This window comes from Sphaeramia orbicularis, chromosome 20, assembly GCF_902148855.1.
Source record: "Sphaeramia orbicularis chromosome 20, fSphaOr1.1, whole genome shotgun sequence".
In the NCBI taxonomy this organism is placed as follows: Eukaryota; Metazoa; Chordata; class Actinopteri; order Kurtiformes; family Apogonidae; genus Sphaeramia; species Sphaeramia orbicularis.
In genome coordinates, this window is record NC_043976.1 from 39,288,804 (window position 1) to 39,432,982 (window position 144,179).

Here is a 144,179-nt window from a genome sequence, read left to right on the forward strand (position 1 = left end):
GACGTATTCTGCTACATCTGCGGTGAATACACCATTGTACCTAACAGGAATCAAGTGATCAAATGATTTTTTTTTCTCTTAAAACCTATTTTGGGTGAGAACTATATAAAAAATCAACTGATAAAGTCACAAAAATGTAATCAATTTTGTGAGAAAATCACATTTTTCAAAATCAAATTAGCAAAAAAACCTGACCTGATTGAGAAAAACAGATGTTATTTTTAAATTTAGTGGTGCAAAATGGTCCTAATTCAGTTGAAAAAACCTAGACAACTTGCAAAAAACATTTTTTTGTAACCCAATGTTATTATACCAAAAAACAGAGAAAACTGAAGAAGAATGACTTTTCACTCAAATATAACTTCACTACAGTGGACAGCTATTTTACAGCTGTTCTATTCATGGATTTTGTTATTTTAGTTCCATATCTGCCAACACAATGGACGCTCATGCATCATCCCATACATTATAGTTCATATAATTACTGTGACTTTGCTCTTCTTCATAAACTTCATCTGCACTTATATGTTTGAGTGTAAATCAGTTGCTTGTTGTTATTATTAGACTGTAATTAACAGGGTTTTTTTTTAAATGAAATGATGACAAAAGTAGCACTGGGTTTTTATGGGTTAAACAAAAAAGCTTTCTTTTTTTGCATATTATCTCCATGGAGTGAGTAATGACCAGTATTAGGGTGTGTTAAAATGTGAGAAAACATCAGATTAGCTGTATTAAAAATGTTTTTATGTCATAGTTTTCACACAGTCTGTCAGTAAAGACGTTTCTTCGCTTCAAAAATTAAATGCATGGTGTCCAGCTGAATGGACGTTTTTGCATCTCCATGAAAAACAGGTTAAAAAAAAAAGTCAATCGCATTGTTATTTTAATGCCTAGAGGAACAGAAACAGTCACGAAAAAAAGATCTTTATTAAGGCTATCATAATTCATGCATGAAAGGGTTAACTGAACATAAAACTAGTGTCTGTAATGGCTGTCATTGATCCAACTCCATGGGTTTTACTGGTGAATCAGTGTTGTAGAAGGTGACGGTGTTTCCACGGTAACTACGGAGCCTCTGAACGTCCAAATGGGTCACATCTGATGACTATGAAAAGATGACAAACTGTATTTTACACCAATTATTTACATGTATTGATAGGATTAATGGATCAACAGGTATTAAACAGTTTAGTTCAGTAGATGGTTTTGGTCGATGGTGGATGTTTAGGTCTTTACGGGTTAAGGCGGAATTAAAACAAGTTGTAGAAATCCACTTGATTTTCACTGGAATGAATATAAAGATAGTTTTGCAACACCTGGAGGGTTCAAATTCAAACTGTATGAACTATTAGGGTCCAAATACACAAATAAATGAAGCAAAGGCTAATAAAAGTGGGTTTAGAGAAATATGAGCCCTTTAATTACTGCAAACTTTCTGTCTTAAATCATTGTCTATATATATATATATACATATATATATATATATATATATATATATATATATATATATATATGCAGGTATGCTAAGTTCTCTTTATTGTTAAAACCATGCATATTAACCTTATGTGTTTTGTATGTTATTTGTTTCATATAAATGTTTTTCTTCTTCTTTTCTTGAGGTGGAAGCATCAGATAAACCTTTTGAACTTCCTGTACCATGTTGGTTTTCTTTTATCTTTCTTTTTTCTTTTATCAGTGCAAACTAAACTAAACTAAACTTGAATCTTAGTGCGTATACAGGGTGGGGAAGCAAAATTTACAATATTTTGAGGCAGGGATTGAAAGACAGTGTATGACCGATTAGTTTATTGAAAGTCATTAGAATTTATTTGCCACAAGAAAATGTACATAATAGAAAATGTTTTTATTCTATGTGTCCTCCTTCTTTCTCAATAACTGCCTTCACACGCTTCCTGAAACTTGCACAAGTGTTCCTCAAATATTGGGGTGACAACTTCTCCCATTCTTCTTTAATAGTATCTTCCAGACTTTCTCGTAATAGTTTTGCTCATAGTCATTCTCTTCTTTCCATTATAAACAGTCTTTATGGACACTCCAGCCATTTTTGAAATCTCCTTTGGTGTGACGAGTGCATTCAGCAAATCACACACTCTTTGACGTTTGCTTTCCTGATTACTCATATGGGCAAAAGTTTCTGAAAAGGTATGGATAATAGTGTTAGGTATGATTATGACATCAATATATGTTTGGTTTCAAAACAACTGACGTAGTGCCTGCTGAGAAAAAACAACTAAATGTTCATTGTAAATTTTGCTTCCCCACCCTGTATAGTTTGTGCTCATTAGAATGATAATAAACCAATAACAACAAACAATAATTTGACCAAATGTAATATAAGTCAACATAAAAATAGTGTCTTCCACGCTTCATCTTACAGCCAGTTTCTTGTGTTTTTACAGAACAGAACATTTACATGTAGTAGAATATGTCCGTCTTGCTCTTAATACTGTTAATTTCTAAGATCTGCACAGTTTTATTGTATTTCAGCATTAGTTTTGTTCCTGTTTTGCATTAAGAACACTTTGTTACTATATTAATACAAGGCAAAATACAGCAATTAATAGTATTTTTTGCTGAATTTACATATATTTACATACAGTATATTGATTCCTATTCTTCATTCATGTAAAATTTCGATCCACCACTGATGTATAAAGATGAAAAATAAACAGTTAGAGAAGCAGGACACATCTACAGACCAGCAGATGAACTTAGAAATGAACAATATTTTACACTTTTCTTAATTTATCAATGAGCATGAAGGAGAATAATGTTCATTTAATAATAATAAAAAAAAATTAATTAAACTGTAAATATTGTTCACTACATATAAATCTTGTCATTTATAACATGGAAGTCTGAAAAATTTCCGCAAATAAACACCGAACAGTAAAAAAAACATGGAAAAGTAAATATTATTGACATTCTTAAAACATTTCTTAAACTTATGCATTTATCCAATATAATCCACTTAGTACATAACTCTGCTTTTCTTTTATTTATTATATTTATTCTTCTTTTGTTTTATTAATGTATCATCTTGTATATTATGTGCATATTATTGATGTTGTTGAATTATTTTATTAATGATCGAATTCTGTGACCGTGCCTTAGCATAAAATGTATTATTATTGTTATTGTTGTTATTGTTGTTATTGATTGATTGATTGATTGACTGATTGATTATCTAATTCTGTTATGGTGCCTTAGCATAAAATGTCTTTTTATTGTTATTATTATTAGTAGTAGTAGTAGAAATAATAGTAATAGTAGTAGTATTATGGATAAATTTATCCTTTACATGAGAAAACATGAATTTTCCTTAAGATCTACTCTTTCAAAAAGTGATATATATATATATGTATATATATATATATATATATATATATATATATATATATATATATATAAAATTAACTCCAAGCACTTGTATATTATTAATACATACATTTTATATACTTATTACATATACAGTAAATACATGTAGGTGCAGTTTTCCTTATTTTTTATTCTTATTTAACCACTTACCTGGTTTAGACGTACTGTGGATATATTTATAAACATAATTTACATTTTATACAGATGTGTGTTTTACTGCAGAAGAAGAGTTTATACATGGAGTTCATCTTTTATACGAACTAAGGAGTGACCTGTAAATACAGGGGTTGGACAAAATAATGGAAACACCTTCTATGATGCCACAATGTTAGGTGTTTCCATTATTTTGTCCAACCCCTGTATATCTGTCGACTGTAATCGTGTTAAAGCAGTTCAGTGATTCTAAATGTATGGTTTGTGAGTTTTCTTAGTGTTTCTCACCATCTGACACGGGCTGAGGTGTGGATGACAGGAGGCCGGCGTCAGGATTCTCCACATGGATAAGAGGCAGAGGAAGATGGGAGTGAAGGCGTGGATGGGCATCTTAACATCCTCACTGTTGGAAATGAAGGCAGACACGGTTCAGGACCAGGGTCAGGATCAGGACCAGGACCAGGATCAAAGCAGAAGGTCAGATTTAACTCACTACCACAGGGGTGTCAAACACGTGGCCCGAGGACCAAAACCAACCCGACAAAGCGTCTAATCTGGTCCATGGGAGGAGTATGGGAAATGAAACGATGACACTGAAGATACAGTTTTAACGAACAGTGATGGAGAAGGTGTTTGAGTTCAGGGGCCACATTTATTTATTTATTTGTTTGTTTGTTTGTTTGTGTGTGTGTGTGTGTGTGTGTGTGTGTGTGTGTGTGTGTGTGTGTGTGTGTGTGTGTGTGTGTGTGTGTGTGTGTGTGTGTGTGTGTGTGTATGTATGTATGTATGTATGTATGTGTGTATGTATGTATGTATGTATTTATGTATTTATTTGCTTTTTTGTTTGTTTATGTATATGTTTGTTTGTCTATGTGTGTATTTATTTGGCTTTTTACTTCTTTTTAGTTTGTTTATATATGTGTGTGTGTTTTTGTTTGTGTATGTATGTGTGTGTTTATTTATCTGTGTATGTATATGTGTAGTTATTTGTTTGCATTTGTTTGCTTATGTATGTATGTGTTTGTTTATTTGTGTATGTGTGCATTTATTTATTCATTTGCTTTTTGTTTGTTTGTTTATGTATGTGCTTGTTTGTTTGTCTATGTGTGTATTTATTTGGCTTTTTGTTTCTTTTTAGTTTGTTTATATATGTGTGTGTGTTTTTATTTGTTTATGTATGTATGTATGTGTGTGTTTATTTATCTTTGTATGTATATGTGTAGTTATTTGTTTGCATTTGTTTGCTTATGTATGTATGTGTTTGTTTATTTGTGTATGTGTGCATTTATTTATTCATTTGCTTTTTGTTTGTTTGTTTATGTATGTGTTTGTTTGTGTATGTGTGTACTTATTTGGTTATTTATTTGCTTTTAGTTTGTTTGTGTGTTTATTTGTGTATGTATGTATGTATGTATGTATGTATGTATGTATGTATGTATGTATGTATGTATGTTTATTTGTTTGTTTATTTGTGTATGTATATGTGTAGTTATTTGTTTATGTATGTATGTGTTTGTTTATGTGTGTGTTAATTTGTTTATTTATTGGTTTGTTTGTTTGTTTGTTTGTTTGTTTGTTTATGTGTGTGTGTGTATATGTATGTATGTATGTATGTATGTATTTATTTATTTTTGTTTGTTTGTTTCTTTCTTTCTTTCTTTAACATTTATTCAACCAGGTAGGTCAGTTGATAACCAGTTCTCATTTCCAATGACGACAGCAAAAACAGGCAGAAAACAAACAAAACAAAACAAGTTATGAGTTACAGTCACATAAAAAGCCATAACCAGTAAAACCAGTACATTAATAACATAATAATCTATAGATATTATTTATAGATTATTGTGTTATTATGTTATTTATTAAATAATGTCAACTCCAAACTTTTCTATGTTTTAGAGTAAAAACAGTTAAATTACATTATGAAAATATTTGCATCTACAAACTATCCTTCAAAAAATGTGAATAACATGAACAAATATGAACAACTTGAAATGTCTTAAGAAAAATAAGTGTAATTTCAACAATATTCTGCCTCAGTTTATCATTTACACATGTGCATTACATGTTACAGATCACGGTGGATCTATGAACACATAAAATATTGAATAACAGACGGAATATTGATAAAATTGCACTTATTTTTCTTTAGACATTTCAAGTTGTTCATATTTGTTCAGGTTATTCACATTTTTTTCAAAGGATAGTTTGTAAATGTCAAGATTTGCATAATTTAATGGGGTTTTTTGCAGTAAAATAAGGAGAGAAAACGTTGGAGCTGTCACTATTTATAGTTTATTATGTTATTATTTTACTGGTCTGGCCTATTTGAGATCAAACTGGGCTGAATGTGGAACCTGGAAGAAACTGAGACAGCCGTTCTAAAGGCGTCGTTATTAGAACCCGCATGGTCTCATAAGAAATAAATGGAAACGTAAGAACTAAACATGATAAGTCAGCTTTATTTACAGCTTAACCTTTTACATATAAGTCTCATTTCACTTTTTTTCTCGAATACGTGCAAAATTATATCTGAAACTAAAGACTAAATCTGACAAATGTTATAGATTGTGCTTCGGATCCTCTTTCAGTCTGTATGAGTAAACATCCTCTCTGGGTCGTATCTAACGCTGAGAGCAGCACATGGACATTTTGGTGAAATTTCCCTGATTTCACTTCAAACCACTGACTAATTCATAGCTCGGTGCGTATGTGTTTGTTCTCAGTTTGTGCATGTGAATCATATACTTGACCAGATCAGATAAAACCCTCTGTTGTTTGTTGTTGTGTTGTTTTTAATGTTTTGAACCTTTAAAGACCTAATGTTTATTAACTTCTGATCCATTAATCCTATCAATCCATGTAAATAATTGGTGTAAAATACAGTTCTTCATCTTTTCATGGTCATCAGATATGACCCATTTGGACTTTCAGAGGCTCCGTAGTTACCGTGGAAACACCGTCATCTTCTACAACGTTGATTCACCAGTGAAACCCATGGAGTTGGATCAATGACAGTCAATTAATGATAGATTTTACTGAAAAAGTCACGTTTTATTCAGTTTTTTTAGTTTCTCATATAATAACCCTCAACTTTAATCTAAGCTTTTAGGAACATCTACGTGATCAATGAATTAAATATAGGAAAACAGCTGATTTTCACTGAAAACCAGGTCATTAAACTCTTAAATTCATAGTCTGTACTAATATTATTGCACAACTGGCACTTTTAATCTGCATTTTTTTATTACATTTTGCACTGTTTTTTTACCTTTTGCATGACCTTTATTCCACTGTATACATATTTTACATTTTTACTGTCCATATTCTATATTTTTAGTCCGTTATATTTACACTGTAGCGAGTAAATGCATAAAGCAATAAAGTAATGCAATAAAGTTTGTCAAAGTCTAAGAAAAGAATGCAAAATACAAAGGATAATATTATAGTAAATGGTGATAAATCACTTAAAAAAGTTAAATAGAAAGAGGAATTCACACAAAAGTAGCACTGGGTCTTTATGGATTAAAAAAAGTCAACTTTCTCCAATTTTCTACCATTTTTCCAGGTTAAGTATTTGCTTTAACTTATCGTTAGCCACGTAGCGTAATTGCCTAAGTCATATTTTTGGCCAAATTGTGAAATCTGTAGCAGTGTTAGGAGACTGAAGTTACACAAATATCATTATTTGGCCAAAATTTGCATTTAAATGACTAAATTTAGAGGAAAAAAACATATGAGAACTGACATAAAAGTAGCACTGGGTCTTTATGGGTTAATATTAGTCTGTCTAATGCAACATCTGGGTGGTTTTAGAGCTGAAGTTGTGTGTTTCAGCGTCCTGTTGTGCTAAAATGTGAGAAAATGCTCTGCAGAAACATTGCGATAATGTTATTAATGCAAACATGAAGTGGGACTTAATGTGAATATTTGTAATGCGACATCTCGGGTGGTTTTCGAGCTGAAGTTGTGTTTTTCAGCGTCATGTTGTGTTAACATGTGAGATAATGCTCCGCAGAAACAAATTCTAATAATGTTATTTTATGCAAACACAAAGTCAATCTTTTTAATGCAATATCTCAGATGGTTTTAGAGCTGAAATTGTGTGTTTCAGCGTCATGTTGTGTTAAGATACGAAATGATGCTGTGCAGAAACGTTGCAGTAGAGTTAATTTATGAAAACACAAGTGGGATTTAAAGTTAGTATTTCTAATGTGTGTTTCAGCATCATGTTGTGTTAACATGTGAGATGACACTGCAGAAACATAGAAACATACTCTAATAATGTTAATTTATACAAACACAAAGTGGGATTTGAAGTCACTCTTTTTAATGCACCCTCTCAGGTGGTTTTTGAGCTAAAGTTGTGTGTTTCAGCATCATGTTGTGTTAAAATGTAAGATAATGGTCTGCAGAAACCTACTCTAACAACGTTAATTTATGCAAACACAGAAGTTAGTCTTTTTAATGCAACATCTGGGTGGTTTTTGAGCTGAAATTGTGTGTTTCAGCGTCCTGTTGTGCTAAAATGTGAGAAAATGCTCTGCAGAAACATTGCGATAATGTTATTAATGCAAACATGAAGTGGGACTTAATGTGAATATTTGTAATGCGACATCTCGGGTGGTTTTCGAGCTGAAGTTGTGTTTTTCAGCGTCATGTTGTGTTAACATGTGAGATAATGCTCTGCAGAAACAAATTCTAATAATGTTATTTTATGCAAACACAAAGTCAGTCTTTTTAATGCAATATGTTGGATGGTTTTAGAGCTGAAATTGTGTGTTTCAGCGCCATGTTGTGTTAAGATGCGAAATAAAGCTGTGCGGAAACATTGCAGTAGAGTTAGTTTATAAAAATACAAGTGGGATTTAAAGTTAGTATTTCTAATGTGTGTTTCAGCATCATGTTGTGTTAACATGTGATATAACGCTCTGCAGAAACATAGAAACATACTCTAATAATGTTAATTTATACAAACACAAAGTGGGATTTGAAGTCACTCTTTTTAATGCACCCTCTCAGGTGGTTTTTGAGCTAAAGTTGTGTGTTTCAGCATCATGTTGTGTTAAAATGTAGGATAACGCTCCACAGAAACATACTCTAATAATGTTAATTTATGCAAACACACAGTGGGATTTAAAGTTAGTCTTTCTAATGCAACATCTGGGTGATTTTTGAGCTAAAGTTGTGTGTTTCAGCGTCATGTTGTGTTAAAATGTAAGATAATGGTCTGCAGAAACATACTCTAACAACGTTAATTTATGCAAACACAGAAGTTAGTCTTTTTAATGCAACATCTGGGTGGTTTTTGAGCTGAAATTGTGTGTTTCAGCGTCATGTTGTGTTAACATGTGAGATAACACTCCGCAGAAACATCCTCTAATAGTGTTAATTTATGCAAACACAAAAGTTAGTCTTTCTAATGCACCCTCTCAGGTGGTTTTCGAGCTGAAGTTGTGTTTCTCAGCATCATCTCACATTGACATACGAGAAAATGCCCTACAGAAACACATTACAATAATGTTAATTTATGTGATCACAAAGTAGGATTTAAAGTTAGTCTTTCTAATGCAACTTCTTAGGTGGTTTTTGAGCTGAAGCTGTGTGTTTCAGCGTCTTGTTGTGTTAAAATGTGAGATGATGTCCTGCAGAAATATTGTGATAATGTTAATTTGTGCAAACACAAAAGTTAGTCTTTTTAATGCAACATCTGGGTGGTTTTTGAGCTGAAGCTGTGTGTTTCAGCATCATCTCGAATTAACATATGAGAAAATGCCCTACAGAAACATATTACAATAATATTAATTTCTGCGATCACAAAGTAAGATTTAAAGTTAGTCTTTCTAATGCAACATCTGGGTGGTTTTAGAGCTGAAGTTGTTGTGTTTCAGTGTCATGTTGTGTTAAAATGCAAGATAATGGTCTGCAGAAACATACTCTAATAATGTTAATTTATGCGAACACAAAAGTTAGTCTTTCTAATGCAACTTCTCAGGTGGTTTTGGAGCTGAAGTTGTGTGTTTCAGTGTCATGTTGTGTTAAAATGTGAGATAATGTCCTGCAGAAACATTGTGATAATGTTAATTTATGCAAACACAAAAGTTAGTCTTTTTAATGCAACATCTGGGTGGTTTTTGAGCTGAAGCTGTGTGTTTCAGCATCATCTCGCATTAACATACGAGAAAATGCCCTACAGAAACAAATTACAATAATGTTAATTTATGCGATCACAAAGTAGGATTTAAAGTTACTGTTTCTAATGCAACATCTGGGTGGTTTTAGAGCTGAAGTTGTGTGTTTCAGCGTCATGTTGTGTTAAAATGTGAGATAATGTCCTGCAGAAACATTGCGATAATGTTAATTTATGCAAAGACAAAATGGTATTTAAAGTTAGTCTTTGTAATGCACAATCTCAGGTGGTTTTGGAGCTGAAGTTGTGTGTTTCAGCGTCATGTTGCAGGGCTGCCTCACAGCTAGGTGCACGTACTTACTCTGGTGGTTAGGTGTGGATTTCCCAAGCCACTGACGGTTGATCCCCTGACCATATCGCTGGTTGCCTCTCAGTTGCAGAGCGCCTTCTCATGTGTGTGCGTTCGCTTTATTGGCCTCCCTCGCTCTGACTGAACAGATGCCTCTCTTTACTATTCACGGAAGCAGGCAACCAACGGAAACCGAGTCACATGGACGGGCTGCAATCAGAAAGAGGTTCTCAAGCTCAGGGCCACAGGAAGGAGAGAGCAGCTCTGAGCCAACACAGCACAAGCTTGTTTCATTTATTTATTTTTTTTTCTCTCGTCTCTTCTCTTCTTTCTTTTGACGGTGCAGTTGCTTTGACACGTACGATTGGTAGCTTCGACTGTCACCACAAAAACCTAACGAGAACACACCCTTCACACCCTCGCCCCGTTCTGATCAGCCGACCTAGGAGAGAGGAAACCGCTCAGCACACACACCCTTCCTGCCTCAGCGTTCGGCCTCTTGCACCACATACGTAGCCTATATAATCACTTTTAGAATTAACTCAGGTATCGCGGAGGTTTAAGGAGGTCATGGATGAACAGTAGACGCTCCAGAAGAAACAGCGTTGACTCCAACTTCGGCTTTATTCGGTTAAACTTTAATGAACTCACATCTTCGTCTTAATAACAACGGGCACAAAAATAGGGAATTAGGAATCAGGAAGTGATGGCGTCGTCCTTGGAGAGTTGATTGGTTTGTGATTCCTTCCTCTTTTTGCAAAGGACGTCTCAAGCTCTCACTTCTGACTTGAATGTAAAGCTGAAGCATCTGCGAACATTTGTGTAGAGACGCGATTGAAGAACCGATCACTGCGAGCTTAGACTAATGGAAAAGTTGAAACTGTGGCTTCAAAGTGTGATCGTTTTGTCATTTTCGGCTGCTCGAAGGAAATAAAATCCATTTTCTGAAGCTGTGCTGTCAGATTTAAAGAGTCGCATATCGTTAGCCTCATATCAAGTCATATTTTTGGCCAAATTGTGATACCTGTGTAACTTTAGTCTGTTAACACTGCTGCAGATTTCACAATTTGACCAAAATTTGACTTAGGCAATTATTCTACAAGGCTAACGATATGCTAAAGCTAGGGCTGTCAAAATTAACACATTAATGCAGATTAATCCATCATCATTGATACATCTGATTAATAATTTTAATCGTTTGACAGTGCTAGTATAGACGCTATTGAAGAACTGATCACTGCGAGCTTAGACTAATGGAAAAGTTGAAATTGTTGCTTCAAAGTGGGATTGTTTTGTCGTTTATGGCCGCTTGAAGGAAATAAAATTTGTTTTCTGAAGCTGTACCGTCAGATTTAAAGCGTCGCATATCGTTAGCCTCGTAGCAAAAATGCAAAAAAGTCAAAAAGCAGAGCATTTTCTCACATGTTAACACAACATGACACTTAGACTAATGGAAAAGTTGAAATTATTGCTTCAAAGTGGGATCGTTTTGTCGTTTTTGCCCACTTGAAGGAAATAAAATCAGTTTTTTCCAGCTATATTGTCAGATTTAAAGTGGCGCGTATCATTAGCCTCATAGCAAAAATGCAAAAAAAGTCACATTTTTGGTCAAATTGTGATTCCTGTGTAAGTTTAGTCTCCAAACACTGCTGCAGATTTCACAATTTGGCCAAAAATATGACGAGGGCAATTATGCTACAAGGCTAACGATATGTTAAAGCTAGGGCTGTCAAAATTAAGGCATTAACGCAGATTAATCCATCGTCATTGATTAATCTGATTACCTCCGCCAAGGAGGTTATGTTTTTGCCAGGGTTTGTTTGTTTGTTTGTCTGTCCGTTAGTGTGCAACATAACTCAAAAAGTTATGGACAGATTTGGGTGAAATTTTCAGGGTTTGTTGGAAATGGGATAAGGAAGAAATTATTAAATTTTGGTGGTGATCGGGGGTGGGGGGGCCCACGGGGGGGGGCCACTGATCAGCCTTGGCGGAGGTCTGCGCTCTCCGAGTGCTTCTAGTTAATAATTTTAATCGTTTGACAGCACTAGTATAGATGCTATTGAAGAACCGATCACTGCGAGCTTAGACTAATGGAAAAGTTGAAATTATTGCTTCAAAGTGGGATCGTTTAGTCGTTTTTGCCCACTTGAAGGAAATAAAATCCATTTTCTGAAGTTATACTGTCAGATTCAAAGTGTCGCATATCGTTAGCCTCATATCAAGTCATATTTTTGGTCAAATTGTGATACCTGCGTAACTTTAGTCTCCAAACACTGATGCTTCATTTTATGCAGATTTCACAGTTTGACCAAAAATATGACTTAGGCAATTATGCTACGAGGCTAACGATATGTTAAAGCTAGGGCTGTCAAAATTAACGTAGTAACACAGATTAATCCATCGTCATGATTAATCTGATTAGAAATTTTAAGTCCATTAACCCATCTGCAGCACAGAATGACTCTGAACGTCTCTGCCAACGCATTTGGGTCAGCTTGTCCAAGTAGAGTTAGCATTGCACATGATCAAATGGTCAGTTGATCCAGTCGTGACAGGCAGCAGAACCAACCAATAAAGATGGAAGACACTAAACAGCACGTTGGTCCTCTGGATGGAAATATGAGGACAAAAAAAACCAAGACGGAACAGTTGTTTACAGTTGATTTGTTGAAAGTAGTTGTTTTTCCATTGGACATCTGCGCAAAACTTTACCAATATTTGCTAAATATCGAAAAACTAGAAGTGCATAATGTCAGTGTTTCCATTAAATCACAAATGCGATGATTTGTTTATTATCACAAGATGACACGAGAAGTCATTCCTTAAACATGGCGACAAATGTAAATATGGTGTTGATTTACAGATATATTCATTATTTTTATTATATATTACCCCTCTATCTCGTACTAAATTAAAAAATGGCCACTTGAAGGAAATAAAATCCATTTTCTGAAGTTACACTGTCAGATTCGAAGTGTCGCATATCGTTAGCCTCATAGCAAAAATGCCAAAAAGTCACATTTTTGTGTAAAATAATCAACAAAATGAGAAAATATTTACAAAATAATTAGTAAAATGAATGAAATATTCAACATAAATGAACAAAAATGAACAAGCTAATCACAAAATGTATAAGATAATCAACAAAATGAGTATAAGTAACCAAAATAATCAATAAAAAAAATCAACATAATGAACAAAAATGAACAAATTAATCATAAAATGTTTAAAATAATCAACAAAATCAGCAAAAGTGAACAAAATAATCAATAAAATGAACAAAATAAACAACATAATAAACAAATTAATCACAAAATGTGTAAAATATTCATCAAAATGAGTAAAAATGAACGAAATAATCAATAAAATAAAAATAATCAACATAATGAACATAAATGAACAAATGAATCACAAAATGATAAAATAATCAACAAATGAGTAAAAATGACTAAAAATAATCAATAAAATGACAAAAATAATCCACATAATGAACAAAAATGAACAAATTAATCACAAAATGTTTGAAATAATCAACAAAATGAGTAAAAATGAACAAAATAATCAATAAAACGCACTAAATAATCAACCTAATGAACAAATGAATCACAAAATGTGTAAAATATTCATCAAAATGAGCAAAAATGAACAAGCTTATCAACATAATGAACAAAAATGGACAACTTAGTCACAAAATATGACTTTTTTTTTAGTTTCTACCTGTTTCAGAGTCCTAAAACTGACCCAGACATTAGCCTTCACATGTTTTAAAATCTGTCAGTGATGTGGTCTGTGGTTGGACATTTATAAATCTTTCTTTTTGTGTATTTTTTATTTTAGGAAGCAGTGTTTGAGTGTCGTTGCAGACTGGAAGAAGGCGTGAACCTGCGACGCCGTGTAAACGTACATAAATGTGGCTTCACTCAGTTATTCTATTGTGTTTCAGGACTCAACGCAGAAGGTGAGATGTGAAATTTGCATTCCATTTCTGAGCGGTTTAGTGATGTGGCAGCAAAATTTCATATGCGGGGGCGGTTGTGGTAAGAAATTACTATTAAGAAGTCGAATACTGAGCTTTTTATGTCTTTTATAAGATCATTTCTCAGCATATTTTAAGCAATAGAATTCTGCAGGTCCATAAAAAGTAATATATCTGCAAAAAAAAACAATTAAAGACAAAACAGAGCTTGTGTTTTGTTGATATTTCATACACAGGATTTTCAATGGTGGTATTTCTTAATATGCAACAAAGAGTTACTTCCATCTAGTGGACAGTACATGTATTACATGTCATATTCTGTGCAGGAGGGACGGGATTTAAGGACGTTATTTTAGCTTTTTCATACATCTGCACCTGATTTTCTGAATATGTTTATGTTCATTTGTAGTTTGACTTTGTTCCTGTAAAACTGCAAGAACAGAAGGTTCCAGAAAATAATAAATATAATATACTAAATAAATACTGTAAAAGATTAACCCTCAGGTGTTGCAATAATTTTATACACTTCGGAGTCAATTGGGGAAAAAATAAATTACTTAATAAAAAAAATAAATAAATAAATATATATATATATATATATATATATATATATTTTTTTTTTTTTTTTTTTTTCTGTATAAATCTGTTAAACAACTTCAGTCCTTCTCAAAACTACCAAAATTTTAATCATTTTAGGTATTTTAACCTTTTAAATGCCTGTTTGATCACTTGAAGCCACTGAAAAATACACAAAAAATTTGTTATTTTCTATATAACAAATGGTTGGTGTCTTTTTGTTTAGTTGAATGTGTTTCATTAACTTTAGTATTGATTGAAACCATCAAATATTGATTAATTATCAGGATTTTAACTCTTTAAGTGCCAGTTTAATTACATGACACTAATAAGTTTTAGGGAAAAATACACTAAAAATGTGTTGTTTTCCAAATAATAAATGTTTGGTATCTGCGATGTTTGGTGTTGTTTTTTAATCAGTGTTGGACATGTCACAGATTATCCATAATATTGACTTTGGTGCAGTATTGGTTTCTGTGTAACATCAGATTTAACATTTACTACCCTCTTTATTCATTCAGGACAGAAATGTCCAAATTTTGCTGATAAATAAATAAATAAATAAATAGTACAAATATAATTCTTATACAGGTCATTTTTGTGTATCTTTTATGATTAAAACATTCTGTATAAATCTGTTAAACAAGTTCAGTCCTTCTCAAAACTACCAAAAATTCAATCATTTTAGGTTTTTTAACCCTTTAAATGCCAGTTTAATTACTTAAAGTCACTGAAAAATACACAAAAAATTAGTTATTTTCTATATTGGAAATGTTTGGGTTCTTTTTTTGTTTTTAGGTAAATATTTTGATCACCTTCAGTCCTGATAAAAACTATCAAATATTGATTAATTATCAGGATTTTAACTCTTTAAATGCCAGTTTAATTACATGATACTAATAAGTTTTAGGGAAAAATACACTAAAAATGTGTTGTTTTCCAAATAATAAATGTTTGGTATCTGGGTTTTTTTTTTTTTTTTTTTTTTTTTCAGTCTTGGGCATGTCAAAGATTATTGAAAATATTGACTTTGGTGCATTATTGGTTTTTGTGTAACATCAGATTTAACATTTACTACCCTCTTCATTCAGTCAGGACAGAAATGTCCAAATTTTGCTAATAAATAAATAAATAAATAAATAAATAGTACAAATATAATACTTATAGAGGTAATTTTTTTATGATTAAACCATTTGGCATAAATCTGTTAAACAAGTTCAGTCCTTCTCAAAACTACCAAAAATTCAATCATTTTAGATATTTCAACCCTTTAAATGCCTGTTTAATTACTTAAAGTCACTGAAAAATACACAAAAAAATGAGTTATTTTCTATATAACAAATGTTTGGTGTCTTTTTTTGTTGTGATTAAATATTTTGATCAAATATCAAATATTGATTACCAGGATTTTAACTCTTTAAATGCCAGTTTAATTACATGATGTTAATAAGTTTTAGGGAAAAATACACAAAAAATGACTTGTTTTCCATAAAACAAATGTTCCTTATCTGGGGTTTTTCTTCTTTTTTTTTCAGTCTTGAATATTTCAAAGATTATCCAAATATTAACTCTGGTGCATTATTAGTTTTCGTGTCACATCAGATTTAATATTTACTACCCTCTTCATTCATTCAGGACAGAAATGTCAATTAGCTGATATAAATATAGTAACAAATAATACACTGATTACATGGAAAATATCTCATTTTTTGTGTATTTTTTCATAATTAAAGCATCAAAAGTCAAAAACACAAGCATCGAACCATCTTTATTGTAATGTGGCAGCGTGTAGACTTTTATTTTCAGGCTTTTAAACCGTACAGTGGACTTAATCCCAAAGATACAACCCAGAAATAAATAGTGTATAGTTTATTTATTATTTATCCATTGGAACTATAATAGCACATTAAAAAGGACACACATGGTACAGGTATAGTTTCCACCACGACTGGATGAAGGTTTAAAAAGGGCTAACGCTGTGGTCCGACTGCCGGTTTTCCATGCACGCTCACATTAATTTGGCATAAAACCAGTACGATCCAGTCCCAGGGTCCAGTTTGACCTGTTAAACCTCACACGACACTTGGTGAAATGACATGGGAAGTGTTTATCACATGACTGGAGCATTTTGGCCTCATTAAAGCAGACGTAAAACCTGTTAGTTTGCAAGAAATGACGGTAAATCCTCGTCTCCAGTAAATAAAAACCAGCAGCTGTCGATAGAAGTGTTTATCGCAATCCCTATTTAGCCGAGTCCGAGTCCGGGTCCGGGTCCGGGTCGAGGCTGTAGTAAAAATACCGACAGTGTTTTCTTGTGCATGTGAATATTCTGCAAAATGTGAACGCTTGGCTTCCAGAACCTTCTAAAACAGAATGGAAAGGGTCAAGTCCGGGTCCTCCGATGGGTTCGGTGGGTGGGTGGGTGGGCCGTGGTGGTCCTAGCCATCCAGAGGTTTTCCCAGGTACACCATGGTGACCTCGGTGTTGCCGTAAACCGCAGACACGGCGGGGAACAGGCAGGCTTTGGGCAGGCCGCGAAACGCCACGCCCAGGAACTCGAAACCCCTCTCGAAGGCCAGCGTCTTGTCGTCCATGTCTAGGATGACTCGTATTCTTTCACCGATCTGCAGATGAAAACAGTTACTATGATTATGGAGAAACGAGGCAGGTTTAGGTGTAAATACAGACCTGATCAAAATCTTAAGACAGTTGAAAAATAGCTAGAATTTACCTTTTGCACATTTGGATCTTAATGCGGTTTTAAGTAGAGCTACAATATACAAAAGCAAGAAGGGGGAGTGAGACAAAAAGCACTTTGAAAAAGTCATTTATTGAAAACAACAAGTAAACTGAAATAGGCTGTTTATCAGCTGATCAAAAGTTTAAGACCGCAGGCTATAAAAGCCAAAATCTGCTCAAAATTCTCATTTTCTGTCGGGCATTCACACGGTCATGCCCTCCTGATGGCTGAAGCTAAGAAGCTTTCTCTTCTTGAACGTGGTCGGATTGTCGAGCTGCATAAGCGAGGCCTCTCGCAGCGTGCCATTGCTGCTGAGGTTGGACGCAGTAAGACAGTCATTCTAAATTTTTGGACAGATCCTGAGCATTATGGAACAAAAAAGTCAAGTGGTAGACCCAAAAAAATTACACCTGCGCTGAGCCAGAGGATCCGACTGACTGTCCGTCAAGACACAGGGCAGTCCTCCACCCAAATGAAGGCCCTTACTGGTGCCGACTGCAGCGCAATAACCATCAGACGGCATCTGCGGGAAAAGGGTTTCAAAAACAAAAAACGAATTCAAAGACCTCGTCTCCTACAACGCCACAAAACTGCCCGTTTAGACTTTGCCAGGGAGCATCAAACATGGGACACTGAAAGGTGGAAAAAAGTTTTATTCTCTGATGAGAAAAAATTGAACCTTGACGGTCCAGATGGCTTCCAACGTTACTGGCATGACAAGGAGATCCCACCTGAGATGTTTTCTACCCGGCACAGTGGAGGGGGGTCCATCATGATCTGAGGTGCTTTTTCATTCAGTGGAACACTGGAGCTTCAGGTGGTGCAGGGTCGTCAAACAGCGGCTGGTTACGTGCAGATGTTGCAGCGGGCATCCCTCATGACTGAGGGCCCTCGTCTGTGTGGTAACAGCTGGGTTTAAAAACAGGACAACTCTGCAGTTCACAATGCTCGCTTGACAAAGGACTTCTTCAGGGAGAATAACATCACTCTTCTGGACCATCCCGCATGTTCCCCTGATTTAAATCCCATAGCGAACATTTGGGGATGGATGGCAAGGGAAGTTTATAAAAATGGCCATCAGTTCCAGACAGTTGATGCCCTTCGTGAAGCCATCTTCACCACTTGGAGCAATGTTCCCACCAGCCTCCTGGAAACACTCGCATCAAGCATGCCCAAACGAATTTTTGAAGTGATTAACAAGAACGGTGGAGCTACTCATTACTGAGTCCTACTGAGAAAATTTTTTGTTCTGGTTTGGAGAGTTTTTTGTAATTTTTTGAGCAATGGTCTTAAACTTTTGATCAGCTGATAAACAGCCTATTTCAGTTTACTTGTTGTTTTCAATAAATGACTTTTTCAAAGTGCTTTTTGTCTCACTCCCCCTTCTTGCTTTTGTATATTGTAGCTCTACTTAAAACCTCATTAAGATCCAAATGTGCAAAAGGTAAATTCTTGCTATTTTTCAACTGGTCTTAAGATTTTGATCAGGTCTGTACAGTCATGTGCAAAAGACAACATTAGGTTTAATATGTGAAATATGAACAGCAGTAAAAATGAAGGTTTCAGGTTAAAACAGCTTCTGTCTATTCTATATCTATATTCTATTATCAACAAAATGAATAAAATGAGTAAAAATGACCAAAATAATCAATAAAATGAACCAAATAATCAACATAATGAAAATCATAATCACAAAATGTATAAAATAATCAATGATATGAGTTAAAATTAACAAAAATAATCAGTAAAATGAACAAAAATTAACAAATGAATCACAAAATATATAAAATAATCAACAAAATGAGTAAATAGCAACAAAATAAATTATTTTGTTAATTTTTATTGATTATTTTAAATAATCAATAAAATGAACAAAATAATCAAGATAATGAAAAAAATGAACAAATTAATCACAAAATGAGTATAAATGAATAAAATAATCAATAAAATGAACAAACTAATCACAAAATGTATAAAACATGATCAACAAAATTTGTAAAAATGACCAAAATAATTTTTAAAATGAACAAAATAATCAACATAATGAACAAAAAGTAACAAAATAATCACAGAATTTATAAAATAATCAACAAAATTTGTAAAACTGAACTAAAAATAGGCAGACGTCCATCCTCCAGGAGTCTGGGTCTGCTCCAGGTTTCTGCTGTTAAAGGGAAGTTTTTCCTTCCACTGTCACCAGTCACAAGTGTTTGCTCCTGGAGGATTCTGTTGGGTTTCTGTAAATTGACTTAGTCTGGTTTTGACCAACTCTATATATAAAATGTCAAGAGATAACTTTTTTTGTGACCTGGCGCTATATAAATAAAATTTGATTGATTGAGTGATTTAATTGGTTTTCCCCTTTAAGTCGCTTTGGAAAAAAGCGTCTGCCAAATGCGTAAACATAAACATAAAATAATCAAAAAAATGAACAAAATAAACATAATGAACAAAAATGAAGAAATAAATCAAAATGTATAAAATCAACAAAATGCGCAAAAATGAACAAAATAATCAATGAAATGAACAAAATAATCAACATAATGAACAAAAATGAACAAATTAATAACAAAATATATAAAATAATCAAGAAAATGAGTAGAAATGACCAAAATAATCAAAAAATGAACAAAATAAACATAATGAACAAAAATGAAGAAATAAATCAAAATGTGTAAAATAATCAACACAATGAACAAAAATGAACAAATAATCTACAAAATGAGTAAAAATGACCAAAATAATCAATGAAATGAACAGAATAATCAACATAATGAACAAAAATGAACCAATGAATCAAAATGTATAAAATAATCAACAAAATGAGTAAAAATGTCCAAAATAATTAATAAAATTAACAAAATAATCAACAATTGGAACTGAAGTGGAGCTTATGTAGAAAACTAATTTTAGTCTTTCGAGAAATAAACTTTTTATTCCTTTTGGGACCTTTTTCCCTCTCCCTCATATATAGAGAGGATCATTTTACCTCCACTATTCTTCAGAATATTAGCGTAAATATTAGAAAACCCGACCCAGTCTTGACTAACAGTGGGAGCGTCATCCGTTACCTGATACTTGGGCGCGTTGTTGCATTGTGGGAAGTTTCCGTTGACCTCCCCGTTGTGGAGCAGGTTGTTGTCCACCAGGTTCCAGCCCCAGCTCTGGTCGTCGCTGCCCAGCAGGGCCACGTAGCCCTGGCACTGCATGGACGCCCGCTTGGTGGCGATGCCGATCACCGCCACCGTGCCCAGAGGCCCCTCCCACCAGATCTCCCAGGCGTGGCGTCCTTCCGAGAAGCCGATCTTGCCCCGCGCTCCGTCCGTGCTCTGGGCGATGGGGTTACGATGCAGGGTGAAGCCGTTCTTCTTCACGTAAACGTTACGAGAACAGTCGTGGGAGCTGAGAGCGTGTTGGAAAGCCTTGAGCTGCAGAGGACAGGAAATGGAATCATGACCCAGGCGTGAAAAGATTCACCCTAAAGGGAAATTACATGTTATTCAGGGTATCTGCAGGATTGATGAAGATGAATTTATGACTTTTGTTGTGTTTGGTCACATTTCAGACCTTACACTCACATTAATAACAGTCCAAAAGGTCTGCATAGTTATTATAAACCAGTATGCATGGAAAATACACAAAAGCATACACTAAAATATACAAAAACTATGCAAAAATATACAATGAAAAACACAACAAATGCACTAAAATATAAAAAACGTTTAGAAAACCCACATAAAAGATGCTAAAATACACTAAAATGTGCTAAAATACACAAATAACACCCTAAAAATGCACAAAAACTATGCAAAAATACACAAAATATACAATGAAAAACACAATAAATGCACTAAAACATAAAAAACGCTTAGAAAACCCAAGTAAAAGATGCTAAAATACACTAAAACGTGCTAAAAATACACAAATAACACCCTAAAAATGCACAAAAACTATGCAAAAATACACAACATATACAATGAAAAACACAACAAATGCACTAAAATATAAAAAACGCTTAGAAAACCAACGTAAAAGATGCTAAAATACACTAAAATGTGCTCAAAATACACAAATAACACCCTAAAAGTGCACAAAAACTATGCAAAAATACACAATATATAATGAAAAACACAACAAATGCACTTAAACATGAAAAATGCTAAGAAAACCCACGTAAAATATACTAAAATACATTAAAATGTGCTAAAATACACAAATAAGACACTAAAATACACAACTCTGCAAAAATACACAAAAAATACAACAACTATGCAAAAATACACTAAATATACAATGAAAGACACAACAAATACACTAGAATATAAAAAATGCTCAGAAAACCCATGTCAAATATGCTAAAATACACTAAAATGTGCTAAAATACACTAAAATACACAAATCACACTCTTAAATAGTAACAAAAAAAAAAAAAAACTATGCTAAAATACACTGAAAAACATAATAAATGCACTAAACTATACAACAAATGCTAAAATCCCATAAAAATATACTGAAATATAATAAAATATGCTAAAAAGAACACAAATAATCCACTAAAATGTTTATGTTTATGTTTACGCATTTGGCAGACGCTTTTTTCCAAAGCGATTTACAGGGGAAAACCAATACACTATAATCCACTAAAACATACATAAAGTATGCAAAAATACACTAAAATATCTTGTTCAGTGTTTACATACTCACATGTTGCTGTTGTGTGACTTTCTGCCTCTCCTTATTGAACCTATTCCTAAATAAAGCACTTTTTTGGGCAAAATATAAAGTAATTGGCTGATAATTTATTCCATACTTCAGCAAATTTAGCCTATATTATCCTGAAACACTGATTTTCGGACATGAATCCTCTTTATTTAACCCTGTAGACAATAATACAGTAGAAACACAGGGATCCACATGGAGGCTGTGACAGTGCTGTGATACTGTAATTAAAGGGTCGTGATTTTAGAACCAAATCTTGCAGTTCTAGTCTGTTCTGATGGTCTGTGCTGAATGAATTTTAAGAATAATCCATATTTAGTGAAATAATCCTGATTTTCACTCATCTTGTTCAGTGTTTACATACTTACATGTTGCTGTTGTGTGACTTTCTGCCACTCCTTATTGAATCTATTCTTAAATAAAGCACTTTTCTGGCTAAAATAAAGACTAATTGACTCTTAATTCAATCCATACTTAAGTCATTTTTTTCTGGATTATCCTGAAACACTGATTTTCAGACATGAATCCACTTTATTTAACCCTGTAGACAATGATACAGTATAAACACAGGGATCTACATGAAGGCTGTGACAATGTTGTGATACTGTAATAATAATTACAACTGTATAATAATTATAACTGTATAATAATAATACAGTAATAATAATAATAATCCCAATTTTAACTCATCTTGTTCAGAGTTTACATACTCACATGTTGCTGTTGTGTGACTTTCTGCCACTCCTTATTGAATCTATTCCTCAATAAAGCACTTTTCTGGCTAACATATAGACTAATTGACTCATAATTCAATCCATACTTAAGTCATTTTAGTCTGAATTATCCTGAAACACCTATTTTTAGACATGAATCCTCTTTATTGAAACCTGTAGACAATAATACAGTATAAACACAGGGATCTACATTGAAGCTGTGACAGTGTTGTGATATTGTGATAATAGTAACAACTGTATAATAATAATAATAATAATAATAATAATAATAATAATAATAATAATAATAATCCATATTTAGTGAAATAATCCTGATTTTAACTCATCTTGTTCAGTGTTTACATACTTACATGTTGCTGTTGTGTGACTTTCTGTCACTCCTTCTTGAATCTATTCCTAAATGAAGCACTTTTTTGACAAAATATAGACTAATTGACTCATAATTCAATCCGCACTTAAGTAATCTTTGTCTGTACTATCCTGAAACACTGATTTTTAGATATGAATCCACTTTATTTGACCCTGTAGACAATAATACAGTATAAACACTGGAATCTACATGGAGGCTGTGACAGTGTTGTGATACTGTAATAATAATTATAACTGTATAATAATAATAATAATAATAATAATAATAATAATAATAATAATAATAACGGTATTATAATAATAATAATAATAATAACAATAATAATAACGGTATAATAATAATAATAATAATTATTATTATTATTATTATTATTATTAATAGTAATAATAATCCTAATTTTCACTCATCTTGTTCAGTGTTTACATACTCACATGCTTCTGCTGTGTGACTTTCTGCCACTCCTTATTGAATCTATTCCAAAATAAAGCACTATTTTGGCTAAATATAGACTAACTGACAGATAATTCAATGCACACTTAAGTAATCTTAGTCTGGATTATCCTGAAACCCCTATTTTTAGACATGAATCCTCTGTATTGAACCCTGTGGACAATAATACAGTATAAACACACACTGTGACAGTGTTGTGATTCCGCAGTGGCCGTGTGTCCCCAGTGGGGGTCTGGGCTCTGGGGGTCTGGGGGTGTCAGCTGGACCTACTTTGCCCCGGTACGTGGGCAGGTTGCAGAGGATGTCGGACCGCAGCGCCTCTTCGCTCAGGGACCGGCCGGACAGGCTGCGCCACACCTCACTGTTCTCATCCGCCAGGATGTTATTCCAGTGCCAACAAACCAGCGAACACCGCATGAGATCCGACAGCTCCAGATAGGAGAAGATGTGCTCCAGGACCCGGGCCGGCAGCCGCCCGGCCACCCCCGCGGTTCCCCCGGCTCCTCCGGCCGCAGAGCCCGCGGAGCTACAACCAGAAGCCGCCGCCGCCGCTGCACCCAGACAGGACGAGGCTCCTCCGCCACCGGCTGCCGCCGACATGATAGGCCCGCAGTCCCCGACGACCCCGGTCCGATGATGATCTGCACCGTAAAGCACACGGAGGACGACTACAAACGGACAGAAGTGGACATTTTAAGGGAAATAAATCACAGATGGACTGAGTTCAACGTCAAACCACAACAGAGTGGACGAAGAGCGGATCAATGGAGGAATGGAAGCGATGCGTCCAGGTCCTGGAAGAGGCACGGCACGGTTCGGCTCGGAATCCAGGAATTACGAAAAATTAAATTATTATAAACTCCGACTCAGATACATTTGAAGAATAGTAACCGACTGCAGAGGTGATAAATCCCACAGAGCAGGGAAAGACCCTGTAGATGTTTAGTATTTGTGTGTCCTTCCAGGACCTGAGAGGAGCCATGACTGATGAACTCAGACCTGTTCTACTGAAGTACAGCACAGGTTACAGGTTTCATGTGCAAAAGGCCTCATTCAGTGGAAAAACAGGACATAACAGAAATAAGATTAACTATTTGACTTTCAATCAGATTCATGGTCGGAAAATATAATGGTAAAATAATGTATATAATAAAACATCTGATTTTTTTTTTTTTAAATAAACTTTATTGAAAGACTATAAAATTACAATCAAACATTACAGGCAACAAGCAATGACAGATGAACTCAGATCTGTTCTACTGTTGCAGAATCAGGACATTTTACACATATTTAATGTTAAAACATTGTAATTCAGTGGCAGAACAGTACATAATACCAGAAATAAGATTCAATATTTGACTTTCAATCAGGGTCGAGGTTGGAAAATATGAGCATTTTGAAATAATATATATAAAAAAAAACACCTGATTTTTTATTTTTTTTTAATAAACTTTATTGAAGGACTATAACATTACAATCAAACATTACAGGCAACAGGCAATGACAGATGAACTCAGATCTGTTCTACTGTTGCAGTATTGGGACATTTTACACATATTTAATGTTAAAACATTGTAATTCAGTAGCAAAAACAGCACAAAAAAGCAGATAATATCAGAAATAAGATGAATGATTTAACTTTAAAATCAGACTCATGGCTGGAAAATATATGACTTTTTTTTTTTTAATAATGTATTATGTATTTATATATATATATATATATATATATATATATATATATATATATATATATATATATATATATATATATTTTTTTTTTTTTTTTAATTTAATAAACTTTATTGAAGGACTACAACATTACAGTCAAACATTACAGGTAACAATGACAGATTTACTCAGGTAATTTCTAGTGTTGCAATATTGGAATATTTTACACCTATTTAATGTTACAATGTTGTAATTCCGTGGCAAAAACAGCACAAAAAGCAAAGAACATCACAAATACGATAACTTATTTGACTTTCATCAGATTCAGGATTGGAAAATATGAGTATCTTTAATGTATAAAATAAAATAACTAATTTATTTCTTAATAAATTTTATTGAAGGACTATGACATTAAACATTACAGGTAACAATGACAGATTAACTCTGATAATTTCTAGTGTTACACTATTGGGACATTTTACATATTTAATGTTAAAACATTGTAATTTAGTGGCAAAAGCAGCAGACAAAAGCAAATAAAATCATGAATAACACAAATTATCTTACTTCCATCAGCTTCATGGTCTGAAAATTTGTGCATTTTCAAATAATGTAATAACTGATTTTGATTACAAGTTTGGTAATCTGTAAATGATAGTTAATAAAGCGAATGAGGTTAATAACTGGCAGTTTACTAGGAAACAGACTGCATAAAATACATTTAATATTTAAAATTAAATGGTGTCAGAGAGGACTACCCTATGTTAATGTCAGCCTTATATATGGTACTGTAATTTTTTTTCAAGGATTTGTGTTTGTGAATGTGAAATTTCCCTAATAAAATAAAAAGACTGATTACAAATGATTCGTTCGTCTGTATGGTCAAAATATGTAATTGTGTTCTTGTCTGTAATTTCAGTGGTTAACTTGGCAGAGACGTAACATGTGATATGGGTCCAAAGGGAAAGAGATTAAGGGCAATAATAAATGAATAAATGTTTGAGTTTTCTTTACAAAATGCACATGGGAAAAATATTTTGCTTGTGTTTAACTTTAACAACTGTGTTGTTAAAACTAACCTTTAACGATTAATTCATTAATAAAGTTATATAAGCTCTGATAGATATTGAGAGGACACTGGTCCAGTCCCTGGGAAAGACGCCTACTTGGTACGATAAGGTCACTGAGCATTTTCTTAATTCTTTTTTTTAATGTAAGCCGACAATGAGCTTCCCCTGTCTCAAAGACGAGCAGCTGCCACTGATATGTATATATATATATATGTATATATATATATATATATATATATATATATATATATATATATATATATATATAAAAGAATATGAAATAAAAATGAATTATTCCTCAAATTTATTGCGCAATCCTTGCATTTTGTGGCTGTCAAATATGTGGAATAAATGGTAGTTTGGTTTATATTTGGGGGAAAAAAACAACACATCTTAAAATGAACTTTACAAAGTTTATGTTAAAAATTCCAATGCATGTGTAACTTTGACAATTAATTTAAAAAATAAACAAGTGTAAGAATGTGAAATAATCAATTCCTACACAAACTTATTACATAATACTTGTTTTGTGACTGGTAAAAATTTGCAATAAAAAATAGTTTGGCTTATGTTTGCAAGTTTTCTAGTGTATAAATGGTATTTAGCTGGTAAAACAAATAAGGGTAATAATAGTCAGTTTCCTAGAAATCCGACTGCATTAAATACACTCAGTTTATAAGATGAAACCGTGTCTAATTAACAGCTGAAATATGAGAGGGAGAAAAGAGTGTCAGAGAGGATTAGCTTATGTTAGCATTAGCATTACATGCTGCTGTACAGCGGCGGACCACGTGACCACTACACGGAAGTGACGCGGGGTGCTCAAAAGAGTTCAGCAAGCATCTGGGAGCAAAACAGCAGCTCGCGGATCTTCACACTGACCAGCAGAGCCAAAGGTAACGGTGTATCGGCCGCTCACATCCGTCAGCAGTTAGTTACCGTCGGGTTTGTAGCTTGTTGCGTTCGCGGTTGCGGTGCTGGGACGGGCACCGCTGGCCGGCTGCCGCCGCTGCCTCCGGGGCTCCGCGGCCTGTTGACAAGCTGTCCCCAACGGGCTGCTGTCCGGGACGGTCCAGCGGCTCAGCGCGGCCGGACAGGTGATCAGCGGGTCGGGTCGAACACCGGGACCCTCCGCACAAACCCCCCCGGAGGCTAACAGCGGCTCCGACGGCTGCTACAACCTGGAAGCTAAGCTAGCTAGTGATAACAAAAAGTCCCGCTACGTTCACCTTCTCCCAGCGCAAACCTTTCAGAAGTGTCTGGCAGAAAGGTTGCCATCTTTATTTTTGCGGTGAACGCATGAAAACAGGTAGACGAGCACATCTGGACAGCAAGGGTAGAATAATAATAAAAATAAAAATAATAACAGTAATAATAATAAGGAAACTGACAATGAACCGCTTTCACTTTTCGCTGTTACGGACCGTTTATTTATTTATTTATTTATTTATTTATTTATTTATTTATTTTTGGTGTAGCGTGAGACAGAAATAAATCTGATAAACTATTAATTAACTAACCAATAAAAAAAATACAGATGTGTCTTTTTTAAACATACAAATTAAACCCTTAGCATCTGTATAAAATGTCTGTTCATTTTGCACTGGTATTTTTTGTAAACTGCAGTGTGTTTTATTTTTAATTTGTCAGTTTTTATAACAGCATGGAGCTTAAATTGTATTTGTTGTCTACTGTTCTTTTATTTTTCCAGTGGTTCGAATGGAGATATTTGGTTATTATTTTCATATCACTTTTATATGAATGAATGTAGGTAAATGATTTGATGCTTTGGGCGACCACTAGATGGCAACACACAGGAGATTCTAATCAAATACCAAAGAAGTGTGAAGCAATTTTCCTTAAGATCAGTGGTTTTTGCTCTTGCTAATGCTATATAATTTTATTTTGCTCGAATTATTGTTATCCCAATGTGAAATTGTGTGGCTTTAGAGTTTACTTGTACTTAAATTGCCAAATGAAACAATTGCAATTTGTTTTTTTGTTTTGTTTTTCTTAGTTTATCTAATTTTACTCCTGAATGTGTTGCTGTTAAACAAATGTTTTATTGTTACATTAGTTTTTAATGTTCATCCTCTAGATTTTTTTAAAGTTCTGTCATGTTTTTACTATAAAGAAGAGTTAAAAAACAACTGTCATTTACATCATTTTCATTTTGTTTCAAAGAACTAAGTTTGCACTCATGCTAATATTTAACCTAATCTTAAATCAAAATACAGTGAATGAAGGAATTATTTAAAACCAATTATTTTGTTCATTCACCTTTTACTCAGGACAAAAAGTCAGCCTCTAGAATCTGTTTTTGTTGCTCTTCATTTCCTTTTTGTGCCGGGAAAGAGAGAAAAAAAAACAAAACATTAATTTTATATATGTATGTATAGATAGATAGATAACTGTTTACAACCATTTGTGACATTATTTTTGTGTATCACCCAGCTCTGCATGTCATAAAAGAAACAAAAAAATCAAGGAAATCCCTGAGGTGTACCTGTCGTATGTTTTTTTTTTTTGTTGTTTTTTTTACCACAGTGTGATTGTAAACCTGTAAGGAATAAAAGCAGAAGAATGTTCTAAAATGTTAACGTGTCATTGCAGCCTCGGTGAGCAGGCGACCACAATGAACCCGGTTTACAGCCCTGCACCAACAGGGGTCCCCTTTACCAACCCTAAAGGTATAAGTTACCCAGGTAAAGCCCCCTTGCCCTCAGCACAGTCATGACGTTTACACGCTGTCTGATGTAAACTGTATGGACAAAAGTATGTGGACATATTTAATTCAGGTGATTCTTTTCTTACAGGGGTCTGGGATACAAAACAATAATGACTAATGACATAATAAAGTTTTATATTGGGATAAATATCATTACATTAGTTAGTTTGGTTTAAATTGTTATCTTTGTTTCCAAAATGCCTCAGAGATGATTTTACTTAATTCCTCTCAACATTCTTTTTTTTTTTAATCCATGACTGGGATTTTAATTGTCCTACGTCTAAATTTCTAAAATATTTTTCCTGCTCTGTCTGTAAATAATTTTCTACCACAACTAACCATCTACTCTCTTCCCATCTTACTTAGAAAGAAAACTATCCCATTAAACTTTAAGGAAGTACTGATTTTAATAAATTATATAGACAAAAATATTGAGATGTATCATGTCTACAGCTGTAAGATGTCCTGTTCATGATGATTTGAGATAAAAACATCAATATTTCCTTAAAGTTTAATGGGAGATTTTTCTTTCTAGGTGAGATGTGAAGAAAGTAGATGGTTGGTTGTGGTAGAAAATTGTTATTTACAGTCAGAGCATGAAAAATATTTTAGAAATTTAGAGGTAGAACATTTAAAATTATAGTCAAGGATTTAAAAAACAAATCAATGCTCAGAGAAGTTAATTAAAAACCATCTCTAGAGCATTTTTGAAGCAAAGATAACAACTTAAACCAAACTAACCAGTGCAATACAACTATATTCTGTCATAAGTCATTATTGTTTTGTATCCCAGACCTCTGTTAGAAAAGAAACACCTGAATTCAACATGTCCACATACTTTTGTCCACATAGTGTATGTGAGTGGTGTTTAAGTGTTTTTTTTTCTTCATTTTGTGCTGTTTGTAGCTGGGTTTCCTGTCGGTTATGCAGCAGCAGCTCCAGCCTACACCCCCAGTGTTTACCCCGGAGCAAACCCACCGTTCCCCAGCGGTAAGAAGGATTTAAGATACTCCATGAAGGTTGTGTTCTTTAATCTGGTCTGATGGGTGTAAACATGATCTGTTGTAACTATAGTTGGAATGTTTTTTATTCAGTCTGTGTTGCATGTTGTGCATTTTTTTTTTAATTTATTGACTATTTTGTCAATTTTATATCATTTTCTTACTCTTTTTGTTCTGTTCATTTTATTGATTATTTTATTCATTTCATGTTAGTTTTCCTGTTTATTTTTTTTATTATGTTCATCCTCTATCAATGTCGTTTTTTCTTCATTTTCTTTTCTTCTTAAATTTTTGTTTATTAACTTGATTATTTTGTTCATTTTCTTTCTTTCTTTATTTATTTTTGTTGAGGTTTTTTTTTGTTCATTTTTTTTCATTTTCCTCATTATTTTGTAAATTTTCATTCATTGTTTTGATTATGTTTTTCATTTTCTGGACTATTTTGTTATATTTTTTTTAATTTTTCTCAATTGTTTATTGATTCTGTTGATTACTTTATTCATTTTTAGTTTATGTTGTGTGCATTTTATTCTATTTTCATTTTATACAGAATTTTTTAAACATTTGTTCATTGTCTTGATATTTTTATTTCTTGTCTGTTTTATCCATTTTTGTTCATTTTTCATTATTATATTGATTTTCTTGATTGTTAGGTTCCTTTTCTTAATTACTTTGTTATTATTTTTGTTCATTTTTTGATTCACTACTGGTGCTGGTCGTCTTCAACCAGGACAGTGGATTAAATTGGAAAATAAACTTTTCAAAGCCAGTTCCATCCACTTTACATGATTGAATGTGCTGTGTTTTACAAAAGTGATGTGTTTACCTCAGACATAGTGAAATGTAGGAAAACGAAACCCACTTTATTCATTCCTTCTTAAACACTGATGTATTTATCCTCCTCCGTCTTCAGGCTACGCTCCAGGTACTCCATTCAAAATGTCCTGTTCTCCAAACACTGGGACGGTGCCTCCATACTCCTCCTCACCAAACCCCTACCAGACAGCTGTGTACCCGGTCAGGAGCACCTACCCCCAACAGAACCCCTATGCACAGGTCAGAACCAGTCTGTCCATACCGGGCCATGGAGTTTAGCACTTCATAAGCTGTGCAACTAGGGGTGGGGTGGGGTGGGGTGGTAGGGGCAGTAGTTATATACGTGGGTGTGTGGTCCACAACTAACACAACTAATGCTGGGGTGAAATGAAAGTGAAACCTAACATGCTTTCAATGTCCGACTCCCGGCTTCTATTCCTCTCTTATACAGTGGATCTTACACGAAATTTTCACAACTTCTAACCTGTATCCACTGGACCCCCTCCACATGAATTTGTCACGTCCACTCCCCCTTTACGGCGCTCCAGTTTGCATTATAAGGTTATTTTGACTGACATCAGTCTGGTCAAAACCGAACCATTTCCAGGCTAGTGATGTGGACCCACGTCTGCTATGAAATCATCCACTGAGACACAGACTCCTGCGTAGTTCCTCCATGTGAGACCATGTTGTGTTTTGGGTGCCACCCAGAGTCTGCTGAGTCACCACAAGACTGAATCCTGCCCACTGATTGGCCTCTGAGGCATGCATTCGGCCAATGAAGACTTTCATGCACTTCTCCTTTACCGTCTATGCACCGTCTGTTTTCTTTTTGAGACAGTATGAATACTCGATTATGTAAAATTGCACATCGTCAAATCAACATTCACCATATTATCGTAGGTGATACATATCGCCCACCTCTATGTGTAACACAAAACTACTACTACTATAAAAACACATACTAAAGGGTCTGATCAAGTGGTAACACATGGGCACATTTGGTGTTCAACAGACTAACTTATATGCGTGTATTATAAATATTTGAGTCGGTATTTATAAGCAGTTTATTAACATTTTGTATAACAAAATTTGGGGATATAAAGTTTGTAGGTAAAAAATGTCAAATTACTGCTTGGTAACACGTGGACTTGAAACGGACATCAATTTTTTAAGCTTTGTGCAAACATTCAAAACATGCTGCTCTCAACAGAAATTGATATCAAGTATGATGAAACCTTTTAGATATTATGTTCAACTATGCTGAAAATAAATTTTGGAGTAAAATATTTAAAAGTCTCTCTTTTATTGACATGAGAATGTGGTAGCATGTGGACAGGTTGCCATAGTAACACGTGGACGACTCTTTACCATCGTATGCATCACCCAAAATGTTGAGTTATTTTGGTTTTGTATTGTTTCAGGCACTAATACCTTCACAACAACAAGGCACTTACTACACACAGCCGCTGTACGCCGCTCCGCCTCATGTTATCCATCACACAACAGTCGTCCAGCCCAATGGGATGCCTGCAGCCATGTATGCCCCGCCCATCCCGCCTGCACGCCCTAATGGTGTTGCCATGGGAATGGTAGCCGGCACTACCATGGCCATGTCCGCAGGTGAGCAGCCGGTTTCCAGTTCATTATGGATTCATTCTATGTTACCATGACGAAAGGACATTTTTTAAAATCAGATTAAGTTTTTTAGAACCCAAAGTTGGTCAATAGGGCAGTATTATTTTTTGTTTGTTTGTTTGTTTGTCTGTTAGCAAGATAACTCTAAAAGTTATGGAAAAATTTTGATGAAATTTTCAGGAAATGCTGATACTGGCATAAAGAGCAAATGATGAAATTTTGGTGGTGATTCGGCGGGGGGGGGGGGGGGGGGGGGGGGGGGGGGGACTGATGTGCCTTGGCGGAGCTCTGCGCTCTCCAAGTGCTTTTCTAGTTTTTGATAATACTTTTTGTTCTACTTTAATTTCTAAATTTTTTTGCAATTATGAAACATAATTTTAGATGTTTATAGCATAATACAATGTGTATGGGTTTTCCTAAGGCCGATGCAGATTTCTTAAAATTTGGTCAGTCGATGGCCAATATCTACGTCCGATTTTTGAAGCCGATATTTAAGGGCGATTTTTTTTTTTTTTTTTTTTTTTTTTTTTTTTTTTTTTCAAAGCACATTGACAGTAAAATACAATTGAAACACTCAGATAATTAAGATTTTTATGCAGCAATATAAATGAAATTATTATTACACGTATTGAACTTCAGGTGCTGCCCACACAGGTGCCCGATCAAATATCTTATAACATTTTTACTACTGATCAAATATCGGCTTTCAAAAAAGAAAAAAAAAAAAGTGGATATTGAAAAAAATCGACACATTGGCCGGCTGATATATCAGTCTACCTCGATATGTATTCCTGTAGATGTGTATTTTACCACAGTGATAAAGTGCTGTGCTGGAAAAATTTGAATACGACCCTTAAAAGTACTTGAAAAAGTGCTTGAGTTTGACCTTGAAAAATGTGTTTGAACCCTGTTTAACTCTGTGAGACTATGCCACGCCCTTCCAGTCTGAAGCAGATCAACAGTTCTCGATGAAAAAGGTCCTCTTTCATGAGGCAGATGCTTCTGGTGAAGAGCGGACTCCAGAAGTTTGAGTGGTTTTATGAGTCAGAGTAGCTCCACATCTGCTCAAATCTCATTTCATTGATCGGACTCGGAGGTTTTTTCTATCTCATGAGTCAATGGCCTCAGGGTTCACTTCCCTTTTCCAGCAGCACTCTCAGTATTTAATGGCTGCGTTCAATAAAGGCATGAAATATTAGACTTGTTTGTGTGCTGTTAGGTTAAGAACAGTGTGTTTGTCTGTACTTGTGACGTAGATGCAGATCAAATCACATTTTATGACTACTCTGTGCTGAAAACCAGGACATTTCAAAGGCTTCACAGACCTTTTCTTGCTCTGCAATGTGTAGATATTAAGCAGATTCATGTCACATATTCAGTCTTACATGGACAAAAGTATGTGGACACGTTGAATTCAGGTGTTTCTTTTTGAACAGGGGTCTGGGATACAAAACGATAATGACAAAAATCCTAGCATAGTTTTATATTGGGATAAATATCATTGCATTGGTTATTTTGGTTTAAATTTTTCATCAAATCTGTCAAACCTCAGTCATATCCTCAGTATCATGAATCTGCAAGTCTTTCTGTGATTACTCACCTGAATCTCTTGCATTACGGTGAACAGTTTCTTCGTGCCATCCACCGTAAACAAACTATGTGTTTACAAACAAGCCGGGAGGTCACTCGGGCATCTTCGAAATTTTGTCGCAACATGCATTGTGGGAAGCAAAGGCTCGCACAGCTGCAGCTGGAACAGACACGATCAGAAACGGCAGGAACTCCCTTCCTTCTGTGCATATTCCTCCAGCAGTTTCCGTGTGTTTGTTTCATCTGTATAATACCATATGGTTGCGTTGCCGCTGTCAGGTGGCTGGGCGAACCTCCGTTTCCCACAATGCACGTCCGAAGATGCCCGAGTGACATCCCAGGTCGGTTTGTAAACACATGGTTTGTTTATGGTGGATGGCACTAAGAAACTGTTCTCTGTAATGCAAGAGATTCAGGTGAGTAATCACAGACAGACTTACAGATTCCTGATACTGAGGATATGACTGAGGTTTGACAGATTTGATGAAAAATTGGTCACGAAAGTCTCCAGCACCTTTTAAATTATCTTTGCTTCTAAAATGCTTCAGAAACATTTTTTTTTTTCTTAATTTTTCTCAACATTGATTTTTTATCTTTGTCCTTGACTATGATTTTAAATGTTCTACCTCTAAAGTTTTATATTTTTCATGCTCTGACTGTAAATAATAATTTTCTACCACATCTAACCATCTACTTTCTTCACATTTCACTAAGGAAGAAAAATCTCCCATTAAACTTAAAGGAAATATTGATGTTTATAAACTATGTGGACAAAAGTATTGGGACACATCATGTCTGCAGCTGTAAGATGTCCTGTTCATGATGATTTGAGATAAAAACATCAATATTATACTATTTACTGTCAGAGCATGAAAAATATTGTCGAAATTTAGAGGTCGCTGGTTTTACTTAATTTTTCTCAACATTGATTTTTTTTTTAAATTTTATCCATGACTATGATTTTAAATGTTCTACCTCTAAATTTCTAAAATATTTTTCATGCTCTGACTGTAAATAATAATATTCTACCACAGCTAACCATCTACTTTCTTTACATTTCACTAAGGAAGAAAAATCGGCCATTAAACTTTAAGGAAATATTGATGTTTTTATCTCAAATCAGTATGAACAGGACATCTTACAGCTGTAGACATGATGTGTTCCATCCATTTTTCCACAAAAAAAATAATCAACAAAATGAATAAATGAATGAATATAAGCAACAAAACAAGTTAAAAAAATTAACAAAATAAGGAATAAAATGGGACAAAAATGCACAAACATAAGCAGCAAAATCAGTGAAAAAGGAATGAAAATGAGATAAAATTAACAAAAACTGACCAAAATGAGCAAGAAAATTAACAAAAAATAAACATAAATAAGTAGCACAATGAACAAAAAAAAATCTAAATGATTTTTTTGTCCCTTTTTGTCTTGTAATATTTCTAATATTTGTACATTTGATGTTGTGCTGGTACTGGAAACAATTTTTTTTTGAGGGTTGTGTCCGAGGGATCAGTAAAGTTGCATCTAATCTAATATAGGTCAACTTTATTTCTATAGCACATTTAAAACAATTCAAAGTGCTGTAGAAATCTGCAGATAAAAATGCAAGATATGCTAAAACTAGTAAAATAAGAATAAACACAAAATATGCTAAAACTGATAAAAACAGATTCACAGTAACAGGATAAATAGCATCGAAAACATCTAATCTAAGAATACTAGTCATAGAAAACATGAAGACATTTTTTACTGTTGCAGGATTTTTACACAAACGGTTATTTTGCACGGTCTTTTTTTTTTTTTTTTTTTTTTTTTTTTTTTAATGATTTAGATTTGTTTCCTTCTTCTTCTCAGGAACATTGTTGACGACTCCCTCACCAGCGCCCGTCGCCCCTCACCCGGTCACCATGCCAACATATCGGCCCCCCAGGGACACCCAGCTACAGCTACGTGCCCCCCCAGTGGTGAACACCAGGCTGGTGAGTGTGGATTTGTGTTTTCAGTTTGTCCGTGTGTGAGTGTAATCTGCAGCAGGTTTATCGTCCTGTCAGATTTACCAAAAAAACTGAAATACATTTGAAACGATAGAGTGGAGGTTTGAGTATGTCTACAAGAACAGTTTTAGTTGATTATTTTGTTCATTTTTACCTCCACCAGGAGGTATTGTGATCGCTTTGCTTTGTGTGTTTGTGTGCGTGCTTGTTTGTTTGTTTGTTTGTTTGTTAGCAGGATAACTCAAAAAGTTATGGATGGATTTTCATGAAATTTTCATGAAATGTTGATATTGGCACAAGGAGGAAATGATGAAATTTTGGTGGTGATCGGGGGGGACAGATCTATCTTGGCAGAGGTCTGCACTCTCAGAGTGCTTTTCTTGATATTAATTTTGGTCATTTTATTAATTTTGATTAATTTTGTTTATTTTGTTCATTTTTATTCATTTTGTTAATTATTTTGTTCATTTTGTTGATTATTTTGTTCATTATATTCATTTTGTTTATTTTGTTCATTTTTATTCATTTTGATCATTTTGTTCATTTTCGTTCATTTTATTTATTTGTTCATTTGTATTCCTTTTGTTAATTATTTTGTTCATTTTGTTCACTATTTTGTTCATTTTATTCATTTTTGTTGATTCTTTTGTTTATTTTATTCATTTGTGATTGGTATTCATTTCATTAATTTTGTTGATTATTTTGTTCATTTTGTTGATTCTTTTGTTCATTTTTAGTCATTTTGTTGATTCTTTTGTTCATTTTGTTGATTCTTTTGTTCATTTTTAGTCATTTACTTAATATTTTGTTCATTTTGTTGAATATTTTGTTCATTTTTATTCATTTTGTTGATTCTTTCGTTTATTTCATTCATTTTGTTGATTTTTATTCATTTCCATTCATTTTGTTGATTATTTTGTTCATTTGCGATCAATTTGTTGTTTAGTTTGTTTTTAGGTTGTTTTGTTCATTTCACTGAACTTTTTCTGTTTGTTTTTGCTTCGTGACGACGCTCTTATTAAATGTTTTCAATATTTTTTTACTGCTATAAGACATCAGAAAAATGCCTTGCCGTAAACCTCGTATTGTCTGAACAAATCTACACCGCTCTAACCATGCCATTTTCGTTGTCGTTGCTGTTTGTTTGTTATTTGTTGTGCGTGTGCAGGTGAGCGGACGGCAGATATGCATTGACGCTCCACTCCAGTGTTTGTTCGCTGTGGGTGGGAGGACCTGCCCCGCCGGCGTCTGCGACCAGTACTCTTCTTCCAACATAATGTGAATCTTTAACCCAACAACATCGACCGAGGCCCACGTCAACCACGGAGAGAGAGGAGGGGGATTGGGGGATGGGGGGGGGGGGTGAAGAATTGGCCCCACCTACGCCCCCCTAGTTAATGGAATAAGGCTGCATTCCACGCCGCCGCTGCTGCATAACCCACGTCGAACAGCAAAGCCTCCATGCAGACTTTTATTTCACGGACACTCACGCAGGTTTATTTTCCAGCTTCGACTCTTTAAAGTGGTGAAAAAGGGGAGTGTTTTTTTTTTTCGTTCCTGTTCTTTCGTTTCGGGGGTACATATGACGTTGAATGCATGTGTATATACAGTATATAGATATATGAAGTAACGCTAGCTCAATCTACCTGCTGTGACAGATGCAAAGTCAACAAAAGGCACACATCCAAAGGAACTAAAACATAGTAATAATAATAATCTGCAACGCTGACTTCACCAGTGACCATGTCTTAAATGTGAAAGAAATAACAGAAACGTGCTCATGCAAAAACATACGAACCTGCGCCCGCCAGCGCAGAACAAACGGTATTTTCACTGCTTGTATTTTAGGAAGTGACGCTAGGTTTTTATTATTTCTCTCAGTGATGCAGTGTATGCATTTTGTTCATATCATTTTTGTATTTTAGGGAGAAAAAAAAAACACACATGGGATTTGTGGGGAGTTTTTGCCTCTGACTGACGGCCATTCCATCACTTTAACTTTCACTTTGGTTGGTTTTTTATCAGCTTCTCCAATCCTCCTTCTTCCCTTTCTTCTTTTCTCCTCCTTCTTCCTCTCTTGTCTCCTCTTCCTCTCTCCTCCTCTTCTCTTTCCTATCGTCTCCACTCTTCCTCTTTTTCCTCTTCCTCCTCCTCCTCCTCCTCCTCCTCCCTCCTCATCTTCTCCACTCCCTCTTTTTCTCCTCCCTTCTCCTTCTTCTCTTTCTTCCTCTTTTTGTCCTTTCTTCTCCTCTTCCTCTTTTCTCCTCCCCTTTCTTTTCCTTCTCTTTCTTCCTCTTTTCCTCTTCCTCTTCTTCATCTTCTCTCTCTTCTTCTCCTCCCCTTGTCCTCCTCTTCTCCTCCTTCTCTTTCTTCTTCCCCCCTCCTCTTCTTCTCCTCCTCTCTTCTCCTTTTCCTCCTCCTCCTCCTCTTCTCCTCTTTTTCTTCTTCTCCTCTCCTCTTCTTCTCTTCTTTCTTCTTCTCCTCCTCTTTCTTCTTCTCCTCTTCTTTCTTCTTCTCCTTCTCCTCTTTTTCTTCTCCTCCTCTCCTTCTCCCCCTTCTCCTTCTCCTCCTCCTCTCTTCTCTTTTCCTTATCCTCCCTCTCCTCCTCTTCTCTCTCCCCTCCTCTTCTTTTCTTCTTTCTTTCTTCTTGTCTTTTGTCTTCTCCTCTTTCCTCCTCCTTCTCCTCTTCTTCTTCACCTTCTCCCTTTCTTTCCTCTTCCTTCTTCCTTCTCCTTCTGCTTGAAGAGCTATTTTAGCCAATAATATTCTTAGTAGGAACATGTGGATCAGGTTGTTGGAAACCATTTGCACCCTTTCAGTGAGAGTGAATGCGTGAGCGTTTGCAAATGAAAGAAAAACTAGAAAAACCATTAAAATGGTGCCATAAAAGTGCAACATGCCTAGAAACTTAGACCTACTCAACGTGTCTCAATAATCGATTTTACTCTCCTTAGGTAGGTCCGAAAGCACTACGACGTTAACTCACCGCTGAACGTTGCCATGTTAGGAAAAAAAAAAAACAGCAGAAACACAATATCGTTAAACGCCATTTGTGAATAGCACTACTGAATGAAGACACTAATTTAAAGCCGTATGTTAAGACACCCGTCGTTCGCTGTTTTACCTCAAGGTTCCAGGTTAAAACACAACAAACATCACCGTCTCCAGATTTGCTTTTCTATGTTGCCTCAGTCACCTCAGTTAAATAATCTGTTTTGTAAATGTTATTTTTGTGATTTTGGTTCTTGTTTTGTATTCTAAAGAAAGACCAAAAATAAAAACAAATATAAGAAGAACTTGTGTGTGTTTTATTTTTGTCTTTGTCTTCATCTTTGTTAGCAATTTCTTCAGACATCTTCTGAGAAAACTAGTGTTTATTTGTAGTTTTCTTGGGACAATTTGTGATTTTTTTTTTTTTTTGACAAATTTTGAAATATTAAAAATTTGCCTTTACTTGTAATGGTCCATATTTTGATTGGTTGATTGTTTATTTGAATATAAACATTTAAAACCAATACAACAAGAAAAATCCACATAAAAAGAAAACATTTTAGAGAAAGAGTGGGATGAAGTTCAACTTATATACTTCTGCTCCCTTCCCCTGTCATTTTACTGACCATAAATTCCCATGTCAGCTCCCGTAAGTAAGCTTAATAAATTGTATACATATGAAAATAAATTCTAATTGAGCCTGTACCAAATACAAAAATGCTACACATATCAAAAAAAAATCTGTCCATTTCATGATTATATGTTATTCTGATGGTTTATAATGTGTGAGTGATTAAAGATATCAATATAGTTAGTATTGATCACTGATAGGAAGTCATATATGGACTTTCATTTGGGTCCATGACCTTTGACATTGAGTGACTTCGAAGGGTCAAACTCAAGGTCACTAATGTCTAGATTTCAACAATCTTCTAAAAACTGGTTGGATTAATTTAAAATTTTATATGTATCTTCTTTGGGTCAATGTCTACTAAGTTTGTTCACAGTTTTGAGAAATTTTGATTTTTTTTAGTCTTGATGAATATTTCAAGTATTAAAATTTGCCTTTACTTATAATGGGCCATATTTCATATCACAGATTCAAGGTTCAAGGGTTCAAGGTTATTTTATTTGTACCAATGGGTAGATTTGTTTTACAGACGATATGATTGCTTTTGGCATTACAGCAAGCCATACATTGAACCTGTTAGGCAGGTACTCGATCGAGCGTCCAGACAGGACAAAAAGTGCTCAGGTTCCACCATTCATCAGTATAGCAGCATGGATAAGTAAAAGGATAAAATAAATAAATAAGATCAAATAAATACAAACAAGATAAAACACAATAAAAACCCAGAGAAGATAAAAAAAAAAACAGTCTGGGATAAAAACCAGGATAAAGACATAAAATTTAAAAATTTGAAGTCACAATAATAAGGTTCAGAGAATGCAATCCTCCGCCAAGCACCCGAGCGGTGTGCATGTGTGGAATGTCTATTTCTTTTTAAATGAAACAGTTTCAAGGTTGTTCCATACAGCAGAAAAAGTTGAAGCTACGTGTCAAATTATATTAAATTCCAGTCAATATTTGTTGAGTTATAATGAAAAATGTGTGGTAAATGGGATTTTCAATGTTAAATAAATGTCCACAGAGTCCACATTCCACAGTGGATGTGGACAATTTTGTGCCAGATACAAGATATTTTTCTAAGCTACAGGTGGATCAAATTGGAGGCTAAAGTCGTCGGAGTCGTTTGAATTTTTTATGAATTTTTGAAAATTGCTTGATGATGAGAGATAGGAAAATGTGAGATTTTGTGACCTTGCTGTGACCTTGAACTTTGGCCTACTTGGCCCAAAATTGAATGGGTTGGTCCCAGGGCCTAGGCCTATCTGTGGGGAAGATTTAGTAAAGATGGTTGGAATAGTTTTCCTGTAAAGTTGCTAACAAACAAACACACAAGCAAAGTGACGATAATACCTCCTGGCAGAGGTAATAAATAGAGCAAAGAAACAGGATAAATAACTAAAATAAGTCAATAAAGTGCAATGTTACAATTTCTTATTAAGCTCAGTGAGGGCGACAGGAACAAAACTTTTTATTAACGCTGTGTCCTGCATTATATAAAAAAAAATCCATATATTCAAACCACTACAGATGGTCCAGAATGCAGCAGCGCGTCTGGTCTTCAGTCTGCCTAAAAGGGCACATGTCACCCCCTTACTTATTGAGTTACATGGTCTACCCATAGCTGCCCGCATCAAATTCAAATCTTTAATCCTAGCCTACAAAATTCTCAGTGGGTCTGCTCCTATCTACTAGGTGCACTGATAAAAGCTTATGTCGCCCCACGACCACTCTGCTCGTCTGGGGAACGTTGTCTGGTGGTCCCCAGACCTTGTACAAGACAATCCAGGCTCTTTTCATGGGTCGTTCCACGTTGGTGGAACGCTCTGCCAAGTGCTACAAGAACAGAGGCATCCCTGCCTATCTTCAAGAAGCTCCTGAAGACCCAGCTCTTCCGAGAGCACCTCCTGTCCTAGCACTGGCAGACATTCCATTTTAAATATTTTAATAAGGTTTTTCCCAGGATTATCACAGATTCTTCCAGGATTATCTGGACCTGCTGCGGTGGTCCGGCCTCTTCCTGCCCTCATCATCACCACTCACTTATCCTCATCTGCCTTCATGTGTCCCCTACTCCCCCCTTCTCCCCCTCTCCCCAGTCTCTATCTCTATCGCTCTCTCTCTTTTTCTCTTTCTTTACCCTCTCTCTTTAACCCCAGCTGGTCAAGGCAGACGTCCATCCTCCAGGAGTCTGGGTCTGCTCCAGGTTTCTGCTGTTAAAGGGAAGTTTTCCTTCCACTGTCACCAGTCACAAGTGTTTGCTCCTGGAGGATTCTGTTGGGTTTCTGTAAATTGGCTTAGAGTCTGGTTTGGACCAACTCTATATAAAAAGTGTCATGAGAGAACTTTTGTTGTGATCTGGCGCTATATAAATAAATTTGATTGTTTGAGTGATTTAATTGGTTTTCCCCTGTAAGTCGCTTTGGAAAAAAGTGTCTGCCAAATGCATAAACATAAACATAAACATAAACATTTCCTATTGATTACTGATGGAAGTCATATATGGAGTTTAGTTAAATTAGTTGAGTCCTCCTCCAGTGAAAGTACCACCCACTTCTGTTGGAAGACTGACCTCCTGCAGACAAATACCCAGTAAAAGAAAACATATGAAGAGGAAACACAACCCATGTGTTTGATCCTTCAGTTCCACCCCGCACCAACAGCTGGCGCTAAAGTACCAAGTCGCTGTTTTCCTACCGCTAATAGACCAAAGAAGAAGAAAGAGAGGACGATTTCCCAGAATGCATCACGGCGCGGGACTGGATTTCTATTTTGAATAAACGACAGCTGAGAATGAGTTAATTATAAGTATTTCGTTTGATTTTATTGAAGTTTTCTTGTCGTTCGAAGTTAAATTTGTAAATATTCATCTTAGTCGCTGACGCTCGCTCCAGGAAATTTATTTTATTGACGTTGCAGCAACGCATTAAGTATTAAACGTGAGTATTTGTTGTATATTTCTACTAAAACATCGGGTTTAGTTTGTGCAACAGGATACTAACATGTTTTAGAAGCGTCTCTATCTACATTATCCTATATTAAGTACATGAAGTCAAAGTTAATGTAGCTATTTAGCCAGTTTGCAGTAGATGGTACCAGTTTATAATGTTAACATATGGATTCAAGTACAGAATTTTGGTTATTTATGCATTGAAACAAGATAAACAGCATAAAAATACATTTAAGAACTGGCAAGATGGAAAGTATGTTAAAATGATAGCATTCTTATAGTTGGAGAATGAGTTATAAAGTTAGTGTATTGCTCTTCATTAGAGCTGCAACCAATTAATCGACTCAAAGTGATCCAAAAAAATCATTCAACCACAATTCTCCTGAATCAAAGCTTTGTTTCCTTAATTTCTCAGCTGTTTAACATTGGTTCCACTGTTGTGTTTCACACGGACACTTATTGTGACGCACAAAGAAGCTTCAATTCAGGAAAACTGCAATAGAATATCTCCCTTCAATCAATTCGAATCAATTAATCGAATCGGGGATTTTTGCATTGGCTTCAAGCACCTAGTCGATTAATTGGTTGCAGCTCTACCCCTCATGTTGTGTTTGGGTCCTGAGGCTCATCTATTCTCTTTTGGGTTTAAATATTAAAAGTTTCGCTACCATTGATCTAAAGTTGTGTGAAATCCTACATTTTTTTGTTGAAAAATTTTCTTGAAAAGACTCCTGAGTTTTCCACAACCACAGCACGTACATCCTACAGAAACCTATAGAGAGTTGGGAAACAGCTGGTGCCTGACATGACAGTGTATAAATATATGTTTTGTTTGTAGATATCTGGAGATCTGCTGCTTCTGCCGTTGGTTCAGTTTGACCAGGATGAGCAGCTCTGGACCCAGCAGTGGGACGTATCAACCTGATGCTGTATTTGAGGATTTATGGAGGCAACTCAGAGAGTGTCATGGAAATGCACTTCAAGGTAACTAATCTGTGATGTTAATGTGACTTTACTGTTTCTAAGTTTCCTCAAAGGGGTTAGAATCCATCCACCACAGTCAAAACCAACACTGAGTTAATGCTATGTCTCCTCGTATTTTTATTTCAGTGAAGCAAATTAAAAATATAATTCCCTCTAGAACTTTGACTCATATCATAATGGCAAATTTAGCAAAGTAATAGCAAAAATGTGTGTCATTCATTTAGTTGTAGTCAAATCAGATAGTAAAATAATTTTTGTGCATTTGTTTTCATTATTTATTATTCTCCTTACCTCAAACCATTATGATAAGATAAGATATGACTTTATTCATCACACTATGGGGAAATTTCACAGTTAACAGCAGCAACATACACAACAAGCAAATGCAGAGAAAGGGATGTAAAGAAACCCACAAATGAGTGAAAAATGAAGTATAAGAGAAAAATAAGACATTTGGTATTTATATAAATATAGAATTTAAATGAGATATTATTTACATATTAACATTCTGGTTGCACATGCACATGGGTGATATGGGGGATACTGATATTACTGATTGCACTACTGCAGCTATTGCAAATAGATTTACATTTACACTCTATGTTCTGTTTTATTTATACCACCTATTTGTTGTTATACTTTTACCTCTTTTTTTTTTTTATTTAAAAAAGGCATGTTTTTTAATTACAAGGTGAGAGAGAAACAGTATTTCAGTTCTCTATGTTCTGTGCATCTACTGAATTGAAAAAAAAAAAAAAATCTTTGTTTTGTCACTGTTTTTAGAGTTGGAGTCAAAAGTGAGCAAGTTGAAAAAAGATCGATGTTTGTGAGTATACGTCATTCTAACATTAGTAATGATGAGAATAACACCCCTGGTTTTCAATCAGTATGTGACCTTTTATTTATTCTCTACAGAGATGCTCAAAGGCTGGAGGTGTTTTATAATCGCAACCAGCAGCTGAAGGAGCAAATCAAATCACTGCAGGACGCCATGAGTGTCCTGGAGGAAAGGTACGGTCACTTGGTCCAGACGAGTTCATTAAACTTGGAAAAGAATGTGATGAAGACAAACAACTCTGATTTCTTTCAGGCTTCGGACTGGTGTGTGTGAACGATGCTCCGTCTTAGAAGAGAATCTGAAAAACAACCAGGAGCAGAATTTGCATCTCGTCACCAAACTGAGTGAGTTTTATGATCTTTTTCTGCAGCAACAAAAAGCAGCTCAGTTTTAGTCCCTTTTATTCCTCTACAGAACTGTACAAAAGCCAGAGGCCTCCTTTATATTTTTTTTTTTTTTACAGGGATGTAGAGTGAGTAATTACGATTTCACTACTATTTATTAAGATAAAACAAGAAAATACAGGTGAATATAAGCACAGGATTTAAAAAAAAAATCACAAAAAAGCAAAGTAAATGGATTCGACTGCCTTTAGTCAGTATTTAGACCTCTGATCTCATGGAAAAAAGTCAGCCAAACAATAATCAATCAAATTTTATTTATATGGCACTAAATCATAACAGAAGTTATGTCATGACACTTTACATTTAGAGCTTGTCAGAACTGGACTGTTTAAATAAAAAAACAAAAAACTGAATCAATTAAGCCCTAAACCAATTAGAATCACCGAATTGAATGAAACCTGGCATCATCAGGAAATTAGTTAAGCAAATTATATCAAATTTGATAAAATAGTAATATCAAATATATCTAATATTGTAAAAGAGTTAAGGATAAATGCAGGGTATATTAAAAATTGGTCACAGAATATTGTTTTGTTTTTTTTGTTTTTTTCTCATAACGCATTTTTCATTTCCTATATTTCCGTTTTCAGCTGCAGGCACTGAAAATTGCAAATGTGTATTCTATTACATTATAAGGCTTATGCACAAGACTGTATGAGGACTTTAACCCTTTTAAACTCTAAGCCTAAAATAGTCCTCCTTGACTTTTTTTTTCTTATTTTGACTAAAAGGTGAGAAAATATGCTCTGTTTGAGTATTTTGCCCATTTTTCCAGAGCACTTTTTTTCCAGATATTTCCAAATCTAGCAATCATTTACAATTTACTGCATGTTATAATTCTGCTAAAACGGCCACCTCTCCAGCATCTGCTACAGGTGTGAGTGAAATTACCGTAATGACCCAATAAAACCTATAAAGCACAACGTCTCAGGTTTCAGAAACTGTTGGAATTTTACCAATTGCACAAACAGTGAAAGAGGTACAGCCATCCAAACTGCGTATATGCCAGGTTTTAAAGAGTTAATATGTAAAGCCTGTGTTTTAACATACATTTTTTGCCACTATGTCACAGAATATGAACAAAAAGGTCTTGAGGTCGAAAACACGAGGCTCCACGCTGAACTGGAGAAACTGAAGAGAACTCGGTGAGTTTACACAATGTGTTAGAGCTGTGGTTTCATGTTCTGACAGAAATGATTAAAGGTTACACACAAAAACAGAACTTCTGTAAATGCTGCACAAGACCACAAACACTAAAGCTGTTTCATTTCCTGTTTTATTTTTTGGCGGGTTCAGGTGTTTTATCCAAATATCTACATGATGGCAGGTCTAGGGCCTAGTTGACTGATACTTTAAGATGCTCAGACATTACTAATTATATGAAGACTGACAGTTCTTCTATAGATATTATGGGTAAAGTATGTTTTTACTATAGAAGATAAAACAAGTGGTGCCAGGTACAATAAACCCGCCCCTTGCATGCATTGTAGCTTATTACACACCTTTGTTTTGTGATAATATTCATGAAGTTGAAAAAATAAATGCACAGTATGTTTTCATGACTTTTTTTCTGTTTTGATATTATTTACTTGATATTATTTGAAGGTCACAGACTTTAACCTTCACCCCCAGAGCTCAAAATTTTAACCTACAGCAAATTTAATCAGTTCCTCAATGGCATTCATTTATTAAAAAGAGTACTTTTTTTTCCAGAATGAGGTCATCAGAAATAAAAACAATTTTTATGGATGTTTTTTTTTTTTTTTTTAAACTCTCTTTATTGAAATTAGAACAATGGCAATATAAAAAGTCATATACAGTATCCAGAACAAGAACACTACACCTGCACTCACATGTACACTCACATGTCTGCCTACTTACTTAATATTAAAGTAATCTATAAAGGGCTGCCAAATTGAATAAAAAAACTTTACATTACCTTTCAGTGAAAATTTGAATGAATGCTTTTTTTTTGGCTGATTTCCTTATCCTTTATAATGGTGGAGTACCACAATATTTTGTAAATGGTGGAAAAAAAAAAAATTACTCAAAATGTGAAGAAATACATATGCCTGAAGTTATTGTCAGAGGGATGTATAATAGTTGCCTCTATATATGTGTCATGTTTGTAGTAAATTGAAACAAAATTGATGTTTTTGTAGACATTTGAAATTTCGCCCATTATAAGTAAATGGGAGAACGACAGATTTTAAAAATTCTTTAAAAATTTGACCTTTGACCAACTGTTCCCAAAATGTAATGACATCTATTCTGGGTCAGTGGCTATCTATAAACCCAATTTGGTATGAATTCAACCAATAGTTTTGCCGCTAAAGTGTTAACAAACAAACAAACCGAACCAAAAACAATACCCCTTGCCTCTGCTTAGGGGGGCGGGGTAATGAAGGCCTTGGAATGATCATTCCATATGTTGTCTCTCGCAGCTCTGAACCTGAGCGAGCCTCATCCCCAGAACTGGAAGACGGCGTCATCCCAGACTCACCGGTCCTGCACAGCTCACTGCCAGCGGCGAACAAACTGAAGAAACGCAAAGTCCTCCACAAAACCAAATACGTCCGCTACGAGGAGACTCCTCTACCACAGTCCCGCAGCTTCATCTTCAACGGTCAGTGTAGTTTGGAGAAATTTCCAGAATCCAGAATGTTTAACCTATAAAGACCTAAACAGCCTCTGGCGACTCAAACCATCTACTGATCTGAACTGTTTAATACCTGTTGATCCACTAATCCTATCAATACATGTAAATAATTAATGTAAAATGCAGTTTGTCATCAGATATGACCCATTTGGACGTTCAGTAGCTCTGTAGTTACCGTGGAAACACCATCATCTCCTACAACATTGATTCACCAGTAAAACCCATTTACTTCAATACATAACAGTGGATGGAGACGCTTGTTTATACGTTCAGTAAATGATATATTTTACTGGAAAAGTCATGTTTTTTTTCCCCTGTTTTTAATATAATTACCCTCAAATGTAATTTCACAATGATGATTAAAGTTCATGATCAGTAAATTAGATATAGGAAAATACCAGAATTACCTGAAAAAGTGCAAAATACAGAGGACAATGTCATAACAAATGGTGATAAATTACTTTAAAAAGGTTAAATAGAAAAAACACAGAAGTATCACAGGGTCTTTAAGGGTTAAGGCCTGGTTCTGGTCTGACTGAATCATGTTGAATCTGGTTTTCTCCTTCAGAACCCAATAAGGAGTCGGTTGATGTTTTGAAGAATCCAGGAAGAGTAGAAGTGCTTGTACCCAACACGTGTGAACTGGAAGCATCACAGATTCTGAGTAAGATTTATTGGACTTTTTCAATTCATACAGTTGCGGAAAAAATTCTTAGACCACCCTGGTTTTCTTCAGTTTCTTGTTCATTTTAATTCCTGGTTCAACTAAAGGTGCATTTGTTTGGGCAAATACAATGATAACAACAAAAATAGCTCATAGCAGTTTAATTTCAGAGCTGATATCTATCCATTTTCCATGGTTTTCTTGATAATAACCAAAATCACTTCAGTTCGTACATCAATATCTATGGCATTGGACTGACAAAAACAGTGCTTTTAGGCATTCCCTGTTTTCTTTTCTGTCTGTTTTAGTCACATGATACACACAGGAGTTAGTACTTGATTGCATAACCACTGCTTTTGATAACTTTTAATGGTCTAATAATTTTGTATATTGTTGCTGTATATATTCTGTACCAGGGGTGTCAAACGTGGGGCAAAATTGGCCCACCAAAGGTTCTAATCTGGCCCGGGGATGAATTTGCAAAGTACAAAAATGACACTGACGATATTAACAAGGGTGTAAAGCTCATTTTAGCCCAATTTGATCTCAAGTGGGTCGGAACAGTAAAATAATCACAGAATATCTATAGATAAATTCTAAATTCACAAAAATGCAACAATATTCTTCCTGTTACAAAATTTTTTTATGTATTTGTAGATCTACTGTGATCTGTAAGTTTTACTGTATGTGTAAATGATAAACAGAGGCAAAATATTGCTGAAATTGCACTAATTTTCTAAAGAAATTATAATCTTTTCTGGTTATTCAGATCTTTTTTGATTGCATAATTTGTAAATGTAAATATTTTCATAATTTAATGTCTTTTTTTTACTGAAACAAAAAAGTTCTCATTATTCATTGCCTATTATGATATTTTCTTGTTTCTGCCCATTTATAATCAAAATGGGCTGAATGTGGAACTTGAACTAAAATGAGTTTGACACCCCTGTTCTATATCTTTGTCATGCTTGATTTTAATGAATTTTATTTGCGATTATTTGCCATCTTAGTGTTGAAAAAGAGACTTTATTTACAATCGACTTCTTGGTTGAATAAAGCTTTAATAAATGCTTTAAAAACAATTTTTTAATGGAAGTAGTAAAATGTACAGATACTTAATGTTAAAATGTAGGGTAAAGTAAAAGAAGAACCCAGATGCCTGACAATTCTACTTAAGTTCATAAAAAGTATCTGTTATGAACCTATTATTTTTTTGGTTTTGTGAAGAATGAAGAATTTGGAAGTTATCTGACAAGATGATGTTGATTCACTGAATTAAAAGTGTCTCTTATTTTAGAAATGGATGAAAATGCTGAAGAGGAAGTAGCTGAAACCTGTCGCCTCGATCTTCTCGACTGTCCTCCTATGGTCAGTATGAGTCACACAGTCGTTTAATGTCTGTTATAAAATATATTTACTAAAATGACCACAGGTACCAAGTTAATCCGATTGTATTTTTTTTCAATCAGAAAACAGATTCAGCTGCAAGTCAGCAGAGTATGCTGATGTCATCATGGAAGCCTGATGTTCATTTAAAGTAAGAACAGTCTTGCATCTTGGGGGGGGGGGGTTACATTGTTGATCTTTTGTTCATTCTTTATTCATTCTGTTATAATAATAAGGTGCTTTTCAGTCAGTATAATTTTTATAATTCTTTATTCAAAACCTTTTCTGTTCTTCCTCTCTCTCTACATATATATGTGTGTGTGTGTGTATATATATATAATATATTATTTATTAATTGATTTATTATTATTATTATCTTTATTTAGCAGCTGGCTAGCTAGCTATTTTCTTCCTCCATCTGTCTGTCCTCTCTCTGACTCTGCCTGTTTGTGTCCTAGTCAGGTATTGTTTTCTAACTAACGTACTACTTACCCAGATCAGTCTTGTTCTGCCAGGGCCTGTGTTTGGCCTCTGTCAGCCAAACTGGATCAAAACCAGTCATCCGGTGGTGACTTGACTGAGGCTACGTTTAGACGGTAAAGGCTCCCACAAAGTCGGGCGTACTGTGTGTGTACTCTGCTTTGGGTCCGCATCGAGTCCGCCTCGAATACGTGCAGACTTCCGCGGCGTCAAGTACGCCCGACTCTGCGACCACAAAAGTGGCGTTGCGTTCTGACTTTTAATTACGCATTTAGACATGCATTTTGGGGGGGAAATTTGCATGCAGATGGACATGCAAAAGTGCAAAAATTTCCTCTTATCATTGTAGCATTAACACCAGGTCAGTGGCATCTGCAACTGTACATTCATACTGGGTGAGAGAGAGATAGATAGTGAGATATATATATATATATATATATAATATATATATTTATATAGTGGCTGCCAAACCCTCTGACCACCACCGAGTGTGCATTGAGTGACACTGGAGGCAAGGTGGGTGAAGTGTCTGGGATTCGAACGCCAACCCTTCGGTTTTTGGGAGACTAGCTCTACCTCCTGTTCCACGGCCACCCCATAATCTCTAACATCATCTTCTACTACACTGATTCACCAGTACAACCCATGGAGTTGATCAGTGACAGTTGATGGGCACACTTCAGTTAATGATATAAAATGTCACTTTTTTCTTCAGTTTTCTGTTTTTGATATAACAACTTTAATCACAACTTTATGAAACATCTACGTCATCAACGAATACAATATAGGAAAAATATCAAATTTTCTCACTCACACAAATACAAAATACAGAGGATAATATTGTACTAAAATGGTGATAAATCACTTCAGAAAGGTTTAAATAGAGAGAAAAATTAATGTAAAAGTAGCATGGGTCCTTTATATCTTATATCTATATTAACTCCATTATACAACCGTCCTATGTTTGTTTGTTTTTTCCTACAGGCCTTTTTCTACGTCGATCCACAGTCCCGACTCGACCACCAGAAATCCACAGACAGATCCCCGTCTCTCCTCCCTCATACTCGACAGTTCGCAGTCAACGGCTCCGTCTAATAAGCCAAACGGAAAGAAGGAGGAAAGCGACGAAGAGGAGGGGGTTGGAAGCTAACGAGGAGCCCCCGGAGGAGGGATGGAGAAGCTGAACGACGAGAAACTGAACCCAAACCGACCCGACGAAGCAAAAACGACAAGAAAATAAGCAGACGATGGTCGTTAAGGTCAGACGACTCTGAAACCAAGTATAACAGAATGACACCATCATTTCTGCTTTCCTTCTCCTTTTTCTTATGAAAATTCAGTTTTTTCAGGTTAAAGGGTAAATGTAAATATTTTCATAATTTAATGTTTTTTAGCATTAAACAAAGAACTCAGATTTGGAGTTGTCATTATTTATCAGTTATTATGTTATTATTTTTACCAGTCCTGCCCACTTGAGATCAAATTGGACTGAATGTGGGACGGACATAAAATGACATTAACATTCCTGTTGTTCTGTTTTAAATCATTCAGCAGGTTCATTCAGCACCAGATGAAACTTCCAGCCAAAGAGCAAATGTTTCCCTTCCGAGTTCTACTTTTAAGAAACCGATTAGAACGATAAAAGAACTGATGCCAAAGAACAGAACGAGGAGAAACCCACCGCAAGATCAGCATGAGTCACAGTGTCAACGAGAGGAAGAAGATGGTGAGTCTTTTTGTGCACAATGGTCTTTTTTTGTTCTACAGGGGGTCTGCAGACCCTTAAAAAGACTTAAATGTGATTGTCTTAAATCAAAGCCTTAACGATCCTTAAAATTGGTAGTTAATCCTTAAATCTGACTTTCAAAGTCTTAAAAATCCCGGACAAAATTTATGATGTGTGTATTTTCTTTGTAAATCTTTGTACAGAAATAATTAAATGTGTAATTATTAAAATTGTAATTGATCAAAGTATGGTGAAGACTCATCACAGTAACTATGAGGCCTGTTTTTTTAGTGTATTTCAGCATATTTTAATGTATTTCGGCATACTTGGTGTATTAACATAATTTAGTGTATTTAGCATATTTAGTATTTTAGTGTATTTTAGCATAATTTAGTGTATTTTATCTTGTTTTGTATGTTAGTGTATTTTGAACATATTTTGTGTATTTTAGCATACTTTGTGTATTTTAGCATATTTGTATTTTAGTGTATTGTAGCATGTTATTGTGTTTTAGCATGCTGTGTATTTTAACATATTTTAGCATATTTTGTATTTAGTGTATTTGAACATATTTTCATGTATTTTAGCATACTTTAGTGTATTACAGCACATTTTGTGTATTTTAGCATATTTTGTATTTTATTGTATTGTAGCATATTTTAGTGTATTTTAGCATACTGTGTGTGTTTAACATTTTAGTGTAGTGTAGCATATTTTAGTGTGTTTTAGCATATTTTAGTGTATTTTATGTGTTTTATTCTGTAAAAAAAAAAAAAAGTCATCAAACTTGTGGATATCCTGGTTCTAGAAGATCAGTTTTCTGCATCTGTTTACAAATGTATTGGTTCTAATGAAACGGTTCTGATTGCGTTCTCTCAGATGAAAAACGGTACAAAGTGGAACCCATGTGGAGCATGGACCGGCACTCGCCTTGTCGATGTACGACAGTGAATGGAGAGGAGATGAGGTGCAGTGTTTGAAGTATTCTGTTAAGTCTTCATGAACTCAAGGCATTTATTAAGGTTTAAGAATCAACATCTGTTTCATGTGCTGTAATGGGTAAAAAAAAAAAAAGATCAGTTCATATCAGTAATTAACAAGAGAAATATAAAATTGTCCTTTTTTTTTCAAGTTTAGACATTTTTTTGTCAAAGAAAGTTTAATAAGAAAATAAACATGATGAAAGTGGCGAGATGAAACAAAAGATTAGCTAAAGATACAATAAAACTGAAAACTACACACAAATTTGGGACTAAGATGATGTGAAAGACGTTACAAAAAGAAAATGACTAAACGACAAGACAAAGACTTTTTAAAAAAATGCTAAAAGCAACTTAAAACGACACAAAAAGTGAAACGAGACAAACTGAGACACAAGACATAAGATGAAAAGTAAAAGACAAATCAAGATTAAAACAACATACGAGATAAAACAAGACAGAAAAATGTAACAAGATAAAAGTAAAAAATAAAGATACCACTTGTTTTATCCATTGCATGCATCAGTGAGGTTGTTTTATTGAAATATCTTTGTAATGAAAAGTTATTCCAGGTATTCCTTGAAAACGTGTTATTGACATCATGCCATTTAAATTTTTAAGTTATCTTTTATAGACATTATGAAATTGTAGTTTTTGTAAAACTACCCTAAACTTCCATAGGTGGGTCCAAACGATCTGCATTCATTTTTAATGGAGTTTCATCTGAACATTTGATTCATTCTACAGCAAAACCAAAGGATTCACTCATGTAATGGATGTTGATGTTGTTCTATTGCTGTTTACTATATACACTTCGCTTTTCAAATTTTCAAAATTAAAAAAACAACAACTTTTAATTAAAAATTTCAAACAAGAAATCATTCTTTTTTGGACCAAAATATAATACAAATGATTATTTTTAACATGACAAAATGACAAAAGTGTCATAAAAACACACTGAGTTTAACCCATTTATGGAAGAGTGGAGGGTCCATTCACTGATGTATCAAAGGGTTGAAATGTGCAAAAAGAGACTATAATGGTGTAAAAGAAGGAACAAGTGGAGAGATATAAGTGTTTTAACTGAAAACGTTAACCAAACAAACCCAAAGACATTAACTGATGGTGATTATCATGTTTCTAGAATAATTTGTTCTGATTTGGTGATTTCTTGTGGCTGATTTCATTGAATGTTTCGTGTTTGTGTTTTAGCATCAGGAAGGTGAAACCGTGGACACAGACTGTACCTGGATCAGCCACAGTTTACTCCAGCGTCACAATGAAAACACCCAGGACACCATCGTCGAGTCCGGTAAAAGTCAAACCACGTGTCGAAGGCAGAACCGCTTCGATGAGCCCGTTTACACGACTGTAAAAATCTGATAACTGGGAGAAATCAGATAATAGTAACAGTCAGAGCTGATGCGTTTACATGCACCTCAAATATGATAATCAAAAATCCCTGGTTTAGATGTTTCAGTCCATTATCGGATTTCTTTCTGAGTATCTTCATACGTAGTGACGGTAGAATCCAACTTCCTAGTATCGAATCTGTTTCAGGGTTTGTACGGGTGCTTGAAATCCTTGAAAATGCTTGAATTTCAATATTGTTTTTCAAGGTCTGGAAAGTGCTTGAATTTTAGTCTAAGTGCTTGTAATTCTAACTTTGATGTGATTTATTTATTTATCTGTTTATTTTTAATTTTAACTCAAACCAAAGCTACTTAGTAGTAGTAATAAATCTTTATATCGCATAACTACATAATATTTTCTTATCATATTGATAATATTTTATCTAGTACATATTATACAAATTGCAGATGTAATTGTGTTTTAATACAGTGTTCTATACAGAGCTTTACATATATACACACACTTTTATATATATGTGTATGTGTATTTTTTTCTTTTTGTTGTATTGATAATTTCGTTCCTGCTACTTTGTATTATGCTTGAATGGAATAACTGTAACCCACAACAATTTCTCCTGGGATTAATAAATTATTCTGATTCTGATTATACAATGAGGCTAACGATATCAGATTATACTGTTTACATGATCGATTAAATACTTTAATAACTCCATAAATCAGATAATGATCAGAGTATCAGTGTGGATGTAAACGGGCTCATTGACCTGTGTCCGTCTGATGTTTACAGGTCTGGGACTAAAGGCTAACGACAGTCTGGAAAAAATGTTGACACCTCCGCCTACGGGGAGTACAACAGTCCACATTTAGGGCAGAGCCAGGAGGAGGAGGAGGAGGAAGAAGATGGTGAGCCTTTTCTTTTTATCCTTAATCTATTATACACTGTTTACTGTCCTGTTACAGTTACACTGTTTACACTGTGACATGTATGTTTACATGGTTTGCACTGGTACATTTGTACATTTTTCTAACTACATCTATATCTTACATTCTACCCTTTCATATTTTATATCTATAATTTGCACGTTTTCGATTGCATACAACATATATCAGAGACCACCTGCAATTTTGTTGCATAACTGTGTAATAACAATAAAGTCGTTTCTATTCTAGTTGTTCTAGTCTATTCTAATTAGTGCTGGGAAGCAATTAAAATTTTTAATTGCGATTAATCGAGGGATTTCTGGATTAATCGCAATTACTCGTATAGTTATTGGGCGCGGGGGGGGGGGGGGGGGGGGGGGGGGGTGCCGGCATCAACAGCGTGTATTTCCTTTCAGTGATATACTACGGTGATTAAAAAAATAATTCCACATCTGCAGTACTTCCAACAACTTTGGTCCTTCTCAACCCAAATTATTTCAAAACAACAGAATGATTGATACATACAGGTGTTGCTTCTGCGGAGTTTAAAAAAGTTTTGATTCGCATTACTCTGAAAGTTCGCTCACTTTTCTCCTCTCAGCTACACCGGCACTGGCGCTTGGTGCGTGTGGAGCGCCAAAATAAAAGCATGAGTTTCAAAATAAGAGTCCGTATGTATAAATGAACTAAGACTTGCTTGAAAGGCAGAACGGCATTAACGGGAGATTTTTAAAAAATTGTCGGCGTTATTTAATGAATGCGTTAATGCGGTAATAATGCGTTAACTTGCCCAGCCCTAATTCTAATCTATTCTATTCTAGTCTATTCTGTTCTGTTCTATTGTAATCTATTCCATTCTGTTCTATTCCAGTCTATTCTATTCTGTCTGCTCTATACCATTCTATTCTAATCTAATCTATTCTATTTATTGTGTGTTTCATATTCGACTCTCATTGGCTAAACACATCTTTGTTTTGTCCCAAATTAGGACAAGATGCTGAAAACAGTTTGCACCAAAGAAAAGCTCAGTAAGAAACATCTTTATCTGATATATTTTACACTCATGTACAGTCTTGTGTAAAAGTCTGATTCCACCCTCAGATTTGCTGTTTTTCAGGGTTAAAAATGATCAAACATATTTATTCTTCATTCTCTTTCTTCACATTCAACAAGAAAATACAGCCTTAAACACACACACACAGAAACTGAAGTAAAGAGGTTGTAAAGATGGTGACGAAGAATAAAATGAATTTTCACAATAATGGATCTTTTAATAAGCTGCTTGTGTACATCACTGATATGTCAGGTTTTTTGCGTGACATTAGTCCACATTCAGCCCAGTTTGATCTGAAGCTGGCCAGACAAGTAAAACAACAGCATTATGATATATATATATATATATATATATATATATATAAATAATGACCACTCCAAATGTTTCTCTTTGTTTTAGTGCAAAAAAACCCCCATTACAATATGAAAGTATTTATAAACTACCCAAACAAAAACGATGCAAATAACATGAAAAAAAAAAAGAAATTTCTTAGGAAGAATAAGTACAATTTTAACAATATTGTGCCTCAACTTATCATTTATACATGTGCATAAAGGATCGGATCGACAAAGGCACAAAACATTTAGTAACAGGCAAAATATTGTTAAAATTACATTTCATTTTCTTTAGACACTTCAGGTTATTCACATTTAATTGTTAAAAGATAGTTTGTAAATGTAAATGTTTTCATAATTTAATGTTTTTTTTCCACTAAAACGAGGAAAAAATTTGGAGTTGTCATTATTTGTAGGTTATTATGCTGTTGTTTTACTTTAGATCATATTAGTCTGTATTTGAAACCTCAACTAAAAAAATTGACCTCCTTGACTGGTAATATATCTTCAGTGTAATTTTCACATTGAAAGGCCGTATTGGACCCTTTGGCGAGCTGTTTTTGAAGCTTCACTAGTCACTTTTCCATTGGGCATCTGCGCAAAACTTTACTGATATTACTAAATGTCGAAAAAACAGAAGTGCGTAATGTTTTTTCTATTAAATCACAAATGCAATGATTTATTTATTATCGCGAGATGACATGAGAAGTCATTACATTAACATGGCAATAAACGTAAATATCCTGTTGATTACAGATATTTTCATTATTATTATATTTTACCCCTCTATCCGTACTAAATTAAAAACTGATTGGGTTTTCTGGGTGTCCACACATACCACAACATGTTTCTTTTAAAACTCTTCTTCTTCACTTGTAATGTCTGTCAACATCCATTTTTTTTTTAATTCTCGTGACTCTAGTTGCGGAAAAAGGTCCGTACATTGCAGTTTTGTGTGATATACCATTTATAAATTTTTATGTGTGAGTTATATTTTTTGCAATTTGAGGGTCAGCGGAAAAGCGACTACTGACAGTTTTTCACTTTGACACAGTCTCCATTTTGTCGTTCCTCGTAGACGGCCGACGTTCGCCCACATGGCTGTAATTCGCAAGAAAGACGAGCGGAGGAAACTGAAGGGAACGACCTGTAAGGAATGTGAAATAGTAAGTATGTTTCTAAACCTGAATGATGTGTATGAGTTGAAACACCGACTCCGTTCGCCTGATGTTTGTTTATTCTCCACAGTATTACGCTCATCTTCCAGAGGAGGAGAAGCAGAAGAAGCTGTCGTCGTGTTCCAGACATCGGTTTCTGTACATTCCACCTTGTACTCCGGAAAACTTTTGGGAAGTTGGGTCCCGTCAACGCAGACCTACATCGATAGAGGTGAGCAACCTTTGGCGTCAGACTTGTTCTTAGATATACAGACTGTTAATATGTACTGTTAACCTTAAGGCGCCTGAGTTTTTTCTTATTTTTATGTTCCATTTTTATGTCAATATTTAAAAAAGCTGTTTCATTCAGTTATGCTGCTTTTGCAATATTGTAACTTTAGCGCTTAAAGGGTTACTATTGTTTATGTCTATTCATTTTATGTCTATTTTTATTTTATTCAACTTCAGTTCGATTCTTATTTACTTTTTGTATTTTATATTCTACTTTTTATTTCACCTTTTATTTATTGTAATTTTATATTTGCGCTATTCTTATTTTCTTGTTTTTGTCATATTGTTGCATTGAACACACCACAAATGTCTGCGAACTCCAGATTTCGTACGAACTGGAAGATTCGTACAAACCCATCATTCATACAAATCTGTGTGACCTCGGCATTAGTGCTCTGTCCTTGAAAATGAAAACATCCGGTCTCAGAAAATTAAAAAAAAAAACAAAAAAAAAAACAGGTGTTTTTGGTCCGTTTTTCCATTTGTCAGGTAGTAACTTTTTTTTTTTATTAGAAAGAAAAAATGAAAATCAGTCAGTTTTTTAAATGTGGTTTATCTGTTTTGACACTGAAACAGAACAACGCTTTGACATCCAATTGGAATTCTTCTATTTTAAAAAAAATCAATTAACCACTAGTTTTTGTTTCTGAAAAGAAAACCAACAAAATATACAAACTTCGAATCACTACTCAAAACTCACCTGTTCAAACTTGCATTTTCTTGAGCCCCTTTGTTGTCTTTGTTCTTTTTGTTTTGTTTGTTAAGCGTCTTTGAGTGTCCAAAAAAGCGCTATATAAGCGTGTATTATTATTATTATTATTATTATTATTATATTATTATTATTAATTACCAAAAGACACACTGACCCAGAACATACCAAACCCATGATTGTCCAGCTCAACACATGAAGTCAGTAACTTCCGGGTCATACCAAATCGGATATCAAAATGTCAACATGAAACCCGACATTTGGTCCATTTGCTTATTTCCAATTTTTAATTTGTGCGTACAATGGAAAGAATGAAAAACAGGTCAATTTTGATTTGTACATGAATAATGAAATGAGTCATTTTCTTTTTTCTGATCGGGATTCTCAATTGAATATGAAAGAACAGATGATACCAGATTACATTGGTCCTATTTTCTTTCACTTCATCGTTCTCTAACTGTGATCCTCTGTTTCTCGTCTACAGGTTACATTAAGGAGTGAGAAGCTCCTCAGGCCCGTTTACGGCGACGACAACCACTCAACGCTTTATTCTCCCCGAAAAGAACCAGCAGGAGAATTAATCATAGACCAGGTTGGTTTTTTGTAAAACAACCCCAACTACAAGGAGAGGATTTAACTGTTAAATTTACCCTACATACAAATTAATTACAATTTAAAGGCTTTAATCTGTTTGTACTGGTTCAAATATTGTGTAGATAACGTAGTGTGATTGTTGGTGTTTGATTAATAAAAAAAAATAACCACAGTATGTGTAAATGTTGATATCTGAGGTTTATCAGTATAATTTTATCTCAAATAGTAGGCTCTTTTTTTACTCAATTGCAGTGTTTTCTGAATTTTTCTGAATTAATATTAGAAAAGGAAGACAACAGGAATAAAAAAAAAAAGATCCATCGTTAAACCCTTGTAATTGTACAAACAACCATTACAGTCTCTTTCCAAAAAGCAGACAAAGTGAAATATCATGTGTGTCAGACTAAAAAAACACCACGATATACATAAACATAGTTTATTAAATCAGGAATTGATCAGAACACGTCTGAGAGAAGTACAAAAAATATATCAGTGAGAAAATATTCAAATTGAAAGATGGAAACGTTAATCTCTGAAGTGCAATTTGTCCGTTTGGCGTTTTGTCGTTACAGCTGAGGTTTCTCTCTCTGAATGAACCAACAGTGGCTTCGCCGACGTGACTCACGATGACGCTACGAAAAAGAAAAAAAAAAAAAGCTCAGGCAGGTTTTTATAGAATGAACAGTTCATTTATAACCAGGATTAAATGTAGAAGCACAAAACAACAAAACGCATTCAACAAAGTGGATGTGATGATCCAACAGTTAAATGGGAATAAGATTAACAAAGCTTTTCCAATAATACATACATAAACAGATGTGTACTATTAATTACAGTATGAAAATTTAAACAGCTGACTTTTTAGATAACTACTGACAAATAAAAGCCTTCAAAAGACAAAGGAAAACTGGAATTGACTCACATCAGTGCCACTAAAACTTACTATGTTATACTTTATGCTAATGTTTAAGTTCATTTATTTTAAGGATAAGATAACAAAAAAAACATAAAGAAAATTTCCATGTAAATATTTAAATTTTACTAAAAGTTATGTAATCAATATGGCTGCCACCCTGTGACATCACAATATGCAAATTAGATGAGCACATTTACTCCCATCATAAACTTTAGGTCATATCCAATATTTTTCTCATTTACAGTATAACTTTATCTCTAAACACGTCTAAGATGCAGCTTTTTGAAAACTTAATATCAAAATTTAATATTTAAAAAAACACGTGGTTCCAGACGCAACAAACCCGCCCCCCAACACATATTTTAGCTTAATTTGGCATCAATCCAGCGATGTCATCATGTCTATGCATGTGCTGATGTCAGCATATCAGTTGTGTCTATATATGTGCAAAGTTGAAGGTAAATTGAAACAAAATTGATGTTTAATAGACATGTGAAATTTTGCCCATTATACGTAAATGGGGGGAAAAAGTTTTTAAAAATTCATAAAAAAATTGGACTTTGACTTACTTTTCCCTAAATGTAATGAGATCTATTCTGAGTCACTGGTAATCTATAAACCCAATTTGGTATGAATTTCAACCAATAGTTTTGCTGCTAGAGTGTAAACAAACAAACAAACTGAACCAAAAACAATACCCGTTTGCCTCTCCTTTGTGTGTGGTGTGTGGGGGGGTAGTAAAAAACTCTGGCACCTAAAGGTGTTAATTCTGCTAAAGCCCATAAATGCTGAGTGGGAGAACTTACCAATGAGAGCTGTTAACATTCATGTCCATGTCAAACATAAACGGAGACAGAGACATGGCAGAAACCTGGAGATAACAACCACAAAAAATAAGGAATAAAATAAAAATACAATGTGACCATAACACGAGTATGAGAGCGTTCATCACCTTGGCCACAAACATCCAGACCTTCAGGTGTTCAACAGACAGTCCACTTTTCAGTTTGACCGTCGCCAATAGCAACAGAAACCCAACAGGGCGCTGTGGACAGAGTGAACGGAGACAGGAATGAAATACGGAGGTGTGAGGACTAGTAGAGTCAAATACTGCGAGTCTGAACCTGGCACAGCAGCCGCAGTGGAAGGTGTAGGACTGGAGGGACGGGAAGGCCAACGCCGCCATCAGGTCACCTGCAGCCAGAAAACACCTGTGATCTGGGTTCAACACCGGGGTTAGACGAAGCAGACGGTTCAGCGTAGGACGGGTTAAACAGGTCAAAATGTTAGAAACACAAACGTCGTACATTGGTCAGGTTGATATTTTCAAGTTTAAAGGGTGGAAGTTGAAGAAAAGAGGTGATTTAGGGGTTTTTGTACAAGATGGAACAAGAAAAAAAACTGATAAGACGATGTAAAAGATGACAAATGAGAAAAAGGACAAAATAATGAGTTCAAAGTTAAAAATATAGAAAATAAAACAAGATAAAGACGATACAACCAGATAAATGTATGAGCACAACAAGATAAAAATATAGTAAAAGATGAAAATGACCTAAAATACAAAAAACTACAATACAGTAAAAGGTCAAACTGACAAAATACAAAAGTAGACAAAAATATGGTGAAAAGTCAAAATTACATTAAATATAAAATGACAAAATAGGGAAAAAAGTAAAAATGGAAAAAATACAAAAGCAGACAAAAATATAGTAAAAGATAAAAATGACAAAAAAATACAATAGAAGACAAAAATATGATGAAAATTAAAATTTCGTAAATTGCAAAATGACACAATACGGTAAAAGGTAAAAATGGAAAGAAAAGACAAAAATAGTGTAAAAAGTAAAAGTGGCAACATACGGTAAAAATGGAAAAAAGACAAAAATACAGTAAAGATAAAAATTACATAAAAAACAGAACAAGTCAAAAATATGGTGAAAGGGTAAAAATAACAAAATACAAAATGACAAAATATGACAAGTGACAAAAAGACAAAAATACAGTAAAAGGCAAAAAATGACAAAAGTAGACAAAAATATGGTGAAAGTCAAAATTACATAAAATACAAAATGAGGAAAATACGGTAAAAGGTTAAAAATGGCAGAATTTGAAATGAAGTTAAGGTTAAGGATGAAACGATAAAATGAAAAGTAAAACACGCAACAACATGAAACGTAACACAGATGAGTTTAAAAGCTGGATTTTGTTCCTGAGCGAAAGTTTAAAGAAAAAAAAAAGAAAACCCATGATGAAACTGTGTGAAGAAAATTTAAAAAAAGAAACAAAAAGACCAAAATAAGATGTAGAAACATAACAAAACAAAACTTGTTAATATACACATGATGCATAATACGAATAGAAATTAGATAAGAAAACAAACTAATCAAATAACTTTCATATTTTCGGGTTGTAACTAGATTAAAGGTAGATTATCCTTAAAATGAGCTTTAGAAAAGAGACACAGGGAAATTAAGATGAAAAAGACAACAAATATAACCCTAAGAATTAATAAAAATGTGTCTATGAAGGAATAAACTCCTCTTACCTGTTGGATGGAGCAGCGACGGCCAACAGCGCACACTGTTATATAACAACACCTTATATTATTATTATTATTTCTTATTATTATTAGGACGTTTACTGCCTGTAAACCCCATCAGATGAGGTCATTTACTGTCGCTTCTTCTCACCTGAACACATAGTTAATGCACTGCTGCTCGCATGTCACTGAAATACAAACATCAGACAACCGTTTCCTCAGGTTTGAGTCCAGTGAGAAAAAAAAAGTGCGAACGTAGAATCGGATGTGGGACGTTTTTACCTCAGATTAGTGGATTTATGATGGAGTTGGAAAACCTGTACAAACCGTAGGAATTAATTAGAATCAAATAATTAATTAACCCCCGTAGGAAATTATTGTGTTACAGTCGCTCCATTCAAATGTAATAAAAGAAGCAGGAAAAAAATTATCAACAGAACAGAAAAATGATAAATAAATAAATATAGATTCCAACTATACATATTATTAATTAGAACAGCAGTTTGTACAATACAACATCTAGACAATCTATATCAGTATAATTAAGAAATTATTATTAATTTCACTGGTCTACAAGTCAAATGCTTCCAGAATAAAAGTAGTGATTTTTTTTTTTTTTTGCCCACTAGTTACTTTTCCATTGATCCTCAAATTGCTCGAATACAACTTGCGCATAAAACTTTGCCTAATGGAAAAAATGACCAATTTCACCAAAACTCATTTTTAGATTAAAAGGTTTTAGCGCTGGCAAGAGGTGGTTTTTGAGGTGTAACACAATTGGTATATCACACAAAACTGCAATGGAAAGACCTTTTTTCCCCACACTAGAGTCACGTGAATAAAAAAAAAAAAAAAAAAATCAGATGTTGACGGACGTACAAACACGAGAAGAAGAAGAGTTTTAAAGAAACATGGCGCTGTATGTGTGGACACACCAGGAAACTGAAACATTTTTTAATTAGTACGGGATAAATAGGGGTAAAATATAATAATAATAATGAATATATGTGCAAATCAACGTGATATTTACGTTCGTCGCCATGTTAATGTAATGACTTCTCGTGTCATCTTGCTATGATAAATAAACAAATCATTGCATTTGTGATTTAATAGAAAAACCGACATTACGTACTTCTGTTTTTTCAACATTTAGTAAATATCGGTAAAGTTTTGCGCAGATATCCAATGGAAAAGTGACTAGTGAGGCTTCAAAAACAGCTCACCCAAGGGTCCAATACGGCCCTTCAAAGTAAAAATTACACTGAAGATATATTACCAGTCAAGGGATGTCGAATTCGTTTAGTTCAGGTACCAAATACAGACCAACTGTGATCTAAAGTAAAACAACAGCGTAATAACCTACAAATAATAACTCCAAATTTTCTCCTCCTTTTAGTGGAAAAAAACATTAAATTATGAAAATATTTACATTTACAAACTATCCGTTAACAATAAAATGTGAATAACCTGAAATGTTTACATGTACATTCATCGCCATGTTTATGGAATGACTTCTCGTGTCATCTCACGACAATAAATAAACAAATCATTGCATTTGTGATTTAATGGATAATCCAACATTATGCACTTCTGTTTTTTTGACATTTAATAAATATTGGTAAAGTTTTGTGCAGATGTCCAATGGAAAAGCGACTATTGATAAAGAAAAATCCAGTCCTACAACTAATACTAAAACAAAACATTTAGAAAAAAAACCCCAAAAACTAATAAAAAACTAGCAAAACCTGCTCTAACAACTAACTGAAACTGAATTAGAGAAAAAAAGTCAAAATTAAATAAAATTAAACTATAATGAAAAATCCAAAACTATTATAACCTTGGTACACAATTAGAAGCGCAATTTGTACAATATGCGCTAGACAATATCTTATCAATATGGTAATCAAAGAAATGTACATAAAAAAATTAGTCTGCAAAAGTAAAGTGTTATTAAATAATAATTACACAGTGGAGAGTTTTAACAGAACACATAGTATTCTGGTAAAAAACAACAAAATCAAAAACTGACCCTCACCGACGCAGAGACGATGAGCGACGGCCATCGATACCCGGCGACTGTCGAACTGGAACAGATTTACTAGCCGTTAATTAACGTCATTAAAATTAGTATTAAAACTTAGTGATTGGTTTTTACCTGAGGGTCACAGTAGGAAGGTTTAACGGCAGAAATCAGCATCCAAACAGACGCCTGCAAAACCAAGAGTTATACATTTAGACAAAACAGTGATTTTTATTTTTATTTATTTATCTTATATATAAGGCTTCAGAAAACATTCTACTGATATAAGGACAAAACCTGATCAATTTCAGCCACTGCATTCTCTACAATCAGAACTAGAACAGTGTTTTGTCAGTGTGTAACAATATGAATTAAAAACAAAAAAAAAAAACGATTTGTACAGAAAAAAATAAGAAGAGAGGTAATATAAAATGACAAAAGTAAACTGAACTAAAAGTTAGAATAAAATAAAACAGACATAATACAATAATTTTGAATAGACACAATATTACAACTATAACAATATTAACATTAGTCGCTTTTTCCATTGGACATCTGCGCAAAACTTACCGATATTACTACATGTCGAAAAAAACAGGAAGTGTGTCAGGTCGGTTTCTCCAATTAATCACAAATGCAATGATTTGTCTTATTTATTATCGCGATATGACACGAGAAGTCATTCCATAAACATAGCGAAGAACGTAAATATGGTGTTGATTTACAGCTATATCATTATTATTATTATATATTACCCCTCTATCTCGTACTAAATTAAAAATGATTGGGTTCCTGGTGTGTCCACACATACCGCGACATGTTCTTCTTCTTCCTTCTCCTATTGTAACGTACGTCAACATCCGTTTTTTTAATTCACGACTATAGTGCGTATAAAAAGGTCTTTCCATCGCAGTTTTGTATACATACCATTGCGCTATGCCCGAAAACCACCTCTAGCCAGCGCAAAACTTTAACGAAAAATGCGACTTTTGGCGAAATTGTCGTTTTTTTCAATTAGGTAAATTTTTATGCGCAAGTTATCTTTGTGCAATTTGAGGGTCACTGGAAAAGCGACTTGTATGTCTATCTATGAACAAATCTATCAAAATGTTCATTATTTGATAAATATTGTCATTAGTATTATATTATTGTAAGAACAGAGGCTGTGGCACAACTTATTGCACATACTTGACATCACACAGGGTTAATGCACATTATTGGTATTATTATTATTATTATTCTTATATTATTATTATTTTGAACCCTCCAGGTGCTGCAAAGCTATCTTTATATTCATGTGCCCACTACCCACCTGTATTCGTTAAATTTTTAACCTGTGCCCATGGAAAATTCTTCTTTTTTTTTTTTTTTTTTTTTTTACCTGTCCCTGCTGTTTTTTACAGTTTACCTGCGGGTACCCGCGGGTACTGACCCCGGTGCAGGACTCTAATGAGGCTTATGAGGGTTTGAATTTATTATGGGATGTTATTATCTTTGCTAATGACTGTTAGATTCCAAACAGATCTTTAGTTCAGCTCTGACAACACAAACCGAACAGTAAACCGAGGTGCTAGTGGTTTACTGTGGCTGTTTTCTATCGAAACACAGAGCTAAGCTAACAGAGCTAAGCTAACAGTGCGATCCCTTGAGTTTTAGTTTGAAGAAAACCTTAATACCGTAATACAGATGTGTGGAAAAAATGAGCTTTATACTTATTCAGTGACGATCCAGTCTGTGGAAACGTAGCGTTGATTGTTGGTGGTTTGGTAGAATAAGCTGTGTTGTGGTACGGCTGCCCACTGCTGGTGAGAGTTTGAAACTACAATATTAGAATTTCAGGCTTTGTTTGAGGTGGAATGAAAACAGGTCTGGTTTAGTGTTTGTTTTGTTAATTTACAGTTTTCTAAACGAATATTAAAAGAACTTTAATCCATGTTTTTATTCAACAGGATGAAAATGACAGTAAAAGGTGGTTAGTGGTGGTTATAAACGCTTAGAAAAAAAACAGAGTTGGATTAAAGAAGAAACTGTGATGATTAAAGAAGTGAAGCAGGTCCTTGTGCTGTTCTCACCTCTCTATGGACGACCTTCAGGATGATGTAACTGACAACATGAGAGGAATTCTGAAGAGTGAAGAAGAACGGAATGTCCTGCAAAGAAGAAAGAAAAAAAAAAAAAAGATGAAGATGAATGAAAACTCAGCGAAGAAATCCAACAAGTAAGAACCACAAAGACCAGAATCCAGACCAGTTTCCAAAGTCTGGGACCAGGTTTAATCCAAACCACGTTTACTTTAGATGAAATGAAAGAGGTTTAGAGAAAAAACTCAGAATTTCAAGATTTTCTCTGAGATTAAAAAAAGCCCTAATATATACTGAACAAATCAAATGTTCTTAGAGAAAAAGGCATAAATTATATGAAATTTACCACAAAATGTCGATCAGTCACATTTTCTTTCAATTCACAATTCTTAATGGTGATAGAAATGCTCAAAATGGTAATTTATATATTTTTAAACTTTTTTTTAATGAAAAAATTTTGGTTTTAAATTTGTATTATTATTTGTTACTTATTTCTTTTTCCATTCCATTCCTTAATTTAAAACTTTATATTTTATTTAATTGTTACAATGTACTTTTTGTAATGGGTGTAAAAATTCTAAAGTCCTAAATTTTCTGTCAGAATAAAATAACTCATATCTATGAGAAAAAAAATCAAACATAAATTTAAATGGGAAAAAAAAAATTACATTTTCAAGAAAAACTTTTTGTCAGAATCAGATACCCTAAAATGATCACAAAAACGTCAGATATACAATAATAATCGGGTTCAGTTTTATTCAACGTACGATTCGGGATAAAGCTCTGGATCCGGCGTAAATGTTCCCGACAAACAGAACCGAACCTGGAAGCCACGACAGCGCCGCCGATCTGGAACAGAAAGTTACAACGCAATAGAACGTCAAACAGAACCTGTCACAGAGATAGAACACAGATAGAACACAGAGATAGAACAGGGATGTGAAAGTCTGAAAAAAAACAAAAAACACACCTGTTGATTCGACTCATTTCCACTAAACCCAGTTTCACTGAGAGGAGGAGGAGGACGGAACCGATAAGAGTCTGCCATCTGGAAAAAGCACAGGAAATACATTAAATACTGCAGATACATGAAATTATACACATTAAATAGTACAAATACAAGGAGTAATACATATAAAACTGAAAATACTGGGAATAATAGAAAAAAAACTAAAAATACAGGCAGTAATACTAATAAAACAGTACGAATATGGGGAATAATACAAATAAAATAGTACAAATACAGGGAGTAATACATATAAAACTAAAAATACTGGGAATAATATCAATAAAATAGTACAAATACAAGGAATAATACATATAAAACTAAAAATACTGGGAATAATACAAATAAAACGAAAAATACCAGGAATAATATAGATAAAATAGTACAAATACTGGGAATAATACAAATAAAGCTAAAAATCTGGGAATAATACAAATGAAACAGTGCAAATACAGGGACCAATACAAATAGAATAATATCAATAATACAGTGTAAATACAAGGATAATACAAGTAAAATAATATAAATAATACAAATAAAACAGTATGAATACATGGTAATACACACAAAATAATACAAATACATGGAATAATACAAACAGGAGAATTAAAATACATCAATAATGCAAATAATACACACAAAATAAAACAAATATGTGAAATTATATAAATAATAAAATAGTACAAATACATGGAATACAAAGATTAGCAGAAAAACTCAAAAACGAATCTGAGCCAAAAATCTGCAGTTCATGTGACGATAAAATGACTCACCCTTGAATAATGTCGGGAAGGTGAACTTTAAAACAGAGAGGACGAACTGGAAAACACACACAAACATGATATAGTTATAAACAAACCTTATCTTATACATGATTTTCCTCCAGATTATTCCATATCTGTTTATTTCTGTGATCATTAGGATGTAGTTATGTAGAACAGCAGCCGACACGTTCATCAAGGATCTAATAACAACTGGAGTTTAAACTCAAGTGTTCATGAAAACAAAGAAACATCTGCAGTTGTCAGGTTATTATGATAAGTGTGTTACAGGTCTGAGCCACTTTAGATCCTATTAGTGTGTATGTGGAACCTGAACTGACTGTTAACTTCAGTGTCATTTCTGGCATTTCACCCAATTCATCCCACAACAGGGACTGGACTCTTTGGCGGGCCGGTTGTGGCCACGGGCCTTATGTTTCACACCCCTGATATGAAATTTCTTAAAATAAAACATGAAAAGTGGAATTCACGTCATTCAAATGAATTACATTATGTTTTTAGAGCAATAAAACTGAACGTTAACTCAATTTTTTGGTGGATTTTCTCTTTATCTGATGCTAAACTCAGCTGTTAATCCACATTTTTAGGATTCATCTCAAAGCATTTTCTCCCAGGGTTATGTCTTTATCACATTCTACAGATGAGTGCAATTGGTCTGTAATGAAAATCACAAAACAAGACAGAAAACAGATTTAGACAACAGGCTTTTGTGGTGGTTTAGGTGTATGTTATTATTAGTCAAGTAAAAAATGAATGTTTTGCATCTGTATTATTACCAATCCTTAATCCTTAGTAAATTCTTATTATTATAATAATTATAATAATAATAATCTATTATTATAACCTCCTGAGATCCAGAAATGCATTTTGTCTTCTATAGGCGACAAAAGTTTGACAGTTTTTACTTTTAAAATGTTGTCCCTTGTACAGCGACATTGCATTAAAAAAATAATAAAAAATTTTAAAAATGTTTTTTGTAAATTTTTTCATGTTGTAATTTTTTTCATCACAAATATATTCATTTTGTTGATTATTTTGCAAATCTTTGTCTTTTTTCATGTTTACCTCCGCCAAGGAGGTTGTTTTTGTTAGGGTTTGTTTGTCTGTCCGTTAGTGTGCAACATAACTCAAAAAGTTATGGACAGATTTGGATGAAATTTTCAGGGTTTGTTGGAAATGGGATAAGGAAGAAATGATTAAATTTTGGTGGTGATCGGGGGGGGGGGGGCGCAGACCAGAAAATTTCATCAAAATCTGTCCATAACTTTTTGAGTTATGTTGCACACTAACAGACAGACAGACAAACCCTGGCAAAAACATAACCTCCTTGGCGTGGGGGGGCCCACGGGGGGGGGGGGGGGGGGGGCACTGATCAGCCTTGGCAGAGGTCTGCGCTCTCCGAGTGCTTCTAGTTTGTTCAATGTTTGCTTTTTTTCCCCTCAATTTTGTTGATTATTTTGCTAATTTTTCTCTTTTTTTTTTTTTTTTAAATTTTGTGCAATGTTTTGCTTTTTACCCTCAGTTTTTTTATTATTATTTTGCTAATTTTTCTCTTTTTTTATATTTTGTTCAATGTTTGCTTTTTTTCCCTCAATTTGTTGATTATTTGCTAATTGTTGTCTTTTTTTTAATATTTGTTCAACGTTTTCCTTTTTTTCCTCAGTTTTGTTGAGATTTTGCTAATTTTGTCTTTTATATTTTGTTTGTTTTGTTTTTTTTCTCCTCAATTTTGTTGATTATTTGCTAATTTTGTCTTTTTTGATATTCTGTTCAATGTTTTGCTTTTTTTCCCTTAATTTTGTTGATTATTTTGCTAATTTTTGTCTTTTTTTGATATTCTGTTCAATGTTTTGCTATTTTTTTTCTCCATTTTGTTGATTATTTTGCTATTTTTTGTCTTTTTTGATAGTCTGTTCAATGTTTTCCTATTTTTTTCCTCCATTTTTGATTATTTTGCTAATTTTTGTCTTTTTTTTGATATTCTGTTCAATGTTTTGCTATTTTTCTCGTTTAGTGATTATTTGTTGTTTTTTTAGTGATCACTTTGTTACTTCCTGTTGCGAGTGCTCCCTTAAATTGTGCCAGAGTATGAATATGTGACTAAAACTGTCAGATTCATGTGAATATTCGTGCAGATGTGGAATAAAGTGCTGGTCGGCGCCTGTTGAAGTCAGGCCGGGGTAGAGGTGCAGTTTTCCGGGTAGTTTTGGAGCAGGAGCCGCTGGTTCTGGTTCTTCTCTCTCACCTTGTTAGTGAAGTAGAACAGGGTGAACAGGCCGCTGAACACCAGGCCGCCCAGCTGCCGCTTCCACTGCATGATGAGCGGCCCTCCGCGGCCCGGACATGGTCCCGGAGCCGACCCACCAGCTCCTCCGACCCGGTTGTCAAAGTGGACGGAACCAGGATGGAACTTCCCTGCGCGGTCCCCGGTGACACGTCAAGACGTTAGTGCGCAGAGTTCGACTAGAGCAGGAGGAGGGATCACTCCGGCGGAAAAATGTGAAACATGGATTTATCTTTGTTTGTTTGTTTGTTTTAACCCATTAGGACCCACTGTGACTTTTGTGTCAGTTCACGATTGAATTTTTTTTTTTTTAATTATTATTTATTGATTTTTGATTTATTTATTATTTATTTCAAACATGCAAAAGAAACAAAGAAAGCATTTAAATAGACAGAATCTATCTTCAAGCACATACAAATCTGAATTTTGCATGGTCCAAAAGGAGTAGGAGGAAGTATAAACTTATTTAAACCTACCCCTCAGTGCTTTTACCTTTATCACTAACTTAATACAAGAATCAAACAACTATTTCCTAATTTTAGCCTCGAACCACAATAAATACATAATGCAGTACCTGAATTTTCTCTCTATTTAACCTTTCTTAAGTGATTTATCACCATTTATTACAATATTATCCTCTGAATTTTGCATATTTTTTTCCAAGTGAAAATGATCTATTTTCCTATGTTTTTTTTTTCTTGACCCATTAGGACCCACTGTGACTTTCATTAATTTAGGGGAAAAAAAGAAACAGACTCTAGATTAATGTATATCTTCTCTGACAGAAAAATGACTAATTGCTGCGCTTTATTTTGTTTTTCAGCTCTGTAGTGATTGTTTCCTGAAATCACCTCAGAGTGAGACCTCTTTTTAGTCACATGGTTTAGAGACGACAAGTCATTAATTTACATGAAAAAAGTCTAAAAGACTCTAGATTAATGCACATTTCTCTGACAGTAAAACACATTTGATTGCTGTGCTGTAGCTTGTTGCTAGCTTGTACTGATATGTCCTGAAGTCACCTTAGAGTGGTACCTCTTTTTAGATTTCCTCTGTTTAGTTACAGGGCTTAGAGTCGATAAAGTCATTAATTTATGTTGAAAAATCTTAAACAGACTCTAGATTAATGTACATTTTCTCTGACAGTAAAAACACAAGTGATTGCTGCGCTTTATTTTCTTTTTCAGCTTTGTAGTGATTGTTTCCTGAAATCACCTCAGAGTGGTACCTCATTTGAGATTTACTCCGTTTGGTACGAGGTTTAGAGCCAATAAAGTCATTAATTTACGAAAAAAGAAAAAAAGAAAGACTCTAGATTAATGTAATCTTCTCTGACAGAAAAATGACTAATTGCTGTGCTTTATTTTCTTTTTCAGTTTTGTAGTGATTGTTTCCTGAAATCACCTCAGAGTAACACCTCATTTGAGAGTTCCTTCGTTTGGTCACGTGGTTTAGAGACGATAAACTCATTAATTTACGTGAAAAAAATCTTAAACAGACTCTAGATTAATGTATATCTTCTCTGACAGTAAAACACAACTGATTGCTGCGCTTTATTTTCGTTTTCAGCTTTGTAGTGATTGTTTCCTGAAATCACCTCAGAGTGACACCTCCTCATAGATTTCCTCCGTTTGGTCATGACAAAGTCATTCATTTACGTGAAAAAACACTTAAACAGACTAGATTAATGTACATTTCATCTGACAGTAAAACACGACTAATTGCAGCACTTTATTTTGTTTTTTCAGCTTTGTAGTGATTGTTTCCTGAAATCACCTCAGAGTGACCCCTCATTTAGATTTCCTTCGTTTGGTCACGCGGTTTAGAGCCAATAACGTCATTAATTTACGTGAAAAAAAACTTAAACAGACTCTAGATTAATGTACATTTTCTCTGTCAGTAAAAACACTACTGATTGCTGTGCTTTATTTTCATTTTCAGCTCTGTAGTGACTGTTTCCTGAAATCACCTCAGAGTGACAACCTCTTCATAGCTTTCCACTGCAGTCGGTCACGTGCTCTGCTGTACTTCCGTGTTTACAGATCCGGACCGTGGCCGCTCGGGGTTCGGTTTCACGCGGAGGTGGTGCGCAGTCATGGCGTTTTTAAAGACGCCAGAACGGACAAAAGAGAGGTCAGTGTGGGGGGGCTGGTGGCGCGTGAGGCCGGCTGTGGGTCCGTGTGATGCGCGTGTGTTGTTTTTGTGACTCGCGCGGACGTGGACCGACCCGTTCGGACCCAGTCAGTCCGGTCCGGGTTAGTGTCCGCCGTGGGATGCGGACTGGTGGCCTTCAGTGGACCAGCAGCTGACGGGTGCTTTTGTCCGGCTTTCCCAGCGGCACTGCGGCTTTGAACCAGTTTAACTGCCGCCTGGTCAGAATGTGAACTAGTGGAAGTAAACCGGAGCTAAAGCTAAGCTAATGTTGTGAACTGCACAAGTTTGTGTCCGTCTGATGGACATGTCATCATGACTTAAACCGGAGCTGCGGTGGTTAATCGATTACTTCCGAACGATTAAATCAGTTGAGAGCTGATCTGATGAAACAAAAACGATATAAGATAAATATGAACATGAGGATAACAACATAAAAGACCAGATAAATGATGTAAAATATGACACTAGCAAAATATTTAGCTAATTTTTAAAATTATATTGTTCTTAATTTTTTTCTTTTCTTTTTTGTATTTTTCATATTTTGATGATTTTGTTAATTTTCATGAATTTTTAAAACTATTTTGTTCATTTTTTTTCCAGGAGCTAAACTAAGCTAATGTTGTGAACTGCAGAAGTTTTTGTTCCGTTTGATGGACATGTCATATTTAAACCAGAGCTGCGGCGATTAATCGATTACTTCCGAACGACTAAATCAGTCGAGAGCTGATTTGATGAAACAAAAACGATATAAGATAAATATAAACATGAGGATAACAACATAAAAGACAAGATAAATGATGTAAAAATATGACACTAGTAAATTTTTTAGCTAATTTTTTTAAATTATATTGTTCATTTGTTCTTTTTTGATTTGTTTTATATATTCTTCTCTTTCTTTTTTTCATATTTTGCTGTTTTTTTGTTAATTTTCATGAATTTCTTTAACTATTTTGTTCATTTTTTCCAGTTTGATTGTTTTGTTTTGTTTGTTTTTCCATTAATTATAATGCATAATTATAGAATGTAATTTGGGTTTTGTTCATTATTTGATTCATTTTTTGTTTATTTGTTTTATTTTGTTCATTTTTTTGTGATCGTTTGTTGATTGTCTTGTCTTTGGTTGAATAATTGTTTTTGTTCTTTTTTTCAAAGTTTTTTACTTTTTCAGTTTGGTTGCTTTGTTCATTTTCATTCAGTCTGATTATTTAGCTTATTTTTTTTTTCTGTTAAATTTTTGTTCATTTTATTTTTTTTTTTTTTTTTTTTTTTTTTAAATAATTTGACAGAAACAAGATGAAATCATCAAACCACTGATGAATGATTGTGTTGGATGTGTATTAATTTTCTGTATGTACTGTCTCCTTAACTTAATACTAGTTAGGATAACTAGTTCCATGCTAGCTAAGTTAATGGGACCTAAAGCTGAACTTCAGTTATGAACTATGAAAGTTTTTTTTCTGTGTGTTATACATCATTATCAGTCGCCAATTGATTAGTTCTGAAGAACTGAATTAATCAAGACCAATTTGTTTTATGACTTTGTTCATCATCATTTTGTTAAATTTGGTTCAATTTGTTGATTATTATGGTCATTTTACAAATTTTTTGGATGATTTTAATCATTTTGTGATTATTTAGTTAATCTTTGTGTATTTTGTTGGTATTTTGTTCATTTTGTTCCTTGATGAATATTTTGGTCATTTTTGCTCATTTTTTGGATTATTGTATTCATTTTTGTGATAATTTTTGTTCATTTTGTTGATTATTTCATTCATTTTTGTTAAGTTGTCAATCATTCGTCTCATTTTTACTCATTTGTTGATGATTTTAGGTTATTTTGGTGTTTTTTTTGTTCCGTTGTAGATTTTTTGGTTCATTTTGTTGATCATATTTATTCTAAGTCTTAACCTTTATTTAACCAGGAAATAATGGTTCTTTCATTGACACCTGAAACCTGAGTAAATGTTCAACGGTCTGTTCCTGTCGTTTTACTGTTGTTGAATGTGTTTTTTTTTTTTTTTTTCCTCATGCAGTCTCTGTTTGCATTTCTTTGTAGGTTTTCTCTGTTGTTGGATTTGGAGGAGTATTACTTTGAGCAACACACTGGTACCGCGTCACCTCCTCCTCTAAGGACAGGTAACACCTTTCAGCCCCGCCCACTTCCTGTTACATCACACTCATTAACACCTTGTGTCATAGTCGTTGACGTGACTGGACTTAATGAAGGTCTGGGGTTCATCGCATCGACCTGCATCCACTTAAATATTAATGAATCAATATGTCGATGATCGATTATTCAGTTTGGCTCCTTTTTAAGAAAAAATAGAAATAATTAATTTGAGTCCAGGTCTGACATCTGTAGGTTTTCATTTGATGGTTAAAACATTTTCAGATTCATTTTTTGTTCATTTTTATTCAGTTTGTTGATTGTTTTGTTTGTTTTTTTGTTCATCTTTGTTGAGTTCATTATTATTTTTTTAGTATTTCGTTTTCTTCATTTAGTTGATTTTTTTTTTTTAAGTAGTTGCCTTTTTTCAGTTTCATTATTTTGCGAAATTTTTATTTATTTTTCTTCATTTTACTCTTTTTTTCATTTTTTTAAAAAAAATATTTTGTCTTTTTATTCATTTTTATGAATTTCTATAAACTGTTTTGGTAATTTTTGTTCAGGTTGTTGATTATTTTGTTTGTTTTTCGTTCATTAAAAAAAAAGACATTAGTTGATTCAATTTTTGTCCAGTTTGTCGATTATTTGGTAATTTTTTGTAAACATTTGTTGAGGTTATTGTTTACTTTTATTTTGTTGAATTTCTGTATATGTTTTGTTCATTTGTTAATTTTTTAAATTCTTTTTTCTGTTAGTTTTGTTTTGTTTTTTTTTTCAAGGTGATTATTTTGTTTTTTTTTTGTTCATTTTACTCCTTTTTCATATTTTTGGTTGTTTTGATGTGTTTTTGTTAATTTTTTTTGGTTTTTTTGCTGATTATTTTGTCCAGTTTTTGTAAACTTCTGTTGAGTTTTTTGATTTTTTTTTTTTTTTTTTTAAATTTTGGAATATTTTGCTCTGTTAATTTTTTTTTCTTTTTTTTTTAGTTTTTGCTATTTTTTTCATATTCTTTTTTCTTGTCTCACCTTATGTTATATTATTTAGCCAATAGCTATTTTAATATTATCTTAGCCTTATTTAAATCTTATCTTATCTATCTTATCTTATCGTATCTTTCAGAAGAACCAGAGGATCCTTTAGGTTTGCTCCAGATCAATCATCGTCGATCCAGATGACGTTGAAGAACACGATTTTAAGGTGGATTTGAATCATATTTTAATAAAAGTCTTTCATTTTCTGTTTCCGTTTTAGACCCTGAATGTGGTCGGTTGTTTTGTTTTCTTCATTTGTTTTGTTTGTTTCTTATCTACCTCAGATCCCTCTCAGAGACTAGTAAGAACTAGAGTTTTGATTGAGAGAGACACGAACCCGTTCAATGAGTGAGTAACTTTAGTCGGTGTTTTGTGTTTGCGGTCGGACTCGTTTAGCGACTTCACAATCCAACGCCCACATTGGCACTGTTAGTCATGATCAGAATGTTGTTTTATTACTTTGTTCATTTTGTTGACTATTCTGTTGATTATTTTGTTACATTTTATTCAATTTGTTGATTATTGTGTTCATTTTTGCTCATTTTGTTGATGATTTTAGTCATTTTTGGGATTATTTAGTTCAATCTTTGTATATTTTTGTTGAATATTTTGTTCATTTTTGCTAATTTTTTTGGATTATTTTATATTCAGTTTTGTGATTATTTGTTCATTTTTGGATTATTTGTTCATTTTTATTGAAGTTGTTGATAAGTTTTTAATTTATTGTCATTAATTTATTCAACTTTTATTCATTTTGGATTTTTTTGTATCAGTTGTAGATTTTTTTGGTCATTGTTGTTGATTATTTTTGTTCAAAGTATCATTATTATTATTATTATATTTGATTATTATTTATTATTATTATTATTATTATTATTATTATTAACCTTTATTTAACCAGGAAGTAACTATTCTGTTGATTATTTTGTTTAATTTTATTCAATTTGTGATTACTGTGGTCATTTTTACAAATTTATTGATGATTTTATTTAATTTGTAATTATTTAGTTAATCTTTGTATATTTTGTTTGAATATTTTTTCATTTTTTAAAAAAAATTTTGAATATTTTGTTCACTTTTTGGATTATTTTATTCATTTTGTGATAATTTAGCTAATTTCTATTCACTTTTGTTGATGATTTTAATTTATTTTGGTTTAATTTGTTCACTTTTATCCATTTTGTTGGGTGTTTTTTTTGTTCAGTTGTACATTTTTTTTGATCATTTTGTTGATCACTATTTATTCTAAGTTTTATTATATTATTATTATTAACAAACCTTTATTTCTAACCAGGAAATAATTGTTGTTTTGTCGACGCCTGCAACCAGAAACACCTCATATTACTGCCAATGATTCAAATATATGTTTAATACATGATGAATAAGTCAGTGTGTGTTTCTTTACAGGCCGAAGCCGCGGCTATTTCCGTTTCATGTGGACAGGGGAGTTTGTTCCATATTATCGACTAGTTTCACTTGATTTAACTCAGTTTGTTGTGTTTTTTTTTACTGGTTAGTTATAAAATATTAATTTGATTTATTTCAGGTTATTTATATCAAAGAAAGCAATGTCATCGCTCCGTACAGGATTGAAAGGGTGAGTAAAAAGAGGATTTACAGCAGGAGTTTTGTCATTTTTATTTCCATTAATGCGACTCAGTGGACGCTGTGCAGAGACGGACCAATAAAACTATCTGTTCTTTTTTATTTCTGCTGTAAATTGTCTCTTTTTTTTCTCCTCCAGGATCAACAGACTCACCTTTCAGCTGGAGGTTTGGAGTAAAACTGAAGATGTTGTTCAGACTTTACTTCAGGTACGTGATGATGTTCACGGTTTTGTTCAATTTGTCGATTATTTTGTTTCTTTTGTTGAATATTTTGTTCATTTTTAATCATTTTGGTGATTATATTATTTATTTTTGTGATTATCTTGTTCATTTTAGTTAAATTTGTTGATTATTTTATTCATTGCATTGGCTATTTATTCATTTTGATTATTTTGTTCATTTTTGTTCATTTTGTTTATTATTTTGGTCTTTTTACTCATTTTGTTGCTAATTATATAATTTTTTGACTACTTTGTTAATTTTGTTCGATTTGTTGAATATTTTGCTAATTATTTTATTCATTTTTTGTGCTTATTTTTGCTAATTTTTAGTCATTTGTTAACTTATTTTATTTCGTTGCGTTGACTATTTTTATTCATTTTGTAATAATTTGTTAATTTCTGCAAATTGTTTGATTATTTTGTTCGTTTTTGTTCAATTTGTTGATTTTTGCGAATTCTTATTCAGTTTTTTGATCATTTTTTCATTCAGTTTTTGTGATTACTCTGTTCATTTTTGTTCAAGTTGTTGATTCTAAACATACAATTCGTACATTTTGTTCACTTTGTTGATTTCTTCTTTCATTTTTGCTTTATTTTGCTTATGTTTGGTTCTAAGAAAAGCTTCCACATTCTACTGGAGTTTTTCCCCCCATTAAAAAAAATAAATCTGCTTTGCATTTTGGGAACGGTTTTCTTTATTGTAATTGTAATTTTCATAAAGGACCAAACACTGGTTGACTGTAACGCAATCAGATAATCATTAAACGCCAACGTAGAGGGAGTTAAATTTTTATTGTGGCTCCAGACAGATTTATCTCTCTCTTTTTGGTCATAAATATGTCTTTAGATTGTAAACGTTGGTCTCAGTACTACTCTGCTTCTACAACGTCTACGTTTGCTGTTTATTTCTGTTTCTTTGTGCTTATGTTCCAGCTCCACAGAGCCTCCTGTCTGGAATAACTGGGGGGATCAGGTGGCGATGGTGAGTCTGTTTACACCCACATCAGAAAATCTGAAAAATACACTATATGGACAAAAGTATGTGGACCACTACAATATAAAACTATATTATAACATTTGTTCGTTTTGTTTTGTATCCCAGACCCCTGTTAGAAAAGAAACACCTGAATTCAACGTGTCCCAATACTTTTGTCCACATAGTTTTATAACTTTCCTCATATTTATTTCACATAAATTCGCCTCTGTCTGCCATAATAATCACCAGACATTTATCACTTTTTTTCCTCTTGTGTTTTGTTAGATCGCAGCCAATCTGCAGTCGCGTTTGGCAAGGACGTCATTCGACAAAAACTGGTACGTGACCAAAGACGATGTGTTTATTTTGCTGTTATTTCATTTGTTTTATGTTCAACCTCACCAGTTGATCGGCCATGAGCTATTGTGAAGGTGCTGGGTCTGGCTTTGTCACTGTCTTTGTTGCTGTCTTTGTCGTTGTTGTCTTTGTCGTTGTTGTCTTTGTCGTTGTCTTCATTAGCAATTTCTTCAAAATCTTGTCTGCCAAACTTACTGGTGGGATTCATTTCAAATTTTTTCATGTATCTTCCTTGGGACAATATCTACAAAGTTTGTTCACATTTTTAAGAAATTTAGATTTTTTCATTTTTATGAAATTTTGAAAGATAAAAAAATTTGCCTCATTATGGTCCATATTGTGATAGATTATAACATGCAAATGGTCACAGATATCAGTATAGTTACTACTGAACACTGATAGAAGTCATATGCCCTGTTTCCACTGCGTTGTATCGACTTGACTCGACTTGACTCAGCTCGGCCTTTTGTCTTTCCATTACGGAAAAGGACCTGGAATCTGGTACCCGGTACTACTTTTTTGGTATCATCTCCGCCGAGGTTCCAGGACTGGGGACCAGATACTAAAAGGTGACGTGTAAACACTGCAGACCACTGATTGTCAGACAGTTTTCTCTGTGACCAATGTTTTACAAAAAACAGATGCGGAAGTGGACAGTAAATGTAGCGGTAGGTTAATCCACATGATAACAGCCCAAAACTACACCATGGTCGGTCGAGGAGATTCAGTCTTTGGTGGCCGACGTAAAATTCAGAAGAGACAACACGCAACGAGGTGAGTTTATCAGCAGCTCTCTGAACAGACGACACAGAAGTAACGCGCCGTATCGCTATGACGACCAGGTACTGTAAAGTAAAGTAGTATCTTGTGATGGAACGGTCTCCAGGAATACCGAGTCGAGCTGGTTCCACGTAGTGGAAACGCGGCAATATATGGACTTTCATTTGGTGCATGACCTTTTGACCTTGAGTGACCTTGAAAGGTCTCCTGCATCCAGACCACAGGACTCTAACATAGAACCGAACCTGACAACCTCACAATTCAACTTGGTATTGACTCTGATAGAACATGCTGGTGAGACACAGGGACAATGGTTCTATTTTTAGAAAACCTGAGCTGAATCCACCGTTCTAATACCACTTATGACTGTGAGTTTAGTTTTTGGCAGGTTCGATTTTACCCACAGTCCTTCAGTGTTCTGCAGTGGTCTGGGGGGTTATAATGTCTGTTGAGGTAAGTGTGTGGTCCTGTGCTGTAGTTTCCAGAGTGTTGCTGAGAAGCCTCATATGGAATGCGCTGTGGAGATGGTGATGCCACTGGTGTCCAACCCAGGCCACGTCTGCATCACGGACGAGAACCTGTACTTCAGCCCCTGAACGGGTACCCGGTGAGTGAGAACCCACAGGACTCATATACAGGTTGGTTTTAGCAGTGGATTTACTAGATTTACTTTCACGGTTTCAGGAACAAGTGATTCAAATCAAACTTCACAACATCAGACGGATCTACAAAAGACGACATGGACTCAAACCACTGGTGAGTCCTTTCATGCATCAGTTTTCTTTAGGTTTATCTTAATGAATCATAGTCTTTAAAGTTTCAGTGTGTTTCGATTGCTTTTTCCAAGTCTTTGTGAGATAAAAATTCTAAGCATCTGATAAGTTTCAAAGGCGTGTTGGGAAATAAATCACATTTATGCAAAGCTGATGCGTCACTGGTAAAAACTAATGGCCACGACTGTTGGTTTATTCAAGTTGCATCAATGATCTTCAGGATATTTACAAGAAGGAAGGAATGAATTAAAGTTATAGGTTATCTTTATTATCTCTTTATGGAAATACAGTCCTGGCATTTTACCCTTAATATATACAGCAAGTTATATAAAAAATAAAAAAACGAGTCATTAAAAAAATTATTCTTTTAGAATTTAGAATTTTGTTGATTTCATTTTTACTTCCGCCAAGGAGGTTATGTTTTTGCCAGGGTTTGTTTGTTGGTTGGTTGGTTAGTTAGCAAGATAACTCAAAAACTTATGAACAGATTTTCAGGAAATTTTCAGGGAAATGTTGATACTGGGCACAAGGAACAAATGATTAAAGTTTGGTGGTGACTGGGGGTGGGTCTGCCTTGGCGGAGGTCTGCGCTCTCCGAATGCTTTTCTAGTTTCATTAGATTAGATTGATAGAACTACATTGATCCTTTGGGGTGGAGCCTTCAGGAAATTGAGGTTCCAAAAGCAGCACAAACACCGAATGTACACATAAGAATACCACAGAAAAAAAAGCAACACAATAACATAACTATAAAACAAGCCACAAAAAACAATAGTGAAAAAACACCATTGCACATTGGAAAGTACTAGCGGTAAACAAATCACAAAGTTGTAGTAGTAATAATAATAATTATAACGATAATAATGATAATAATAATTAAAGTTATTCTTTTAGAATTTAGAATTTTTTTGATTTCCTTTTTACTTCCGCAAGGAGGTTATGTTTTTGCCAGGTTTGTTTGTTTGTTGGTGGTTAGTTAGCAAGATAACTCAAAAAGTTATGGATGGATTTTCATGAAATTTTCAGGAAATGTTGATACTGGCGCAAGGAACAAATGATTAAAGTTTGGTTGTGACTGGGGGGGATCTGCCTTGGCGGAGTCTGTGCTCTCCGAATGCTTTCTAGTTTCATTAGATTAGATTAGATTAGATTAGATTGAACTTTAGTGATCCTTTGGGGTGGAGCCTCAGGAAATTGAGGTCCAAAAGCAGCATAAACACCGAATGTACACATAAGAAATACCACAGGAAAAAAAAAAAGCAACACAATAACATAATTATACAACAAGCTACAAAAAAGTAGTGAAAAAATGCCATTGCACATTGGAAAGTACTAGCGGTAACAAGTCGCAAAGTTGTAATAATAATGATGATGATGATTATTATTATTATGAAGAGCTTATCATGTTATAATGTATATAGTATGCACAATATGTATAATATGTATATGTATAGTTTAATAATAAGCATAAAAGTACCAGTAGAGACGTTTTGGTTTATTTTCATTTTAATTAACACATAATAAAGACAAGACAGTGCATGAAACTTAAATGGCTTTAGATCATGTTGCTTTATGTGAATGTAGTAAAATGAACTTGACACCCTAAATTTAAGGTATTTTCTCTGCGATTATTGCGTGTTCGTGACTTGTTGTGTGTCACGTCGTCTCCTTCAGGTCTGGAGGTTTTCTGCACTGAAACGACTTCTGCTCCGACATCTACTTGAAGTTTTACAATACCGCAGACAGGGATGAAATCTACTACTACATCGCCACGTTCCTCGGTGAGACTAATCCTCTGCAACGTCTGGAACTGTTTCAGATTAGTTCCTGTTGTAATACTCTGTAGCGTTTCTCGGTGTTGAAAGGACTCATTCTTGACTTTTCCTCTGATGCTGTTTTTGCTCAGAAAACCACATGACTGAACACACAGCGGAGAGAGCTACAATGCTCCAGTGGCAGCGTGGACATCTCAGTAACTACCAGTATCTGCTGCACCTCAACAGACCTGGCCGACCGCAGCCTGCAACGACCTCTCCCAGTATCCGGTTTTCCCCTGGGTCCTCGCCGACTACACTAGCCCACAGCTGGGTAGGTTAGCAGTGACGAAAACCAACCGACTGGCCTTAAACCGATCAGCCGTAACACTCTCAGGCACTGACAAATGGTTTTAAGGGGGATTATCTCATTCACATTGTCGACAAAGCAAACAAAAATGGCCCAAAATGACAAAAAAATTAACAAGATACTGACCAAATTAAGCATAAAATGATAAATAATTCATGCAAAAGACTTAAGTAGTCAACAAAATGATTTGAATATTCGCACAATGAACAAAATGAACAAAAACTGACCAAATATACAAGAAATTCAACAAAAATATATTATAAAAAAAAACGATTGTCAACAAAATGATCTCAATAGTCGACACAATGAACAAAGTGGACAAAAACTGACCAATGTATGCAACAAATTTAACAAAAAAAAAAAAAAAAATATATATATATATATATATATATATATAAAAAAAATAACATGATTGTCAACAAAATGAACCAGAAACTGACCAAACCAAAAAATACATAAGTTGCAGAAAAAATTATTAGACCATCAAAAGTCATCAAAAACAATGGTTATGCAATCCAGTCCTAACTCCTGTGTGTATAATGTGACTAAAACAGACAGAAAAGAAAACATGGAATGTCTAAAAGCACTGTTTTTGTCAGTACGATGCCACAGATATTGATGGAAGAACGAAGTGATTTTGGTTTTTATCAAGAAAACATGGAAAAATGGATAGATATCAGCTCTGAATTAAACTACTATGAGCTACTTTTGTTGTTATCATTATATTTGTCCAAACAAATGTACCTTTAGTTGAAACTGAAAAGAAATTGAAGAAAACCAGGGAGCTCTAATAATTTTTTCTGCGCCTGTATAAGTATAACAAATAAGAAAGACTACGATAGTCAACGAAATGAACTCAATAGTCAACACAATGAATAAAATGGACAAAAATGACAAAAAACTGACCAAAATATACAGCAAATTTAACAAAAACTTATTAAAAAAACATGATTGTCAAGAAAATAATTAAACTTAGCAGAAACTGACCAAACTAAAAAATATATGTAATGAGTACAAACAAATTAGGAAAGACTACGATAGTCAAAACGAAATGAACTCAACAGTCGACACAATGAACGAAAATGAAGAAAACTGACCAAAATATACAACGAATTTAACAAAAAAATAAGTAAACAAATGGTGCCAGGCACACAAACCTCACCCCGTGCATGAATTGTAGCTTATTTGGCATCGATCCAGCTGATGTCATCATGTCTATGCATGTGCTGATGTCAGCATATCAATTGCCTCTATATATGTGTCAGTTTGAAGTAAATTGAAAACAAATTGATGTTTTTATAGATGTGAAATTTGCCTATTATAAGTAAATGGGGGGAAAAAAAGACTTAAAAAATTCATAAAAATTTGAACTTTTACCTATTTTCCCAAAATGTAGTGACATCTATTCGAGGTCACTGGCAGTGTATAAACCCATTTTGGTATGAATTCAACCAGAGTTTTGTTGTTACAGATGGTGAAATTTCTCCCATTATAAGTAAATGGGGAAAAAAAAAAGACTTAAAAAATTCATAAAAATTTGAACTTTTAACCTGTTTTCCCAAAACGTAACCACGAGTATTCTGGTCACTGGCAGTGTATAACCCAATTTAGTATGAATTCAACCAATAGTTTATAGCTGGAGTGTTAACAAACAAACTAAACCAAAAACAATACCCCTTGCCTCCCCTTTGGGGGGCGGGGTATAAAAACAAAAAACATGATTATCAACCAAATGAACTAAAATGAGCAGAAACTGACCAAACTACAAAAGGTAAGACCTTCAGCTGGAGATGCTCTGCCCTGGTCATCACTGTTACGATACGGACCAAAGTCACTCAGTTCATTACGCTGATTATTTGCTGGCTTCGACGACTAAATGTTCACTTCTGTCTAATGTATCCAACCCATTGGAATGAATTCATCAGTATTATCACCACTTCTGTCAGTGGTTCATGATGTTATGGCAGACTGATGTTTAGTGACGAGTCTTTGAAATGATGTCGTCTGTTCGAATATTTGCGAAAGTAATGATTTTAATGTGACGACTTCTTTTCTGTGTTTCCAGATATGACAAACGCTACCACGTTCAGAGACTTGAGTAAACCGGTGGGAAGCTCTGAACAAAGAGCGACTGGACAGACTACTGGTGAGGGTCGACTCCATCACATGAACTGGGATCAGAGGTCTGTGTGGATCCTCAAGGCTGACATGTGATCGTCCAAAATTAAGCCTGTATTCCTCCTTAAAGTTGAAAATTACTCCTTAATCCAACACTCAAAGGTCTTAACAGCCCTCAGACATAATAATGCAGGGTGGGTTTACAGGTCTTGAAAGTCTTAAAATTGTGGAGTTTTGAACACTGGTTTTCCAAACTTTGAAAAGTCTGGGAATTTTTTTGAAAGTCTGAATAAACTAGTTGAATTTAGAGTCTGTCAAAGGGACACTAGTCTGTCCTCTGTGGAAAGAACACCAACACAGGGTTGTTTCTTAGTGATGTGTCAACTACTTCTTCTTGTCCTCCTCCTTTCTCTTTTTCTCTTTTTCTCCTCCCTCTCCTTCCATCCCTTTTTCTTCTTGTCCTCCTACTGCTTTTTTCTTTTTCTCTCCTCTCCTCTCTCCTTCTCCTCCTACTGCTTTTTCTTTGTCCTCCTCTTCCTCCGCCTTCTCCATCTCCCTTTTTCTTCTTGTTCTCCTTGTTCTCCTACTACTTTTTTCTTTCTCTTCTTGTCCTCCTCCCACTGCTTTTTCTTCTTCTCCTTCTTCTTGTCCTCCTTTTTCTTCTTTTGTTCTCCTACTGCTTCTTCTTCTACTCCTCCCTCCTCCTTCTCCCTCTTTCTTCTTGTCCTCCCACTACTGCTTTTCTTCTTCTTGTCCTTTGTCTTTTTCTTTTTGTCCTCCTTCTCCTACTGTTTTTTCTTTTTTCTTCTTCTCCTCCTCCTCCTCCCACTACTTTTTCTTGTTGTTTTTCTTCTTGTTCATCCTTCTACTTGCTTTTTTCTTCTTTTTCCTTGTTCTCCTTTTTCTTCTCCTTCTCCTCCTCCTCCTTCCTCCTTCTTATTCTTCTCCTCCTTCTCCTCCTCTTCCTCCTTTCTTCTCCTTCTCCTCTACTTCTCCTCCTTCTTCTCCTTCTCCTCCGCCTCCTCCTTCTTCTCCTTCTTCCTCCATCTTCTCCTCTTCTCTCCTTCGTTCTTTCTTCTCCTCCTTCTTCCTCCTCTTCGCCTCAAGAAAATCCTCGTTTCAGAGGGATGCCCTGAGCCTCGTTTCCTGTACGGCAGCCATTACTCGTCTCCGGCTACGTCCTGTTTTATCTCGTCAGAGTCGGTGAGTCGCACAGGTGTTGACGTTAAAGCCTGAAACCGACTGAACAGAGCCTGTATCACTGAGGTCACAGCTGATCCATATCACCATGTGCTGTTAAATAAACCATGTCATTGCGTGATGTGGACTGACATGAGGCTCATTCGACTTCACACAGATACAGTCACTGCAGAACGCTGGACGTTGTCAAATTTTCTGCTTCTTTTTCCCACAGATTTAGATGTTATTGGTGTTGCTGAGGTTTATTCCTGCATAAATAAACGTCTGTCTAATGAAAAAGAAAATCTGAATTGGAAAAGTTTAAGATAAAACGACTCTACACAGTTACAGAGCAGCTCAGATCAATTAGAAATATTAGAATAGACTCACATTTTTAATTTAATTTCAAATATTTGTCAGAAAAAATATGTTTATAGGCCAAATTAAAGCCAAAAAACAAGATTATCAGCATCAATTATAACTATAAGTACAAGTAAATTACACAAATATACAACTGCATTTTAGGGCCACATAAGAAAAAACACTTGTCACTAAGAGAATAAAATATCGAGACTAGAAGCACTCGGAGAGCGCAGACCTCCGCCAAGGCTGATCAGTGGCCCCCCACCCCCGTGGGCCCCCCCCCCCCCCGATCACCACCAAAATTTAATCATTCTTCCTCATCGCATTTCCAACAAACCCTGAAAATTTCATCCAAATCTGTCCATAACTTTTTGAGTTATGTTGCACACTAACGGACAGACAAACAAACAAACAAACAGACAGACAGACAAACAAACAAACAAACGCTGGCAAAAACATAACCTCCTTGGCAGAGGTAATAAAACCTGTAATTTTATGAGAATAAAGTCGAATTTAGAAAGAGTCATAATTTTGCGAGAATAAAGTTGTAATATTTTGAGAATAAAGCCATAAAATTATGAGAATAAAGTCGTACTTTAAAAAAAATCATACTTTAACAAAAATAATGGACTTTTATGAGATTAAAGTCGTCATATTTTAAGCTTAAAGCTCTAATATTACGAGAATAACGTCATAATTTAAAAACAGGTGGAAAAATATAATTTACAAGAATAAGGTTGCACCCACTCGTCATATAATGGAGAACTCAGAACATTTATGAGGTTCTACTGTCATTTGGGGTTTACGCACAAAGGCCAAATACTGAGCCTATTAGCCCCGCCCACCATCAACACATTAGCATTAGTCAAAGGACGTTGAAGTGAGTTTGCACACATTTGGGTTTGTTTTGTCGTAAGAACCGAACAGATTTGGAGCAAATTGCAATTTCTAAATTATGAGATTTTTATCGCACGATTGCAAATTTATTTTTAAAAAATTACAACTCTAATCTCATAAAAGTGCGACATAATTTTCATTAAATTATGAGTTTGTTTGTTTTTTTTAACTATGACTTTATTCTCATATTATGACTTTATTCTCGAAGTGACAAGTGTTTTTATTTTTCATATGTACAAGTAAGATTTCTATCAACTTTATTTCTTAATTTCATCATATTTTAATTTTTATTTGCCTTTGAATGTTCCTAAAATACATTGACCTTGTTTTGTGTCTGACATTGCTGATTAACACTATAACGTTCGGCTTTCAGCTCCAGAACACATGTTGTGTTTGCAGAACGGCCGCTATGACCACGCAGATCGCATGTTTAACAGGTAAATATACGATAGGAACGCAAAAATACAACCACTTTCCCATTAAAACACATTAAAACACTGCAGTTTTGTTCATGAAGAATAAAAAAAAAAAAAAAAAACCTTGACCCTGAAACAATAAAAACAAAAAAACAAGAAAACGTGTTCAGATGTAACACATATTTTATTTGTTGCACAGTAAGAAAAGAAAACCAGAAAACTCAGAAATGCATTTAGCGGCTGATTACATTTCAGTTTTCAGGGTTTTTACATCATTTTTGATTTCTTACAGTGTGGGTGAAACGTGGAGAAACTGCTTAGACGGAGCGACGGATTTCAAAGAGGTAAAACAGGAACTGCAAGTGAAGTTTGTGTATTTTATTCAGCAAAGTATGAAAATACAGGTAGCTAACAATCTCAGAAAGTTCTGTCTATAGACATATGTAGAGGATTAAATCATACACTATGTGAACAAAAGTACTGGGACACGTTGAATTCAGGTGTTTCTTTTCTAAGACGTTTTATGACTGTAAATAATAATTTTCTACCACAACGTTAGAAAATTATTGTCATTATTGTTTTGTATCCCAGACCCCTGTTAGAAAAGAACCACCTTAATTCAACATGTCCACATACTTTTGTCCATATAGTTAATTTGCATAAAATAGAGGCTGATGGTTAATATTAAACTTCTCAACTGGAATAAAAATAGGCGAATAGTCAAGTACTTCTAGTTTCATGTTCAGTTCAGATCAGATGTTTATTACTTTGACTTAATCAGTCCAACAGTCATTTTCAGACACGTTTATGTTATTATTTCATCTTTCAGAAATAAATGATGTGTTTCCTGTTTCCTCGGTTGCAGCTGATTCCAGAGTTTTATGGGAACGACTGCAGCTTCTTGGAAAACAGGTTGAATCTGGATTTAGGCAGAAGACAGAACGGAAGTTTAGTGGTTGATGTTGTTCTTCCACCGTGGGCCTCAGGTAACGTCCTGTTAACCGTCACCGACTTCATTTACATGCACATAATATTTTATTTTTTGCTCTTATTCTGAAAACCCCCCTGTAAGCTTACGAAAACGTTATTTCTGCTCAAATACTGTCATAGCCTCTTATTTTGACAGTCACTTAAAATAACACTGTCTTATAATCTTCATGTAAGCTGATGGTTTACATCAGGGGTCTCAAACATGCGGCCCGGGGGCCAAAACCGGTCCGCCGAAAGGTCCAATGTGGCCCGCCAGATGAATTTACAAAGTGCAAAAATTACACTGACGATATTAAGAATCAAGGGTGTCAAACTCGTTTTAGTTCAGGTTCCACATACAGACTAATATGAGCTAAATAAAATAATAGCATAATAACCTATAAACAGAGACAACTCCACTTTTCTAGGTTTTAGGTTCAGCTGGACTAGTTTTGATGTTTTGAAGCAAAACTAGTCCAGCTGAACCTCGAAGAACTACCAAGAAGAACAAGGACCTGGACAAATGAGAAATTGTTCTTATTTTAGTTCAAAAGTCCAAATTTTCAACAATATTCTGCCTCTTACATTGTGTGTAATGCACATGTATAAATGATAAGTTGAGGCATAATATTGTTAAAACTGCACTTATTTTTCTTACAAATTTCATTTTTTTCAGGTCATTCACATGTTTTATCTTAAAGGATAGTTTGTAAATGTAAATATTTTCTTAAGTTCCTGTTTTGTATTGCACTAAAACAAGACAGAGGAAAAGTTGTCATTATTTATAACTTATGATGCTATTACTTTACTGGTCTGGTCCATTTGAGATCCAATTGAGCTGAAGAAATCTGGAAGAAATCAGTTTGACACCCCTCGTTTACACTATAGCTCTGTTAGCTTAGCTCTGTTAGCTTAGCACACGTAACTAACCTCTGTTATTTATTTATTTATTTATTTATTTATTTATTTATTAGGGACAGTGCATATTAATGAACATCTACAACAATTGCAGCTGTTAGCTTAGCACTGTTAGCTTAGCTCTGTTTTTAGACAGAAAACAGCCACAGTAAAACCACAAATCACCTCTGTTTTCTGTTGGGTTTGTGTTGTCAGTAGCTGAACTAAAGATCTGTTTGGAATCCAACAAACAAGGTCAGAACTGTCACAGTTTAGTCTGAACCATGGATCAACAAACAGCAACTTAGCAAAGATAGTAAGATCCCATAATAACTTTATACCTTCACAAGCCTCATAATCAAACTCAGTCGTGTAGAAGAAACACTGACATTCCAGCATCAAACTCCATTCTTTACATTTACAGCTGAGTCCAGTGGAGAAAATGAAAAATAAATTGACCGTGACAACAAACAGACATTCCATACTGGATACCATAATCATAACTGTGGAATCATCGTCTTCATGTAAACGTACACATGAAAAACTTGGTAAAGCGAACTGTTCCTTCAGTTTACGGACCATATGTTGTGTTTCCAGATGCTGCTGATTTCCTGCAGAAGCACCGGGCGGCGTTGGAGAGTCAGTTTGTATCGGAACACCTCCACGAGTGGATCGACCTGGTGTTCGGGTATAAACAGAGAGGCGCTGAAGCAGTGGCCGCTCACAACGGTAACATCACACACACTCAAACAGACACTGATGGACATGAAACACAGCGATGCACACTCACATTCATCCTGGTGTGTTTCAGTTTTCCACCCGTTGACCTACGAAGGCAGCATCGATTGTGACAGGTATGAAGAACACCCACCCCCCCACCCTTTCCCACCGCTGCATCACACTACTCAGTTTCTTTGAGTTTCCACTTTCAGCCCCATTTGATCTCAAGAGGATCTGATCATTATACATTATATACCATAATAACCCATTTATAATGACCACTCCAAAATTTTGTCTTTGTTTTAGTGCAAAAAAAGCATTAAATTCCAAAAATATTTATATTTACAAACTATCCAAACAAAACAGATGTGAATAATTTGAAAAAAAAAAAAAAAAATTTCTGTGCAATTTTAATAATATTATACCTCAACTTGTCATTTATGGAAGTGAATTACACACAGTGTTACACAAACATTTATTAACAGGCAAAATATTGTTAAAATTTTGAGGTTTGGATCTAAAATAAGACCAATTTCTACAATATTACATCTCAGCTTATTATTAACACAAGTTACAGGTCACAGTGGATCTACAAATGCACCAAACATTTAATAACAGGCCGAATATTGGTAAAATTGCACTTGTTGTTCATGGTTGTTCCGGTTATTCACATTTTTTATAAAAATATGTATAAAAATTTGACATACATGAACAAAATGAACAGAAATAAACCAGAATTCCAATTAAAATCAACAAATCTGAACAAAATAAACAATAACAAGAGAACACTCCAAAAAGTTGACAAACGTGTTCAAAAATTTGAGATAAATTAACAGAAATAAACAAACAAAAAATGAACAAATTAATCAGGAAGAAAACATCTCCAAAATTTTGAGTAACAGGAACAAAACCTGTACAAAAATGAACAAAATTTGAAAAACATCAAAAAATGACACTGAATTTTTTTTTCTTAAGGCAACAAGGCATATTTTTTCAGGTTATTCACTTTCTTTTTTTAAACATGCTCAAAAAGTGACAGACATGACAAAATGATCAGAAATAAACCAAAATTCCAATTAAAATCAACAAATATGAACAAAATAAACAATGACGAGAACAAAATGACTCTAAAAAGTTTAGAAACTTGTTCAAAAATTTGAGGAAAATGAACAGAAATAAATAAAAAATGAATAAATGAATAAATAAATATGAACAAATTAATCAGGAACAAAACATCTCCAAATTTTTGAGAAAAGTACAAAAATTTGAGAAACATTAACAGAAATAAACAAAAATAAAACTGCACTTTTCTTATGAAAGGTCGAGTTGTTTTGGTTGTTCTGGTTATTCGCATTTTTTTAAAAACATGTTCAAAATGTGACAGACATGAACAAAATCAACAGAAATAATCCAAAATTCCAATTAAAATCAACAATTTTAATCAACAAAATTAAGGAGAACAAAATCTCTCCAAAAACTTGAGAAACATGTACAAAAATTTGAGAAATATTAACAGAAATAAACAAAAAAAAAATCAAATATGAACAAATTAAACAGTAACAAAATAAAATTTGCAATAAAAGGAACAAAAATTATGTTTAAAATTGAATTTTCTTTTCTCTTAAGACATTTTAGGTTCATATTTGTTCAGGTTATTCACATTTTACTGTTAAAGTATGAATAGTTTATACATGTAAATATTTTCATACTGTAATGTTATTTTTCTTCACATTAAATCGACAACAAAATTTATGTTCATTATTTATCGGTTATTATACTATTGTTTTACTTCAGATCATATTGGTCTGTATGTGGAACCTGAACTAAAGCCACTTCCTTGACTGTTAATATCTTCAGTGTAATGTTTTTGCACTTCCCAAATTCATCCTGTGGGCCGTTTTGGACCCTTTTCGGACCGGTTTTGGTCCACGGGCCACCTGTTTGACCCCCTCTACCCTACAGGTTTTACACCACACCGTGTAACTAATGTCCTCTTGGTGTCCCTTAAGCATCGAGGACCCGGACCAGAGGATCGCCATGTTGACCCAGATCCTGGAGTTCGGTCAGACGCCCACCCAGCTGTTCACCTCCCCCCACCCTCAGAGGATCACCCCCCGCTTCCACAACATCACCCGCAGCCCCAGCATCACCTCGCCCATCAGCGAACTGTCTCCAGGTAGCGCAAACGACGATTTTAGAATCTAAAATACACTTTTAGAACTTGGAAAAACATCTTTGCTAAGTTCTGGAATTTTACCATTTCCATAAATTCCATAAAAAAATGTTCAATGTGAAATGTATAAACTGGACTCTAGCGTCCACAGTTCTGTTCAGTACTGAAGAAGAGATGTCGGATTTTGCTCATTTTTGTGAACTTAATGGACATTCTCACTAGAACAGGGCTGTCAAACTCATTTTAGTTCAGGGGCCACATTCAGTTAAATGTGATCTGCAGTGGGCCAAACCAGTAAATAATAACATAATAATATAGAAATAACGTCAACGCCAAACTTTTCTGTGTTTTACAGCGAAAAAAGTAAATTTACATTATGAAAAGGTTTATATCTACAAACTATCCTTTCAAACAATGTGAATAACATGAATAAACTGAAAAAAAAAGTGTAATTTTAACAATATTCTGCCTCAGTTTATCATTTACACACGTACATTATAACTTACAGATCACAGTGGATCTACAAACACACAAAACATTTAATAACAGGCAGAATATTGTTAGAATTGTACTTACCTCTCTTAAGACATTTCAGGTTATTTACATTTTTTGTGAAATTATACTTTGTTTTAGTGTAAATACATGAAAATATTTACATTTACAAAGAGGAAAAATTTGGAGTTGTCATTATTTATATGTTATTATGATAGTATTTTACTGGTCCTGCCCACTGGAGATTGAATTGGTCTGAATGTGGAACCTGAAATAAAAGGACTGTTAAAGGTGGGGTCTGAGATCTTGGAAAAACGATTCGAGCTAGCTACATTTTGAAAATACTCATTTCAAAAGTCCAAACCCCTTTCTTCAGACGTCCCTCCGAAGCCACGCCTCCAGAGTAGTGGCACATGCAATGCTTGTTCCCGAGGGTTCACGAGCGCTGCACAGCAACAATTCGCCGTGAGGCTCTGCTCCGTTCCCCACTCCATCCACGGCTTTACTTCAACGCCGTATATGGTCCGGCCCGGCCCCGGCCACAGCTCCGTCTCCTACATGGGCTGAGGCTCGTGTATCCATGCATACTTCATTCAGTTTCCTCTAACACCTCTGCTCTTCCAGAACAGCCCCAGTTCAGACCTACAGGGGTTGGACAAAATAATGGAAACACCTTAAAAAATCAACAAAATATAATTTAATATGGTGTAGGTCCGCCTTTTGCGGCAATTATAGCCTCAATTCTCCGAGGTATTGATTCATACAACTTGTGAATTGTTTCCAAAGGAATTTTAAGCCATTCTTCAGTTAGAATACCCTCCAACTCTTTTAGAGACGATGGCAGTGGAAATCGACGTCTTACTTGAATCTCTAAAACTGACCATAAATGCTCAATAATGTTGAGGTCTGGGGACTGTGCCGGCCATACGAGATGCTCAACTTCATTAGAATGTTCCTCATGCCATTCTTTAACAGTTCTAGCTGTATGGATTGGGGCATTATCATCTTGAGGTGAAGGTGTTTCCATTATTTTGTCCAACCCCTGTATGTGACTAATGTTACATTTCCTAGTGATTTATTGGAGTGAACTTTCCATCCTAATATAACTAACCTAGCCAGGTTCTGGCTTCACTTCCTGTACAAGCGCTTCCAGACTCTGGGAACGCGCAATTCATGCTCGAAGAGGGGTACGTGCAAAGAGGGGAATGGGGGAGGGGTGAATGACAGTAGAGTTTGACAGACATATCACCGTTCAGTCATTTCGTGTGGGCGCTCAAAATGTTTGGATGGTGTTTTTCAGTCCTGTCCGTTCCACAGGTGACTGATTTTTTAAATTTTTGTGTTGGAGCATTTAATTAATTAGCTGTAATCGGGGTATGAAGGGGATTTTAAGGAATATAGTAACAAATGCTCTAGAAAATCATCTCAGACCCCACCTTTAATTTCTTAGTGTAATTTTTGCATTTCACAGATTCATCCCAGGGGCCGGACTGGACCCTTTGGCGGGCTGGATTTGGCCCCTGGGTCGTATATTTGACACCTGTGCACTAGAAGATCCAAGTTCTGAATGTGTTCGTCCAGCTCTGATCCCTCTGTAGTGGATACGGAGCCGTGTAAATCCTCCAACGTCCATCTCCTGCCGTTGTTTTCAGCCTCTCCGAGCGCCGACTCGTCCTTCGAGGATCTGACGGAGGAGAGCAGGAAGCTGGTCTGGGCCAACATGGGAAACCTGAAACCCGTCTCCAGCCACAAGATCCATAAAGAGTGAGTGGAGACGGTAACGGCGGAGTGGATGCAATAATGGAAGCATCATCCACACCCAACAGTCTGAAGGAAACTCAGTACATAACGTATACATAAAAACACTACATTCTGATGATCTGAGGTGGTTCGTGCTGTTCCAGAAGGCTCCCACACTCATGAAAAACCTGGAAAAGTCACTGAATTAGAGTTGTACTAATCCAAACCCTTCATCTTGATTTATTTATTTATTTATTTATTTAGACTATGCAAAGAAACAAAATAAAACAAAACAAAGCAAATTAAGACAAAAACAAAATAACATTTAAATGGACAGAATCCATCTCCAAGCACATACAAGTCTGAATTTTGCATGGTGGAAAAGGAGTAGGAAGAAGTATAAACTTATTTAATCCAACCCCTCAGTGCTTTTACACCTTTATCACCAACTTAATACAAGAATCAAACAATACTATTTTCCTAATTTTAGCATCGAACCACAACAAATACATAAAGCAGTAACTGAATTATATACAACAAAATGTTCATGTCAGTACAGTCATACAAACACACTCAACAATTCAACCATTTTCTTCAATAATTACAGCAGATTTATCAGTACAACATCATCCATAAACAAACAGGCCTCATTGTTATTATTAAATACTGTACCTCTTAAGAATCAATTCTTTATATCTTTTTTTAAACTGAATTATGTTTGATATTTGTTTTATCTCCATACACAATTTTTTCCACAATTTTACTCCAATCTTAAACCCATAAAGACCCAAACATCCATCACCGACCAAAAGCATCTACTGATCTAAACTGTTTATACCTGTGGATCCACTAATCCTATTAATACATGTAAATAATTGGTGTAAAATACAGTTTATTCATCTTTTCATGGTCATCAGATATGACCCATTTGGACGTTCAGAGGCTCCGTAGTTACCGTGGAAACACCGTCATCTTCTACAACATTGATTCACCAGAAAAACCCATGGAGTTGGATCAATGACAGTGGATGGAAACACTGGGTTTATGTTCAAATAATGATAGATTTTACTGTAAAAGTCACTTTTTCTGCAGTTTTTGCTGCTTTTTTTTTTTTTTTTTACATAATAACCCTCAACTTTAATCTGACCTCTTATGAACACCTACATAGTCGGTGAATTAAATACAGGAAAATACCTCATTTATACTGATAAAATGCAAAATACAGAAGATAATATTATAAGAAATGGTGATAAATCACTTAAAGGTTAAATATGGAGGAAATACTTGTGTCTTTTCATCCTTGTGTTCGTTCTAACTCCAGTTTTCCTCTGAATTCCAGGGCTGTAACAGGAATCTCTGTGAGTCGAGATGGATCGGCTATTTTCTCCACATCCCAAGGTCTGGATGATGTCTTTTACACTTCTAAAAATCAGAATCAGAATAGGCGTTATGGTCATTGTGTTTCGAATGAAATTAGAAAAAACAATGAAAAATACTGATGAAATATCATTTTAGATGTTTATAGCATAAATCAATGAACATCATTGTGATAAAAAGTGAAAAAAATGATCCTGAGTATATGCGTTCATGTAGATACGTGTTTTACCCCAGTGATAATGTGATGTTCTAGAAAAAAATAAAAACGACCCGTAATGGTGCTTGAATTTTACCTTGAAAAAATGTGCATGAACTCTGTATTAAAGCAAACAAAAGCTCTGAATCTGAGCTTTCAGACACATTTAAATTTTGTCAATAAAGTAATTTTGAATGACAGTGTCGGCAAAACTGCGCCGCCGAAGACACAGTTGTGTCAAGAGGGTTATTATGAAGACCTGGGACTCTTTTCTTTTCTAGTTTTTTCTTTTCTTGTCTTTTTTTGTTTTTTCTTTTGCTCTTCTTGTCTTTTCTTGTCTTGCTTTTCTTTTGCTTTTTTCATCTTTTCTCGTCTTGTCTTGTTTTTCTTGCCTTTTCTTGTATTTTCTTTTGCTTTTCTTGTCTTGTCTTCTTTTTCTTGTCTTTTCTTTTTTCTTTTGCTTTTCTTGTCTTTTCTTCTTTTCTTTTGCTTTTCTCGTCTTTTCTTGTCTTCTTGTTTTTCTTGTCTTTTCTTGTATTTTGTTTTGCTTTTTTTTTGTTTTTTCTTTTCTTGTCATCTTTTTCTTGTCTTTTTTTCTTTTGCTTTTCTTGTCTTTTCTTTTCTTGTCTTTAATTTTTCTTGTCTTTTCTTTTTTCTTTTCTTGTCTTTTCTTTTCTTGCCATTTTTTGTCTTTTCTTTTCTTTTCTTTTCTTTTCTTTTCTTTTCTTTTCTAAATGAATTGTCTAAATGTGATTAAAGTGGAGTAAAGTTTCCATTTCTCTCCTGACTCTTTTTTTCCAGATTCGACTCTTAAAATGTTCTCCAAAGAGTTGAAGGACTTCCAGAGGAGCATGTCCTTCTCTAATATGGTATGCAGCTCTTATTGACTCTGTTTATTCTGGATTTTCTGTGTCGTCGTCCGAACATTAAACACTGTGCTGTTTTCCAGGCGTTGTCGTCGTGTCTGATGCTCGCGGACGGTAAAACGGTGGTGTGTTCGTCGTGGGACAACAACGTGTACGTACCTGGTTGACATTCTCCTTTTCAGTGAACCAGTGAGCCTGTTTACACGACCATGAAAATCTGAAAAATGGGAGAAATCAGATAATTGTAATAATCAGATCTGATGTGTTTACATGTGATAATTGAAAACCCTGGTTTAGACGCTCCAGTCCATTATCGGATTTCTTTCAGAGTTTGAATGCACATAGTGATGGTAGTTCTGCTTATGTTTGATTACATAACTTCCATTTTCCACAATTTTAATCCATAAAGACCCAAACATCCACCATCAACCAAAACCATCTATTGATCTAAACTGTTTAATACCTGTTGATCCAATAATTCTATCAATACATGTAAATAATTGGTGTAAAATAAAGTTTTGTTTTATTTGTTTTGTTTTTTATTAATCATTTTTATTTTTACTTCGAAAATCACAACAGGAAAGTAGAAGTCTTGTGGAAACATTATGTTAATTATAAAAGGGTTTGGCAAAATAAGTTTTTACTTCAGCCTAAAACCTTCCAGTCACATTGTACATGGAACAATGCATTTGTTGTTTTTGTTTGTTGTTTCAAGTAGTTAACGACCATATAAACTACTACTACTACTACTACTACTACTACTACTACTACTACTACTACTACTACTATATATTAAAAAAAAAACAAAAAAAAACAATAGCCACAAAGGAAAAACAAAGAAAACTAAAAACTGATAGATAACAAGAAGCAAGGCAATAGACAAAAATCATGAAAAAATAAATAAGAAAAGGCAATAGCCACAGAAAAGAACAAATTAACCCAATTTGAAATTATATGAGGGAAGTAAGTAAGTAAGTAAGTAAGTAAATTTTATTTATTGAGCACTTTTCACAGAAATAGTCACAAAGTGCTTTATCAATTCAAATCAGAATCAAATTAAGTTTACAGAGACCCAACAGAATCCTTCAGGAGCAAACACTTGTGATTGGGAAAGTGTTAGAAAAATTGATAATGCAACAGGAAAAAAAGTCCAGGTACAAAGATGTTGAAGTTGACCATGTTTGTGGGTGATGGTTAATTTGTGTTGTTATTGTGGATGGAGATATATATATAATTTTTTTTTTTTTTTTGGGGGGGGGGGGGGGGGTTTAAGTCATCTTTTTTGTTTGTCTCAAGTTAATTTTGTGATTGTTTTGGTTTGTTTGTACTCATTAAGTGTATAAGTGTATATGTCATGGTTTTGTGGATTGAAAAAGTTTAAATAAAATCATATATAAAAACTAGAAAAGCACTCGGAGAGTGCAGACCTCCGCCAAGGCAGATCACCGCCAAATCACCACCAAAATTTAATCATTTGTTCCTTGTGCCAGTATCAACATTTCCTGAAATTTTCATCCAAATCTGTCCATAACTTTTTGAGTTATCTTGCACACAGACAGACAGACAGACAGACAGACAAACCATCGCTGACAAAAACATAACCTCCTTGGCGGAGGTAAAAAGACAGTAGACAAAATATACATATACGTATACACACACACACACACACACACACGTTAGAATACAATGGACAGAAAACAAAGGCTAGACAGAAAAAAAAAGAAAAAAAAACTGTGTGTGTCATGTAAACAGGCTCGTTGTGGTTTCTCAGTGGCTGATGGGATTTTGTCGTGCAGATATTTCTACTCCGTCCCGTTCGGCCGGCGGCAGGACACGCTCATGGGCCACGACGACGCCGTCAGCGCCATCTGCTGGTTTGACGACCGCCTCTACACAGCGTCCTGGGATTCCACGGTGAAGGTAGAAACACACGACACGTGTTCGTACGAGCAGCGACGATACGTGATGTGACGAAGCCGTGTGTGTTTGTTCCAGGTTTGGCAGTGTGAGTCTGAAGGTTCAGCCGCTCATAAGAGGTCACAGTTTGAGCTGCTCGCAGAGTTGGAACATGATGCCGGGGTGAGGGAAGGGAATTTATTTGTCTTTTACATCTTTCACATAACGTTCATGTTGTTTCAATTTTACTGCATCCTTTATATTCAGTCCTGATCCAGTGTTAGGATTGCTGGTTTAGGAAAGTTCTAATGACACATATGGATTTATCTCTAAATTTAGATCCAGTCTGATATATATGAAGTATGAACAGCAGGAAAAATAAAAGTTTAATGTAGCTGGTTGGTTTCTATAAACCAAAGTGGTCATATTTAGTCTAACATGTCTTTAACCCTTATGTTCAAACAATATGAGATTTATGGCATTAATTTTATGTTCTTTTATACCAGTAACAAATTGAAAAAAGAAAAACAAAATAAGCAAAATAATTAACAAATTGGGGAAAAAAAATCAACACAAAGCAAAAATTGACAGAAAAAAATTTAACAGACTGTATGAAATAATTGAATATTAAAATGTGATTGATTGTTTGAAAATAACCAACCAAAAGAATAAAACTGAACAAACTGATAACAAAATTTATGAAATAATCAAACAAAATAATCAATAAAATAACAAAAAAATGAACAAATTGAACAAAAAAAGAAGAAAGTTGGTTTACTAAGAGTCTGGTTTAGACCAGCTGTAAATGTAAAGTGTAATGAGAAAACATCATTGGGGAATTTCACAATTTCTGTAGCGTTATATAAATAAAATGTGATTGAAAATAATCAACAAAATGAACAAAAATGAACACAATCAGGTTTGATTCACCACGTCAGTTGTTTGTAATGGTTTGTGCTGTTTCTTGTCATGGGGTCAAAGGTCACAGTAAATAATAACTTTAACCTTTACTGAACTTTATTTATAAAGCACTTTAAAACAACACAGTTGGTCAAAGTGTTGTCCACGGACATAAAAACAAAAACGTAAAAGTATTAATTAAAACAATAAAAACCAACCTTTCACACCGAGTTAAAAGCCAGAGAAAAAATATGTTTTAAGAGAAATTTTAAAAACAGAAATTGAGTCGGCCTGCCTGAAGTGCAAAGGTTGGTTTATATATTTACATATTTGTTCATGTCAGTCACATTTTTTTGAAACTTGTATAAAAATTTGACAGTCATGAACAAAATGAGCAGAAATAAACCAAAATTCCAATTTAAATCAACAAATATGAACAAATGAAACGACCCAAACCTATCCATCAGAACACATCGGTGCTGGTGTTTTCAGTGTTTGGTCATGTTGTGCGTCTGTTTGGTCCTCAGGTCAACGCCATTGCTCTGAGTCCTGCTGGGACTCTCCTGGTGTCTGGATGTAAAGATGGGACGGTGACCATCTGGGACACCAGCAGCTACGGCGCCCTGCAGCAAATCCCCTGCCACGCCGCCGCCGTCCACCACATGGCCTTCAGCCCCGGTACCGTTTATGCACTCACACCTCCAACCTGTACTCTGAACCAGGGGTGGCAAAGTCATTTTAGTTCGGGTTCCACATTCAGACCATTGCTACGGGCATATTTCACACACAATATACATTTTAATCTTAATTAACCCTGAAGCTTAGCAGTAAAAGTCACAGGGCGGTTGACCCTTTTGTATACGGGCCTCATGTTCCCAAATCTGACATCGATATAAATCAGCCACTGGGACAGCGTTCAGAGTGCAGAATTCGGACCACAGCGCTGAATACACAGAACTGAGAAGTAACATCACACACTGCCGCATCTAACATGTAGCTCCGCCCACCTTCTCTATCCTCAATCTCACTGCACAGAGGAAAGAACACCATAAAACAACAACATATAGAGTATTGTAGAAGCCAATAATGTAATAAGAGCTGATAACATAATAAATATGCCATTTTTAAAATTTAGTAAATCAATAACGTAATATCTGACCAACAGCGTAATAAAAGTCCTGAACCAATGACGCAATAACTTTTGGCCAATAATGTTATCACTTACCTTTAGTCAACTTTATTACTGCCGCCAATCAAAGGAACCATAACTAATTTAATGAGCCATTCGTAGTTTCACTGTACCGGCCATGTGCACTGAGACTGGTTATCACGTTCTTGGCCTGGTGAAAAAAAATTCTTTGCAAATGTAATAACTGAGCCAATAACGTAATAAATTTTAACGTTATTGGTCAAAAGCTATTATGTTATCGGCTCAGGACTTCATTACATTATTGGCCTATTACATTTTAAAAATGGCAAATTTATTACATTATCGGCCATTATTACGTTATCAGTTGTTATTACATTATTGGCCTCTATAAGTATTTAGAACAATAATTCCTATTCTGTACTATATACTATCACTAATTCGTCATTTCTTCCATCAGTTGCCACAGTACTGTGGTAGCAGAATGCACAAAAGAATGAACTGAAGTATACTCCATATATGACCACAGTACTGTGGCAACAAGAGGAGAGTGAGTTCATGTAACAGCATCTATGACTGGCTCTAGTACACATGCTAACATTTGATTGGCTCTGTGGAAATAGACAAACCCATATTTCGTGCCACAGTACTGTGACAGTAGACATTGCCAAATTCAAATAAACATTTCCAGTTGTTCATATTTATTCAGATTCACATTTTATTATTGAAGGTTAGTCTGTAAATGTAAATATTTTCCTAGTGTAATGTTATTTTTTCACATTAAACCAAGAAGAACATTTTAAGTTGTCATTATTTATAGGTGATTATGTTGTTATTTTTCCTGAGATCATATTAACGTCCTCGATTATTAAAAGTGTGGGAGACTGTCATGATCAATTTTTCATCAGATCTGTCAAACCTCAGTCATATCCTCAGTATCACGAATCTGGAAGTCTTTCTGTGATGACTCACCTGAATCTCTTGCATTACGGTGAACAATTTCAAAGTGCCATCCAAAATAAACAAAACGTGTTTACAAACGGAGCCAGGAGGTCACTCAGGCATCTTCAGAATTTTGTCGCGACGTGCATTGTGGGAAAGGGAGGTTCGCGCAGCCACCTGACAGCAGCAACGGCTGCACGACCATTTGATATTATATGGATGAAACAAACATGCGGAAATGTCTGAAACGCGGAAACGGCTGGAGGAATACACACAGACGGAAGGGAGCTCCTGCCGTTTCCGTGTCGTGTCTTTAGCAGCTGCTGCTGTCAGGTGGCTGCGCGAGCCTCCATTTCCCACAATGCACGTCGCGACAAAATTCCGAAGATGCTGAGTTCCCTCCTGGCTCTGAATGTAAACACATGGTTTGTTTATGGTGAAATTGTTCACCGTAATGCAAGAGATTCAGGTGAGTAATCACAGAAAGACTTACAGATTCATAATACTGAGGATATGACTGAGGTTTGACAGATTTGATGAAAAATTGCTCACGAAAGTCTCCCGCACCTTTAATATCTTCAGTATAATTTTTGTATTTTGTAAATTCATCCCGTGGGCCGGACTGGAGCCTTTGGCGGGCCAGTTCTGGCCCACGGGCCTCATGTTTGACACCCTTGCTGTAAACTCTCTGTGTTCTCATATTAACCCTTGGTGGCACCGTTGCCTCCTCAGATAGCCGCCACGTCCTCAGCGTCGGCGCCGACTCCTGCATGAAGGTCATCGACGTCCAGACAGGGATGGTGATCTCATCTGTGAAATCTGAGGAGGAGCAAAGGTAAAACCTACGACGCTGCAGAGTCGGTGGAAAAGACGTGCACCTACGTGGACCAGTTTAACTAGTAAACAGTAAATAAGCCCAGGAATACCAGACTAAAACTGTCACAGACAAAAGAGAAAGGAAGGAGATCATCAGAAAACACAGACTTTTTACAAGTACAAACAGAATAAAGTCATACTTTATATAATACTTCTTAAAAGACATACATCCATTCATAATAGACAGTTCTGCATAAAAGTCTTATTCCACTGTCATCTTTGTTGTTTTTTCAGGGTTGAAATGATCCCACATATTTATTTTTTATTCTCTTTTCGTCACATAAAACAAGGAAATTCAGGAAATATGTGCACAGCCTTAAAAGACACAAAAAACTGAACTAAGGCTACGTTCAGACTGCAGCTAAATGTGACCCAAATCCAATTTTTTTGTCAATATGTGACCTGTATCCGATCTGTTAAAGACAGTTTAAACAGCACAAATCCGACCCAGGCTACTTTCATATGTGGTCCTAAATCTGATTTGTATCCGATATTTTGCAGTGCGACTGAATGGCCAGGTCACATTTATCCGAACATTTACATCATTGAAATGCGACAAACGTCACAGTTCTGCATCCTAGGAGGAGGAGAGGCGGGAAAAACATACGTACTTCTGTAAACACAGTGCATGTCTGTGTGGTCACGTATTATATCAGGACCACTTTTGCGCATGTGGGTCACTTCAGGGTCGCATTCAGTTCATACTCAAAACTGATAGAAGTCGCATTTAATGTGTAATATGAATAAGCACACAAAAAAATGGGATTTCACCAAAAAATCTGAATTTGCATTAAGACCTGCTGTCTGAAGGTGGCCTAAATGTATCGTCAAGGTTAAAGTCACAAATAATTAGAAACATCTGACATAAGTTAAATGAAACCTGATTATTTTGTTTGTTTTTTTCATTAAGTTGATTATTTTGTCCATTTTTGTTCCATTTGTCGATTATTTTGTTCATTTTTCTTAATTTTGTTCTTTTTTCCAATCATTTTCTATTTCGTTTTACTTTATTTTTCAGTTTGTGGTGCATTTTGCCTTTTTTTTTTTTTTTTTCAGTCTGAAATTTAATGCCATAAGTCTCATATTGTCGGAACAAAAGGCTTAAAGACATGTTTAAATGTAAAGGGAGGTCAGACTAAATACTAACACGTTGGTTTATAGAAGCTGTTTTTTTCCCTAAACTTTTGTGTGGTCATTAGAACTTTACTGAAAATAGAAAATAGGAAACATTCATGTACTGGTCTTTATTGTTAATAAAAGTAAAAAGTAAATCTTAGTCATTTAGTCCTAAAGAATACATAAGTCAATTGGAATGTAATGTTATTTGATGCAATAGATTAATGTACAGTCGCGGAAAAAATTATTAGACCGTCAGAAGTCATCAAAAACAATGGTTATGCAATCCAGTATAACTCCTGTGTGTATGTTGAGCCGCATTATGTAATAACAGTTCCAAATGTAATAAGAATGTCACGTCATCTTGTAATAAAGCCGCATTATGTAATAAACTGACGCATTTTGTAATAAACTACGTCAACGCATTATATAGTAAATTTTTTCACATTATGTAGTAAGTTATCACAATTTGAGAAATTTATTACAAAATGCACTTGACACATTTTTATTTAAAAAAAAAATGTAATAACATGGTTCATTATGTAATAACAATCCAAATTAATATAATTTCAGAGCAATTTAGAAGAAATTAGTCACAGGAGCTACAGGTAATGGAATCAGAACTTTAACCACACAGTTTAAAGATTAATTTAACACATTACATTTTCCTGAAAATAAAAATGTGTCAAGTGCATTTTGTAATACATTTCTCAAATTGTAATAACTTACTACATAATGCGAAAAAATTTACTACATAATGCATTGAGGTAGTTTATTACAAAATGCGTCAGTTTATTACATAATGCGGCTTTATTACAAGATGACGTGACATTCTTATTACATTTTGAACTTTTATTACATAATGGGAATTTATCACATAATGCGGCTCAACAGTGTATCATGTGACTAAAACAGACAGAAAAGAAAACATGGAATGCCTAAAAGCACTGTTTTTGTCAGTACAATGTCATAGATATTGATGGAAGAACTGAAGTGATTTTGGTTATTATCAAGAAAACATGGAAAATGGATAGATATCAGCTGTGAAATTAAACTACAGGGTGGGGAAGCAAAATGTACAATATTTTGAGGCAGGGATTGACAGACAGTGTATGACCAGTTAGTTTATTGAAAGTCATGAGAATTTATTTGCCACAAGAAAATGTCCATAATAGAAAATGTTTTTATTCTATGTGTCCTCCTTCTTTCTCAATAACTGCCTTCACACGCTTCCTGAAACTTGCGCAAGTGTTCCTCAAATATTGGGGTGACAACTTCTCCCATTCTTCTTTAATAGTGTCTTCCAGACTTTCTCATAATAGTTTTACTCATAGTCATTCTCTTCTTTCCATTATAAACAGTCTTTATGGACACTCCAACTATTTTTGAAATCTCCTTTGGTGTGACGAGTGCATTCAGCAAATCACACACTCTTTGACGTTTGCTTTCCTGATTACTCATATGGGCAAAAGTTTGTGAAAAGGTATGGATAATAGTGTTAGGTATGATTAGGACATCAATATATGTTTGGTTTCAAAACAACTGACGTAGTGCCTGCTGAGAAAAAACAACTAAATGTTCATTGTAAATTTTGCTTCCCCATCCGGTACTATGAGCTATTTTTGTTGTTATCATTATATTTGTCCAAACAAATGTACCTTTAGTTGTACCAGGCATTAAAATGAACAAGAAATTGAAGAAAACAAGGGGTGGTCTAATAATTTTTTCCGCGACTGTAGATTAAAGTGCTGCAGCACCATCTAGTGTCCATTGTCAAAAATGCACCTAAGTTTCACTTGATGCTGGGAATTGTCTGTATAATCAGCTTCATACTGTATAAACAGGATGATTATGACACTTTTATTGTGTTTGAGTCGACCAAATGAATCATCAGACTTTTATATTTGCTCAAATCTGGTTAATTTAAATTCCTGGGTTTGTTTTACAGCTCATATGTTGACCGTTCTGACTCCGATAACGTCATAAAACAGTATATTTTCTATTTATCTTGTTAAAAACACTCTGATCGTCCACGTAGGTGCTTGTATTTTCAGTCTGTGCATTTATAGATGAACATTTTTTGCAATTTCATGTTGGTGCAACATTAAAAACGCTCACCAGACGGTTTAACTCTGTGGTGTGTTCAGGTGTTTCTGCTGGGATGGGAACTCTGTGTTATGTGGAGGTCAGTCTGGAGACCTTCTACTGTGGGATCTACTGAGTAACACAGTGACCAGGAGGATCTCTGCACATTCAGGTACAACTCCACTTCATTGTTTAACCCATAAAGACCTAAACAAACACTATTTGACGATATAGAAATAAAATGTGATTGATAATTTGATACCAGTTTGACTCGTAATAAAAGTACAGCTGTGGGTTTGTTACGATTATTTTCAGATAAGTTCGTAAAAGTCTTAAAGTTCAAATTAGGAGCTAAAATTATGTAGGTTTTTTTTTTTAGTGATACAGTTAACAAGACATAGTGGACAGAAAAAAATAACAGATAAACAAAAGAAAAATCTACAGTCTACTCTCGTTAAACCGCCCGCCGTTATACCGCCATTTTCGCTCATTGCCAACCAAAACCATTGCACAAAAATCCCCAATGCATTATTCCATTAGCTACCGCCATTTCCGCCTATCGCCATCCACCAGCCCAGTTCCATGCACAAACAACACTTACACCATTGATTTCCCGACCGTTATACCGCCAGCACCGCGGCACCTCCGAGGTGCGCCGCGGAAACCGGCGTGGAAACCGGGTCGAAATGGCTCTTTGAGTGTTAAAGGTTGCCAATCCCTGCCTTACAACATAACAGAATCAAGATTTATTTAGAAACGCAATTAGAACGGGTTAACGGAGGCAGCATAGACATCATATAGTAAAGACATGCACATTATGGACGCAACCCGTTGTAACGCCATTTTCGCTATACCACCAATTTGGCCGTGAACGGAAGTTGGCGGTATAACGAGAGTAGACTGTATTATTTTTGTTAAATTATGTTTGTTTTTTTTTTTAAACTACACCATTTGATGCTCTAGAAATAAAATGTGATTAATAATTTGATACCAGTTTGACTCGTAATAAAAGTACAGTTATGGGTTTGTTATGATTATTTTCAGATAATTTCGTAAAAGTTCAAATTAGGAGCTAAAATTCTGTAGTTTTTTTAAATATTTATTAGTGATACAGTTAACAAGACATAGTGGACAGAAAAAAATAACAAACAAAAGAAAAATCTATTATTTTTGTTAAATTATGAGTTTTTTTAAAAACTACGATTTTTTTCTCATAATATTATGTCTTTATTCTCGCAATATTACGACTTTATTCTAATAAAGACGAGTGTTTTTATTTTCTTATGTGGCCCTAATATGCCGTCGTACTTCAAACTCCTTCAACTAATGCTAATGTGCTGATGGTGGGCGGGGCTAATAGGCTCAGGATTTGGCCTTTGTTCGTAAACCCTAAATGAAAGTAGAACTTCACAAAATGTTCAAAGTTCTCCATAATGCAATGAATGCAACGACTTTATTCTTCTACATTATGATATTTTTCCCACCTTTTTTTAAATTACGACGTTACTCTCATCATATTATGGCTTTATTCTCGAAATATGATGACTTTAATCTCATAAAACTACGAGATTATTTTTGTTAAATTATGATTTTTTTTTTTTTTTCAACTAAGATTTTTTTCTCATTACGGCTTTATTCTCGCAATATTATGACTTTATTCTTATAAAATTATGACTCTTTTTGTATTTGACTTTATTCTCATAAAATCATGGGTTTTATCTCAGTATCTTTGGACTTTATTCTCGTAGTGACAAGTGTTTTTATTTTCTTAGGTAGAACCTCACAAAATGTTCAAAGTTCTGTATTATGCAAAGAATGGGTACGTCTTTATTCTTGTAAATGATATTTTTCCTACCTGTTTTTAAATTACGACTTTATTCTCATAATATTACGGCTTTATTCTCGCAATATTACGACTTTATACTCGTAAAATTATGACTCTTTTTGTATTCAACTTTATTCTCATAAAATCACAGGTTTTATATTGATTTTTTTTTTTTTTTTACTTCATTCTCGTAGTGACAAGTGTTTTTATTTTCTTTTGTGGCCCTAATACGCCGTCGTAGAAACGCACCTAATGTCTTGAAATATGATGACTTTAACCTCATAAAAGTACGACATTATTTTCATTAAATTGAGTTTTTTTTAAAATTATGACTTTATTCTCATAATATTATGACTTTATTCTCGCAATATTACGACTTTATACTTGTAAAATTATGACTCCTTGTATTTCACTTTATTCTCATAAAAATACGGGTTTTATCTCGATGTTTTTTTTTACTTTATTCCTGTAGTGACTATAAAGTGTTTTTTATTTTTTCATGTGGCCCTAATGCGCAGTCGTAGAAACGCACCTAATGTCTCAAATAGAAATACGGAAGCGCTGGGATTATCTTCTTCGTATGTGAAACTACTAACTAATGTCTCGAAATATGACGACTTTAACCTCATAAAAGTACGACATTATTTTCATTAAATTGAGGTTTTTTTTTTAAACTATGACTTTATTCTCATAATATTCCGGCTTTATTCTCGCAATGTTACGACTGTATTCTTGTAAAATTTTGACTCTTTTTGTATTTGACTTTATTCTCATAAAATCACGGCTTTTATCTTGATATTTTTTTTCTTAATTCTCGTAGCGACAAGTATTTTCATTTTCTAACGTGGCGCTAATACGCCGTCGTAGAAAAGCACCTCATGTCTCAAATAGAAATACAGAAGCGCTACTGTTATCTTCTTATGTGAAAATACTTTCCGTGGTTTCGTGCAGGTGCTGTTACCGCCATGTGGATGAACGACCTCAACACCACGGTGATCACCGGCGGCGACGACCGACAGATGATCTTCTGGAGGGTCCAGAGTTAAACCTCCGACATCAGCTGGAGAAGGACTTATACCGCAACGAACGGCGCTAAACGACCCAGGATCCGTCTGAACGCTGAACACCGGACGCGGTTCAGACTCCGAGACCCTCGTCCTCAACGTAAACGAACTATATCGACGAACGAAAGGACGAGATCTGAAGAGTCGACCGTCAGAACCTCAAACCTAAACCAAAAGGTCACGCTTTGAAACGCATGAAAGCAGAAACATTAACGGCTTCGTCTTCTCATTCCTCATGTTACAGATCGTGTTTCGCTGCTTTTTAAGCTCATCAGCGTTTGTGCGTCTGTTTTTTTCGTGTGACATGGACTCTGTTTGTCGATGCTGCTCAGGTGTCATTCCACAATAATAATGGCCTCTGAAAACCAAAGGTCTCTGCACGACTTTTTATGAGCATCAAGTGTTAATTTGTACAAATAATTTTACTCAAGTACATTCGACAGGTTTAGTTTCAGTTTTTTGTCTCCGATTGTGTTGAGTTTTTTTAATATTTGCGTTAAAGAAATTCTGCTTTTTAACCTGAATAAAAACCTCTCAATAGAAAATACATCATCAAAAAGGACAAATGGAAAGAACAACAAACACGTTAATGCAGCGTTAATAAGAATCCAAAACCATGAAGTACTTTATACGGAAGAGGATGAGGGTAACTGAAAAAAAAAAATTACAGTCAGGTCCAGTATATTTTTTAAATTGTTATTCAGAGATTAGTCAGAATTCTGAGAAAAAAGTCAGAATTCTGAGGAAAAAGTCATAATTCAGACTTTTTCCCCCTAATTCTGACTTTTTTTCTCAGAATACTAATAAAAAAAATATTTAAAACAGTCAGAATTCTGAGAAAAAAGTCAGGATTCCGAGATTTAAGTCAGAATCCAGACTTTTTTCTTCCAAATTCTGACTTTAATCTCAACAATAACGTTTATAAAAAAAAAAAGTCAGAATTCAGACTTTTTTCCTCCAAATTCTGACTTTAATCTCAGAACAATAATAAAAAAAAAATTTAAGATGGTCAGAATTCTGAAGTAAGATGAAAGTAAGATTTCCAAGATTAAAGTCAGAATTCTGACTTTTCTCAGAATTCTGACTTTTTTTCTCAGAATAATAATTTTAAAAAATATTGGACATTACTTGTTTTTTTGTTGTTTTTTTTTCTCAGTGGTCCTAATCGTCTTCCGTACCTTTTAATGGATACTTATTTATGGAGTATTTTCAGTACTGTTATTTAAAGTAGCTCAGTACTTCATCTAAGTGTTAAAACCTCCTCATGGCAGCGCTACGACATTATAATAAGCTAATTCTACCAAGTGCATTAATAGAATTCTAAGTCATTCACACAAAAATGGGTTAAAATCGAGCTGTAACTGTATTAAATAACTATTCGCATAATTGTTTGAGTCTTTTTTTTTTTTTTTTTCTTTTTTTTATGGGGATAAAAAATAAAAGTTGATTCCAGCCTTTAAATGCTAACTGTTTTCTGGCACCCTCTGGATGTGCTTTATGTAACCAACGGTGTCCAAATAGACGTGGATTAAATGCGGTAAGAAAAAAAAACTTCAATATCTACTTTTAATTTTGTAATAATTTCCACAGATTGGACTATTAATTTGCTTTTTTAATTAATAGTTTGTTAAGTTGTCAGGAGACTTCATGGACCCCCTGTAATATACCATTGTGTTGATGTTCCTGTGATTGTCCTCCAGGTGGTGCTCTTTAGCAACATGTCTTCATTGAGGTTGGCATCAGTTTAGGACATAAAGGAGATTCTCCTTCAGTAATAAACAAAACAGTTATTATCATAACGTTTTATATATAAAAAAATAAGAATGTACATGCAGACAGATCTCTAAAGCTGATATTTACCCCGCCTCCTGAAGGGGGGGGGGGGGGGGGGTTGTTTTTGGTTCGGTTTCTTTGTTTCTTTGTACGTTAGTTTGTTTGATGGTTAACACTCTAGCAGCAAAACTATTGGTTGAATTCATACCAAATTTGGTTTAGAGCTTGCCACTGACCCACAATAGATCTCATTAAATTTTGGGAAAAATAGGTCAAAGTTAAATTTTTTTAATGAATTTTTTTAATCTTTTTTTTTTCCCCCCATATAATCGGCCAAATTTCAAATATCTGTAGCTGCAAAACTATTGGTTGTATTCATACCATATTGGGTTTATACATGGACAGTGACTCAGAATATATCTCATTACATTTTGGAAAAAGTAGGTCAAAGTTCAAAGTTTTTATTTCAAATTTTTTATGTTTTATTAATTTTTAAAATCTTTTTTTTCCTCATTTACTTATAATGTGTGAAATTTCAAATGTCGGTATCAGCAAAATTATTGGTTGAATTCACACCAAATTGGGTTTATAGATTGTCAGAGACCCAGAATAGATGTGGTTATATTTTGAGAAAAGTAGGTCAAAGGTCAAATTTTTAATGAATTTTTAAATGTTTTTGGGTTTTTTTTTCCATTTACTTATAATGGGCGAAATTTTGAATGTCTGTAGCAGCAAAACTATTAGTTGAATTCATACCAAATTGGGTTTACATATTGACAGCGACCCAGAATATATTTCATTACATTTTAGAAAAAGTAGGTCAAAGTTCAAATTTTTAATGAATTTTTAAAATCTTTTTTTTCCCCATTTACTTATAATGGGCAAAATTTCAAATGTCTGTAGCAGCAAAACCATTAGTTGAATTCATGCCATATTGGGTGTATAGATTGCCAGTGACCCAGAATGGATCTCATGATATTTTGGGAAAAGTAGGTCAAAGTTCAAAGTTTTTACAAATTTTTTAATTGTTTTTTCCCATTTACTTATAATGTGTGAAATTTCAAATGTTGGTATTGGCAAAATTATTGGTTGAATTCATACCAAATTGGGTTTATAGATTGTCAGAGACCCAGAATAGATCTCATTAAATTTTGGGAAAAATAGGTCGAAGTTAAATTTTTTTAATGAATTTTTTAAATCTTTTTTTTTTTCCCCCATATAATCGGCAAAATTTCAAATATCTGTAGCTGCAAAACTATTGGTTGTATTCATACCAAATTGGGTTTATACATGGACAGTGACTCAGAATATATCTCATGACATTTTGGAAAAAGTAGGTCAAAGTTCAAAGTTTTTATTTCAAATTTTTTATGTTTTATTAATTTTTAAAATCTTTTTTTTCCGCATTTACTTATAATGTGTGAAATTTCAAATGTCGGTATCAGCAAAATTATTGGTTGAATTCACACCAAATTGGGTTTATAGATTGTCAGAGACCCAGAATAGATGTGGTTATATTTTGAGAAAAGTAGGTCAAAGGTCAAATTTTTAATGAATTTTTAATTTTTTTTTTTCCATTTACTTATAATGGGCGAAAATTTGAATGTGTGTAGCAGCAAAACTATTTGTTGAATTCATACCAAATTGGGTTTACATATTGACAGCGACCCAGAATATATTTCATTACATTTTGGAAAAAGTAGGTCAAAGTTCAAATTTTTTTATGAATTTTTAAAATCTTTTTTTTTCCCCATTTACTTATAATGGGCAAAATTTCAAAACCATTAGTTGAATTCATGCCATATTGGGTGTATAGATTGCCAGTGACCCAGAATGGATCTCATGATATTTTGGGAAAAGGAGGTCAAAGTTAAAAGTTTTTACAAATTTTTAAATTGTTTTTTCCCATTTACTTATAATGTATGAAATTTTAAATGTCGGTATCAGCAAAATTATTGATTGAATTCATACCAAATTGAGTTTATAGATTGTCAGAGACCCAGAATAGATGTGGTTATATTTTGAGAAAAGTAGGTCAAAGGTCAAATTTTTAATTAATTTTTAAATGTTTTTTTTTTTTTTTTTCCCATTTACTAATAATGGGCAAAATTTGAATGTCTGTAGCAGCAAAACCATTAGTTGAATTCATACCAAATTGGGTTTACATATTGACAGCGACCCAGAATATATCTCACTACATTTTGGAAAAAGTAGGTCAAAGTTCAAATTTTTTTTATGAATTTTTAAAATCTTTTTTTTCCCATTTACTTATAATGGGCAAAATTTCAAATGTCTGTAGCAGCAAAACCATTAGTTGAATTCATGCCATATTGGGTGCATAGATTGCCAGTGACCCAGAATGGATCTCATGACATTTTGGGAAAAGTAGGTCAAAGTTCAAAGTTTTTACAAATTTTTTAATTGTTTTTTCCCATTTACTTATAATGTGTGAAATTTCAAATGTTGCTATTGGCAAAATTATTGATTGAATTCATACCAAATTGGGTTTATAGATTGTCAGAGACCCAGAATAGATCTCATTAAATTTTGGGAAAAATAGGTCAAAGTTAAATTTTTTTTTATGAATTTTTTTAATCTTTTTTTTTTCCCCATATAATCGGCAAAATTTCAAATATCTGTAGCTGCAAAACTATTGGTTGTATTCATACCAAATTGGGTTTATACATGGACAGTGACTCAGAATATATCTCATTACATTTTGGAAAAAGTAGGTCAAAGTTCAAAGTTTTTATTTCAAATTTTTTATGTTTTATTAATTTTTAAAATCTTTTTTTTCCGCATTCACTTATAATGTGTGAAATTTCAAATGTCGGTATAAGCAAAATTATTGGTTGAATTCACACCAAATTGGGTTTATAGATTGTCAGAGACCCAGAATAGATGTGGTTATATTTTGAGAAAAGTAGGTCAAAGGTCAAATTTTTAATGAATTTTTAAATGTTTTTTTTTTTTTTTTTTCCATTTACTTATAATGGGCGAAAATTTGAATGTGTGTAGCAGCAAAACTATTAGTTGAATTCATACCAAATTGGGTTTACATATTGACAGCGACCCAGAATATATTTCATTACATTTTGGAAAAAGTAGGTCAAAGTTCAATTTTTTTTATGAATTTTTAAAATATTTTTTTTCCCATTTACTTATAATGGGCAAAATTTCAAATGTCTGTAGCAGCAAAACCATTAGTTGAATTCATGCCATATTGGGTGTATAGATTGCCAGTGACCCAGAATGGATCTCATGACATTTTGGGAAAAGTAGGTCAAAGTTCAAAGTTTCTACAAATTTTTTAATTGTTTTTTCCCATTTACTTATAATGTGTGAAATTTCAAATGTTGGTATTAGCAAAATTATTGGTTGAATTCATACCAAATTGGGTTTATAGATTGTCAGAGACCCAGAATAGATGTGGTTATATTTTGAGAAAAGTAGGTCAAAGGTCAAATTTTTAATGAATTTTTAATTTTTTTTTTTTTTTTTTCATTTACTTATAATGGGCAAAATTTTGAATGTCTGTAGCAGCAAAACCATTAGTTGAATTCATACCAAATTGGGTTTATAGATTGAGAGTGACCCAGAATATATCTCATTACATTTTGGAAAAAGTAGGTCAAAGTTCAAATTTTTTTTCAAATTTTTAATTTTTTTTCCCCCATTTACTTATAATGGGTGAAATTTCAAATTTCTGTAGCAGCAAAAGTATTGCTTGAATTCATACCAGATTTGGTTTACAGATTGCCAGTGACCCAGAATAGATGTGGTTATATTTTGAGAAAAGTAGGTCAAAGGTCAAATTTTTAATGAATTTTTAAATTGTTTTTTTTTCCCCATTACTTATAATGGGCGAAATTTCAAATGTCTGTAGCAGCAAAACTATAGGTTGAATTCATACCAAATTGGGTTTATAGATTGCCAGTCACCCAGAATACATCTCATTACATTTAGTGAAAAGTAGGTCAAAGCTAAAATTTTTTATGAATTTTTTAAATCTTTTTTTTTTTTCCCTTTTACTTATAATGGGCCAATTTTCAAATGCATATAGCAGCAAAACTATAGGTTGAATTCATACCAAATTTGGTTTATAGATTGCCAGTGACCCAGAATAGATGTGGTTATATTTTGGGAAAAGTAGGTCAAAGGTCAAATTTTTTTATGAATTTTTAAATTGTTTTTTGTTTTTCCCATTTACTTACAATGGGTGAAATTTTGAATGTCTGTAGTAGACAAAGATGTGGTTACATTTTTGAAAAGTAGGTCAAAGTTCGAATTTTTAAAATCTTCTTTCCGCCCATTTACTTACAATGGACAAAATTTCAAATGTCTATAAAAACATCAATTTTGTTTCAATTTTCTTGAAATTTGGTGCATATATAGAGGCAGTTGATATGATGACATCAGCTGGATTGATGCCAAAATAAACTACAACATGTGTGAGGGGTGGGGTTTGTTGTGCCTGGAACCACGGGTTTCATACGATAATAATTCAGATACGTTTCAACTTTCTGATGATCGTTCATGAATACGACAGTTCTGACGATAAAACTGGAGGCTGGAGGAAAGTGATTCAGACACAAAGTGATTATTGATAGAGTTGAAATAGTACAGTTTAGGATCATCTGCAGTCCAGTCTTTATTTCTTTTCTCTGTCGCCCCCTTTCAGTGAATAACCAAACAAAACCAGACAGGTTCAGATCAGCTCCTCCTCCTGGTGGTTCACGTCAGTGGAGCTAAACCAGGTCTACAGGTTTGAAGGGTTTCTGTGTTGGAGATGACGTACCTTCAGTTTGTCCATGAGATCTCCTTTATGGAAATTCCCGAAGGCTTTGAGCATCTTGAATGTTGGTGGTTTCTGCACCTTTTACTTTTTCTGCATCGGTTTTCGCTCCTGCAGGACCCTCAGCTTTGACCAGCTTTATTTACAGAAACAGACGAATAAAACTGTTAAACACAAAGCGATGAAAACAACCTGAAACATCTCAGTGGAAATAAGTGTCCATTTGTAGAGTTGGAGTTGGTGACCGCCTGAAAACTATGTACAAAAAACCCAAGGAGCGTTTACGGAGGTCTGAATAATGACCAGAGACCCTCTGGAAGTTTATTTATATGTAGTATAACCTTTGTATCGGACCACCAGAGACCACCTGAAAGGTCTACACATTCATTAGGGACCATCGAAAACACTGACACGTATCAGGAAACATGTCCAAGGCGCACACAACCTGAAAGTGAAAGCACTGGACGACCACCTGAAAAATATGTCAAATAACCTGAAACACCCCAGGGACCGTTACTAAGATGTTAGGAATTCTTTTTTTCATTTCAAATTGGATTCATTTGTCGTAGTGCATTTGGAAAGTTGTGCAGAATGTCAGTGTTCTGAGCTCACACTGTTGGAAAATGTGTGTGTATAATTTATACAAGTAACGAGCTGTTCTGGAACAGACGGGGTTTACTGTTTTCTTCTATGTGTGTTTTATTTCAATAAAGGATGTCTGTCTGCTGGTGTTGAGCTGTGAACACATCATTTTTGGACGTCTGTAGTCACACCCTGAAATGTTTTTTGAATCAGCCTGAAACCTTTTCGGGAGTGTTTATTATGATCTTAAGAATGTCCTAAATCACAATTTAGACAAATTTGAAATCATTTCCGAAAAGGTCATTTTCGGAAGTCATACTATAGACTTACAAAAAAATCAATTTTGGAACATTTTGGTTTTGACGTGAAATTTCTGTTAAATCGACCTTAAATACCTCAGGGAGTGTTTATTATGATCTTAGTAAACTCCTAAATCACAATTTAGACATAATTGAAAATATGTCCGAAAAGGTCATTTTCGGAAGACATACTATAGACTTGCGAAAAAATCTTTTTTGGAACATTTTGGTGAAACCCTGAAAATAGACTTAAATCAACCTAAAATACGTCAGGGTGTGTTTATTATGATCTTAGGAACATCCTAAATCACAATTTAGACAAATTTGAAAATATGTTCAAAAAGGTCATTTTCGGAAGTCATACTATAGACTTACGAAAAAATCAGTTTTTGAACATTTCGGTTTCCACCTGAAAACTGTTTTAAATTGACCTAAAAAACCTCAAGGAGTGTTTATTACGTTCTTAGTAAACTCCTAAATCCCAATTTAGACATATTTGAAAACATGTCCGAAAAGGTCATTTTTGAAAGTCATACTATAGACTTGCGAAAAAATCTTTTTTGGAACATTTTGGTGAAACCAAGAAAATAGATTTACATCAACCTAAAATACCTCAGGGAGTGTTTATTATGATCTTAGGAACGTCCTAAATCACAATTTACACAAATTTGAAAATATGTTCGAAAAGGTCATTTTCGGAAGTCATACTATAGACTTGCGAAAAAATCTTTTTTGGAAAATTTTGGTGAAACCCTGAAAATAGATTTAAATCAACCTAACATACCTCAGGGTGTGTTTATTATGATCTTAGGAACATCCTAAATCACAATTTAGACAAATTTGAAAATATGTTCGAAAAGGTCATTTTCGGAAGTCATACTATAGACTTACGAAAAAATCAGTTTCTGAACATTTCGGTTTCCACCTGAAAACTGTTTTAAATTGACCTAAAAAACCTCAAGGAGTGTTTATTACGTTCTTAGTAAACTCCTAAATCCCAATTTAGACATATTTGAAAATGTGTCCGAAAAGGTCATTTTCGGAAGTCATACTATAGACTTGCGAAAAAATCTTTTTTGGAACATTTTGGTGAAACCCTGAAAATAGATTTAAATCAACCTAATGTACCTCAGGGAGTGTTTATTATGATCTTAGGAACATCCTAAATCACAATTTAGACAAATTTGAAAATATGTACGAAAAGGTCATTTTCGGAAGTCATACTATAGACTTGCGAAAAAATCAGTTTTTGAACATTTCGGTTTCCACCTGAAAACTGTGTTAAATCGACCTTAAATTCCTCAGGGAGTGTTTATTACGTTTTTAGAAAACCCCTAAATCACAATTTAGACATAATTGAAAATATGTCCGAAAAGGTCATTTTCTGAAGTCATACTATAGACTTGCGAAAAAATCTTGTTTTGAACATTTTGGTTTTGACCTGAAATTTGTGTTAAATTGACCTAAAATACCTCAGGGAGTGTTTATTATGATCTTAGGAAACTCCTAAAACACAATTTAGACGTATTTGGAAATATGTCCGAAAAAGGTTTTTTTCGGAAGTCATACTATAGACTTGCGAAAAAATCAGTTTTTGAACATTTCGGTTTCCACCTGAAAACTGTTTTAAACTGACCTTAAATACCTCAGGGAGTATTTATTACGTTCTTAGGAAACAACCTAAATCACTATTTAGACATAATTGAAAATATGTCCGAAAAGGTCATTTTCTGAAGTCATACTATAGACTTACGAAAAAATCTTGTTTTGAACATTTTGGTTTTTTACCTGAACTTTGTGTTAAATTGACCTAAAATACCTCATGGAGTGTTTATTATGATCTTAGGAAACTCCTAAATCACAATTTAGACGTATTTGAAAATATGTCAGAAGAAGGTCTTTTTCGGAAGTCATGCGATAGACTTACGAAAAAATCAATTTTTGAACATTTCGGTTTCACCCTTAAACCTGTTTTAGATTGACCTACAATACCTCAGGGAGTGGTTATTACGTTCTTCGGAAACTCCTAAATCACAATTTAGACATATTTGAAAATATGTCCGAAAAAGTAATTTTCGGAAGTCATACTATAGACTTACAGAAAAATCAATTTTGGAACATTTTGTTTTTGAGCCTAAATTTCTGTTAAATCAACCTAAAATGTAAAAGGGAGTGTTTATTATGATGGTAAGAACATCCTAAATCACAATTTAGACGAATTGGAAAATATGTCCGAAAAGGTCATTTTCGGAAGTCATACTATAGACTTACGAAAAAATCAATTTTTAAACATTTCGGTTTCCACCTGAAAACCGTTTTAAATCAACCTAAAATACCTCAGGGAGTGATTATTATGGTCTTACGAAACTCCTAAATCACAATTTAGACACATTTGAAAATATGTCCAAAAAGTTCATTTTTCAAAAGTCATACTATAGACTTACGAAAAATTCATTTTTCGGAAATTTTTGTTTCGACCGAAAAATTTTTTTTAATCGACCTAAAATACCTCAGGGAGTGTTTATTATGATCTTAGGAACATCCTGAATCACAATTTACAATAATTAAAAAATATGTCTGAAAAGGTAATTTTCTGAAGTCATACTATAGACTTACGAAAAAATCAATTTTTGAACATTTCGGTTTCCACGTTAAAACTGTTTTAAATTGACCTAAAAAACCTCAGGGAGTGGTTATTAAATTCTTCGGAAACTCCAAAATAACCATTTAGGCATATTTGAAAATATGTCTGAAAATGTCATTTTTGGAAGTCATACTATAGACTTGCGAAAAATTCTTTATTGGAACATTTTGGTGACCACCTGAAAATTGTTTTAAATAAACCTAAAATACCTCAGGGAGTTTTTATTATGATCTTAGGAAAATCCTAAATCACAATTAAGACATTTTTGAAAATATGTCCGAAAAGGTCTTTTTTGAAAGTCATACTATAGACTCACGAAAAATTCATTTTTTGAACATTTTTGTTTTGACCCTAAATTTGTGTTAAATCAACCTAAAATGCCTCAGGGAGTGTTTATTATGATCTTAAGAACATCCTAAATCACAATTTAGACAAATTGGAAAATATGTCCGAAAAGGTCATTTTCGGAAGTAATACTATACACTTACGCAAAAATCAATTTTTGAACATTTCGGTTTCCACCTTAAAACTGTTTTAAATTGACCTAAAATACCTCAGTGAGTGGTTATTACGTTCTTCGGAAACTCCTAAATCACAATTTAGACATATTTGAAAATATGTCCGAAAAGGTCATTTTCGGAAGTCATACTATAGACTTAAAGAAAAATAAATTTTGGAACATTTTGTTTTTGACCCTAAATTTGTGTTAAATCGACCTAAAATGCCAAAGGGAGTGTTTATTATGATCTTAAGAACATCCTAAATCACAATTTAGACAAATTGGAAAATATGTCCGAAAAGGTCATTTTCTGAAGTCATACTATAGACTTACGAAAAAATCAGTTTTTGAACATTTCGGTTTCCACCTGAAATTTGTGTTAAATCGACCTTAAATACCTCAGGGAGTGTTTATTATGATCTTAGGAAACCCCTAAATAACAATTTAGTCAAATTTGAAAATATGTCCGAAAAGGTCATTTTCGGAAGTCATACTATAGACTTACGAAAAAATCAATTTTTGAACACTTCGGTTTCCACCTGAAAACTGTTTTCAATTGACCTTAAATACGTCAGGGAGTGTTTATTACGTTCTTAGGAAACCACTAAATCACAATTTAGAAAAATTTGAAATCGTGCCATAAAAGGTCATTTTCGGAAGTCATACTAAAGACTTACGAAAAAATCAATTTTGGAACATTTTCGTTTTGACCTGAAATTTGTGTTAAATCGACCTAAAATACCTCAGGGAGTGTTTATTATGATCTTAGGAACATCCTGAATCACAATTTACAATAATTAAAAAATATGTCTGAAAAGGTAATTTTCGGAAGTCATACTATAGACTTACGAAAAAATCAATTTTTGAACATTTCGGTTTCCACGTTAAAACTGTTTTAAATTGACCTAAAATACCTCAGGGAGTCGTGATTAAGTTCTTCAGAAACTCCTAAATAACCATTTAGACAAATTTGAAAATATGTCTGAAAATGTCATTTTCGGAAGTCATAGTATTGACTTGCGAAAAATTCATTATTGGAACATTTTGGTGACCACCTGAAAATTGTTTTAACTAAACCTAAAATACCTCAGGGAGTTTTTATTATGATCTTAGGAACATCCTAAATCACAATTTAGACATTTTTGAAAATATGTCCGAAAAGGTCATTTTTGAAAGTCATACTATAGACTTACGAAAAACTCATTTTTCGAACATTTTTGTTTTGACCCTAAATTTGTGTTAAATCAACCTAAAATGCCTCAGGGAGTGTTTATTATGATCTTAAGAACATCCTAAATCACAATTTACACAAATTGGAAAATATGTCCGAAAAGGTTATTTTCGGAAGTAATACTATATACACTTACGAAAAAGTCAATTTTTGAACATTTCGGTTTCCACCTTAAAACTGTTTTAAATTGACCTAAAATACCTCAGTGAGTGGTTATTACGTTCTTCGGAAACTCCTAAATCACAACTTAGACGTATTTGAAAATATGTCCGAAAAGGTCATTTTCGGAAGTCATACTATATAGACTTACAGAAAAATCAATTTTGGAACATTTTGTTTTTGACCCTAAATTTGTGTTAAATCGACCTAAAATGCCTAAGGGAGTGTTTATTATGATCTTAAGAACATCCTAAATCACAATTTAGACAAATTGGAAAATATGTCCGAAAAGGTCATTTTCGGAAGTCATACTATAGACTTACGAAAAAATGAATTTTTGAACATTTCAGTTTACACCTTAAAACTGTTTTAAATTGACCTATAAAAACTAAGGGACTGGTTATTACGTTCTTCGGAAACTCCTAAATCACAATTTTGACCTATTTGAAAATATGTCCGAAAAGGTCATTTTTGAAAGTCATACTATAGACTTACGAAAAAATGAATTTTTGAACATTTCGGTTTCCACCTTAAAACTGTTTTAAATTGACCTATAAAACCTAAGGGACTGGTTATTACGTTCTTCGGAAACTCCTAAATCACAATTTAGACCTATTTTAAAATATGTTCGAAAAGGTCATTTTTGAAAGTCATACTATAGACTTGCGAAAAAATCTTTTTTGGAACATTTTGGTGAAACCCTGAAAATAGATTTAAATAAACCTAAAATACCTCAGGGTGTGTTTATTATGATCAAAGGAAAATCCTAAATCACAATTTAGACAAATTTGAAAATATGTTCGAAAAGGTCATTTTCGGAAGTCATACTATAGACTTAAAGAAAAATAAATTTTGGAACATTTTGTTTTTGACCCTAAATTTGTGTTAAATCGACCTAAAATGCCAAAGGGAGTGTTTATTATGATCTTAAGAACATCCTAAATCACAATTTAGACAAATTGGAAAATATGTCCGAAAAGGTCATTTTCTGAAGTCATACTATAGTACGAAAAAATCAGTTTTTGAACATTTCGGTTTCCACCTGAAATTTGTGTTAAATCGACCTTAAATACCTCAGGGAGTGTTTATTATGATCTTAGGAAACCCCTAAATAACAATTTAGTCAAATTTGAAAATATGTCCGAAAAGGTCATTTTCGGAAGTCATACTATAGACTTACGAAAAAATCAATTTTTGAACACTTCGGTTTCCACCTGAAAACTGTTTTCAATTGACCTTAAATACGTCAGGGAGTGTTTATTACGTTCTTAGGAAACCACTAAATCACAATTTAGAAAAATTTGAAATCGTGCCATAAAAGGTCATTTTCGGAAGTCATACTAAAGACTTACGAAAAAATCAATTTTGGAACATTTTCGTTTTGACCTGAAATTTGTGTTAAATCGACCTAAAATACCTCAGGGAGTGTTTATTATGATTTTAGGAACATCCTGAATCACAATTTACAATAATTAAAAAATATGTCTGAAAAGGTAATTTTCGGAAGTCATACTATAGACTTACGAAAAAATCCATTTTTGAACATTTCGGTTTCCACGTTAAAACTGTTTTAAATTGACCTAAAATACCTCAGGGAGTCGTGATTAAGTTCTTCAGAAACTCCTAAATAACCATTTAGACAAATTTGAAAATATGTCTGAAAATGTCATTTTCGGAAGTCATAGTATTGACTTGCGAAAAATTCTTTATTGGAACATTTTGGTGACCACCTGAAAATTGTTTTAACTAAACCTAAAATACCTCAGGGAGTTTTTATTATGATCTTAGGAACATCCTAAATCACAATTTAGACATTTTTGAAAATATGTCCGAAAAGGTCATTTTTGAAAGTCATACTATAGACTTACGAAAAACTCATTTTTCGAACATTTTTGTTTTGACCCTAAATTTGTGTTAAATCAACCTAAAATGCCTCAGGGAGTGTTTATTATGATCTTAAGAACATCCTAAATCACAATTTACACAAATTGGAAAATATGTCCGAAAAGGTTATTTTCGGAAGTAATACTATATACACTTACGAAAAAGTCAATTTTTGAACATTTCGGTTTCCACCTTAAAACTGTTTCAAATTTACCTAAAATACCTCAGTGAGTGGTTATTACGTTCTTCGGAAACTCCTAAATCACAATTTAGACGTATTTGAAAATATGTCCGAAAAGGTCATTTTCGGAAGTCATACTATAGACTTACAGAAAAATCAATTTTGGAACATTTTGTTTTTGACCCTAAATTTGTGTTAAATCGACCTAAAATGCCTAAGGGAGTGTTTATTATGATCTTAAGAACATCCTAAATCACAATTTAGACAAATTGGAAAATATGTCCGAAAAGGTCATTTTCGGAAGTCATACTATAGACTTACGAAAAAATCAATTTTTGAACATTTCAGTTTACACCTTAAAACTGTTTTAAATTGACCTATAAAAACTAAGGGACTGGTTATTACGTTCTTCGGAAACTCCTAAATCACAATTTTGACCTATTTGAAAATATGTCCGAAAAGGTCATTTTTGAAAGTCATACTATAGACTTACGAAAAAATGAATTTTTGAACATTTCGGTTTCCACCTTAAAACTGTTTTAAATTGACCTATAAAACCTAAGGGACTGGTTATTACGTTCTTCGGAAACTCCTAAATCACAATTTAGACCTATTTTAAAATATGTTCGAAAAGGTCATTTTTGAAAGTCATACTATAGACTTGCGAAAAAATCTTTTTTGGAACATTTTGGTGAAACCCTGAAAATAGATTTAAATAAACCTAAAATACCTCAGGGTGTGTTTATTATGATCAAAGGAAAATCCTAAATCACAATTTAGACAAATTTGAAAATATGTTCGAAAAGGTCATTTTCGGAAGTCATACTAGAGACTTACGAAAAAATCAGTTTTTGAACATTTCGGTTTCCACCTGAAAACTGTTTTAAATTGACCTAAAAAACCTCAGGGAATGTTTATTACGTTCTTAGTAAACTCCTAAATCCCAATTTAGACATATTTGAAAATATGTCTGAAAAGGTCATTTTCAGAAGTCATACTATAGACTTACGAAAAAATCAATTTTGGAACATGTTGGTTTTCACCTGAAATTTGGGTTAAATCGACCGTAAATACCTCAGGGAGTGTTTATTACGTTCTTAGGAAACCCCTAAATCATAATTTAGAAATAAATGAAAATATGTCCGAAAAGGTCATTTTCGGAAGTCATACTATAGACTTGCGAAAAAATCTTGTTTTGAATATTTTGGTTTTGACCTGAAATTTGTGTTAAATCGACCTAAAATACCTCAAGGAGTGTTTATTATGATCTGAGGAAACTCCTAAATCACAATTTAGACGTATTTGAAAATATGTCCGAAAAAGGTCATTTTCGGAAGTCATACTATAGACTTATGAAAAAATCAATTTTTGAACATATCGGTTTCACCCTTAAAACTGTTTTAAATTGACCTACAATACCTCAGGGAGTGGTTATTACGTTCTTCGGAAACTCCAAAATCCAAATTTAGACATATTTGAAAATATGTCCGAAAAGGTCATTTTCAGAAGTCATACTATAGACTTGCGAAAAAATCTTGTTTTGAACATTTTGGTTTCCACCTGAAAACTGTTTTAAATTGACCTTAAATACCTCAGGGAGTGTTTATTATGATCTTAGGAAACCCCCAAATCACAATTTAGAAAAATTTGAAAATATGTCCGAAAAGGTCATTTTTGGAAGTAATAGTATGGACTTACGAAAAAATCAATTTTGGATCATTTTGGTTTTGACCTGAAATTTTTTTTAATCGACCTAAAATACCTCAAGGAATGTTTATTATGATCTTAGGAAACTCCTAAATCACAATTTAGACGTATTTGAAAATATGTCCGAAAAGGTCATTTTTGGAAGTCATACTATAGACTTACGAAAAAATCAATTTTGGATCATTTTGGTTTTGACCTGAAATTTTTTTTAAATCGACCTAAAATACCTCAAGGAGCGTTTATTATGATCTTAGGAAACTCCTAAATCACAATTTAGACGTATTTGAAAATATGTCCGAAAAAGTTCTTTTTCGAAAGTCATGCGATAGACTTACGAAAAAATCAATTTTGGATCATTTTGGTTTTGACCTGAAATTTTTGTTAAATCGACCTAAAATTCCTCAGGGAGTGTTTATTATGATCTTAGGAACATCCTAAATCACAATTTAGACAAATTGGAAAATATGTCCGAAAAGGTCATTTTCGGAAGTAATACTATACACTTACGAAAAAATCAATTTTTGAACATTTCGGTTTCCACCTTAAAACTGTTTTAAATTGACCTAAAATACCTCAGTGAGTGGTTATTACGTTCGTCGGAAACTCCTAAATCACAATTTAGACATATTTGAAAATATGTCCGAAAAGGTCATTTTCGGAAGTCATACTATAGACTTACCGAAAAATCAATTTTGGAACATTATGTTTTTGACCCTAAATTTGTGTTAAATCGACCTAAAATACCTCAGGGAGTGTTTATTATGATATTAAGAACATCCTAAATCACAATTTAGACAAATTTGAAAATATGTCCAAAAAGGTCATTGTCGGAAGTCATACTATAGACTTGCGAAAAAATTATTTTTGGAACATTTTGGTGACCACCTGAAAATTGTTTTAAATCAACCTAAAATACCTCAGGGAGTGTTAATTATGATCTTACAAAACTCCTGAATCACAATTTAGACATATTTGAAAATAAGTCCAAAAATGTAATTTTTCGAAAGTCATACTATAGACTCATGAAAAATTCATTTTTCGGAAATTTTTGTTTCGACCTGAAATTTTTTTTAATCGACCTAAAATAACTCAGGGAGTGTTTATTATGATCTTAGGAACATCCTGAATCACAATTTACAATAATTTAAAAATGTGTCTGAAAAGGTAGTTTTTGGAAGTCATACTTACTTACGACTTACGAAAAAATTCATTTTTGAACATTTCGGTTTCCACGTTAAAACTGTTTAAAATTGACCTAAAATACCTCAGGGAGTGGTTATGACGTTCTTCGGAAACTCCTAAATCACAATTTAGACGTATTTGAAAATATGTCCGAAAAAGGTCATTTTCGGAAGTCATACTATAGACTTACGAAAAAATCAATTTTTGAACATTTCGGTTTCACCCTTAAAACTGTTTTAAATTGACCTACAATACCTCAGGGAGTGGTTATTACGTTCTTCGGAAACTCCTAAATCACAATTTAGACATATTTGAAAATATGTCTGAAAAGGTCATTTTCGGAAGTCATACTATAGACTTACAGAAAAATCAATTTTGGAACATTTTGTTTTTGACGCTGAATTTATGTTAAATCAACCTAAAATGCAAAAGGGAGTGTTTATTATGATGGTAAGAACATCCTAAATCACAATTTAGACAAATTAGAAAATATGTCCAAAAACGTCATTTTCGGAAGTCATACTATAGACTTACGAAAAAATGAATTTTTGAACATTTCGGTTTCCACCTTAAAACTGTTTTAAATTGACCTATAAAACCTAAGGGACTGGTTATTACGTTCTTCGGAAACTCCTAAATCACAATTTAGACCTATTTTAAAATATGTTCGAAAAGGTCATTTTTGAAAGTCATACTATAGACTTGCGAAAAAATCTTTTTTGGAACATTTTGGTGAAACCCTGAAAATAGATTTAAATAAACCTAAAATACCTCAGGGTGTGTTTATTATGATCAAAGGAAAATCCTAAATCACAATTTAGACAAATTTGAAAATATGTTCGAAAAGGTCATTTTCGGAAGTCATACTAGAGACTTACGAAAAAATCAGTTTTTGAACATTTCGGTTTCCACCTGAAAACTGTTTTAAATTGACCTAAAAAACCTCAGGGAATGTTTATTACGTTCTTAGTAAACTCCTAAATCCCAATTTAGACATATTTGAAAATATGTCTGAAAAGGTCATTTTCAGAAGTCATACTATAGACTTACGAAAAAATCAATTTTGGAACATGTTGGTTTTCACCTGAAATTTGGGTTAAATCGACCGTAAATACCTCAGGGAGTGTTTATTACGTTCTTAGGAAACCCCTAAATCATAATTTAGAAATAAATGAAAATATGTCCGAAAAGGTCATTTTCGGAAGTCATACTATAGACTTGCGAAAAAATCTTGTTTTGAATATTTTGGTTTTGACCTGAAATTTGTGTTAAATCGACCTAAAATACCTCAAGGAGTGTTTATTATGATCTGAGGAAACTCCTAAATCACAATTTAGACGTATTTGAAAATATGTCCGAAAAAGGTCATTTTCGGAAGTCATACTATAGACTTATGAAAAAATCAATTTTTGAACATATCGGTTTCACCCTTAAAACTGTTTTAAATTGACCTACAATACCTCAGGGAGTGGTTATTACGTTCTTCGGAAACTCCAAAATCCAAATTTAGACATATTTGAAAATATGTCCGAAAAGGTCATTTTCAGAAGTCATACTATAGACTTGCGAAAAAATCTTGTTTTGAACATTTTGGTTTCCACCTGAAAACTGTTTTAAATTGACCTTAAATACCTCAGGGAGTGTTTATTATGATCTTAGGAAACCCCCAAATCACAATTTAGAAAAATTTGAAAATATGTCCGAAAAGGTCATTTTTGGAAGTAATAGTATGGACTTACGAAAAAATCAATTTTGGATCATTTTGGTTTTGACCTGAAATTTTTTTTAATCGACCTAAAATACCTCAAGGAATGTTTATTATGATCTTAGGAAACTCCTAAATCACAATTTAGACGTATTTGAAAATATGTCCGAAAAGGTCATTTTTGGAAGTCATACTATAGACTTACGAAAAAATCAATTTTGGATCATTTTGGTTTTGACCTGAAATTTTTTTTAAATCGACATAAAATACCTCAAGGAGCGTTTATTATGATCTTAGGAAACTCCTAAATCACAATTTAGACGTATTTGAAAATATGTCCGAAAAAGTTCTTTTTCGAAAGTCATGCGATAGACTTACGAAAAAATCAATTTTGGATCATTTTGGTTTTGACCTGAAATTTTTGTTAAATCGACCTAAAATTCCTCAGGGAGTGTTTATTATGATCTTAGGAACATCCTAAATCACAATTTAGACAAATTGGAAAATATGTCCGAAAAGGTCATTTTCGGAAGTAATACTATACACTTACGAAAAAATCAATTTTTGAACATTTCGGTTTCCACCTTAAAACTGTTTTAAATTGACCTAAAATACCTCAGTGAGTGGTTATTACGTTCGTCGGAAACTCCTAAATCACAATTTAGACATATTTGAAAATATGTCCGAAAAGGTCATTTTCGGAAGTCATACTATAGACTTACCGAAAAATCAATTTTGGAACATTATGTTTTTGACCCTAAATTTGTGTTAAATCGACCTAAAATACCTCAGGGAGTGTTTATTATGATATTAAGAACATCCTAAATCACAATTTAGACAAATTTGAAAATATGTCCAAAAAGGTCATTGTCGGAAGTCATACTATAGACTTGCGAAAAAAATTATTTTTGGAACATTTTGGTGACCACCTGAAAATTGTTTTAAATCAACCTAAAATACCTCAGGGAGTGTTAATTATGATCTTACAAAACTCCTGAATCACAATTTAGACATATTTGAAAATAAGTCCAAAAATGTAATTTTTCGAAAGTCATACTATAGACTCATGAAAAATTCATTTTTCGGAAATTTTTGTTTCGACCTGAAATTTTTTTTAATCGACCTAAAATAACTCAGCGAGTGTTTATTATGATCTTAGGAACATCCTGAATCACAATTTACAATAATTTAAAAATGTGTCTGAAAAGGTAGTTTTTGGAAGTCATACTTACTTACGACTTACGAAAAAATTCATTTTTGAACATTTCGGTTTCCACGTTAAAACTGTTTAAAATTGACCTAAAATACCTCAGGGAGTGGTTATGACGTTCTTCGGAAACTCCTAAATCACAATTTAGACGTATTTGAAAATATGTCCGAAAAAGGTCATTTTCGGAAGTCATACTATAGACTTACGAAAAAATCAATTTTTGAACATTTCGGTTTCACCCTTAAAACTGTTTTAAATTGACCTACAATACCTCAGGGAGTGGTTATTACGTTCTTCGGAAACTCCTAAATCACAATTTAGACATATTTGAAAATATGTCTGAAAAGGTCATTTTCGGAAGTCATACTATAGACTTACAGAAAAATCAATTTTGGAACATTTTGTTTTTGACGCTGAATTTATGTTAAATCAACCTAAAATGCAAAAGGGAGTGTTTATTATGATGGTAAGAACATCCTAAATCACAATTTAGACAAATTAGAAAATATGTCCAAAAACGTCATTTTCGGAAGTCATACTATACACTTACGAAAAAATCAATTTTTGAACATTTCGGTTTCCACCTGAAAACTGTTTTAAATTTACCTTACATTCCACAGGGAGTGTTTATTTTGATCTTTGGAAACCCCTCAAACACAATTTAGAAAAATTTGAAATCATGCCATAAAAGGTTATTTTCGGAAGTCATACTATAGACTTACAGAAAAATCAATTTTGGAACATTTTGTTTTTGACCCTAAATTTTTTTTAAATCAACCTAAAATGCCTAAGGGAGTGTTTATTATGATATTAAGAACATCCTAAATCACAATTTAGACAAATTGGAAAACATGTCCGAAAAGGTCATTTTCGGAAGTCATACTTACGACTTAAGACTTACGAGAAAATCAATTTTTGAACATTTCAGTTTACACCTTAAAACTGTTTTAAATTGACCTATAAAAACTAAGGGACTGGTTATTACGTTCGTCGGAAACTCCTAAATCACAATTTAGACATATTTGAAAATATGTCCGAAAAGGTCATTTTCGGAAGTCATACTATAGACTTACCGAAAAATCAATTTTGGAACATTATGTTTTTGACCCTAAATTTGTGTTAAATCGACCTAAAATACCTCAGGGAGTGTTTATTATGATATTAAGAACATCCTAAATCACAATTTAGACAAATTTGAAAATATGTCCAAAAAGGTCATTGTCGGAAGTCATACTATAGACTTGCGAAAAAATTATTTTTGGAACATTTTGGTGACCACCTGAAAATTGTTTTAAATCAACCTAAAATACCTCAGGGAGTGTTAATTATGATCTTACAAAACTCCTGAATCACAATTTAGACATATATGAAAATAAGTCCAAAAATGTAATTTTTCGAAAGTCATACTATAGACTCATGAAAAATTCATTTTTCGGAAATTTTTGTTTCGACCTGAAATTTTTTTTAATCGACCTAAAATAACTCAGGGAGTGTTTATTATGATCTTAGGAACATCCTGAATCACAATTTACAATAATTTAAAAATGTGTCTGAAAAGGTAGTTTTCGGAAGTCATACTATAGACTTACGAAAAAATTCATTTTTGAACATTTCGGTTTCCACGTTAAAACTGTTTAAAATTGACCTAAAATACCTCAGGGAGTGGTTATGACGTTCTTCGGAAACTCCTAAATCACAATTTAGACGTATTTGAAAATATGTCCGAAAAAGGTCATTTTCGGAAGTCATACTATAGACTTACGAAAAAATCAATTTTGAACATTTCGGTTTCACCCTTAAAACTGTTTTAAATTGACCTACAATACCTCAGGGAGTGGTTATTACGTTCTTCGGAAACTCCTAAATCACAATTTAGACATATTTGAAAATATGTCTGAAAAGGTCATTTTCGGAAGTCATACTATAGACTTACAGAAAAATCAATTTTGGAACATTTTGTTTTTGACGCTGAATTTATGTTAAATCAACCTAAAATGCAAAAGGGAGTGTTTATTATGATGGTAAGAACATCCTAAATCACAATTTAGACAAATTAGAAAATATGTCCAAAAACGTCATTTTCGGAAGTCATACTATACACTTACGAAAAAATCAATTTTTGAACATTTCGGTTTCCACCTGAAAACTGTTTTAAATTTACCTTACATTCCACAGGGAGTGTTTATTTTGATCTTTGGAAACCCCTCAAACACAATTTAGAAAAATTTGAAATCATGCCATAAAAGGTTATTTTCGGAAGTCATACTATAGACTTACAGAAAAATCAATTTTGGAACATTTTGTTTTTGACCCTAAATTTTTTTTAAATCAACCTAAAATGCCTAAGGGAGTGTTTATTATTATGTTAAAAACATCCTAAATCACAATTTAGACAAATTTGAAAATATGTCCAAAAAGTTCATTTTCGGAAGTCATACTATAGACTTACGAAAAAATCAATTTTTGAACATTTCGGTTTCCACCTGAAAACTGTTTTAAATTGACCTTAAATACCTCAGGGAGTGTTTATTAAATTCTTAAGAAACCCCTAAATCACAATTTAGAAAAATTTGAAGTCGTGCCATAAAAGGTCATTTTCGGAAGTCATACTTACGGAAGCGTGTTGCATTCACAAAAAAAAAATAATTTCGGCTCTGTTTTTCTGAATTAATGAGATAATTATCTCATAATTACGAGAAAAAAAAAGTTAAAAAAAAAAAAAAAAATCGGCGCTGTTTTTCTGAGTTTATGAGATACTGTTTCCTGAAAAAAAAAAAGCTCTGTTTTTATGAGTTTATGAGATACTGTTTCCTGAAAAAAAAAAAAAAAAGCTCTGTTTTTATGAGTTTACGAGATACTGTTTTCCGAAAAAAAAAAAAAAAACTCTGTTTTTATGAGTTTAGGAGATACTGTTTTCTGAAAAAAAAATAAAATGTGTCTGTGTTTCTCTGTCAGTGGGACAGTGGTCCCTGGTTCAGGCAGGAGCTCCTTCTATCTGTGCTGCTGAAAGCCTCTCGGGGGAGCGTGAAGTTGTTTCCGTTCTCGTAACCGGTTCCGATTACGGATCATGGAACTAGTTTCGTTCACAGAAATCAGAACCAAGCCCCGCTTCGTGCACGGATCAAGCCCTTCAAGCACACCGGCGCTCGGAGCCTGTAACCCGGCTTCCTGACAGGGCACGACCGCGGTGATGGGAGTTGGCATTAATGAAGTCAAATAAAATGACATTCACCAGCATTAAAGAAAATATACACAGCAGAAGAGTGCAAATGTGGATTCATTTATTTGTCGGACCTGATGGAACGCATTAGTCAGAACTAGATCCATGGAGGAGCTCTTGTGTCCCGGTTCACCCCCCACCCCCATAGCTTTCCACCTGGACCTGATGGAAAGCTGTCCGGGGGTGGGGGGTGAACCGGGACACCAAGACGCATATTTTCTTTAATCATGGTGAATGTCATTTTATTTGACTTCATTAATGCCAACTCCCATCACCGCGTCCTGTCCTGTCAGGAAGCCGGGCTACAGGCTCCGAGCGCCGGGGTTCTGTCGAGTTGAGCTGCTCCGTCCACCCGCTCCAGTCCGGCTTACACACCGGGGAGCGGATAGCTGTCCACCTGGACCTGATGGAAAGTCATTGGAGGGGGGACGAACCGGATCACCAAGCCGCTCCTCCATGGATCTAGTTCTGACTAATGCTTTCCATCAGGTCCGACAAATAAATGAATCCACATTTGCACTCTTCTGCTGTGTATATTTTCTTTAATGCTGGTGAATGTCATTTTATTTGACTTCATTAATGCCAACTCCCATCACCGCGGTCGTGCCCTGTCAGGAAGCCGGGTTACAGGCTCCGAGCGCCGGTGTGCTTGAAGGGCTTGATCCGTGCACGAAGCGGGGCTTGGTTCTGATTTCTGTGAACGAAACTAGTTCCATGATCCGTAATCGGAACCGGTTACGAGAACGGAAACAACTTCACGCTCCCCCGAGAGGCTTTCAGCAGCACAGATAGAAGGAGCTCCTGCCTGAACCAGGGACCACTGTCCCACTGACAGAGAAACACAGACACATTTATTTTTTTTTCAGAAAACAGTATCTCCTAAACTCATAAAAACAGAGTTTTTTTTTTTTTTTTTCGGAAAACAGTATCTCGTAAACTCATAAAAACAGAGCTTTTTTTTTTTTTTTTTCAGGAAACAGTATCTCATAAACTCATAAAAACAGAGTTTTTTTTTTTTTTTTCAGGAAACAGTATCTCATAAACTCATAAAAACAGAGTTTTTTTTTTTTTTCAGGAAACAGTATCTCATAAACTCAGAAAAACAGCGCCGATTTTTTTTTAAACTTATTTTTTCTCGTAATTATGAGATAATTATCTTATTAATTCAGAAACAGAGCCGAAATTATTTTTTTTGTGTGAATGCAATACGCTTCCGTACATACTATAGACTTGCAAAAAAATCTTTTTTTTGGAACATTTTGGTGAAACCCTGAAAATAATTTAAATCAACCTTAAATACTTCAGGGAGTGTTTATTATGATCTTAGGAACATCCTGAATCACAATTTACAATAATTTAAAAATATGTCTGAAAAGGTATTTTTCGGAAGTCATACTTATAGACTTACGAAAAAATCAATTTTTGAACATTTCGGTTTCCACATTAAAACTGTTTTATAATTGACCTAAAATACCTCAGGGAGTCATTATTACGTTCTTCGGAAACTCCTAAATAACCATTTAGACATATTTGAAAATATGTCTGAAAAGGTCATTTTCGGAAGTCATACTATAGACTTGCGAAAAATTCTTTATTGGAACATTTTTTTGACCACCTGAAAATTATTTTAAATCAACCTAAAATACCTCAGGGAGTCTTTATTATGATCTTAAGAACATCCTGAATCACAGTTTAGACAACTTTAAAAATATGTCCGAAAAGGTCATTTTCGGAATTCATACTATAGAATTACGAAAAAATCAATTTTTGAACATTTCGGTTTCCACCTGAAAACTGTTTTAAATCAACCTAAAATACGTCAGGCAGTTTTAATAATGATCTTAGGAAACTCCTAACTTGATATTTAGACAAATTTGAAAATATGTCCAAAAGATCATTTTCTGAAGTCATACAATAGACTTACGAAAAAATCAATTTTTGAACATTTCGGTTTCCACCTTAAAACTGTTTTAAATTAACCTGAAAAACCTCAGGGAGTCTTTATTACGTTCTTAGGAAACTCCTAAATCACAATTTAGACGTATTTGAAAATATGTCCGAAAAGGACATTTTCGGAAGTCATGCTATACACTTACGAAAAAATCAATTTTGGAACATTTTGGTTTTGACCTGAAATTTGTGTTAAATCGACCTAAAATACCTCAGGGAGTGTTTATTATGATCTTAGGAACATCCTAAATCACAATTTAGACAAATTGGAGAATATGTCCGAAAAAGTCATTTTCGGAAGTCATACTATAGACTTACGAAAAAATCAATTTTTGAACATTTCGGTGTCCACCTTAAAACTGTTTTAAATTGACCTTAAATACCCCAGGGAGTGTTTATTATGATCTAAGGAAACCCCTAAATCACAATTTAGAAAAATTTGAAAATATGTCCGAAAAGGTCATTTTCGGAAGTCATATTATAGACTTACGAAAAAATCAATTTTTTAACATTTCGGTTTCCACCTGAAAACTGTTTTAAATGAACCTAAAATACCTCAGGCAGTTTTAATAATGATCTTAGGAAACTCCTAAATTGCAATTTAGACAAATTTGAAAGTATGTCCGAAAAGGTCATTTTCTGAAGTCAGACTTACGAAAAAATCAATTTTTGAACATTTTGGTTTCCACCTTCAAAGTGTTTTAAATTGACCTAAAAAAACCTCAGGGAGTGTTTATTACGTTCTTAGGAAACTCCCAAATCACAATATAGACATATTTGAATATATGTCCGATAAGGTCATTTTCGGAAGTCATGCTATAGACTTAGAGAAAAATCATTTTGGGGCATTTTGTTTTTGACCCTAAATTTGTGTTAAATCAACCTAAAATGCCTCAGGCAGTTTTAATAATGATCTTAGGAAACTCCTAAATTGCAATTTAGACAAATTTGAAAGTATGTCTGAAAATGTCATTTTCGGAAGTCATACTATAGACTTGCGAAAAAATCTTTATTGGAACATTTTGGTGACCACCTGAAAATTGTTTTAAAACAACCTAAAATACCTCAGGGTGTTTTAATTATGATCTTAGGAACATCCTAAATCACAATTTAGACATATTTGAAAATATTTCAGAATAGGTCAGTTTTGAAAGTCATAGACTTACGAAAAATTCATTTTTCGAACATTTTTTTTTTGACCTGAAATTTGTTTTAAATCAACCTAAAATACCTCAGGGAGTTTTTATAATGATCTTAGGAAACTCCTAAATCGCAATTTAGACAAATTTGAAAATATGTCTGAAAAAGTCATTTTCGGAAGTCATACTATAGACTTACGAAAAAATCAATTTTTGAACATTTCGGGGTCCACCTGAAAACTGTTTAAATTGACCTAAAATACCTCAGAGAGTGTTTATTACATTCTTAGGAAACTCCTAAATCACAAGTTAGACATATTTGAAAATATGTCCAAAAAGGTCATTTTCGGAAGTCATACTATAGACTTACCGAAAAAATCAATTTTGGAAGATTTTTGTTTTGACCTGAAATTTGTGTTAAATTGACCTAAAATACCTCAAGGAGGGTTTATTATGATCTTAAGAACATCCTAAGTCAAAATTTAGACAAGTTTGAAAATATTTCTGAATAGGTCAGTTTGGGAAGTCACACTATAGACTTACGAAAAAATCAATTTTTGAACATTTCGGTTTCCACCTTAAAACTGTTTTAAATTGACCTAAAATACCTCAGGGAGTGTTATGATCTCAGGAAACCCCTAAATCACAATTTAGACATAATTGAAAATTTGTCGGAAAAGGTCATTTTCGGAAGTCATACTATAGACTTGCAAAAAAATCTTTTTTTGGAACATTTTGGTGAAACCCTGAAAATAGATTTAAATCAACTTTAAATACTTCAGGGAGTGTTTATTATGATCTTAGGAAACCCCTAAATCATAATTTAGACAAATTTGAAATCATGTCCGACAAGGTCATTTTCGGAAGTCATACTATAGACTAGCGAACAAATCCTTTTTTTGAACATTTTAGTTTCCACCTCAAAATTGTTTTAAATCAACTTAAAATACGTCATGGAGTTTTTATTATGTTCTTAGGAAACACCTAAATCACAATTTACACAAATTTGAAGTCATGTCCGAAAAGTTCATTTTCGGAAGTCATACTATAGACTTACGAAAAATTCATTCTTTCAACATTTTTGGGACCACCCTAAATTTGTTTTAAATCGACCTTAAATACCTCAGGGAGTTTTTATTATGATCTTAAGAAACCCCTAAATCACAATTTAGAAAAATTTGAAATCATGTCATAAAAGGTCATTTTCAGAAGTCATTGTAAAGATTTGCGAAAAAATATATATTTGGGACATTTTTGTGAAACCCTGAAAATAGATTTAAATCAACCTAAAAAACCTCAGGGAGTGTTTATTATGATCTTAGGAACATCCTCAATCACAATTTAGAAATATTTTAAAATATGTCCCAAAGGGTCATTTTCGTAAGTCATACTATATAGACTTAAGAAAAAATCAATTTTGGAAAATTTTGAATTTGACCTGAAAATTGTTTTAAATCAACCTTAAATTCCTCATGGAGTGTTTATTATGATCTTACGAAACTCCTAAATCACAATTTAGACAAATTTTAAAAAATGTCCGAAAAGGTTATTTTTTGAAAGACATACTATAGACTTACGAAAAACTTATTTTTCGAAAATTTTTGTTTCGACCTGAAATTTTTTTTAATCGACCTAAAATACCTCAGGGAGTGTTTATTACGATCTTAGGAACATCCTGAATCACAATTTACACAAATTTAAAAATATGTCTGAAAAGGTAATTTTTGGAACTCATACTATAGACTTACATAAAAAACAATTTTTGAACATTTCGGTTTCCACGTTAAAACTGTTTTAAATTGACCTAAAAAACCTCAGGGATTGGTTATTACATTCTTTGGAAACTCCTAAATCACAATTTTGACATATTTGAAAATATGTCCGAAAAGGTCATTTTCAGAAGTCATACTATAGACTTGCGAAAAAACTTTATTGGAACATTTTTGTGACCACCTGAAAATTGATTTAAATCAACCTAAAATACCTCAGGGAGTTTTAATTATTATCTTAGGAACATCTTAAATCACAATTTAGACATTTTTAAAATATGTCCGAAAACGTCATTTTTGAAAGTCATTTTATAGACTCACGAAAAATTCATTTTTCGAACCTTTTTGGTTTGACCTGAATTTTTTTTTAAATCGACCTAAAAACCTCAGGGAGTATTTATTATGATGTTAAGAACATCCTAAATCACAATTTAGACAAATTTGAAAATAAGTCCGAAATGGTCATTTTCGGAATTCATACTATAGACTTACGAAAAAATCAATTTTTGAACATTTCGGGTTCCACATTAAAATTGTTTTAAATCAACCTAAAACACCTCAGGGACTTTTAATAATGATCTTAGGAAACTCCTAAATTGCAATTTAGACAATTTTGAAAATATGTCCGAAAAGTTTATTTTCTGAAGTCATACAATAGACTTGCGAAAAAATCAAGTTTTGAACATTTTGGTATCCACCTGAAAACTGTTTTAAATTGACCTTAAATACCTCATGGAGTGTTTATTATGATCTTAGGAAACTCCTAAATCACAATTTAGACAAACTTGAAAATGTGTCCGAAAAGGTCATTTTCGGAAGTCATACTATAGACTTGGGAAAAATCTTTATTGGAACATTTTGGTGACCACCTTAAAATTATTTTAAATAAACTTAAAATACCTCAGGGACTTTTAATTATGATCTTAGGAACATCCTAAATCACAATTTAGACATTTTTGAAAATATGTCCGAAAAGGTTATTTTCGGAAGTCATACTATAGACTTACGAAAAAATCAGTTTTTGAACATTTCGGTTTCCACCTGAAAACTGTTTTAAATTGACCTAAAAAACCTCAAGGAGTGTTTATTACGTTCTTAGTAAACTCCTAAATCCCAATTTAGACAAATTTTAAAATATGTTCGAAAAGGTCATTTTCGGAAGTCATACTATAGACTTGCGAAAAAATCTTTTTTGGAACATTTTGGTGAAACCCTGAAATAGATTTAAATCAACCTAAAATACCTCATGGTGTGTTTATTATGATCTTAGGAACATCCTAAATCACAATTTAGACAAATTTTAAAATATGTTCGAAAAGGTCATTTTCAGAAGTCATACTATAGACTTGCGAAAAAATCTTTTTTGGAACATTTTGGTGAAACCCTGAAAATAGATTTAAATCAACCTAAAATACCTCAGGGTGTGTTTATTATGATCTTAGGAACATCCTAAATCACAATTTAGACAAATTTGAAAATATGTCCGAAAAAGGTCATTTTCGGAAGTCATACTATAGACTTGCGAAAAAATCATTTTTTGAACATTTCGGTTTCCACCTGAAAACTGTTTTAAACCGACCTTAAATACCTCAGGGAGTGTTTATTACGTTCTTAGGAAACCCCTAAATCACAATTTAGACATAATTGAAAATATGTCCGAAAAGGTCAATTTCTGAAGTCATACTATAGACTTACGAAAAAATCAATTTTGGAACATTTTTGTTTTGACCCTAAATTTGTGTTAAATCAACCTAAAATACCTCAGGGAGTGTTTTATTATGATCTTAAGAACATCCTAAATCACAATTTAGACAAATTTGAAAATATTTCTGAATAGGTCAGTTTCGAAAGTCATACTATAGACTTACAAAAAAATAAATTTTTGAACATTTCGGTTTCCACCTTCAAACTGTTTTAAATTTACCTAAAAAACCTCAGGGAGTGTATATTACGTTCTTAGGAAACTCCTAAATCACAATTTAGACATATTTGAATATATGTCCGAAAAGGTAATTTTCGGAAATCATGCTATAGACTTACAGAAAAATCAATTTTGGAGCATTTTGTTTTTGACCCTAAATTTGTGTTGAATCAACCTAAAATTCCTTAGGGAGTGTTAATTATTATCTTAAGAACATCCTAAATCACAATTTAGAAAAATTTGAAAACATGTCCGAACATGTCATTTTCGGAAGTCATACTATAGACTTACGAAAAAATTGATTTTTGAACATTTCGGTTTCCACCTGAAAACTGTTTTAAATTGACCTTAAATACCTCAGGGAGTGTTTATTATGATATCAGGAAACCCCTAAATCACAATTTAGACATAATTGAAAATATGTCCGAAAAGGTCATTTTCGGAAGTCATACTATAGACTTACGGAAAAAATCAATTTTTGAACATTTCGGTTTCCACCTGAAAACTGTTTTAAATTGACCTTAAATACCTCAGGAAGTGTTTATTATGATCTTAGGAAACCCCTAAATCACAATTTAGAAAAATTTGAAATCATACCAAAAAGGTCATTTTCGGAAGTCATACTATAGGCTTGCGAAAAAAATAAATTTTGGATCATTTTGGTTTTGACCTAAAATTTGTGTTAAATCGACCTAAAATAACTCAGGGAATGTTTAGTGTGATCTACAAAACTCCTAAATTATAATTCAGAGAACTTTGAAAATATGTTCGAAAAGGTCATTTTCGGAAGTCATACTATACACTTGCGAACAAATCATTTTTTGAACATTTTAGTTTCCACCTGAAAATTGTTTTAAATCAACTTAAAATACGTCATGGAGTTTTTATTATGTTCTTAGGAAACGCCTAAATCACAATTTACACAAATTTGAAGTCATGTCCGAAAAGTTCATTTTCGGAAGTCATAATATAGACTTACGAAAAATTCATTTTTTCAACATTTTTGGGACCGCCTGAAATTTGTTTTAACTCAACCTAAAATACCTCAGGGAGTTTTTATTATGATCTTAAGAAACCTCTAAATCACAATTTAGAAAAATTTGAAATCATGCCATAAAAGGTAATTTTGGAAGTCATACTATAGACTTGCGAAAAAATCTATTTTGGAACATTTTGGTGAAACCCTGAAAATAAATTTAAATCAACCTAAAATACCTCAGGGAGTGTTTATTATGATCTTAGGAACATCCTAAATCACAATTTAGACATATTTGAAAATATGTCCGAAAAGGTCATTTTCGTAAGTCATACTATAGACTTAAGAAAAAATCAATTTTGGAAAATTTTGGATTTGACCTGAAAACTTTTTTAAATCGACCTAAAATATCTCAGGGAGTGTTTATTATGATCTTACGAAACTCCTAAATCACAATTTAGACATATTTGAAAATATGTCCGAAAAGGTCATTTTTCGAAAAACATTCTATAGATTTACGAAAAATTTATTTTTCGAAAATTTTTGTTTCGACCTGAAATTTTTTTTAATCAACCTTAAATACCTCAGGGAGTGTTTATTATGATCTTAGGAAACTCCTAAATCATAATTTACACAAATTTGAAAATATGTCTGAAAAGGTCATTTTCGGAATTCGTACTATAGACTTAAGAAAAAATCAATTTTTGAACATTTTGGTTTCCACTTTAAAACTTTTTTAAATTGACCTAAAAAAACCTCAGGGAGTGGTTTTTACTTTCTTTGGAAACTCCTAAATCACAATTTAGACATATTTGAAAATATGTCCAAAAAGGTCGTTTTCGGAAGTCATACTATAGACTCAAGAAAAAATCAATTTTTGAACATTTCGGTTTCCACCTGAAAACTGTTTTAAATATACCTCAAATACCTCAGGGAGTGTTTTTTACGTTCTTAGGAAACTCCTAAATCACAATTTAGAAAAATTTGAAAATATGTCCGAAAAGCTCATTTTCGGACATCATACTATATATAGACTTACGAAAAAATCAATTTTGGAACATTTTGGTTTTGACCTGAAATTTGTGTTAAATCGACCTAAAATACCCCAGGGAGTGTTAATTATGATCTTCAGAACATCCTTAATCACAATTTAGACATATTTGAAAATATGTCAGAAAAGATTATTTTCGGAAGTCATACTATAGACTTACGAAATAATCAGTTTTGGAAAAAAATTTTTTGACCCTAAATTTGTGTTAAATCGACGTAAAATACCCCAGGGAGTGTTAATTATGATCTTAGGAAACTCCTAAATCACAATTTAGACAAATTTGAAAATATATCCGAAATTGTCATTTTCGGAATTCATACTATAGACTTACGAAAAAATTTTTCAACATTTTGGGGACCACCTGAAATTTGTTTTAAATCGACCTAAAACACCTCAGGGAGTTTTTATTATGATCTTAAGAAACCCCTAAATCACAATTTAGAAAAATTTGAAATCATTCCATAAAAGGTCATTTTCGGAAGTCATACTATAGACTATCAAAAAAATCATTTTTGAAACATTTTGGTCAAACCCTTAAAAAAGATTTAAATCAACCTAAAATACCTCAGGGAGTTTTTTTTATGATCTTAGGAACATTCTAAATCACAATTTAGACATATTTGAAATCATGTTCGAAATGGTCATTTTCGGAAGTCATACTTACGAAAAAATGAATTTTGGAACATTTTTGTTTTGACCTGAAATTTGATTTAAATCGACCTAAAATACCTCAGGGAGTGTTTTTTATGATTTTACGAAACTCCTAAATCACAATTTAGACATATTTGAAAACATGTCCGAAAAGGTCATTTTTCGAAAGTCATACTATAGACTCACGAAAAGTTAATTGTACTAAAATTTATGTTTCGACCTGAAATTTTTTTTACATCGACCTAAAATACCTCAGGGAGTTTTTTTTATGTGCTTAGGAAACCCCTCAATCACAATTTAGAAAAATTTGAAATCAGGTCATAAAAGGTCATTTTCGGAAGTCATACTACAGACTTATGAAAAAATCATTTTCTGAACATTTTTGTTTCCACCTGAAAATTGTTTTAAATCGACTTAAAATACCTCAGGGAGTTTTTATTATATTCTTTGGAAACTCCTAAATCACAATTTAGACATATTTGAAAATATGTCCGACAAGGTCATAGACTTATGATAAAATCAATTTTGGAACATTTCTGTTTCCACCTGAAATTTGTTTTAAATTGACCTAAAATACTTCAGGGAGTGTTTATTATGTTCTTAGGAAACTCCTCAATCACAATTTAGACAAATTTGAAAATATTTCTTAACAGGTCATTTTCGGAAGTCACACTATAGACTTACGAAAAATAAATTTTTTAAAATTTCGGTTTCCACCTTAAAACTGTTTTAAATTGACCTAAAATACCTCAGGGAGTGTTTATTACGTTCTTAGGAAACTCTTTAATCACAATTTAGACATATTTTAAAATATGTCCGAAAAGGTCATTTTCGGAAGTCATACTATAGACTTGCGAAAAAATCTTTTTTAGAACATTTTGGTGAAACCCTGAAAATAGATTTAAATCAACCTAAAACACCTCAGGGAGTGTTAATTATGATCTTAGGAACATCCTAAATCACAATTTAGACAAATTTGAAAACATGTCCGAAAAGGTCATTTTCGGAAGTCATACTGTAGAGTTGCAAAACAATCATTTTTGAACATTTTGGTTTCAACCTGAAATTTGTTTTAAATTTACCTAAAATACCTCAAGGGGTGTTTATTATGATCTTAGGAACATCTTAAATCACAATTTAGACAAATTTGAAAATATGTCCGAAAAGGTCATTTTCGGAAGTCATACGAAGTCATACGAAGCCTTACGAAAAAATCAATTTTTGAGCATTTCGGTTTCCACCTTAAAACTATTTCAAATAAACCTAAAATGCCTCAGCGAGTTTTTATTATGATCTTATTAAACTCCAAAATTACAATTTAGACAAATTTGAAATCATGTCCGAAAAGGTGATTTTTTAAAGTCATACTATAGAGTTACGACAAATTTATTGTTTGAAACATTTTGTCTTTGACCTGAAATTTGTTCTAAATCAACCTGAAACCCTTCAATGAGTTTTTATTACGATCTCAGGAACATCCTAAATCACAATTTAGACATATTTGAAAATATGTCCAAAAATGTCATTTTCGTAAGTCATACTATAGACTTACGACAAAATCAATTTTTGAACATTTCTTTTTCCATCTGAAATTTGTTTTAAATCGACCTAAAATACCTCAGGGAGTGTTTATTATGTTCTTAGGAAACTCCTCAATCACAATTTAGACAAATTTGAAAATATTTCTGAACAGGTCATTTTCGGAAGTCACACTATAGACTTACGAAAAAATCAATTTTTGAACATTTCGGTTTTCACCTTAAAACATTTTTAAATTGACCTAAAATACCTCAGGGAGTGTTTATTATGTTCTTAGGAAACTCCTTAATCACAATTTAGACATATTTGAAAATATGTCTGAAAAGGTCATTTTCGGAAGTCATACTATAAACTTACGACAAATCAATTATTGGAACATGTTGTCTTTGACCTGAAAATTGTTCTAAATCAACCTGAAACCCTTCAGGGAGTTTTTATTACGATCTCAGGAACGTCCTAAATCAGAATTTAGACATATTTGAAATCATGTTTGAATTGATCATTTTCAGATGTCATACTACATAAAAAATCATTTTTTTCATCCCCTGAAATTGTTTTTAAATCAGACTAAACACTTCAGATAGTATTTACTGTGGCTTCACTAACATCCTAAATCACAATTTAGACCTTTTTGAAATCATGTCAGAAATGATCAGTAGTGACCTTCACAACAATTATTAGAGAATTAAAAATATTCCATGGACAGTTTTCTGAGGCTTCAGAAGGAGTCTGAAACAGTTTAGAACGACATTTAGAATCATGCCTAATATGTACATTTTTTGACAATCCTATGTTAACAATAAATGTTCAGACAACACTGTGTGGTCATTCGTCTAATATGTTCATTTATACTAAATATGGTTACG

The 144,179-nt window shown here is 33.7% G+C and overlaps 6 protein-coding genes across 9 annotated transcripts in view; 3 read left to right on the forward strand and 3 right to left on the reverse strand.

The window, feature by feature from the left end:
• Nucleotides 1-10,513, reverse strand: part of nrros (negative regulator of reactive oxygen species) — a 15,522-nt gene extending 5,009 nt beyond the window's left edge. The window contains exons 1-2 of one of the 2 annotated variants that reach the window (XM_030122726.1): nucleotides 10,044-10,513; nucleotides 3,841-3,955 (exon numbers count right to left, since the gene is read on the reverse strand). In XM_030122726.1, the coding sequence (XP_029978586.1) occupies nucleotides 3,841-3,942 (102 nt within the window). In that variant the 5' untranslated portion in view covers nucleotides 3,943-3,955; nucleotides 10,044-10,513. Of the gene's footprint in view, nucleotides 1-3,840; nucleotides 4,271-10,043 lie in introns of those variants that run through there. The other variant, XM_030122727.1, reaches the window with a different exon arrangement.
• Nucleotides 10,514-16,334: 5,821 nt separating this feature from the next.
• Nucleotides 16,335-24,565, reverse strand: fbxo45 (F-box protein 45). The gene is made up of 3 exons (XM_030123713.1): nucleotides 23,867-24,565; nucleotides 20,395-20,751; nucleotides 16,335-17,207 (listed from the first exon to the last, which is right to left on the reverse strand). The coding sequence occupies exons 1-3, from the start codon at nucleotides 24,194-24,196 to the stop codon at nucleotides 17,022-17,024; spliced, it is 873 nt and encodes a 290-aa protein (XP_029979573.1). The 5' UTR covers nucleotides 24,197-24,565; the 3' UTR covers nucleotides 16,335-17,021.
• Nucleotides 24,566-27,143: 2,578 nt separating this feature from the next.
• On the forward strand, nucleotides 27,144-38,048 carry fam168b (family with sequence similarity 168 member B). 3 transcript variants are annotated; one of them, XM_030123715.1, is made up of 7 exons: nucleotides 27,144-27,230; nucleotides 28,948-29,039; nucleotides 29,969-30,052; nucleotides 30,977-31,119; nucleotides 32,304-32,502; nucleotides 35,968-36,092; nucleotides 37,276-38,048. In XM_030123715.1, the coding sequence occupies exons 2-7, from the start codon at nucleotides 28,970-28,972 to the stop codon at nucleotides 37,387-37,389; spliced, it is 735 nt and encodes a 244-aa protein (XP_029979575.1). In that variant the 5' UTR covers nucleotides 27,144-27,230; nucleotides 28,948-28,969; the 3' UTR covers nucleotides 37,390-38,048. The 3 variants fall into 3 exon arrangements, with proteins under 3 accessions (XP_029979575.1, XP_029979577.1, XP_029979576.1); XM_030123717.1 differs by having other exon boundaries at nucleotides 35,968-36,083; nucleotides 37,269-38,048; XM_030123716.1 differs by having other exon boundaries at nucleotides 27,152-27,264.
• Nucleotides 38,049-42,529: 4,481 nt separating this feature from the next.
• Nucleotides 42,530-59,367, forward strand: rbbp8 (retinoblastoma binding protein 8). The gene is given in 21 exon segments (XM_030123012.1): nucleotides 42,530-42,665; nucleotides 43,515-43,660; nucleotides 44,444-44,486; nucleotides 44,576-44,671; nucleotides 44,751-44,842; nucleotides 45,975-46,047; nucleotides 47,347-47,528; nucleotides 48,130-48,225; nucleotides 49,523-49,593; nucleotides 49,695-49,762; nucleotides 51,076-51,229; nucleotides 52,697-52,756; nucleotides 54,010-54,109; nucleotides 54,958-54,993; nucleotides 54,996-55,073; nucleotides 56,080-56,119; nucleotides 57,559-57,646; nucleotides 57,729-57,837; nucleotides 57,840-57,869; nucleotides 59,122-59,229; nucleotides 59,354-59,367. Coding segments are annotated over 20 exon segments (1,638 nt in total). The 5' UTR covers nucleotides 42,530-42,665; nucleotides 43,515-43,560.
• Nucleotides 59,368-59,653: 286 nt separating this feature from the next.
• Nucleotides 59,654-71,009, reverse strand: slc35d4 (solute carrier family 35 member D4). The gene is made up of 12 exons (XM_030123013.1): nucleotides 70,824-71,009; nucleotides 68,566-68,615; nucleotides 67,761-67,838; nucleotides 67,558-67,639; nucleotides 66,782-66,859; nucleotides 64,990-65,032; nucleotides 62,841-62,877; nucleotides 62,696-62,730; nucleotides 61,259-61,341; nucleotides 61,100-61,192; nucleotides 60,954-61,018; nucleotides 59,654-59,863 (listed from the first exon to the last, which is right to left on the reverse strand). Exons 1-12 carry the CDS (start codon nucleotides 70,893-70,895, stop codon nucleotides 59,671-59,673), a joined length of 909 nt encoding a protein of 302 aa, XP_029978873.1. The 5' UTR covers nucleotides 70,896-71,009; the 3' UTR covers nucleotides 59,654-59,670.
• Nucleotides 71,010-82,812: 11,803 nt separating this feature from the next.
• Nucleotides 82,813-109,228, forward strand: nsmaf (neutral sphingomyelinase (N-SMase) activation associated factor). Its single transcript, XM_030123014.1, has 18 exons — nucleotides 82,813-82,956; nucleotides 86,218-86,313; nucleotides 87,949-87,986; nucleotides 88,258-88,309; nucleotides 88,831-88,951; nucleotides 90,429-90,560; nucleotides 90,643-90,685; nucleotides 92,561-92,727; nucleotides 94,869-94,980; nucleotides 96,296-96,354; nucleotides 97,331-97,398; nucleotides 97,479-97,546; nucleotides 99,192-99,315; nucleotides 99,391-99,474; nucleotides 100,719-100,869; nucleotides 103,013-103,115; nucleotides 106,420-106,529; nucleotides 109,134-109,228. The coding sequence occupies exons 1-18, from the start codon at nucleotides 82,813-82,815 to the stop codon at nucleotides 109,226-109,228; spliced, it is 1,767 nt and encodes a 588-aa protein (XP_029978874.1).
• The last annotated feature ends 34,951 nt before the right edge of the window (nucleotides 109,229-144,179 follow it).

What these genes read in the sequence shown, in the direction of transcription:
- fbxo45 (XM_030123713.1), bottom strand. Translation starts at nt 24,196, where the DNA reads ATGTCGGCGGCAGCCGGTGGCGGAGGAGCCTCGTCCTGTCTGGGTGCA. An exon ending in TGCCCACGTACCGGGGCAAA is followed by an intron (nt 20,752 to 23,866) that starts GTAGGTCCAGCT and finishes TGTCCTCTGCAG; the next exon opens with CTCAAGGCTTTCCAACACGC. An exon ending in ACAACGCGCCCAAGTATCAG is followed by an intron (nt 17,208 to 20,394) that starts GTAACGGATGAC and finishes TTTCATCTGCAG; the next exon opens with ATCGGTGAAAGAATACGAGT.
- slc35d4 (XM_030123013.1), bottom strand. Translation starts at nt 70,895, where the DNA reads ATGCAGTGGAAGCGGCAGCTGGGCGGCCTGGTGTTCAGCGGCCTGTTC. An exon ending in CCAGAGCTTTATCCCGAATC is followed by an intron (nt 66,860 to 67,557) that starts GTACGTTGAATA and finishes TCTTCTTTGCAG; the next exon opens with GACATTCCGTTCTTCTTCAC. An exon ending in GTGCCAGGTTCAGACTCGCA is followed by an intron (nt 61,193 to 61,258) that starts GTATTTGACTCT and finishes CTCTGTCCACAG; the next exon opens with CGCCCTGTTGGGTTTCTGTT.
- fam168b (XM_030123715.1), top strand. Translation starts at nt 28,970, where the DNA reads ATGAACCCGGTTTACAGCCCTGCACCAACAGGGGTCCCCTTTACCAAC. An exon ending in AAACCCACCGTTCCCCAGCG is followed by an intron (nt 30,053 to 30,976) that starts GTAAGAAGGATT and finishes CTCCGTCTTCAG; the next exon opens with GCTACGCTCCAGGTACTCCA. An exon ending in TACCATGGCCATGTCCGCAG is followed by an intron (nt 32,503 to 35,967) that starts GTGAGCAGCCGG and finishes TCTTCTTCTCAG; the next exon opens with GAACATTGTTGACGACTCCC.
- nsmaf (XM_030123014.1), top strand. Translation starts at nt 82,813, where the DNA reads ATGCTCCAGTGGCAGCGTGGACATCTCAGTAACTACCAGTATCTGCTG. An exon ending in CCTGGGATTCCACGGTGAAG is followed by an intron (nt 99,316 to 99,390) that starts GTAGAAACACAC and finishes TGTTTGTTCCAG; the next exon opens with GTTTGGCAGTGTGAGTCTGA. An exon ending in AAATCTGAGGAGGAGCAAAG is followed by an intron (nt 103,116 to 106,419) that starts GTAAAACCTACG and finishes TGGTGTGTTCAG; the next exon opens with GTGTTTCTGCTGGGATGGGA.